Raw genomic sequence first — 144,179 nt, 5'->3', positions numbered from 1 at the left:
CTCATTTTGCTTCTCCTGAGAGTGTTCCCCAATAAAACACCTGAACATGAATTTGCATTTCAGGTTCTGCTTCTGGGGAACCCAACCACAGGGAGGTCAGCCTGATAATATTAATACATGGAAGAGCTGAACAGGATAGAGGCCCTCTGAGGCAGGATCATTCCAAAGAGGAATTTGAGAGAAGGCAGACCTGGGATACTAGTTCTGTTCCTCACTGCGAGTGCAGCAATCACAGTCCATGACTTCTCCAGCAGGGAAGGGTGAGTGAATGGGTAGAGAAGCCAGGGGTATTCAGCTGAATTAGAATCATAGAGTTCCTCCCATCCACACTAAAAGAAAACCAAGAGTGGGAAAGAAGCATCACTACAGATATCATCAAATTATTTTTTTTAGGCCTGGCTGGTGTAGCTCAGTGGATTGAGCATGGGCCTGCAAACCACAGGATGGCGGTTCGATTCCCAGTCAGGGCACATGCCTGTGTTGCAGGCCAGTTCCCAGCAGGGACACATGAGGCAAAGACACATTGACGTTTCTCTCCCACTCTTTCTCCTTCCCTTCCTCTCTCTCTAAAAATAAATTAATTAATTAAAAAATGTTTTTAATGTTACATTGTTGTATTAGTTTCCTAGAGCTTCTGCAACAATGTCCTGGTACCAACCCTTCAGAGTCAGGAACCCAAACCAAGGTCCTCTGCCCAGTGCTGGTCATGTGACCAGAATGAGACTGAGTTCAGTAAAGCAAGGCAGAAACTTTATTCATTGTCAAGGAATGTAAAAGGGTGAGCCCATGTCTAATGGTACCTTGTCCCCAAATAGGAGAAGCCTTCTGTATTTATAGGCTATGGTATGGAATGATTGAATTATTTTGGGCATGCAGGGGACAAGATAACAAAGAGGAGTTCTGTGGTCTTGTGCTCTGGTGTTGCAATTGTGCTCTGAGGGATCTAGGAAAGATTACTATGATATTTCAAAGAAACTAAAGGCCTAAGAAATGTCTACTCACTTTTAGTTAGGAATTTTTATGCTCCCTACCATCTCTGTGCCATAAGCACTAATTATTAACCTTCCGATACCCACCAATGTAAAAGAAGTATGTGTATCTCTGTTTTACTTTTTAGCCAACCCCAGAGATTTCCCTGGTTTGCTTTCTCCTGCACATCTTTTTTTCTGTGGTCACCTGTGATCCAGGTTTACCATTTGCCTCTTCTAGAGCACTCTAGTAGAAAGGAAGTGATGCCCACCCCTCGAACAGCAAGCCCAAGAGTATACTTCCGAGTCCACTTAAACTGTTAACCTTACACTACTGCCTAAATGGCAAGAAGAGATTTGTATTTAAGAGAACTCTACCATGCCCCCAACAGTCATGTACATGAAAACTACTAATTTATGCTGGTTTATAAGCAACACCAAACTGAGATGCTTAAATAAAGTACCTGAATGACACTTGGAACCTTTTTAATTCACAATATGGATATGACAAATGTTCCAAGAGATGTGAAGAGATATGGGGTGGAGCTCATTCTCTCCCAAGCAAGTTGAGTTACTTCTGGCACACTTTCCCTTCAGTTCTAGCACATACCAGCCAGAGCACCTGTTACCAAGAGAGAGAGTCAAGCTACTCACTGAAGTTCCTGTAAAGAGCAGAAATCTGGGATGGATTATTTGGTCTTAGTCAGCTTCATGGCCTGTATCAGACATGGAAAGCCAATCAATCACCATTTATGAATGAAACACTAGACATTATGAATTAGTAATAGGCTAATTACGCATTTGAATCAAATAATGGGAAAGACATCCTCTGCTGAAGGGACAAGTTTCAGCAGCATCTGCTAGTATCTGCTCATTTTGCAAGAAAAGATAACGAAAAGGGTCACATCATCATAAGTCAGCCACCATTTGGAGTAGCAATTGCCAAGCTTGTCCTTCACCCCATGGTGCTTTTTAGTGAGGCTTTGCACATTCTTACCTTTTTCTATGTGTGGACTCATGTCTTCCTGTCTTTCATGTGACTCAAGGACTTTCAGCTCCTCCTGCAAGAACACGTGTTCCTCCAGCCCACCATCTTGACAAAGGCAAGACTTTTTGGCAGCACGGCCTTAATGACAGTAGTGCTGGTGTAAATCTAGGAAGCCAGGGCACAGGGGAAAGCAGTGACCCACTTCTTGAAGCTGTTAGAGCTTCATTTCTCTGCATTTAGTTTCCCTAGCAGAGTGGCACAGACACCACCATCATTAACATTTAATTTAGATTTGGTATGTCTGCAAGGGTTGGATCAACTAAAGTGTTGCTCCCATAAAAGTTCAAGCCTCTTTGAGGGCATTCTGAACTGCATAAACTCAAGCTCAAGCGATGGGTACAGGCAGCTTTTCAAGGTCATTCCAGCTTCTAAAGGCTGCCTTCTGCTGCAGGAATCTTAAAAAAAGTTAAGACCTATGTGAAGAGCTGGAATAACTTAATCAAAGTCCTTTTCCTGCTCCCTTGTGATCATGCTGAAAAACAAAACCAAGAACTAAAATTAAAGATCATGACATAAGTTTTATAGAGAAGAAAACCAAATATCAATCTTAGCAATGGCATTTTAAGAACTGAGATAATTGGTGCATTTATTTGCTTATTTATTTATTTTAGAGAGAGGGAAAGAGAGAGAGGGGGAGGGAGAGAAACATCAATGTGAGAGAGAAACATTGACCTGTTGTGTCTCATACACACCCATCCAGGGACCGAACTCACAACCCAGGCACGTGCTCTGACTGGGGATTGAACCAGCCACTTTTTACTATGTGGGACATGCCCAGCCAACTTGGGCCATACAAGTCAGGAAGTGATGCATTTTAAACAAATACTGGAAAGTGGCAAAGATTCTCTTTCTGACCAAACTTTAGACTGCCTCCTCTGAGTCCTCTTTTTAACCAGGTTGTAACTTTGGCCTATCAAAACAGCAGACTCTCAGCACAAACTACACTGTTCCCCTCCCCCACTGGGAACTTGAACAAACACTAACATAGTGTCTAACAGCTCAGTATTGCACTCTTAATGTGACCCCTGTCCCCTTATATGTTTCTGGCCTGAGAAAAGTGCCAGAAGAATGACTATTTGTTTCAACCAAAACCTAGTCATAGACTGATAGGCCCCTGAACATCCACCCCTTTAAGGTGTTACTTTAGAATGCTTGGTTGTAAATCCTTCCTCCCCTGATTTGAGATATAGGTCTTCCACTGCCAGATCTGCCTTCTCAGGAAACGAAGACCTTCTATTTGAAATGCAAATATTCAAGAAAATACCTTACCATTTTAACGTGTTCAGCTTATCTTTGACAAAGGTCAAATCTACATCTCATATCTTCTCTCAAGAGTATTGGTTTAGACATACAGATGACAGTGCTAATAAGGTCAAGGTTATGAACTTGCTCTCCATATGGCTCTGTTCATATGTCACACGTGTACACTTTTGTCAGGTACTTTAAGAGTGCTTTTCATTGATCACGAGGGACACCAGGTGAGAATCACCAGAGATGGCTCAGCGGAAACCATCTCTGCTGCTTTTCTTTTCTTTTTTTCTTTTTTGGTTTCTCATTACTGCATCAAGAGCGCAAATATACAGATGGTATGGTGTATGGCCTCCACTTTGTATACCTCAGCTAGAAGAGAACCAGCATGTCATCCATCATGTTCTCCCCTCCCCGAAACAGTTTTCTCCCTCTTCATCTCAAACATTCCTAATTCTCCTATCCTTTTAGAACCTAATTTATTGTCTTGCTCTTCTACCAGTTCTTTTTCAAAGAATACCTTACACTTCTCTCTGTCTAGTACCTATAAGCAATTATCTTCTGTACACTGTTTCATTTTGTTACTTCCAATGGTTCATGGTTCATGTATTTATGCTTTACTACTCCTAAATAGTCCATCTCTTGTTTCATCAGGCTAAATACACTGAAAATATTTCATAAAATGCATTTGAACATTTTTCTTGAATTTTCCAATGGCTTTGACAAATTTCAGCAAAATGTTGAATTCCTTCATCATTTCTAGGACAGGCAGTAGACCATTATCATAATTCTCAAGGAGCTTACAAATCTTTTCAGAATCAAACCAGTGCTGCTGTACTTGGTACTAAGTAGTCTATGGCCTGTGGATTTTTTTTAATTTTATGCGCTCATATGGCAATATATTTTACCAAAAAGAAAATCTTTTAGTATATAGCATTAAATAGCTAGTTCTTTTTATTCACATAGCTGCTAGCCTATATTTTTATAACTTTATGCATATCTCTTTATAATGATTCATTTTTTTGCCCATTTAAACTATTTTTATGCTCAGGAATACAAAATAATCCTTTCAATGGGCATAACATATTTAACTTAGACTGCTCATATGCTAAAATCCAGAAGGGGTCCTCCAGAATGTTAATTTTCCAATTGGGTTCAATGCTATTTTCAGATGTATTAGTTTCTTGTTGCTGCTGCAATAAATTACCACAAACTCAGTGGCTTAAAATAAAGCAAATTTATTACCTTACAGTTTGGATGTCAGAAGTCTCACAAGGATCTCAATGGGTTGACAACAGGTGTCAGAACTGAATTCCTTTGTGGAGGCTGTGGGAGAGAATCTGTTCTCTGGCCTTGTTCATATTCTGGAGGATGCCTACATTCCTTGTAATCAGGCCCCCTGCCATTTCAAAGCCAGCAATTATATCATGGCAACCATCTATCTATTCCATTTTTGAGTTTGGCTTATTTAGATTTCACATAGAAATTAAAACAGTGAACCTTGGTGGCAAGATGACAATGGAGTAGGATCACTTATCTTGCACTACCTGCTAGAACCAAGCTCAAAATATAAATAAAGAGGCAAACATCCACCTGAAATAGACAACTGAAGACTACATGAAGAGGGGATACTTAACCAAGGGTGGGAAAAAACACCTCAAGACTAGTGAATAGAGCAGGGATATGAAAGGGGCAGGCACTCCTTTCACAGTCAGCAAGCTGAGGTTTCCCCACAGCTGTGGGAGTTTCTCCCAGAGAGAAGGGAAGCCTGTAATTCTGATTGGGCTCCCAAACACGAAGTGACAGTGCTGAGATCATCTGCCCATGCAACATCCACAGTGAAAAGCCATTTGTGTTTGTCACCAGAAAGAGACATAGCACACTAAAGACAAGGCCATGTTTTTTCTTGTTTTTTCCTTTCTTTTGTTCTAAGAGGCCAATGCATAGGCCTTGCATTCCCAGCCACTCACCTTTGGCTCAGGCCAAAGTGAAAAGAAAAAGGACTAAAAAAGAATGAGTATGGTTTAAAGAAACTTTGGGAAAGATGAAATATAGCAATATCTACATCATATGGATACCAGAAGGAGAAGAAAGTGAGCAAGGGAAAGAAAACTGGTTGAACAAATAATGACAGAAAACTTCCCTAACCTGGTGAAGGCAAAGTCACACAAGGACAAGAAGCACAGAAAGTCCCAATCAAGAGGAAACCAAAGAGACCCACAACAAGACAAATCATAATTAAAATGGTAAGTTTTAAAGACAAGAGAGAATCTTAAAGGCAGCAAGAGGGAAAAAGATGGTTACCTATAGGGCACTCTAATAAGATTGTCAGCTAATTTCTCAACAGAAATATTTGAGGTCGTAAGGGATTATATGAAGTATTTTACAAAAAGAAAAGTAACAGTCTCCAACCAAGAGTACTATATTCAGCAAGGCTATCATTTAAAATGGAAGGTGAAATAGAGAACTTCCTAGACCAAAAAAAAAGGTTAAAAAACTATATTAACACCAATCAAGCACTGCAAGATATGTTCAGGGGACTTCTTTAAAGAAGACATAGTAATAGAGAGAGAGAGGTTCATAGGTATGAAGGAATATAATAGCACTGAACAGGTACTTATCATTTAATGTAAATGCTCCAATTGAATTAAATGCTCCAATCAAAAGAGATAGGAAGCTGGACAGATAAGAAAACATGACCCATATATATGCTGTCTACAAGAGATCAACCTCAGAACAAAAGATTTGCACAGGGTAAAAGTGAAGGAATGGAAAGAAATATTCCATGCAAATGAAAACAACAAAAAAAATGAGGTAGCAACACTTACACCAACAAAATAGACTTCAAAACAAAGTCCATAAAAAGAGACAAAAAAGATTACTGCATACTACTAATGGGATCAATCCAGCAAGAGTATATAGCCCTTATTAACATATTCATGCCCAATATAAGAGCAATTAAATATATAAAGTATATCTTGTTGGACTTTAAGGAAGAGATCAACAATACAATCATTGTAGGGGATTTTAACAGCACACTGTCACCATAGGATAGATCTTCAGACAAGAAATCAACAAGGAAACAGAAACCTTTAATGATACACTAAATCAAATGGATTTAATTGATATTTACAGACATTTCACACCAAAGTATCAGAATACATATTTTTCTCAAGTACACATGAATCATTCCCAGAGATAGAACACATGATAGGACATAAAATAAATTCAAAGACATAAATTAAAGAAAATTGAAATCATATCAAGCATTTCCTCAGATCACAATGAAACTATGGATTGACCTCAGAAAAACACTCAAAATCATTCAAATACACAGAGACTAAAGAGCATGTTGTTAAATAGTGAATGGGTCATCAATGAGATCAATGAAGAAATAAAAAATTACCTGGAAACAAGCCAAAAATGAACATCCAACAACCTCGCACCTATGGGACACAATGAAATCAGTCTGAAGAAGGAAGATTATAGAATTACAGACCTACCTCAAGAGGAATGTCTCAAATAGACAATCTAAACCTACACTTAAGAGAACCATAAAAAGAACAACAAACAAAGCCCAAAGGGAGAGGGGAAGGAAATAAATCAAGATCAGAGTAGAAATAAATGCATAGAGGCTAAGAAACAACTCAAAAAGTCAATGAATTCAGGAGCTGCTTCTTTGAAAAGATAAACAAAATCGAAGAACTTTTACCCAGACTCATCAAAGAAAAAAGAGGACTCAGATACATATAATTGGACATGAAAGAGAGGAAATAACAATGGATACCACAGAAATGCAAAGGATTGTAAAAAAAATACTATGAACAACTAATGCCAAGATATTGAATAACCTGGACAAAATGGATAAATTTCTAGAATCATACAATCTCCCAAGACTGAATCAGGAAGAAGCAGAAAACCTGAAAAGACTGCTAAAACTATGAAATTGAACAGTGATAAAAAAAGCTACAAGCAAGCAAAAGTCCTGAAGCAGATGGCTACAGAGGCAAATTTAACCAATCATTCAAAGAACTAACAGCTATCCTTCTCAAACTATTCCAAAAAACTGAAGAACATGGAGGGCTTTCAAGCTCTTTTTATGATCCATTGTTATCCTAATTCCAAAAGCAGGTAAAGACACAATAAAAAGAGAAAACTATAGACGAATATTCTTGATGAACATTGATGCTAAAATCCTCAACAAAATACTAGCAAACCAGTTCCAGCAATGCATTAAGAGGATCATACACTATGATCAAATGGGATCTATCCCAGGGATGCAAGGTTGCTACAATATTTGCAAATCAATAAATGTGACACATCACATAAATAAAACAAAAGATAAAAATCACATGATTATATTAATAGATGAAGAAAAAGCATTTGATAAAATCCAGTACCTGTTTATGACAAAAACTCTCAGCAAAGTGGGAATAGATGGATCATACCTCAATATAATAAAGGATATATACAAAAAACATGCAGCTAACATCATATTCAATGGGCAAAAACCAAAACCATTTCCCTTAAGATCAGGAAGAAGATCACAATGTCTGCTTTCACCATTCTTATTCAACATATTACTGGAAGTCCTAGCTACAGTGATCAGGCAAGAAGAAGAAATAAAAGTCATCCAAATTAGAAAGGAGGAAATAAAACAGCCATTATTCTCAGATGACATGATATTGTACATAAAAAACCCTACAGGCTCTACCAAAAAACTACTAGGCCTAATAAATGAATTTGGCAAAGTAGCAGGATACAAAATCAATATTCAGAAGTTTATGGCATTTTTATACACAAATAATAAATTATCAGAAAGAGAAACTAAGAAAACAATACCATTTACTATTGCAACAAAAAATAAAGTACTTAAGAATAAATAAATTTAACTAAATAGGTAAAAGACTTGTACTCAGAAAAGCTACAGTCCACTAAAACAAGAGGTTGAGGAAGATACATATAAGTGGAAGTATATGCCATATTCATGGATTGGAAGAATTGACATCATTAAAATGTCCATACTACCCAAAGGAATGTATAGATTCAAAGCAATTCCTCTTAAAATACCAATGGCATATTTCACAGATCTAGAACAAATATTCCAAAAACTTATATAGAGCCAAAAAAAGACCCAGAATAGCCTCAGCAATCTTGAGAAAGAAGAACAAAGCTGAAGAGATCACAATATCTGATATCAAACTATACTGTAAGGCCACTATAATGAAAATAGCCTGGTACTAGCACAGGAATGAGCAAATAAATCAGAACAGAGAGCCCAGAAATAAACTCACATCTTTGGGGTCAATGGATATTTCACTAAGGAGGCAAGAGCATACAATGGAATAATGCTACAGTCTCGCCAATAAATGGTGTTGGAAGAACTGGGCTAGTACTTGCAAAAAAGTGAAGCAAGACCACCACTTACACCATATCTAGGATAAAAAAAAATGGATAAAAACAAATATAAGTCTTGATATTATAAAAATTCTAGTAGAAAACAGGCAGTAAAATTTCGGATATCTTACCTAGCAATATTTGTGCTGATATATCTCCTAGGGCAAGGGAAACAAAGGATTATGCATCACCTGTGGACATAAACAATGGTGTGGAGATTGACTTTAGAAATGGGAAATGGGAGAGGAGGACAAAAGGGGAAAATTTGGAACAACTTTAATAGCATATACAATTAAAAAAGGAAAAACTACAAGTCTCTAACCTTAATGACAATTTTTTCTTTTTATTCATTTATTTTTTAGTTATTTTAATGTTGTTCAAGTACAGTTGTCTACATTTAGCCCCCAACATTCCCCCCACCCCAGCCATCCCCACCTCCCTTTCCTGCTTCCACAACCCCCACCTTGGTTTTGTCCATATGTTCTTTATAGTTGTTCCTGAAATAAAGTTTAAAAAATACTAATGAGGGAGATCCAAGATAGTGGAGGAATAAGTGGAACCTACAACAGCCTCTTCCCAGGACCAAAATGAAATTACCACTTAATTATAGAAAAATCACCCTGAATAATTAACCGAACACTAGCTGGAAAGAAACCTTATAACCACAGACAGATGGAAGAAGCCATATCAACACACTGAGACGTGTCTGAAGTGCAGGGGAGGTGCAAGAGGACTAGCTGGGCTCCCATGGGCGGCAGCTAAAGTTCTGGAATGATATTTCAGAGGCAGGGTGGTTCTGCCTGAGAAGTGTGGGGTCTAAACCCCAAGCTGGGCTCCCCTGCCTAATGCACCAGAAGGAAAGGAACCCAAATAACATACAGCTGTCAAGAGCAGCGGGGTTTCTGTCCATTAGGGAGAGTTGGCAGGAGATGTAGAGAGCCTCTAAAGGGCCAACACAAAAAATTTCATTTTCAGCCACTTACTCTGGGCTCCAGCAAAAGGGACGGCAGAGTGGAGTAGAGATGCATGAGGAGAGTCTTGGGCTGGTGGCTCTAGAGAGGAAACTGAAGGCACAGGTGCCAGGATCCCTGTGCTGAGTCATTTCCCTTGCTACAGAAGCCATCTTTCTCAGGCAGAGCAGTCCACTCCAAGTGGCATCAGCCTGAGGGAAAACTAAAGCTCTGTCCACAGAAATCACTCTGGCCTCATCCTGTGGTGCTTAACCCTTGCTGCTGAGGAATACGGTTTGAAGACTTTCACTCTTTTTTCTTCTTTTTTTATATATACACTTTATTGATTATGCCATTACAGTTGTTCTATTCCCCCCTTCATTCCACTCCACCCTGCACACGCCCTCCCCCACCATTCTCCCCTTTAGTTTATGACCACGTGTCTCAAGTTCTTTAGATTCTATATTTCTCATACTATTCTTGCCCTCCCCCCTATCTATTTTCTATCTACTGTCTATGCTACTTATTTTCTGTACCTTCTCCCCCCTTCTCCTCCTCCCACTCCCCTGTTGCTAACCCTCCTTGAGATCTTCATTTCTATGTTTCCACTCCTGATCTAGCTGTCCTCTTAGTTTGCTTTTGTTTTAGGTGTGGTTGTTAATAAATGTGAGTTTGATGTCCTTTCACTGTTCATCTTTTTTATCTTCTTTTTCTCAGGTAAGTCCCTTTAACATTTCATATAATAAGGGCTTGGTGATGAAGAACTCCTTGAATTTGGTCTTATCTGAGAAGCACTTTATCTGTCCTTCCATTCTAAATGAAAGTTTTGCTGGGTAGAGCAATCTTGGATGTAGGTCTTTGGATTTCATGACTTGGAATACCTCTTCCCAGCCCCTTCTTGCCTGTAAGGTCTCTTTTGAGAAATCAGCTGACAGTCTGATGGGAACTCCTTTGTAGGTGACTATTTCCTTACCTCTGGCTGCTTCTAGGATTCTCTCCTTCATTTTAATCTTGGCTAAGGTAATTATGATGTGCCTTGGTGTGTTCCTCCTTGGGTCCAGCTTCTTTGGAACTCTCTGAGCTTCCTGGATTTCCTGGAAGTCTATTTCCTTTGCCAGATTGAGGAAATTCTCCTTTATTATCTGTTCAAATAAGTTTTCCACTGGTGGCTGTTCCTTTCCCCTTCTGGTACCCCTATAATTCAGATGTTGGAGCGTTTAAAGATGTCCTGGAGGTTTCTAAGCCTCTCCTCCTTTTTTTGAATTCTTGTCTCTTCATCCTTTTCTGTTTGGTCATTTTTTCTTCCTTCTGGTCCACTCCCTTGATTTGAGTCCCAGTTTCCTTTCCATTACTATTGGTTTCCTGTGCATTTCCCTTCATTTTAATTAGTTTAGCCTTCATATGTTCCTCTAATTTGTGACTAAAATCAACCAGTTCTGTGAGCATCCTGATCACCAGTGTTTTGAACTGTGCATCTGAAAGTTTTGCTATTTCTTTGTTGCTTAGAGTTATGGGATCTGGGGCTTTGAGTTCTTCTTGAGCCGTGTTTGGTCTGTTCGCGACCATTATGTATGAGGAGAAGAGCCTTAGTTGTTCACCAGGGCAGGGCCACCCAGGTCACTGGTTTGTGATGCTGTACATGGGGGAGGGGTCAGAGAGGGACAATAGTGGTCCCCTCTGCTGCTTCCCGCCACTGGGGCCTGCATGGTCTGTCTCAGTCTCACTTCTCACTCCTTCGCTGGTTATCTGCACATGAATGTGTGACCGTGGTCAGCCCTCAGTGGGTCCACCGCCTTGTGCCCTCAGTGTGTCGGCCCGCTTCTCCACACCTGGGACCCACCCACTGCCTGTGCTCTTGGGTCACACACCCCGGTCAGTCTGGTGGATCTTTCCTGCCCGACTCCACTTTGCTGCTGTCTCTGCCCCTCTTACTGGTCTGGCTGAATGGTTCATTATTGTCAGACTTCTGTATAGTTCAATTTTCTGTGGTTTGGCTGTGTTTTTGTTGCTAAAACTTTGTTGTTTTTAAACTTGGTTGTGAGAGAAGGCAGAGTGTTTCCACCTATGCCTCCATCTTGGCAGAAGTCAGCGAGACTTTCACTCTTAAAAACTAACAGAAATCCTGCAGAAAGAAGCAGGTAACAGGGAGCTGTGAGACTTTAGCTGACTTTTCCCCCAGCCTGGTGCTGGTAAGAGCTGGCCTCAATGTGCACCCTGTTTTTTTCTGCAGACACCTACACCCAGCAGGAGGAGCCACAAGCTGTGGATTGCAGATAGCTTCAAAAAGTTTGCCCAGAGCTAGTCACAGGCAGTATGGGTCTGCACCAGAGTCTTTGCAAATCTAATACATGAAAACAAATAATTTTTTTTTTTTTTTCCTTTCTTTTTTTCTTCCTTTTCCTCCCCCTCCTTTTTTTTTAAAAAGCACCAAAAGGGGAAGCCAAAGAAGCAGACCCCAAATAAAAGAACAAGAGAGGAGCCGAGGGAGACTGAAGATGGCAGTAAGGTAGGTGGGAGTGGATTCCACTTCCCCCTACACCCAGTGAAACACCTGGTGTTTCACCAGATCGGCCGATCTATGGAGGAACAGAGCAAACAGCCAACAGTACCCCAGCATATATGAAGATAGGAGACCAAAAATTATAGAGGACATTGAAAAACCAGACAGTAAAGAAAGTGCTTTAGGACAATAAGCTCCCTGAGATCAGTGCTGGGACCAGGGCTGTTGCGGACCCAGGCTGGGCGCCAGCTGGGTCTGCCACAGGGTTCTTGGGAGAAAGCTGGGTCAGCGGCTCCCTCCCCTGGCAAACAAGATTTGAGCGGCACCCAAAGAGACCTGGTTGCTTGAAGTCGCAGAGAGGGGAATAGGACTAAGTGGCAAGTACACAGGGGCTGTGAGCATCAATGGAGTCTAAGGACACTGGCTGGGGAGAGTTGAGAGTTGGGCCCAGATAGGCCCTGACCAGGATAGTCCCCCGTCTGGTTGGAAAATTGGGCTGTGTGAGAGACCTGGCCACTATGGAGAGGCAGGCTTCAGCAGGAGGAATTTCTCAAAAAGAAAAAATAAAAAAAGACACTCAGCAGCTGTTTGGGGAATTCTGCAACAGTCACTCCAGTCTCCTCCACACCCAGCCACATGGGGCTCCCAAGGTGGCACAGAAGGCCCTGCTCACACTCCCATATCCCTGGGAAGAGTGCAAGCCAGAATCTGAGAGACAGGAGGTGGCCTGGCCAAGTGTGCATGCCCACAGCCCTGGAAAGAGTGCAAACTGCCGAAGGCCCCTGAGCCCACACCCAAAGCCCCCAGGGGAGAGGCACCTAGTGTCTGGTGCTCACACCTGTAGCCCCAAGGAGAGTGCGTGGGCTGAACCTGTGGAACCTGCTGGACCAGAGGCTGCTGGAGAACTGCTGGGCTGGAGGCTGGCTGAGTGTGATCAGGAAGGGAGAAAATGAAACCAGTCACCCCTCAGCCTGCTGCAGCCAGAAAGACCAGCAACACTGATTTGGCCAGTTTGAAACCAGCAGGAGGCTTTTTATATTTTTTAAGTAATTCTTTATTTATTGGTTCACTTTTATTTTTTAATCTTTTAACTCCTTTCCCTCTCTTTCCTTCTTTCTTGTTTTATTCCTTCTTCCTTTCTTTCCCATTTTATCTCTTCTTCCTTCCTTCCTTTTTTAAAAAATCCTTCAAGTGAGACAAAAAACCCTGGAACTGTGAAAAGACCAGAGTTGGACCCAAAGAAGGGGCATCCCAATAGTCGAGACAGTGAAACAAATTTCACTTTGCTACCACAGAGAACTTGCAAGTTATTGCATATTTCATTATTTTTTCATTATTCTTACTATTTTACTAGTATTTTTGTATTCCTCTTATTTCTGTTTAATCTTCTTCACTTGTCTGATTAAATTGTATTATTTGACTGGATTCCCTTGTTCTCTTTGTAGTGTATTGTTAATTTACTGTCTTTCATTTCACTTGTGTTCCATTAGCACACTACTCTAGGTCTCATACTTCCTATTCTTGTTATCCAGATCACATAGATTTTGTCATATGATTGTTTGCTCCATTACTATTGTAAATAATAGTTGTTCCATACATTTGTAAATACTACACAGCACCCATCCCAGATCTTAGCCCACTTCACAGTTTCCTGAACTCTATTACTGTAGTGGTTAATTCTATTCTCTCACACACTACACCTATTCTCTATCCTTTAGTCTCACTTTACCTCATAATATGACCTCCCACAAGCTTTCTAGATCCAATTCACAAGTCTTCCCTCCCCAACAAAAGTCTTATCTTCTTTCCACCCTTTCTAAAAAGTAGCTAATTGGATGGAATATCACAATTAACACTACAGATAGCCAAAGGATCTCCTATCCTTTCTCTACCAGCTGCTACTGTAAATATCATAGAATACTCTCTTGTGTCTTAAACTATTTTGCCTCCCCCCTCCAACTGATCACAAAAAAGAGTAGGTGGGAGCTGTGAACACCAGGATACCCACTGGAAGAGAAAACCCAACAACAAAGGAACCACCAACAGATAACAATTATCATATTTTGCTCCTCCATTCTCTTACCCTATTTTACCTTCTTCTTTCCTTTTCTTATTTTTACTTTTAGTTTTGTTTTCTCTCTTGTTACCACTTGTTTCCATTTTGCACTCTTACTATTTGTCACCCATCCAGCTTCTCAAAACAAATTCTCTTGTCAATGATCATCTCACATTCTTTTTCCTGCTCTTAAAATACCTGCATTCTGGGACTTCTGCTAAGATGGAGGCATAGGTGGGGATGCTGTGCCTTCTCACACAACCAAGTTTAAAGACAACAAAATTTTAGCAACAGAAAACACAGCCAAAACACAAAAAAATTGAACTTTTTGGAAGTCTGATAACAATGAATTCTTCAGCCGGACCAGTAAGAGGGTGAAACCAGCAGCTGGCAGAGCAGGGTTGCAAGGAAAACTTGGTCAGACAAACTCAGGCATGCAGATCCCAGGTGGGGGTTGCAACAGGCGGACCCAGCGAGGGTGCAGGGCGGCAGGCTGACCATGGTCACACATTCATGTGCTGATAGACCAGCGAAAAAGTGAGCAGTGAGACAGACCAAGCAGGCCCCAGCAGCAGGAAGCAGCAGAGGGGGACGCTATTGCCTCTCTCTGACCCCGCCCCCACATACAGCATCACAAACCAGCAACTGAGTTGCCCTGCCCTGGTGAACAACTAAGGCTCTTCTCCTCATACATAATGGTCACGAACAGACCAAACATAGCTCAAGAAGAACTCAAAGCCCCAGAGCCCATAACTCTAAGCAACAAAGAAATAGCAAAACTTTCAGATGCACAGTTCAAAACACTGGTGATCAGGATGCTCACAGAACTGGTTGATTTTAGTCACAAATTAGAGGAACATATGAAGGCTAAACTAATTGAAATGAAGGGAAATGCACAGGAAACCAATAGTAATGGAAAGGAAACTGGGACTCAAATCAAGGGAGTGGACCAGAAGGAAGAAAAAATGACCAAACAGAAAAGGATGAAGAGACAAGAATTCAAAAAAAGGAGGAGAGGCTTAGAAACCTCCAGGACATCTTTAAACGCTCCAACATCTGAATTATAGGGGTACCAGAAGGGGGAAAGGAACAGCCACCAGTGGAAAACTTATTTGAACAGATAATAAAGGAGAATTTCCTCAATCTGGCAAAGGAAATAGACTTCCAGGAAATCCAGGAAGCTCAGAGAGTTCTAAAGAAGTTGGACCCAAGAAGGAACACACCAAGGCACATCATAATTACCTTAGCCAAGATTAAAATGAAGGAGAGAATCCTAGAAGCAGCCAGAGATAAGGAAATAGTCACCTACAAAGGAGTTCCCATCAGACTGTCAGCTGATTTCTCAAAAGAGACCTTACAGGCAAGAAGGGGCTGGGAAGAGGTATTCCAAGTCATGAAATCCAAAGACCTACATCCAAGATTGCTCTACCCAGCAAAACTTTCATTTAGAATGGAAGGACAGATAAAGTGCTTCTCAGATAAGACCAAATTCAAGGAGTTCATCATCACCAAGCCCTTATTATATGAAATGTTAAAGGGACTTATCTGAGAAAAAGAAGATAAAAAAGATGAACAGTGAAAGGACATCAAACTCACATTTATTAACAACCACACCTAAAACAAAAGCAAACTAAGAGGACAGCTAGATCAGGAGTGGAACCATAGAAATGAAGATCTCAAGGAGGGTTAGCAACAGGGGAGTGGGAGGAGGAGAAGGGGGGAGAAGGTAGAGAGAATAAGTAGCATAAATGGTAGGTAGAAAATAGATAGGGGGAGGGCAAGAATAGTATGAGAAATATAGAATCTAAAGAACTTGAGACACGTGGTCATAAACTAAAGGGGGGAATGGTGGGGGCAGGTGGGGGCAGTGTGGAGGGGAATGAAGGGGGAATAGAACAATTGTAATGGCATAATCAATAAAATAAAATAAAATAAACACACACACACACACACACACACACACAGACAATACCTGCATTCTCTCTCCATCTTTATCAACCTTTGCTCATTAATGGAGAGTAGAGTGGTTGTTGCTATTTTTCAATTTCATCTCTAGATCTTTACTATTTCTGTATTTCAGATCTCAAATTTTACCATTTCCCTCTTCTACTCCATCACGCCTTCATCCTGCCCATTCTTTTTTTTTTTTTTTTTGTCTCAAGTTTTAATTTTTTTTTCTCTTAGCCTGGTTAAATACTCTTGTTTTCTCTATCTGCACTTTCCTTTTTTTCTTAAATTTTAATTTTTCCCTGTGATAGCCTCGTTTTCACTCCTCACTCTTAGTATTCCTTCTCTATCATCTCAAAAATCACTTCCCTTTCTTCTGGACATTTCTTAAGTTTTTTTTTCTTTTTTCCCTCTTATTTCCACCACACCTATATTAACCTTAGCTCATTTGTTGTTGATAGTACTGCGGTGGATCTTTTTCTCCAATTTTGGTTCCTATAAATATTTTTCAAATTATTTATTTATTTTTCCTTCTTTTTTATTTCTACCACTTTATTTTTTTAAATTTTTGTTTAAACCTAATACTTTATGCTTCCCTTCCCTTACTCCATTTCACCTTCTTCATTTCTTTTTTTATTTATGATACAAATTTTACCGTCTCTCTTCACATTGTTTCCATTTCCTACTCTTATTAGTGTATCTCTCTTCACCCTCTCAAAATCATTTTTCTTTCAGTTAGTCATCTCATACACACTTCTCCTTTCTTATAATACTCTTAATCTCTTTATATTCTTCTTAATACTGGCTCATTTTCTGTTGGTAGTGGGGGTGTGAGTGAGATGTATTTCTGTGGGTCTGAGTTTGTTTCCTGGGCTGTGCGGTTTTGTTCTGGCAGCACCCACACAACAGCATAAAACACATGGTGGGTAGAGTAACCCTCAGTCAGCCACCTGGGGGAGGAACACACCAAAAAATGACCCAACAACAATCAAAACCCAATTATAGCCAGAGAGCCAACACAAATGGCATAAAGGGCATCCTAAGAGCATCAAGTTCAGGAGATCAAGGAGATTGCACCACTGAATCCCACAGGTCTTTTACCATAGAAGTTCACACCACAAAGACAAAAAGTAAAAGCAGATCAATTTGAGAAGCAGAAACAAACAAGAACAGTCTCCCCTAGAATGGGAAGACAAAAAAAACACCCCCCGATCAAAAGGAAAGGAGGAATCCCCAGAAACAGTGCTAAGTGAAACAGAGGCAAGTAAACTATCAGACACTAAGTTGAAAACAATGGTTATAAGGAAGCTCAATGAGCTCAGTGACAATTACAAAGAACACACCTGCTACAAGGAACTTACTTTGAACTACACCAGCATGAAAAAGGACATAGAAACTATCAGTAAGAGTCAGAAGGAAATTAATAACACAATTTTTAAATTGAAAAACAGTGTAGAACGAATCAAAACAAGGCTAGACAAAGCAGAGGATTAAATCAACAAGCTGGAGGACAAGGCAGAAAAAATTCCTAGAAAGAGTTAAAAAAAAAAACAACGCAGAACAAACAGAGTTTAAGGGTGCTGCAGGACAACCTGAAACATAATAACATTTATATAATAGAGATACCAGAAGGAGAAGAAGCAGAGCAGGTCACAGAAAGTCTGTTTGAAAAAGTAATGACAGCAAACTTCCCTAATACCCTGAGAGAAAAAGTCACACAAGTCCAGAAAGCACAGAGGGTCCCAATCAAGATGACCCCAAAGAGGCCCACTCCAAGATACATCATAACTAATGTGGCAAAATTCAAAGACAGAGAGAATCTTAAAGGCAACAAGGCAGAAACAGGAAATAACATACAAGTGAGCCCCAATAAGATTAGCAGCCAACTTCCCCTTAGGAAAAATTTACATAATATTAAAGGAAGAGCTAAAATCTAATCTTCTCAAAATATTCCCCAAAAAAATCCAAGAAGAGAGAAGACTCACACTGTTTATATGAGGCCAGTATCATCCTAGTCCCAAAACCAGATAAAGACAACAAAGAAAGAGAATTACAGGCCACTATTGCTGATGAACATAGACGCTAAAATTTTCAAAACAAATATTGGCAAACCACATCCAGCAATACATTAAAAAGATCATACACCATGACCAAATGGAATTTATCCCAGGGATGCATGGATGGTAAAATATTCGCAAATCAATAAATGTTTACATCACATAAACAGAAGGAAAGACAAAAATCACATGATCATATTAGTAGATGCTGAAAAAGCATTTGATAAGGTACAGCACCCATTTATGACAAAAGCACTCAGAAAAGTGGGAACAGAAGGAGCATACCTCAACATAATAAAGGCCATATACAAGAAACATACAACCAAAATCATACTCAATGGGTAAAAACTAAAAACTTTCCCCCTAAGATCAGGTACAAGACCAGGGTGTCCACTGTCACCACTTCTATTCAACATAGTATTAGAAGTTCTAGCTGCAGTGATCAGACAAGAAAAAGAAATAAAAGTCAATGAAATTGGAAAGGAGGAAGTAAAACTGTCATTATTTGCAGGCAGTGTGATAGTGTACATAGAAAACCCTATATATTTAACTAAAAAACTACTCGACCTAATAAGTGAATTTGGCCAAACAGCAGGATACAGAGTCAATATTCAGAAATTGAAGGCATTTTTGTATACCAACAATAAAATATCAGAAACAGAAATCAGGAAAAAAATCCCATTTGCTATAACAACAGGAAAAATAATATACGTAGGAATAAACTTAACCAAGGAGGTAAAAGACCTGTACTCAAAAAACTACACAGCATTGAAGAAAGAAATTAAGGGAGACACAAATTAATGGAAGCATATACCATGTTCATGGATTGGAAGAATTAACATCATTAAAATGTCCATTCTACCCAAAGCCATTCATAGATTCAATGAAATCCCTCTTAAAATACCAATGACATATTTCACAGATGTAGATCAAACATTTCAAAAATTTATATGGGTCCAAAAATTACCTCAAATAACCTCAGCAATCTTGAGAAAGAAGAACAAAGTAGGAGGGATCACAATACCTGATATCAAACTATATTACAAGGCCACTGTAATAAAAAAATAGTCTGGTACTGGCATAAATACAGACACATAGATCAGTTGGACAGAATGGAGAGCACAAAAATAAATTCTTGTCTCTATGGTCAATTAAATTTGACCTAGGGAACAGAGCATAAAATGGAGTAAAAATAGCCTCTTCAACAAGTGGTATTGGGAGATGTGGACAGGCACATGCAAAAAAAAAAAAAGAAAGAAAGAAAGAAACTATACCACTAATTTACACCATACACAAAAATAAACCCAAGATGGACAAGATTTAAATATAAGTCATGACACCATAAAAGTTCTAGAGAAGAACACAGGCAGGAAAATCTCAGATATTCCATGCAGCAATATTTTCTTTAGGGCAAGGGACATAAAGGAAAGAATAAACAAATGGTACTATATCAAATTAAAAAGTTTCTGCACAGCTAAAGAAAACATCAGCAAAATAAAAAGGGAACCAACCATATAGGAAAATATATTTGCCAATGACATTTTGGACAAGGGTTTGATCTCCAAAATATATAAAGAACTCACATAACTACACACCAGGAAGACAAACAACCTAATTTAAAAATGGGCAAAGGACATGAACAGACACTTCTCCAAGGAGGACATAGAGAGGGCCCAGACACATATAAAAGGATGCTCAGTATCACTAGCCATCAGAGAGATGCAATTAAACCAAAATGAGATACCACTTCACACCAGTGAGAATGGCCATCATAAACATATTAATAAACAACAAGTGCTGGCAAGGTTGTGGAGAAAATGGAACCCTAGTACACTGTTGCCATGAATGCAGACTGGTACAGCCACTGTGAAAAACAGTATGGAATTTCCTCAAAGAAACTAAAAATGGAACTGCCATTTAACCTGGCATTCATTGCTGGGATTATAACCTAAGAATTCTGAAACATCAATTCAAAAGATTATATGCACCCCAATATTCATGGCAGTGTTATTTACATAGTCAAGTACTGTGAATAACCTAAGCACCTATCAGTAAATGAGTGAATCAAAGAACTGTGGTACATTTACACAAGGGAATACTCTGCAGCAGAAAGAATGAATGAAGTTCCCTTTGAGACAGCATGAATAGAACTGGAGAGCATTATGCTAATTGAAATAAGCCGCGTAGTAAAAGACAAATAGCATATGATTTCACCTATAAGTGCAACCTAATCAACGAAACAAGCAAGCAAGCAAAATAAAACCAGAGACACTGAAATTCAGAACAAACTGACAGTAATCAGAGGAGAGCAGGCAGGTGGATAACTGGGAAAAGAAGAAGGGTCAAATCCAGGAACATGTATAAAGGACCCACATACAGGGTGGGGAGGGCCAGGGGAAAGCAATGGAGGTAAACTGGGACAACTGTAACTGAACAATAATAAAAAAATGTTAAAAATAAAATAAAAAGAGCCATTTGACTATGCTCATGTATTCTGAAGGTCAGATGTTTTGACAGTGACTAATGGAGGTGGCTATTTTTCTGCTCCACAATGTCTGGAGCCTTAAGTGGAAAGACCACAATGGATGGTGTGACATGAATCATGGCGGCTGTAATCTGCAGGTTTCTTCACTGATATGGCTGTTCTTGGGCTTGGATGGCTTGAACACTGAACTTAGTTGAGGTTGTCCACTAGAACGTCTACACACAGCCTCTCCACTGGACATTGGCTTCTCATAATATGACGGCTGGGTTCCAAGAGGGATTATCCAAGAGGAAGTCTGGAGAAAAAGTTTACCAAGAGAGACAGGTAGGCAATGCATTAACCTTTTATGATCTAGCATCAGCAGTCACATTGTGTCATTTCTATTTTACCACATGGATTAAAGCAGTTATATGCCTATCTAATATTCAAGGGGAAGGGACATAGGTCCTCACCTTTCTATGGGAAGATGGAAAGGTCACATTACAGAAGAACAAGTGAGATGGAAAATATTGTCACTGCCCTATTTAAAAAACAAAATCTGCAGTATCCATCATGCATTGCCCAGCTTCAATAACTTTTCACTATTAATCTTGTTTTATCCATACCATACCATAGAACTTCCCTCTGCTCATTGAATTTATTTTGAAGCAGACCCCAAATATCATATCTGTGTACTCATAAAGACTTCAATATATATCTCTAAAAGGTAAGGAGTCTTGAAAAATAGTTACAATGCTAATATCCCACCTTTGAAATTAAAAAATAACTTACTTAATGTCATTAAAAATCCAGGCTGTATTTTCCTAATTACATCACAAATATCTTTAATAATTTGTTTGAGTTGGGATTGGAATAAGATTATTTCTAGTATTTTGGTATAGGTCCTATAAGATCAGTTTTTCCTTCAGAAGTGAATGCACATTTGGCCTGCTTACATATGAGAACATCAAATTGAGAATAAAGATTTGTCTCTATCAGCATAGCTAATGATTTCCCACCTGGTTGCAAATGAAGTAAGTTAATGAGACCCATGTTTCTGATCAATTATATTTTTCATTTTCTGTTCATTTTATGAAATAATGGCAATCTAATGCAATATTCAAATACTTGCACAGTCATGCTTGGACCAACTGTTCAATTAAAGTTGCAGAAGCAATTGCCTACCCAGCTCACTGGTCACTCCAACCACTTCCGCCACATTCTGGAGGTAAACAATAACCAGTACAAGGCCTCAGGCACTAGCACTAAATCAGTTCCACCACAAGAACCCTTTCCTAGACAGACCACCTTCTTTATTAACTCTTTGCCTGGAGACAACAAAGCAGGAGCTACTTTCACCTACTTCGTAGCACTTATTTATTGAGTTTAAATAATTTTTCTAATTTTTTAATTATAGTTGACATACAATATTGTATAGGTTCAGGTGTACAATCCTGTGATTAGACATATAACTTACAAAGTGATCATCCTGATAAATCTAGTATCCATCTGACATCATACATAGATATCACAATATTATTGACTATATTTTCTATGCTGTACTTTATATCCCCATGACTATTCTGTAACTGCCAATTTATACTTAATCCTTTCACCTCCCTTCCATCTGGCAACCATCAAAATGTTCTCTATATGTATGAGTCTGTTTCTGTTCTGCTTGTTTGTTTATTTTGTTTTTTAGATTCCATATATAAGTGAAATCATATGGATTTGACTTCCTCTCTCTGATTTATTTCACTCCGCACAATACTTTCTAGGTCCATTCATATTGTTGCAGATTGTTGGGAACTGCCCTGCCTGGTTTCAGAAACTGTAACCCTTCATGACTAAGGCTGAGTAAAAAGACCTTGGGACCATAAGCCACTTAGGAGACAAAGCTTATCTTTCTGGTAAGGGCACCACCTCTGCCCCCTTTCACTTCACCCTGCTTGGCCCCAGGTGGGTGACTGGTTAGCCAATGATGGGTAAGATTCCTCAAAGGAGGGATGACCAAAGACAGGCATGGTCACAAAGGGGCCCTCAGGGAAGGACTTGGGGGGCTATAGAAAAAGGGAGTGATGGACCCTTACCCCTTGGCTTTGACATAGCCTGAGTCCTCATTCTGTCCGCATGAAGTCTTCTAATCTCTTGGCTGCCTTACTTCCCCTGCCTGACTTAAGCCTGAAAAAATGCTGGAGGTGGGTGAGGCCCTGTTCTGGAAAGGGTGGGTTCCCTGGGGTGATAAGGCCTAAGAAAGAATGTATAAAATCCTATGAAACCTACTTTTCTAATACCCTCAATTTAAATGATAAGGATCCAAGCACAGATCTGAAATGAGTTTGTTCCCCAAAGTTTTATGACCCTTTAGCTGTCTGACTCTGACTCAGAGTAAGCCCTCAGAGTTCTTTGAATGTTATCTATTGTTTAATCATTTCTGCCAGACAGTGACTGATGAGATACACCCTGTATTTCTGTGCAAATTAAACCCAATAAAAGGCTGTCAAGGTAAGGGTTAAGGCACTCTCCTCTTGAGAGAGTGGCTGTGCCATCCCTTTTCCTCCACAGGACTTCAGTAGTCCATGTGAATTTGGACTACCGAATACCATCCACAATGCCATAGACACCGTGCTAGTGTACTCATCAGCAGATGGCAAGATTTCATTCTTTTTTTATGGCCGAGTCATATACCATTGTATCTATGTACCACTTGTTCTTTATCTATTTATCTATTGATAGAAATTTAGATTGCTTCCATATCTTATTAGAAATAATGCTGCAGTGAACATATAGATGTATATGTCTTTTTAAAATTTTTATTGTATTTTTTCCATTACCATTTGGTTCCCTTATTCCCCCTCCCCCTTATATATATGTCTTTTTTATTCAGTGTTTTGGGTTTCTTCTTTGTCCCTTGTTATACAGCTTTTGTTTTAAAGTCTATTTTGTCTGGTATAAACATTGCTAACCCAGCTTTAAAAAATTTTTTGTTTGTTTCTATTTTCATGAAATATTTTTTTCCATCTCTTTACTTTCAGTTTATGTGTGTCTTTCAAACTGAAGTCTCTTGTTGACGGCATATGTAAGGATCTTGCTTTGTTATCCATTCAGCCTCCATACATATTTTGTTTGGTTGGCAGGCCTGTGCTCAATCCACTGAGCTACACCAGCCAGGAGAGCCTCCATATATGTTTTGATTGGAGCATTTAGTTCATTTGCATTTAAAGTAATCACTGATAGATATGTATTTATTGCCATTTTATTATTCATATTTTTATCATTATTATTCTCCTTAAGGAAGACCATTTAACATTTCTTGTGATACTGGTTTGGTGATGATGAATTCCTTTAGTTTTTTCTTGTCAGGGAAGCTCTTTATTCTGTCATTCAATTCTAAATTATACCTCTGCTGGGTAATCTTGGTTGTAAATGCTTGCTTTTCATCACTTTCATCAATTTCTTCCAGCCTACAAAGTTTCTGTTGAAAAATCAGCTGACAATCTTATGGGAGCTCCTTTATAGATAACTAACTGCTTTTTTCTTGTTACTTTTAAGATTCTCTTTTCATCTTTAACCATTGGCATTTTAATTATGATGTGTCTGGGTGGGAGCCTCTTTGGGTTCATCTTCTTTGAAATTCTTTACACTTTCTGGACTTGTATGTCTCTTTCCTTCACCAGGTTAGGGAATTTTTCTGTCAATTCATAGGTTTTCAATTCCTTATTCTCTCTACTTCTGGCACCCCCATGATGCAATGTTGGTACGCTTGAAGTTGTGCCAGAGGCTCCTTACATTATCCTTACTTTTTATAATTCCTTTTTCTCTTTGCTCTTCTGACAGAGTGTTTTGTGCTTCCTTATCTTCCAAATGTCTGATTTGATCTTCTGCTTCATCTACTCAACTGTTTGTTGATTCCCTGCAATGTATTCTTTATTTCATTTACTGAATTCTTCATTTTTGACTGGTTCTTTTTTGTTTTCTATCTCCACTTTTGTTTTCTATATTTTTGTTAAAGTTCTCACTGAAGTCATCTACTCTTCCCTTAAGTTCATTGAGCATCCTTATAACCAGTGTTTTGAACTCTGCATCTGGTAGATTGCTTGTTTCTATTTTATTTAGTTTTATTTTTTCTGTACTTTTGTTCTGTTCCTTCCTTTGGGCCATGTTTCTTTGTCTCCTCAATTTAGCAGCCTCCCTGTGTTTGTTTCTATGTATTAGGTAGAGCTGTTACATCTCTCAGGCTTGGTAGAGTGGCTTTACGTAGTAGGTGTCCTGTAGGGTCCACTGGCACAGCCTCCCCATTTACCTAAGGTGGGCGTTCCAAGTGTGCTCCTTGTGTGGGCTATGTGCACCTTCTTGTAGTTGAGCCTTGATTACCGCTGGCACCTAATGGGAGGGATTTACCCTAGGATGATCAGCTTCAAAGATTGGCTGTGACCGCTGTGAAGGATCAGCTGTGCAGGAGCTGACTGCACAGAGCAGGACTTACTTTACTAGGGCTTTGAGGACTGCTGACTTCACCCTTTGAGTATGTTGCTTGTGGACTTGGTTGAGCAGTGCTTCAATGTGGTCTGAAGCTGTCAACAAGGTACACTGGCTCTAGGGCCTACCCAGGAGGTACAGGCCAAGCTCTGCCATTCCCAGTGCCCTAGCCAGGGTGATGTACAAAGTGATCTGCAGTTGGCTGCTACTTGTGATGTGTTTGAAGGTGCCAGGAAAGGCCAAGCTGTGGGCCACTTAGCAAGAGGTACAGGTATATCAAGACCAAATGCTGCTTGTTTGACAGATTTTTGGAGTTTGAAGCATGAGCCAAGACAGGCTGTTTGTACGGAAAAGCCACTGGAAACCAATTGGGTGGACCCAAAATTTGGGGTGGGCAGGGTGTCTGGGAATCACTAGGGTAGGGTGAATAGTGTTAGCCAGGTGATGGAGACTCAGATATGGCCCTGGCTTTGTGAGGGAAGGGCTCATCAAAGTAACAATGGCCTCTTTTAGCACTTCTGTCTGGGAGAAAGCTCCCTCTCCAGCCATCACACTAGAGCCAGACAATCCTGTTCATCCCCATATGTTCCTGGTGACTTTTGAGCTGCTGTCCCAGCACTGGACCTCAGAGAGAGAGAGTCCAAGTAAGTCTGTGCATGGGCCCTTTTAAGACAAATGGGATAGGTGGATATGCCGTGCCTTCTCACACAACCAAGTTTAGAGACAACTAAATATTAGCAACAGAAAACATAGCCAGAACACAGAAAATTGAACTTTTCGGAAGTCTGTTAACAACAAATTCTTCAGCCTGACCGGTAAGGGGTGAAACCAGCAGCTGGTGGAGCGGGGTTGCACAGGAAAACTCAGTCAGACGGACTCAGGCGCGCGGAGTCCAGGCACAGGGTCGGACCTAGTGAGCCACCAAGCGAGCGACCGCGGGGAAACAGCGAGGGAGCAGGGCTGCAGGTTGACTGTGGTCACGCATTTGTGCGCGGATAGACAAGCGAGGGAGTGGGTGATTGGACCGGGACCCAGCAGGTTCCCCTGGCAAGCGGCAGGGAGGGCGCTGCCTTTTCCCTTCTCTGACCCCACCTCCACATACAAAGTCATAACCCAGTGACTCTGAGTGGCCCGGCTCAGGTGATCACCTAAGGCTCTGCTCCTCACCCAGCGGCAGGAAACAGCAGAGGGTACCGCCATTTCCCCGCTCTGACCACACCCCCACATACAGCGTCACAACCCAGCAACCTGGGAGTCCAAGGCTCCGCTCCTCAAAATGGTACGAACAGACCAAAAATGGCTCAAGAAGATCTCAGAGCCTCAGAGCCTATAAATCTAAGCGATGAAGAAATAGCAAAACTCTCAGATGCACAGTTTAAAACACTGGTGATCAGGATCCTCACAGAACTGGTTGATTATAGCCACAAATAAGACAAATATATGAAGGCGAAACTAATTGAAATGAATGGAATTGCACAGGAAACCAATAGTAATGAAAAGGAAGCTGGGACTCAAATCAATGGAGTGGACCAGAAGAAAGCAAATAATGGCCAAACAGAAAAGAGTCAAGAAGCAAGAATTCAAAGAAATGAGGAGAGTCTTAGGAACCTCCAGGACATCTTTAAATGCTCCAACATCCGAATTATAGGGGTACCAGAAGGGGGAAAGGAACAGCCACCAGTGGAAAAACTTATTTGAACAAATAATAAAGGAGAATTTCCCCAATCTGGCAAAGGAAATAGACTTCCAGGAAATCCAGGAAGCTCAGAGAGCCCCAAAGAAGTTGGACCCAAGAAGGAACACACCAAGGCACATCATCATTACATTAGCCAAAATTAAAATGAAGGAGAGAATCCTAGAAGCAGCAAGAGCTAAGGGGACAGTCACCTACAAAGGAGTTCCCATCAGACTGTCAGCTGATTTCTCAAAAGAGACCTTACAGGCAAGAAGGGGCTGGAAAGAGGTATTCCAAGTCATGAAATCCAAAGACCTACAACCGAGATTGCTCTATCCAGCAAAGCTTTCATTTAGAATGGAAGAACAGATAAAGTGCTTCTCAGATAAGATCAAATTCAAGGAGTTCATCATCACCAGGCCCTTATTATATGAAATGTTAAAGGGACTTATCTAAGAAAAAGAAGTTAAAGAAACATGAACAGTGAAAGGACATCAAACTCACAGTTATTAACAACCACACCTAAAACAAAAGCAAACTAAGAGGACAGATAGATCAGGAGTGGAAACATAGAAATGAAGATCTCAAGGAAGGTTAGCAACAAGGGAGTGGGAGGAGGAGAAGGGGGGAGAAGGTACAGAAAATAAGTAGCATAGACAGTAGATAGAAAATAGATGGGGGGGGCGAGAATAGCATGGGAAATATAGAATCTAAATAACTTGAGACACATGGTCATAAACTAAAGGGGGGGGTAATGGTGGGGACGGGGGGGTAAGGTGGAGGGGAATGAAGGGGGGAATAGAACAACTGTAACAGCATAATCAATAAAAAAAGACGAATGGTAGAGGACTCCAGAAGCCCTCTGTCTCACTCAGCCATAATCCCTGTTGGTTTTCATACCCAGAAGTCAAGGGGACTTCTCTTCCTGGCACTGGAATCCTGGGCTAGGTAGCCTGGTGTGGGGCTGAGACCCCTCACTTTCAGGGTAGACCTCCACCTTTGAGTGCAATTTTCATATGCAACATGTGGGTACAGGACCAGCCCATTCCACATCTCCACCACTCTTACCAGTCTCAATATGCTTCTTCTTTATTTATTTTTATTTACTTATTTTTCAATCCTTACCTGAGGATATGTTTATTGATTTGAGAGAGAGAGAAACATCAACTGATTGCCTCCCATATGCACCCAGACTGGGGATCAGACATACAACCTAGGTTTTTGCACTGACCAGGGATTGAACCTGCAACATTTTGGGGTATGGGATGATGCTCCAACCAATTGAGCCAGCAGGCCAGGGTTGGCTTCTTCTTTATAGCCTTAGTTATAGGACTTGTGTTCAGCTAGATTTTATGTTATTCTGAATCATGTGTTTTCTGTAGCCTAGTTGTAATTTTGATGTGATTGTGAGAGGATTTGGGTACTGCATTACCTACACCACCCTCTGGACTGGAACCCGCCCATACCACTTATTTGTTGAAAGAGCTCAAAACTACCTACACCTGGCCAAGTCAAGAACATGGTAGAGTATAGCCTACGTCTAATTTTAGGATAGGACACCTCCTCCCTTCCCCAGAGTTCCCTATGTCCAATTCATTTTCTGCAGCTCTCTCTTTTCTGTCCCATGTTTGGGTTATTTACAGTGTTTATAAACCTTGGGGGTAATAATAAAAATGTCCCACTTAACTTTAGTGTGATTTTTAGCATAAATAGGGTCTCATTCTTAGCTTATACAGCAATTTACAACCTTTTTCATCTTGTGGCACACATAAACTAATTACTAAAATTCTGCAGCACACCAAAAATTTTATTGTTTTTTGCTAATCTGACAAACAATAGGTATAATTTTGATTCATTCATACTGGATGTTATCATTATGTTGACTGTTGTCACTTTTTATTTGACAATCTAAGGGAAAAGAGGTCAGTGCCCCTGACCAAATGGTCAGGTATTGCATGTTTTAAAATTTTTTGCAGCACATTGGTTGAAAATTGCTGGCTTACATAGTAATGACTACTATATGTGACCCCTGAGACTTATGAGTCTTATTCTAGGGACACTTCCTGCTTTCTCTGGTTATCTCTGACTTATTTACTGTCTCCAAGTGTCCACTTTACTACAGACACAGAGAAATACACATTTATAGGGTATATATATATAATCTTAATAAAAGAAAATACCAAACTCTGTCTATATCTATAGAGGAATGCATACCCTTGTTCTATAAAGAGGCAGCTACACAAGAGTGGAAATAGACATCCATACTTCACCTTTTTAAAGTATAAATCTGATCATATCACATCCTCCATTCCAGGCTTCAACCCCTTTCGATGGCTTCCAGTTTCTTCAAGGATACCTCTGGACCCTGCAGTGTCAGTTTCTATGTCCCTAGCTGCCCTTCACTCTCTCTTATCCAGCTGCCCCAGCCTTCTCTGAGTCCTCTTACTTCCCAGACTCCCTCACCATTGCACACATCATCTCCTCAGCCTCTAATGATTGCCTCCTGCCCAGTTGTTCACTCACCTTTCAGATCTTATTTTAAGCAAAACCTCCACAGGAACAACTCTTGCTCCACATTCAAATCCCCCCACATACATGTGTAAAAAGCCATGAGTATCTTTGGAGCATTTACCACACTTGGAATTTTACTTATGTGTGAAAAAATATATATTTGTCTGCTTCCCCAGTGAGATTAAAAGCTCCTGAGTCCAGGGATCTCTCCTGCTTGCTATTTACTGCTCCCTAGTTCAGTGCTTGGTACACAGTAAGCTCCCAATAAATAGTTGAATGACTAGATGAATAAGTGAATATGTGAAAGCACTTTGGAGAGCAACATGCACTCAATATATGTAAACTTTATCTTTTTCAGCCCCCAGCACATATTTACATTTCATGTCACTTAAAAATAGGTGCCTAATTATAACATCATCTGACCTCAACCAACAGAACACCCTGTGTTCAAGTCACTTTTCTTCACTTCCTCATTTATGGTTTCCCAGTTTCAATATTAGAAAATTACATGTGAACTGCACTGACCCACATCTCAGAATGTCATGAAAACTCACTGTTTAGAAAACTCACAATGGGTAAACTTTCAAGTTACCCACATATTCTAAAGAAATTGGTGTGACTTTTGTCCCATGACAACAGGAGCATGGGTCAGATAAGGATCGATGTCATGACAAAGTCCGAGAAAGAGCCCAGGGATCTGCTTTTCTATCTCCACATGTGTTGACACGACCTTTTGGTAGCTTGGGGTTTATGTATGAATTCTTTTCCCATGTATAATTATAGGACATGAACCTGATTCCAGTTGCAAAATAGTGACCAACATATACACACAAAATCTCCAAACTGTAATTTCCTCAGTTAATTATACATTTAACTTTCAAATTGCTTCAGATCTATGCAAATTAGATCTATTAGATATAAATTTCAAAACCATTCACTTTTATTTATTGCTTTAGTGGTGGTGCAATCTAAGTGTAGAATTCTAAGGGTTTTGGTGTAATGTGCTTATTTATTTATTCAATGTATATTTATTGGATGCCTACTAAGTGCCAAGCATGCTGCCATGAGCTTTCATGAGAACAGTAGATAAGCACACCTTATCTCTGCTTTCACAAAGTTTATAATCTAGCTCATGAGGCCAACATGGAGCAACATTCACAACACTAGCAAACATGGTAAGTTCTAGAAAGTTCAGGATGCTGTGACAGTGTGTCATAGGAGATGTCAGCTGCCTGGAGGTTCACAAACTTCCTTGGAGGAAGTTACATTTCAGCTGAAACAGGCTGCAATCTGCTTGGGGTTGTGCAACTACCTTCACACCCAGTTCTGACACTCATACATGTTAGTGACTCAGAGCTTGGGTCCTCGTGTGTGAAATGAGGATAATACTCACCTGGCAGAGTTGTGGGTGATGAGAGAGAACACAGGTAAAGCACTTCTTGTAGTATCAGGCATGTAGTAAATACATCAATGTAGGCCTCAAAAGAAAACTGGAAAAAAAAAAAAAGTCTGGCCAACAGCTAAAGATAAATGTGCAGAGAAGAAATTTGGGAAATGTCACAAATTCAAGGGACAGTCACTACCTCACACTTGTAGGAGGCATTATGTGCTGAGTTTCATATGTTAGAGTACTTAATGCTTCAAGGCTGTGCTAACTAGGTTTTCATGAAACGTTGATAAGGAACTTTTGGAAGTGCTCTTTCTAGCTGTAGGCTAGCCAATGCCCGGGTCAAATTTTTCAGTCAAAAGTAAGATACCTGGGAAACAGCTCTCTGGACAGAGCACATGCGGGCTAATCAGAATTTGTCAAGCTCAAGTAACGAACAAAGTTTTATAAACAAGGTGAAGGAGCAAGCGATGAATGCTCAACTGGAGATTTCAGTTAAGGGTCGAAAGACCTGGCACCACCTGGATGGGTTGTGGAAGAGGGAAACACTGGTGTTCCCAGCGGAGCGCACGTGGAAGTCGGCCCTGGACATCCAGCGCTCCTCCCAAGACGCTCCTCCCCAGGCCTCCTGGGTGTTTGGATGGTGGCCATGCCAAATGGGTGTGGGTGATTTTGAAGGTGGACTTGACTACCACTGAGGGGAAGGATCGCATGCAAGGCAATGGCAGTGAGAGGGCGAGGCGGAGCAGTGGGAGGGTTTCAGGCAGGCGGGGGAGGGTTGCTGGGTGCAGTGGGTGGGGTGAGGCGGGGTGAGCTGGTGGAATAAAAGAGAAAAGGGCGCTGAGGCGTGAGTGGAGGAAGTGCGCCAGGTCTCCTGGCTTGCTGCGCCGCTTGCTGGTGGGACAGCTAGGTGAGCCGGACATGCTGCTGCGCTTGAAGTTGGGGCTGCACCCGCTGCTGCCGCTGCTGCTTCTGCGGCTGCTGGGTGCCTCCTCCCCCAGCGTCCTAGCTGCACCCGCACAAACCAAGGACGCAGTGGAGCTGGACTTTTCCACTGAGCAGCCAGTGCACCTGGTGAGCCCCGCCTTCCTGTCGTTCACCATCGACGCCAACCTGGCCACGGACCCGCGGTTCCTCACCTTCCTGGGGTAAGCGCCGACCTGTGGGTCCCTGTGCCCCTGTGCCCTCTCCTGGCCTCCTGACATGCCTGCCCTCCCTGACAGCTGCTCGCCTCCTCTCCTCTCTTTTGTCTCTTTTGCCACCCGGAAATTCTCTCTCCCTCCCTCCCGCCATTTCTCTCTACCTCTGTCTCTCTCACACCCTCATACAGCTCTTTCCTCCTGACTTCATTCATTCAGTGAGCGCCAACTGAGGGCCAGGTATTAAGGGGAAATTTAGGAAAGAAACTTACCAATTTGCCCAGCAATGCGCCCGGAAGAGGGACCCGGGTAAGTGCAAAGGAAGGGCTGTGAGCGCTTGAATTTGTTAGCACCGTGTAGGACAAATAAGATTGTGGACCATTTAGGCTTCAGTCTCTTAACTTTGTTAAGAAGAGTTTAAAAAAATTTTTTTTGAAAACTCAGTTGGAAAAGACCTCAAAGGAGAATAAGCTTACTTACTCCATCTATATCCTTTAAAATTATACACAAAATATAGTATGTATATTTTAAATAAACTTTTAAAGAGCAATGTTAGGTTCACAGCTAAATTAAGCACAAGGTACAGATTCCCCATATTATACTTTTAAAAAAATCTAAATATAAATAAATGAGACCTGGGAGACTATTTCAGCACCTCAGAGAGCCTTAATAAAAGGATGTCTCCAAGGTGAGGCTACAAAATGTGACGCTGCTTTATTGGCTATAATTTTTTTTCTCATAGGAGAAAGACCAAACCTGGTGCAGGTTCACTGGCCTCTGCCCCAGGGGTGCAAGCTGATCCCAAAACAAAGAGCTACAGGGACAGTTCCAGGTCACCTAGGCCACTCACCTAGGTCATGAGAACCTCCAGAGAAAGCCACAATTCAGCTAAGCCAGACAGCTGGGTATCTTGCCATTGCCAAACACCTACATGCTGTCCTTCCTGTGCCCACACTGTCAGCTGCCATTACTAATTTCAGTCATTTATTCTGCAAATAAAAGCAGGTAGCCTACCTGCTAATAGATTGTTGGTCAGACCACCTTGGCCTCATTCCCAGCCCTGCCAAAGCTGGTTGGCTTAGTTTTTACCTGTTGCTTGGCAACTCCAAGCCTCAATTTCTTCACCTGTAGAATAAAACTTTCTTGCAGGATCGTAATGAGGATTTGATGACATAACAAATAAGTACTTAACACAGTGTTTGACATAGAATGTTCACAGTTTAAGCTAACTACTTCTTGGAAAATGGCAAGTATTTGATAACCATTCACCAGTTCTTGTATCTTTTGATCATAGTTAACGTCCATCTTTCCATCTGTGGCAGGAGAGGGAGAATTTCTTGAGGAGGAGGAGTCCCCATTTTTAGCCCTCTTTCCCAGGGATAGGAATGTGGTACAGGCAGTAGCAGGTTGGGAGACTCTGGATTACTCTGGAGAAACTCTAAAGTATAGGGCTATATATCTGAGGACCCCAAGCTTAGCTTTGGAGGGGCAGGGAGGGATGACAAGGGAAGAGAGGGTGTGCGGTACTTGAGTGAAAACAGAGGGATTAAGTAAATGACTATTTACTGAAATGTTGGAACTCAGTTTCTATTCTGTTGCTGGTGCTGCAGCCCCTGCCCCACCCCTCCCCAAGGAAGGGCATTTGGGCATACCTTCCTGGAGAAACAGGTCCAAAAAAAAAAAAACGTATAGTATGACTTGTGGGGTCCAAATCACCCTGCAGTTAAACTAACCAATTGCCTAGGACCCTCAGCCCCCTACAAACTCAGAACTTCCAGGCTGCCCAACTTAGTGAGGATGATACCTTCTCCTCATCTTAAACCCATCTCTTAATATCCCATAGCACTCTTTCTTCCTCCCTGGCCCCCACCTTTTTGTTAAAGGCTGGAGGATAATGAAAACCAAAAAAGCCTAGCATACAGATAAAACCAAAAAAACCTAGCATACAGATAAAAAGCCTAGCAATAGATAAAACCATTTTTTTTTATTTATAAAACACAGTGTATTCCTGTTTATCTGGGCTTCTCTCCAGGGCTGGCTTCTGGGCACTCTAGATTCCTTCCATAGCAGAGGCTATCTTCCATGCCTGCTCTCCAGAAGCATCTGCAGTCACTCCCATACTATTCCCAGGTGAGGCCTAAAAGGCCACAGCTCAGAGAGACAGGAGCACCCTCTCTTTCTCATTTAAAACCTGCTTCTAAAGCAGGATCTGAGGGTCCACCCCCCCCCCCATGGTTAGCACAGTGCCCAGAGTGGCCTGGCCATCTCAGAAGATAAAACATTTAGCTTCCATCTCAGAATACAACACTAAGCTTGAAAATATTTTTTAAGGCAACAGAGTAAGATATGGACTTAAAAAAGATTGTCTGGAAACAAATTGAGACAGTTGATATAGTGAAAAGAAGCACCAGCCTGACAATAGGAGAATCAGGGTCTAAACCTCTCAGGTACTTTGAAGGAGGCCTAGCAGAAAACAATCAGATGGCATGGCTCTGTTTCCCATGATGGCAGATTTTTTTCTTTCACATTTGCAGTTAGAAAACATAGAGTACACAGAATGTAAATGCCAATGATAGAACAATATAGAATTTTAAAGGACGATCTTTTCAATTTGCCTTTTCCCAAGAGGTAACTAATCAACAACCCAATCAAAAACCTCCTAAGCCTGACTCTGTGTGGAGCTCTCAAGAGGCCATGGCCCTTAAAGATGGGAGGGATGGGAGAGCTGAAACCAGCACCGCTCAATAGGCATAGAATGTGAGCCTCATCTGCGAGCTCCATGTATAATTTTAAATTTTCTAGTAGCCATGTTAAAAAGAGGTAAAAAGAACCCAGTGAAATTAATTTTAATAATGTATTTTATTTAAATAAAATATTATTTTAACATGCACTTAATATAAAAATATTAATAAGCTATTTCACATTTGTTTTCAAACCAAGTCTTCAAAATCTGGTATATATTTTATACTCGCAGACCATCTCAAATTCAGTCTAGCTACACTCAGGCACTCAACCACTGGTGGCTAGTGGTTACCACATTAGATGGTGCAGTCCCTGTTTCAATCAAGCATGATTCACTAGTACAAGGTAAAAACTGAGCTCTGAGTCAGTGACAGAGATGCTGAAACTACAGAGGAGTACTGTGGTGCTAAACAGTGATAGCAATAACAGTTGTGCTTACTTTTCATAAGGATTTGCTTATTTGCCTTCGGCAAAGTTCATCACTTTTTGCCAATTTGATAAATATTTATTAATAATAACTTTTGATAATCAGATTCCTGTATTTCCACTCACAAAGTTGCTGTCAATATTTGGAAAAGCACTTATTATCAATCTCAAGTGCAAGCATTTTTAAGTATATTTTATTGATTATGCTATTACAGTTGTCCCACTTTTTTCCTCTCATTTATCCTTCTCCACCCTGCACACCCCATCCCTCCAAAAGTTCTCTCCTTTAGTTCATGTCCATGGATCATACATACAAGTTCTTTGGCTTCTCCATTCCCTGTACTATTCCTTTTTTTTTTTTTTTTAATGTATGAACAGTTTATTTTATTGTTGTTCAAGTACAGTTTTCTGCATTTTCCCTGCACCCCTCCCCACCACCCCAGCCCTCCCGCCTTGTTGTTGTCCATATGTCCTTTATAATTCTTCCTGTAAACCCTTCCCCCTTTCCCTTCTTTATCCCCTCCCCTCTCCCCTCTGATCACTATCAGCCTGTTCTCAATTTCAATGTCTTTGGCTATACTTTGCTTGCTTGTTTGTTTTGTTGATTAGGTTCCTGTTAATAATGAGATCATTCCCTATATTATTCTTAACCTCCCTGTCTATTTTGTGCCTGGCAATTATGTTTCTTATTCCCTGTAACTTTCCCCCCATTTTCCCCCTTCCTACTCCCTGCTCATAACCTTCCATATCTGTGATCTCCATATCTGTGATTCTCTTCCTGTTTTGGTTGTTTGCTTAGTTTGTTTTGTTTTTGCCTTTGCTTTTTCATAGGTTCAGTTGTCGATAGTTGTTTGTCGTCATTTTATTGTTCATAGTTTTTACCTTCTTTTTCTTAGATAAGTCCCTTTAACATTTCATATAATAAGGGCTTGGTGATGATGAACTCCGTGAACTTGACCTTATCTGAGAAGCACTTTATCTGCCCTTCCATTCTAAATGACAGCTTTGCTGAATAGAATAATCTTGGCTGTAGGTCCTTGCCTTTCATGATTTTGAGTAATACTTCCCAGCCTCTTCTTTCCTGTAAGGTTTCCTTTAAGAAACCTTTCCTTTAAGAAGGTTGCCTGTAAGAAATCATCTGATAGTCTTATGGGACTCCTTTGTAGGTAACTCTCTCCTTTCCTTTTGCTGCTTCTAGGATTCTTTCCTTCATTTTAATCATGGGTAATTTAATTATGATGTGCCTTGGTGTGTTCCTCCTTGGGTCTAACTTCTTTGGGATTCTTTGAACTTCCTGGATGTGCATGTCTATTTCCTTGCCAACTTGGGGAAGTTTTCCTTCATTATTTTTTCAAATAAGTTTTCAGTGCTCTTCCTCTTCTCCTTCTGGCACTCCTATGATTCGGATGTTGAAATATTTAAAGTTGTTCCAGAAGTTCCTAAGAGAAATCATTTTTATGATTTCTTGTTTCTTCATTCTGTTCCAGTTGAATGTTTATTTCTGCCTTCTGTTCCAAATCATTTATTTGAGTCCTGGTTTTCTTCACTTCACTGTTAGTTCCCTGTATATTTTTCTTTCTTTCACTTTGTATAGACTTTATTTCTTCCTTTATTTTGCAGCCATACTCAATAATTTCTGTGAGCATCCTGATTACCATTGTTTTGAACTCTGTACAAGATATGTTGGCTTTCTCCTCATCACTTAGTTCTTTTTCTGGAGTTTTTATCCGTTCTTTCTTTGGGGCCATATGTCTTTGTCTCAGCACACATGTTACATAGTAAGGGGCAGAGCCTTAGGTATTCACCAGGTCAGGGCAACCCACGTCACTGTGTTGTGAAACTGTATGTGGGGAAGGGATCAGACAGGAACAATGCTGCTTGCTCAGCCTTTACCCCAATTTCAGTCATTTTCTCTGATACCCATAAGCAAATTGAACCCTCCTGGTGCTGATTCCAGGTGGGTGGTTTTGTGTACCTTGTAGTACCCCATGGGTCCCTCCAATAGACTCTCCTATAAGACTGGGAGTTTCTCCCACCACCACAATGCCCACAGGTTTTTAAAGTCATGGGTTTTGAGGCTTTATTTCCCTGTGCTGGAACTTGGGTTGTGTAGTCTGTCTCGTTCTCCAGTTGTTCCTCCCAGTTTATGGGCATTGTGTGTAAATGTGGGACCACCTGGTCTTCCAGGCACCACCACACTGCCTTACCTGCTCAGTACACCAGCCACTGCTTTGCCACCCATTCTTTCTACCCTGGCTGCCCAACCCCACCCCTCCTACCAGTCCAGATGAATGTTTCTTCTTTAACTCCTTGGTTGTCAGACTTCTACAGAGTTTGATTTTCTGGAAGTTTTGGTTGCTTTTTGGTTTTAAATTGGCTGTTGTCCTTCTTTTGGTTGTATGAGGAAACGAAGCGTATCTACCCATGTGTCCATCTTGGCTGGAAGTCACAAGGTTTAACTGATGTTGGAAAGGGCTATAGGCCCTCTATGTACCTGTTGCTGACAGAAAAAAAAAACAAAGACAGAGAACCGAAAACAATCAAAGTCCATAGCCATGCATAGACTCACATTTTCTGACTTCTGAGAATGTCAGAAAATGTCAGACTTACATTTTCTGCCCCTGATTGAGTGCTCATTCCTCTCTTCCCTCACACCTTCCACTGAGTTCCCTGGAGCCCTTTGGGTGCCAACCCTGTTGTTCCATCCTCCTCACAAATAGTCCTGCTACCTTCCTGCCCTAGCAGAGCTGGACTCTTCTTTGAAGACCCAGTAGAGAAGTAGATATGATTCCTTCTCTGAAGTAGCCTTTTGGTATAGTAGCCTTGTGGCAATCTCTCATACCACAGTCCTTCTCCCATCACCCAGTGCAGCTTCTAGTCAGCTGCCACTAGTTTTGTTTGTTTGTTTTTAAATTCCAGAGAAAGAGGAAGGGAGAGAGAGAAAAACATCAAAGTGAAAGAAACACTGATCTGTTGCTTTTCATATGTGCCCCAACCTGGGACCAAAACTGTGACCTAGGCATGTGCCTTGACCAGGAATTGAATCCATGACTTTGCAGTTTACAAGACAATGCTGCAACCAACTGAGCCACACTGGGCAGGGCAGTACCCATCAATTTGAATTCCAGAGTGCTGTGGTTTAGGTCCTTATTGTCTTGGTATCTTGGGAAAATTACTTAGTCTCCTTTTCTTCAGGTTCCCTGTCTATAAAATGCAGATAATAAGGACATCACCTCACTGGGTTGTTTTGGGATTAAATGAAATAATTTATGTCAAGTGCCCCAAACGTTCAGTCTACACTAACTTGGTGCATGCTAAAGATGACTGTCATGACTCCACTTGAGGTTCACTGTCTGCATGTCTGGCTCACATCCTCTCCTCCTTGTCACCACACTCTGCTCCCCTCTCAACTCACTTTTTATTAATGGAAGACAGGCCACTGATTTCAGTCCCCTCTCCCACATCCCTCAGTTTCTTCTCCCACATCCCACCATCATCCTGGATGACTTCAGGTGCCTTCAGATGCCCTCTATTTCTTCACACCCATATTTTCTTTAAGAGAGAGTGAAAAAAAACATCAATTTTCTTTGTTCCACTCATTTATGCATTCACTGATTGGGTCTTGTATGTGCCCTGACTGGAGATCTAACCCACAGCCTTGGTGTATCAGGTCAATGCTCTAACCAACTGAGCTACGTGGCCAGGGCTAAAATAATCTTCATTCAGTGTTGTACTGGAACCAGCTTTTATCAGCTTATGAAAGTGTGCATCTCTTTTCAACTGTACTAGTGACATCAACCCTGACAGCTTGAAATCAGCCCTAATGGGAATATTTACATTATGGAGATGGGCAAACACTGAAAAATAAGTCACTTTTTCTCAAGGAGCCAGCTTACTAGCACACACTGCTTTACTCTGCTTCAACTGTCTAATGTCATGGCTATTGCTTTCACTTTTCATCCCTTTCAATATCTAAAATCTTAAAACTTCTCATGCTTGGACTCTGCTCCTCACTCTCTTAGCTCTTTCACTCTGTAGATTTCACCATAGCTATTTTTTTAAGTACCTTCACTGAGCAGCCTCCTCCTGTCTCTGCTTATTCTATATCTGACTTTGGCTTCTTGATTTATCACATGAATAGCTAGGATGATAACATCCACAAACCCTAGCCCCATTGTTCCTGCTAAAACCCCAAACCTAGCTTAATCTAACTATATTTTCTTTCTTTGGAATCTATAGGATGGCCATAAAGTCTAGAAATGGAAAAATATTAACTAATCGTGAATTATAATGCATATTAATAAGCCACCTTTATGTAATTACCAGTCTCATTGGCCACCCTGTATAGCTGAGCTCTGGAGTTCTTGGGGGTGGAGGGGACTCTTCCAGCCACAAGGATTGATGTTGTACTGTAAAGCTGTGGCCCCAACACTTACTCATCCCTTAGTGCTACTTCTTAACTCTTCACTTCCCTGATTCTCTCATTTTCCACTTCCTTCAAAATTCTGAGCATAGCTCCATCTCATAACTCTTAGCCTTAGAAATGATCATTTATTTTTCTCAAAGAAAATGAAGTCAGTATATAGGAGCTTCCTTTTCTTCCTGCCATAAAACCTACCAACATACCATGGCTATGTCCAGCTTTCTTCCCTTGTCTGTTCTTAGACCAGTTCTTATAGCTCTGCTCTGAATCCTGCCCCCACCTGCCTCCCCAAGGACTTGGCTCTATCAGTCATCTCTTCTTTTTCCTGCATCTTTAACCTCTTTGCTTTTATTGGATCCTCCCTTTCAGCATAGAACATCGTCAAGCCTTTCTCATCTCAGACTCCTCTCTGCACATGTGCCTCAGCAGTAACTGCCCTCACTCTCCTCCCCTTTGCAGCCTTCCTTACTGCCCGTTCCCTACTGTCCCACTCTCATGATGTGCCCATCAGTACATTACAATATCAATTTCTCCAACATCAATAACCTTCTTTTATTGCAAAATCCAATGAACAACTTTCAATCCTTATCTTTTTGGTCTCTGTCATGGGTTACATTTTTGGGGGTCCTCCCAAATTTATATGTTGAAGTCCTAACCCTTCATACCTCAGTATGTGACCATATTTGGAAATAGTGTCACTGTAAACTCAATTAGTTGAGAACTGGTCATACTGCAGTGGAGCAGGCTGTAATCCAATATGACTGATGTCCTTATTAAAAGGGGAAATTTGGAGACATGCACACAGAAAGAATGCCATGTGAAGATTAGATTTATGCTACTATAAGGGGCTACCAGGAACGATGAGAGAGGGCTGGCAACAGGCCCTTCCCCAGTTAACTTCAGAGGGAGCATGGCCTTGCCAACACCTTAACTTCAGATTTCTAACCTCCAGAACTATAAGACAATAAGTACCCCTTGTTTAAAACGCCTAGTTTGTGGTACATTGTTACTGCAGCCCTAGCAAACTGTTGTGAGGATTTAGCAAGGTTGATCATTGAAACACTTTTTCACTCCTTTGGGTCTGTATCACATCCATTTCTGAGGGTTTCCCCACTTCTCTAACTGTTCTTCTCCATCTTTTTCTCTAGCTTGTCCTAAATGTTGATGTTCCTCTGCCCTTTTCATTTTGTTACCAAACAAGAGGTCCAGGGTGGGGGGCAATATTTGGCCCACCTAGGGATGCCAAAAACTGCTACAGAACAGAGGCCCCTCCCAAGGACAGAATACTAATATCTACTGGGCTCTTCTGTCCACCACCAATTGGAAAGACATCTCTCAGTGCCAGAGATTTGTGAAAAGGAAACAAAAATGTTTATTTAACGCTATTCAGGCCTAATGCCTCCACTAAAATATCATAGTCCTTTAGGGCATACTCCTACACCCGCACAGCTCCTGCTTCCCCCACTGTCCCAACTCCAGGCAATGTAAATCAGGAAAAGAGCACACGTCTGTTTTTCAGGCCTCTGGTATCATCAGCTTTGTCAGGCAGGATCTCTAGTTAATCCAAAGTACTGTGGTACCCTCTCATGGTCCATTGGCAAGAGTTCTTTGTACCCAGTTCCAGTCAAGTCTCTTCTGCTTTCCAGGCCATGCAGCCAAAGGAAGCATCCCAAAGCCTTGTGGGCCTCTTCTACCAAAGCTGCAGGGGTCCGCACTCCACCAAAAGCATGTGTCTTTCTTCTTCACCTGGCTGCAGGGATCTCCATTCTGGCAAAGCTGCGTGGTTTTCCCTTTCACCTAGGAAAGAGGGGGTCTGCACTCTGCTGAAACTGCATGGCTCTCCCCTACATGACTGCAGGGGTCCTCACTCTGCCCCAAACTGTGTGGCTCTCCCTTCAATGGCTGCCACGTCTCTTCCAAGCTCTCACACAGGCGCTGTCACTCAGGGGAGCAGCCCCTAGTTACATCCTGGGTAGAAGCTACTCCCTTCTCCCTGGCTCAAAACTTGGCCACGGCTATTTAACATATCTGTGAAACCAGTCAAAGGTTATAGATATGTTAAATAATCATTCCAGAGGTTAGCTGCAAAACTGTGGCTATGCAAAACAGCTCTCAATAGCCCTGGCTCTATTTGTCCCTTCCCCCAACTCACACCTGTGGGGGGAAGGGGTGAGGACATCTTATATGTCTCTCCAATATTCCTATACACTTCAAATTCTGGACACCATTCCAAATCTTTTTTTGCCCCCCCCCCCTTGGCTGCACCCTGTATCAATTTCACATAGTATCCTGAGTATTCTTACCCACTTCTGTGGCTTGAGTTACTATTCATGCAGTGTTATGCTAGGAAATATTTCACAACTGCCTCTCCAGGAGGAGAAACTGCTGCAGGCTTTTAAAAAAATTCCTATGTTATAAATAGTCCCACCATGGCTGATCACAAACTGTCAACAGCTTGACAACTGATTCTCAAACTTAACAATTGGCTTTCACAAGCTGGTACTAGCCAGTACAAGCTGGCTCCAGCACACCTTGGCTTTTGTGTCAGACATAAGCAACTTATTTTCACACATAAGGTAATATAAAAATATCTTCCGACACTTCTTTCCTCTAACAAACTGCTCCAGAAATGGAATATCTGCAGCCATGTTTATGTATCCTTTTGTTATTTCCATGTCACCGTGCTGTGGTGGTTTTTTTCTCCTTTCTTTTTCCTGTATATGATGAAAATATCTTTGATCAGTTTTGTTTTTGTGACATGTTTTGTGGCTGTTTCAATCTGTTTTTTTGTCACAGGACATCAATATTGTATTCTCAAAACAAGAAAATGTTCCATTGCAAAGGAAACAGACAAAAAGATCCTGAATACCAATGCGTCCAAACATGTGATTTCTCTTACTTGGCAGGAACCATAGTACTGGGTTTTAATTTTGTCCAGAAAACAGCCATTGTCTGGCCCCACTTGCCCTTTCAGCAAGCTGGACCCATCGTTCATTCACTTAACAAATACTTACTACATATAAGCTGTGTGCCAGGTGCTTCCCTAGATGCTTTTCTAGGCACAGTGGAAATTCTGATGAGCCACACATGTAAGGTCCCTGCATTCACACAGCTGACATTAAGGATGGGTCTTAGATAGATAGTAAAACAAGGAAACAAAGAAGGAAACTAATTTTAGAGAGCAGTGAATGCTGTGAAAGTAATAACGGCAGAGTAACATGACAGAGTGACCCAAGGTGGTAGAGTCACTACTACTTGGACCTAGGCTCTGGTACTCATGCATCTGACCCTGGCTGTGCAGATATATGTCTTGTGACAGTGCCTTCTACCTGGTGCTAGTTTTCCCTCCACTTCCCAGAAAGCCCCAACCTCTCCCCAGCTTACAAATACCAGCTACACAGATTTAAATGAGCTTCCTCTATCATTAAACACAATCAAAATATCAAGGACTAGAATCAGTGCTTGGGGGAAGGCTGCGGAATAGGGTCAGCCTGGAGTGACTCTGAGGAAGTTCCTTGCATCAGTTTTAGGGCCCTGTCTCCACACCTGTGGGCTGGGGTTACTGGTCACTGACTCTTAGACTGAGGACTCTCCTTTCTATACCTCACCTCTATGTCTTCTGAACTCCAGACACACACGTGCAAGGGCCTGATGGAAATGTGTTTCAGTCTGCTGAAAAGGTAAGTGTTCTATTGGCATCTCAAATTCTGCAAAACCTAGTTCCCCTGACTTTTATCCCCAACTTCAATCTATCACCTACTCTTCATCTCAACAAATGATATTACCTTCTTCCAAGATGTGTCCCAGGGGTAATGCTTGACTCTTCTCCAATATTGAATAAGCACCAAATCTAGTATTTCTTCCTCCATATGTATATTGAATTACCCTCTTCTCTCCATTCCCTCTGCTGTTACCTTACCTCAGCCCATTACATTCTGTCTACATTAACCATATTCTTGGTCCTTCTGTCCAGCTATTTCCACCGTAGCCTCAGATTCTTTTCTAAAAGAAAAATCTAATGAAGACACTGTACTGCTTTAAATCCTTCCATGGCTACCCATTGCTCTCACATAAAGTTGAAACTTTTAGACATGGTGGCCTACAGGCCTGCAGTGATATGGGCTTGCTCCTTGCCTATTAACCTCTCCCAGCAACTCCCTGGCTCCAGTGTCTATGCTCCATTTGTCAGCTCTTCAGTGGTGTTGTATGTTCTTCTGCCCCTGGTTATTGCAGACTTTCCCCAACATCTGAAACACTTCTTCAGTCCCACTTCAGTATCTCTGATCTGGATAAGATATATTTCTTTTGAATGTCTAAAAGTAAAGCCAGTTCCCCTGGAAAACCTCTAACCCTTACCCCCAGCCCAAAGTCTGGGTTAGGATCCCTTGTATGTTCTTATTGCCTGTTTACTTGTTTGTCTATATCTAGGCTATTGATTACATGAGAACAGCAGCTATTTCTGTCTTGTTTGCCATTGTACCTCCCAAACTAGCATAACGCCTGGCACAAAGTGGGCCTGCAATGAATACTTATTGAATAAATTAATGGATGGCTATATTTCCTTTAAGTATCTTAGTTTCTTTACCTATTCTTAAAAAAACAGAAACACACACACAAAACCACCCTGTATAAATTAAAATATGTACTTATTATGAAAACTGGTAAAATACAAAAAAGCAATAGAAAAAAAAGTCTATCATCCATCTCATCACAAAATAATAGTCATTGTTATCTCATTCTTATATATATTTTTTCATTGTTGAAATTACATTGTGTCTACAGTTGTTTGTCTTATTGTGGTAAAGTATACCAAACATAAAACTTAGTATTTTAAAATGTGCAGTTTACATTGGCAGAAAAATCTCAGATATTTCACACAGCAAGTTTTTACTGATGTGTCCCCTAGAGCAAGGAATATAAAGGAAAGAATAAACAAATGGGATCTCATCAAAATTAAAAGCTTCTCTGTGGCTAAAGAAAACACTATTAAAATAAAAAGAGAACCAACTGTATGAGAAAACATATTTGCCAATGATACCTCAGACAAAGGTTTAATCTCCAAAATATACAAAGAACTCACACAACTTCACTCTAAGAAGACAACTAACCCAATTAAAAAATGGAAAAAGGACTTGAACAGACACTTCTCCAAGGAGAACATACAGAGGATCCAGAGATACATGAAAAGATGCTCAATATTGCTAGCTATCAGAGAGATGCAAATTAAAACCACAATGAGATACCACTTTACACCAGTCAGGATGGCTATCATAAACAAAGCAACAAACAACAAATGTTGGAGAGGTTGTGGGGAAAAGGAGTCCCTAGTTCACTGTTGGTGGGATTGCAGTCTGATACAACCATTATGGAAAACAGTATGGAATTTTCTAAGAACACTAAAAATGGACCTGCCTTTGATCCAGCAATTCCACTGCTGGGATTATATCCTAAGAACCCTAAAACACCAATCCAAAAGAACCTATGCACCCCGATGTTCATAGCAGCACAATTTATGATAGCTAAGAGCTGGAAGCAACCTAGGTGCCCGTCAGTAAATGAATGGATCAAAAAATTGTGGTACATATACACAATGGACCTCTATGCAGAAAAAAGACAGAAGGAGCTCCTACCCTTTGCAACAGCATGGATGGAACTGGAAAGCATTATGCTGAGTGAAATAATCCAGGCAGTGAAAGACAAATACCATATGATCTCACCTTTAACAGGAAGCTAAACAACAAAACAAATAAGCAAAATAAAAACAAAGACACTGAAATAGAGAACAGGGGGACAGCAACCAGAGGGGAGAGGGGAGGGAATTTCAGGGGAAAAAGGGGAGGGATTTAGAGGAACTAGAATAAAGGACACATGGACAACAGCTAAGGGGGGTGGAAATGGGAGGGAGGTGGGGAGCACAGGGTGGGGGGTTTGGGAAGGGAGTAAAAGGCAGAAAACTGTACTTGAAAAATAATTTAAAAAAATAAATAAAGTGTGCAGTTCACTGGCATTAAGTATGTCCACATAGTTTTACAATCACCGCCACCACCCGTCTTAGAATTTTTGTCTTCCCAAACTGAAACTCTGGGCCCATTACACAGTAGTGCTCTATTTCCCCTCTCTACAGTTTATTTTTGTTTGGGATTGTAGCAAAGTGGAATTGGCTGTCTTCAGAATCCTCACTTAGTCCACGTGAGCACTTCCATTTATTTTCTAGGGATTTTGAGGATCCTATGGTAGATACAATCCTTCCTAGAGTCCTGGTGCTGTCAGGTGTTTGTCAGGGCAAGTTCCAAGTGAATGACACATTTCTGCAATCTCACTTTGTACTGTACTTCCTCATGCCAGGACCCATATGTGTAGGCATCCATGAAAATATTTTAAGTTCTATTAAGATCCAGAGAAAATGAATTTTTAAGTCAAAGAAAATGTTTTAATATACAATATTAGTATATTTGCCTTTAAATAAATAAACAGAATTATAAAATATGATTTAAAATGTACTTTATGGAGGAAGAAGCTCATGAAGAAAGAAGTGCCTACATAATACAGTAAAAAGCTCTCAAATTACAAATAAAAAAAACCCAATGAAGTAGAATCACTGAAGCTTTTAATGCAGGTGGTTTATCCTTTGGTCAATTTCCATCTCTTAATAAAGAAATCTTTCAAAATATTAACTATATGTAATTAAGCAGGAGTACATCTTAAAATTTCAAATTTTAGGTTAGGTCTTTAATTCCTAGGATGTTTGAAGTTTTAGCTCCCCATTGCTCTCACATATCTAACCTCACAATTAGATATTTTTCCTAGAATTATTTTTTGATTTGAAATAAATCCAGATGTAAACTAAAAACAGGCCAATCTGATAACTACGCAGCATTGATCTTATGTATTTAAAGGGTATTCCAGAAAGCAGTGTGGCCAGGAACACAGGTGTGAGACTTTAAAAATGTAGGTCAGGGGTCTTTGTCACCTGGGTTTTCTGTTTTCTTAGTTTTGGTCACTTAAAGATTTATGACATCATTTTTCTGAGGGAAAGTATTATAAATCATTCCAATTCCATTCTATAGCACTTAATACCATTCTGAGCATTTAATAAGCATCTGTTAGGAACATTTTTAGCTTGATGAGATATGCATTTAGAATTGCTCAAATTGGAGGTATCAATGGTAGGAATTGGAATTCTTTTATGTAATTCTAAGTTATTTGACTTAAATTTAAAAGGATGGTTTTCCTTGGGAAGGGGATGGTTAGGGAAAGAAGGAAAAATCCTATTATTCATAAACTTCTCTGGGAAAATAAATTTTGAAGACAGTCTGTTTTTGAAAAAAACACAAAGTCACCTGTTCTGTGCTTTACACTCTCTTTCTCTTTTCCTCCAACAATCATAAATGATTATGTTTTTTTGAAAGTACTGAATGCTATCCTACTTGTCAAGTTAAAAATATAAGCTTTGGCCAGAGTCAGAGCTCCAAGCTGCCTGCAGGTGCCTGGAAGGGCAGCCTTGCAATTAGAAAGGCTCAGAGAGAGATGATTCACCCCCTGCAGCAGTATGACCTCTCCCTCCAAGCCCTGTCCAACTAGATACCGAGAAACAGGTCCACCAAGAGAGAAGGGAATAAACATGTTTGATTGGATTGCCCTGGGAAAAATCATTTTAATTTCTTGCTTGTCTTCTTAACAGTTCTCCAAAGCTTCGTACTTTGGCCAGAGGTTTGTCTCCTGCGTACCTGAGATTTGGTGGCTCCAAGACAGACTTTCTCATTTTTGATCCCAAGAAGGAGCCAAGCTTTGAAGAGAGAAGTTACTGGCAATCTCAGCTTAACCAGGGTAAACCTTTTTAAAGATTAACCATATATTTTCATTAACTTGAGTAAGTCCTGGACATTCAATAAGAGAGTCAGGGCTCCTGACTGATCAGTGGAGGCACCCACATAAAAGAAGGAAGCAGTGGGCAGGTTTCCTCCTTCTGATGTTTTCATGAAATGTGACACCTTACAAAAAAAGGTGTGCTTGGGCACAAATGAGAGTTAGTTGTGTGTAAATAGAACAATGATAGCAGCCGAAAGGCAGAACTATTTAGAGGGAGCATTTCCGGCCGAAGGCACAGCAATGGATTTGAAACCATTTTATTCCAGAAATAGAATGTGGATGAAAGTTATGGGAAAAGGACGTGAGATATACTCTGCATTTAAAATAGACTTTAAGACTTAACTTATAGGACAGTGGTTCTCAAACTTTGTTGACTATGCTATCTGGAATGACTTTGGATATTTGGATAACTGAGCTCCAACCTTGGTTCCAAGTTTAGCGAATTTCTCAGGTACTGTATTTTGCTGTGTAGAATGCGCCCCCACATTTTTAGTACAAACTTGCAGGAAAAATCTTTTGTTTTAATTTTTAATTCAATTTTTGTTTATTTATATTTAGATAACTTGGTTTTTGTATTGTAAAGGAATTTTAGCATTTAGATTTGAACATATGGATATCATTATTGCTTTCTAGAGTTACAGTTTTAATGCATAAGCATAAATAAAAGAATTAAAAACATTTACATAGATACAGAATTAGTATTTTCCATGTAAAATGTGCATCCTTATTTTTCCCTAAAAAATCTGGGCAAAAGGGTGCACATTATATATGGCAAAATTTATAATATATATGGTAATTCTGGTATGGAAAGTCTGTTGGGTTCACCTGAGAAACCTGCCCTGGGAAGCCACGAGAATTTGCAACGTGTTTTTCATTAAGTGCTATACAGGCATCAAATGGAAGCTGAATCATTATCTTAATAATTATAAAAATATGTACTTTATTGAAAAATATATGTATAATGTATATATTAATGAATAATATTTCATTTTTCACATAGTACATATTTTTCTGCTGTTTATTTTCTTCAGTTAGCAAGTATTTAGAATAGTTGCCCCATAGTTGGGTCAAAATCGACAGAATAGTAATTAGAAAAAAATTTTTAAAGCAGGAGAGTTCTCTTGGAACAATGCTTTGGAATAGTTTATGTTTAGACTTGGCCCTTTCCCACCAGTTATAATGTGTTCAGAAGGTCTCATAAGTTTAGACCAGAAACTTTCCTTTGCTCATCAATATTCTTCATTCTGTTTGGGGTCAGGGGAGTGGGGGGCACGGGAATTATCCAAATGCCTCTGAAACATCCTTTGTGAGGGTAAGGATGGAAAAGGCACTGGCTGCCAGAAAGCCAGAGTGTGCAACTTCCCAGAAAGGAAGTCATTGGTGGGTCAGCCAACCCTGGCAGCAAGTGCCTGGCAGCCCTGTTGTCTTGTGATAAAGAAGCACAGTCTGCCTGAAAGGACACTGGTGGGTTTTCCAAGTGCACGTGTTGTGGTCTTAGAAGCTTTGAAGATACCAAATTTGGAAGGAAAGAAGTCAACATTTGCTGTCCTACCATTATGGCAAGAAGATATTGCCACAGATCAGATATAGTCCATGTAAAGCAAATTTCTATGTATTTTTGAAGGTGAACCTTAGGAATACTGAAGTATGCTTTCTTCAGAGAGATTCTCTGGTAATTTCAAGTTTCCGAGGAGCTTTCTGAATTGGAAAATGACTTGAGGTTGTGTCCAGTGTTTGACCAATGTTTCTTAGGAAACATGCCCTTTGTTCATGGTAACTGGTTAGCCAGCAAACTTGACTTTATCTACCTAAAGAAATGTAGGGGTTTCAACTTTATCACTTTGAAACAGTTATCCTAAATTGTCTTTCATTTGCAGATATTTGCAAATCTGGATTCATCCCTTCTGATGTAGAGATGAGGTTACAGTTGGAATGGCCATTCCAGAAGCAATTACTACTTAAAGAACAATATTACAAAAGGTTCAGGAACACCACCTACTCAAGTAAGAAATGAATGGCACTCTGCAAGTGTCCCAGCCCCTAAACTATTTGGAGCTTGAACGTGAACTTGAATCTAATGAGCCCTACCGCAGTATGAAGCTGCATAATACTAAAATGTTATTAAGACTTAATGGGAAATCTTGAACCCAAAACTTCTGGCAGGGGCGAGGGAGGGTTTCTTCACCTGCCTTTACCTACTACCACACAGTAAAATATACAAATCATTTACTCACAATCTAATAATAACCTTAGCTTCTCTGAAGAACTGGGAAATCAAGGAAGACACGGATGCATTCCTCATGTAAAACACAAAAGTATAAAGAGCAGAATGTGAAAACATTCACGCCTTGTTGTCCATTCTCTCTCCCCTTCAAGAAGCAATCCCTGTGAAGAGTTGGTGTATCATCAGGCTGGGGAATCCTGGGCCTCCCCAGATAGGCTTGGCCACCAAGCAGCTTTCTCTTTTTCTTTCCTCTGTGGCTTTGCAAACTCAGGAGAAGCTCACTAACCAGGAATTTATTTTCATTCACTGAACCAGTCTTCAAAATGGGATGATGCTGTCATACAGGGCTTTGAAGCAACTGAAACAAGCAAGCCTTTTTTAACTATAAAATATATCATTTTCTCAAAGTTGATGTTTTATACCCACCTAAGGGATGATGTTGCCCCAGACCTTGGTTAAGGAAATAACTTGCTCAGATAGTCTACAACTGTCTTCTTTTGACTTTTGAAAAATAAATGATCTTGAAGTTAATTTGGAATAGTCAATATTTCTTTTTCAAAGTATATTTTATTGGTTATGCTATTACAGTTGTCTCATTATTTTCTTCCCTTTTATACCCCTCTTTCCAGTACTCCCATTCCCTCCAGCATCCCTCCCCCACCCCCTTAGTTCATGTCCATGAGTTGTACATATAAATTCTTTGGCTTCTCCATTTCCTATACTTTTTTTAACCTCCCCTTGTCTCTTTTGTACCTACCAATTATGTTTTTTATTCCCTGTACCTCATCCTCCATTCTCCTTTCACCCCATCTCTGCTCATAACTCTTCATGTGATCTCCATTTCTGTGATTCTGTTCCTGTTCTGGTTGTTTGTTTAGTTTGTTTTGTTTTTGCCTTTTTTTTTAGGGTAAGTTGTTGATAGTTGCGAGTTTGTTGTCATTTTACTGTTCATAGTTTTCATCTTCTTCTTTGTCTTAGACAAGTCTCTTTAACATTTCATATGAGGGCTTGGTGATGCTGAATTCCTCTAACTTGACCTTATCTGAGAAGTACTTTATATGCCCTTCCATTCTAAATGAAAGCTTTGCTGGATAGAGCAATCTTGGATGTAGGTTCTTGCCTTTCATAACTTGGAATACTTCTTTCCAGCCCCTTCTTGCCTATAAGGTCTCTTTTGAGAAACAAGCTGACAGTCTTATGGGCACTCCGTTGTAGGTAACTCTCTCATTTTGTCTTGCTGCTTTTAAGATTCTCTCCTTATCTTTAATATTGGCTAAGGTAACTATGATGTGCCTTGGTGTGCTTCTCCTTGGGTCCAATTTCTTTGGGACTCTCTGAGATTCCTGGACTTCCTGGAAGTTTATTTTCTTAGACAGAATGGGGAAGTTCTCCTTTATTATTTGTTCAAATAACTTTTCTACTTGTTGCTCTTCCTCTTCCCCTTCTGCTACCCCTATAATTCAGATGTTGGAATGTTTAAAGATGTCCTGGAAGTTCCTAAGCCTCTGCTCATTTTTTAAAATTCTTGTTTCTTCATTCTTTTCTGATTGGATGTTTCTTTATTCCTTCTGGTCCACTCCCTTGATCTGAGTCCCAGTTTCCTTCCCATCACTATTGGTTCCTTGTACATTTTCCTTTATTTCACTTAATTTAGCCTTTATTTTTTCATCTAATATGCAACCCAATTCAACCAATTCTGTGAGCATCCCGATGACCAGTGTTTTGAACTGTACATCTGACAGGTTGGCTATCTCTTTGTTGCTTAGTTGTATTTGCTCTGGAGCTTTGATTTGTTCTTCTGTTTGGGCCAATTTTTTTTTTGTATTGTCCCGCCTATTATGTAGTGAGGGGCAGAGTCTTAGGTGTTCACTGGAGTGTGGCAACCCAAGTCACTGGTTTGTGATGCTGACTGTGGGATAGGGGTCAGAAAGGGAACAATGGCGCTTGCTCTGCTCTCTGCCATATTTCAGTCACTCCCCCTACTTCCCACAAACAAATTGGACCCTTCTGGTACTGATTCTTGTGTGGGTGGGTTTGTGTAAGTCCTGGGTTTATATACATCTCTCCAACAAACTCTCCTGTGAGTCTGGGAGTTTCTCCTGGCACCTCAACCCCCACAGGTGTTTTAATTGGTGCTTTGAGGCTTTGTTTCCCTGTGCCCGGACCCTGGGTTGCATGGTCTGTTTCAGCCCCCAATTTCACCTGGTTTATGTACATGTAAACGTAGGACTGGAAGTGCCGCACCCCTCTACAATCTGCTACCTCATTGGGTCCACCCGCTGCCACCTTGCACACTGGTGGTCTGCCAGCCACCCTGCAGGGATCTCTCTCCACCCTAGCTGCCTGACTCCATCCCTGCTATCCATCTGGATGAATGTGTCTACTTTAACTCCTTGGTTGTCGGACTTCCATACAGTTCAATTTTCTGTCAGTACTGGGGATTTTTTGTTTTGAATTTGTCATTGTCCTTATTTTGGTTGTGGGAGGAGGCACAGTATGTCTACCTATGCCTCCATCTTGGCCAGAAGTCTGTTTAATTTTTCAACCAAGCTCAATAAGTTCTGTGAGCATCTTGATTACCAATGGAATTTTAATTCCACATCAGATAGGTTGGCTATCTCCTCATCACTTAGCTCTTTCTTTGGAGTTTTGCTCTGTTCTTTCATTTGGGCCATATTTCTTTGTCGCAGGGCTCCTGTGAAGTTGTAAGGGGGCAGGGCCTTAGGTATTCTCCAGGGCAGGGCAACCCTCTTTGCTGCATTTTGGTGCTTTCTGTGGGGGAGGGGTCAGAGAGGGAAAAACGCAGCTTGCTTGCTGGGCTGTAGCCCCACTTTCCAAAGAACTGTCATGTGGGACTGGGAGTTTCTTCCACCATGGCAACCCCTGCCATAGCCCACAGTCAGCTTTGAGTCTCAGTTTCCCATTCAGCCAGCCCTGCCCGCATGGTCTGCTGCCTTGCCCCAGGTTTTCTCGGTCTGCCCGTCTGCTCTGTCTACCTCCTACCAGTCTGGTTGACTGTTTCTTTAATTCCTTGGTTGTCAGAGTTCCATGCAATTTGATTTTCTGGCACTTCTGGTTGTTTATTATTTTTATATTTGTTGTTATCCTCCATTTAGTTGTGCGAGGAAGTGAAGGGTTTCTACCTAAATCTCCATCTTGGCTGGAACTCTGATTACCAGTGTTTTGAACTCTATAACTGATATAGGTTGGCTATATCCTCATCACTTAGTTCTTTTTCTGGAGTTTTAATCTGTTCTTTCATTTGAGCCTTATTTCTTCGTCTCAGAGCATCTGTTATATTGTAAGGGGAAGAGCCTTAGGTATTTGTCAGGATGGGGCAACCCACTTCCCTGCATTGTGGCACTGTATGTGGGGGAGGGGTCAGACAGGGAACAATGCCATTTGCTTGGCTCTCCACAGCTTTTAGTCACTTCTCCTACTACTCACAAGTGAATTGGGCCCTTCTGGTGCTGGTTCCCAGGTGGGTGGGTTTGTGTACATTCTAAGACCCGTGGTTCCTTCCTACAAACTCTCCTGTGAAACTGGGAGTTTCTCCTGCCACCACTACACCCACATGTTTTTACAGCCAGAGTTTTTGAGACTTTATTCCCCATGCTGGAAACATGGGTTTTGCAGTCTGTCTTGCTCCCCAATTGTTCCTCCCAGTTTATCCACACTGAATGCGGAACTGCCCAGTCTGCCAGCCACTGCCTTGCCTCACATCCTCTGCATCCCAGCTGCCTGTCTCCACCCCTCCTACTGGTCTGGGTGAATGTTTCTTCTTTAACTCCTTAGTTGTCAGACTTCATACAGTTTATTTTTCTGGCAGTTCTGTTGTTTTTTAAAAATTGGTTGTTATCCTTTGTTTGATTGTGCAAGGAAGCAAAGCATAAGTACCTATGCCTCCATCTTGGCTGGAAGCCAATCTTTCTAAAAGTAGATTATTGAAAATAAATTATCTTTGTAAGATTTTAATGTACATTATTCAGATTTCAGTGTATTCTGTGGATTTTTAATTTTTTTGTATATGAGATACAGAATAAAATACACACATAAGAAATCAGAAAATATGTTACATACTAATAGATAATGCAGTTTTCTAAATTATTTTTTGCATTTTAAAATGGGGGGACTTCTCTGACACTTTAATAACATGATCTATGGTTGAACAGAATTTGGCATAAGGCAGGGCAATCTCTGATCCCATTAAAGGGACAATGGAAGTATAAGAGACCTGCAGCTGTAAGATCTCATTTGCAACAAATCTTTATGGTGTAGGCCTGCTAGGAGAACACCCACATCATTAAGTAATCTATAGGTTCCCACTTTTTTATTATGTTAAACATTTTATCAGTTTATCTTCAATTTTCCCAATTAAAAAGTAAAGGCTTTCTACCTCACATGATCTTTTGAGATTCAGTATAGTAGGTTTTCAACATTTTTCCTGCCTGTGGGACTTGGACCTTCATAGTTCCTACACCAGGGAAAAGTTCCTTTGCTAACTACATAGTAACAGTATAATTTTAGCCATACTCTTGGCAATGAGAAAATATATAATAAATACAGACAGTTTATTTGTATTTATAAACATTTGATTTCTCTTTTGAAATGTTCTATTTTAATCTGAATGACTTGCAAACATATAAATAAGAACCTACTGTGTTTATTTTGGCTACAACTCATTATCGTGATGAGTATCTCAGAAGCCAATAGGAGTTTCCACCCACTGTTCCTTATCCATAGCTGAGGTTGGTAATACCTGAGCAAACTGGAATGGCATCATACAATGGGAGAGACAGCAAAAGTCTATTGTGGCTTGGACACTTTGCTTAGTTAGTGGCATATATCCTTAAAAAAGGTTTCCTAGGAGATACAGGTAAGTTTTCTAATTCTAGGACCCATTGCTGGTGTGTTTCACTTAAGCAGAAGATGACAAAAACATTTGTCATGAGAATATAAACTCACACTGTAAACCTGTTAGGACAGGAAAGAAAATGTTACAGGTATAATTCTGGATGTGATTTCAGAAAGGAGGGCTCTCTTATTAAACTAATCACATTTAATGAGCTGATTCTTGGCTCTTTTTCTTCCACCTCTCTTCCTCATTACCACATTCCTCCACCCCACCACCCACTCCCATGCTGGATGCTGGACCCACCCATGCAAATGTGCACGGTACAGTATGATGCCAGGGAGTCAGTGCCAATTTTTAAAGGCATCTAGATCCCTTTGTCCCAGGTTTCTTTCCATGCTCATACAGGAAAAGGGAAGAGATTGGATAATGATCAAGTGTTGGATAATTAGCTATAAGTTTTCTTATTCTTATTTTGAAGAGTGAGTAGGCTTTTTTTTTTCTAAGAGTAGATTTACACTCAGTAATTTAAACTCAGCCTTCATGGTAGGAGATACTGCTATGTTACAGGGGGCAGATAATAGAATTTCAAGGTACATACATTCCAAGTCATTTGGAAAAATGAAGAAATAGTGGAAGCATAAGTATGAGTTGAATAAGTATTCTTTTTTCTTTTTTATTTTAATTATCGTTCATCTACAGTTTTCTGTCTTTTACTCCCAGCCCAGCCCACCTACCTGACCCTCCCCCCTCTCCTATTTCCACTCCCCCTAGTTTTTGTCCATGTGTCTTTTATAATTGTTCCTATAAACACTTCCCGTTTTCCCCTGAAATTCCCCTAAAATTCCACCCCTCTCCCCTCTGGACACTGTCAGCCTGTTCTGTATTTCAGTGTCTTTGGTTATATTTTGTTTGCTTGTTTGGTTTCTTGTTTAGGTTCCTGTTAAAGGTGAGATCATATGGTATTTGTCTTTCACCACCTGGCTTATTTTGCTTAGCATAATGCTCTCCAGTTCCATCCATTTCTGTTGCAAAGGGTAGGAGTTCCTTCTTTCTTTCTGCTATGTAGTATTCCATTGTGTAAATGTACCATAGTTTTTGGATCCATTCATTTACTGATGGGCACCTAGGTTGCTTCTAGCACTTGGCTATTGTAAATTGTGCTGCTATGAACATTGGGGTGCATAGGTTCTTTTGGATTGGTGTTTCAGGGTTCTTAGGGTATAATACTAGCAGTGGAATTGCTGGGTCAAAAGGTATATCCATTTTTAGTTTTCTGAGAAAATTCCATACTGTTTTCCAAAGTGGTTGTACCAGTCTGCAATCCCACCAATAGTGCACTAGGGTACCCTTTTCTCCACAACCTCTCCAACATTTGTCGTTTGTTGCTTTGTTTATGATGGCCATTCTCATTGGTATGAGAAGTGGTATCTCATTGTGGTTTTAATTTGCATCTCTCTGATAGCTAGTGATATCGAGCATCTTTTCATGTGTCTCTGGATCCTCTGTGTGTCCTCCTTGGAGAAGTGTCTGTTCAAGTCCTTTGCCCACTTTTTAATTGGCTTGCTTGTCTTCTTAAGTGGAGTCGTGTAAGTTTTTTTGTATATTTTGGAAATTAAACCCTTGTCTGAGGTATCATTGGCAAATAAGTTTTCCCATATGGTTTGTTCTCTTTTTATTTAATATTGTTTCCTTTAGCCATGCAGAAGCTTTTAATTTTGATGAGATCCCATTTGTTTATTCTTTATGTCCCTTGCTCTAGGGGACATATTAGTAAAAATGTTGCTGCATGAAACACCTGAGATTTTCTTGCCAATGTTTTCCTCTAGGACTTTAATGGTGTCATGGCTTATATTTAAGTCTTCTATCCACCTTGAATTTATTTTGGTGTATGGTGTAAGTTGGTGCTCAAGTTTCATTTTTTGCATGTAGTTGTCCAGTTCTCCCAACACCATTTGTTGAAGAGGCTATTTTTACTCCATTTTATGTTGCTGCCCCCTTGGTCAAATATTAATTGACCATAGAGACTTGGGTTTATTTCTGGGCACTCTGTTCTGTTCCACTGGTCCGTGTGCCTGTTTTTATGCCAGTACCAGGCTGTTTTGATTACAGTGGCCTTGTAATACAGTTTGGTATCAGGTATTGTGATCCCTCCTACTTTGTTCTTCTTTCTCAAAATTGCAGGAGCTATTCTGGGTCATTTATGGTTCCATATAAATTTTTGAAGTGTTCTATGTCTGTGAAATATGACATTAGCATATTACTATGCCACTGCATATTAAAGTACTAGTGTCTAGTACTTTAGTAGGTATTGCATGGAACCTGTAAATTGCTTTGGGTAGTATGGACATTTTGAGGATGTTAATTCTTCCAATCCATGACTCTCATCATTTTCTTGAATTCTTGTTTCTTCATTCTTTTTTGTTTGGTTCTTTCTTTCTTTCTTCTGGTCCACTCCCTTGATTTGAGTCCCAGTTTTCTTCCCATCACTATTGGTTCCCTATTCATTTTCCTTCATTTCACTTAGTGTAGCCTTCATTTTTTCATCTAATTTGCGACCAAATTCAACCAATTCTGTGAGCATCCTGATTGCCAGTGCTTTGAACGGTGCATCTGATAGGTTGGCTATCTCTTCGTCACTTAGTTGTATTTTTTCTGGAGCTTTGATCTGTTCTTCCGTTTGGGCCATTTTTTTGTTTTGTTTTGTCCCACCTGATATGTATGAGGGGCCTTAGGTGTTCACCAAGACAGGGCAACCCAAGTGGCTGGGTTGTGACGTTGTTTGTGGGGGCGGGGTCTGAGAAAGAACAATGGCGCTTGCTCTGCTCTCTGTCAGATTTCACTCCCTTCTGCTGCTTTTTCCAAGCAAACTGGGCCTTTCTGGTGCTGATTCCCATGTGGGTGGGCTTGTGTACATTCTAGGACCCCATGGGTCTCTCCAACAAACTCTCCTGTGAGGCTGGGTGTCTCTCCCAGCACCTCAACCCCCACAGGTATTTTCAATCAGTGTTTTGAGGCTTTATTTCTGTGCACTGGGTTGTGCGTTTTGTCTCATTTCCCAGTTTCACCTGGTTTATCTGCATGCGAATATCAGACCACCCAGTCAGCCAGCTGCCTTGTGCGCAGTGCCCCTCTTTGCAGTCGCTGCCTGCTGGGTCTGCCCATTGCCACACTGCACCTGGGGTTTGTCAGCTGCTGCTTTGCACTCCGGGTGCCACCACTTTTTTTGCCTCGACCCCTCTGCACCCTGCTGCTCGATTCTGCCCCTGGTACCAGTCTGGATGAATGTGTCTATTTTAACTCCTTGGTTGTCAGACTTCCATACAATTCAATTTTCTGTCAGTTCTGGTTGTAATTTTGTTTCCAAATTTTTGTTGTCCTTCTTTTGGTTGTGTGAGGAGGCACAGTGTGTCTACCTATGCTTGCATCTTGGTTGGAAGTCTGTAGTCTGAATAAATATTCTAAAATACAACAATTTCAAGTTTTTTGTGCCATAATCACCACTCCCCACCCCTAATGCCCCTTCCCAGCCGTTCAGTCTGTGAGAGGGAGAGTGGAGCCTGGAGCTCAGGACTTACGAGTCCTGACCCAGGACACTTTCCGCAATATGTAAGGCTATAATATAGCTGTGACTAAGGTAGTTCCAGGACTTTTATAACAGACCATAGTAATGACACTGCCACCGATGATCTATGTGACATCAGGCAAAGCACTCATTTCTTTGGGTATCAGATTCCTTATAGAAAAATGAGGGTGGAGGTTAGGGAGGACCCAGTAATCCCAAAGGCCCGTGCTGTCTGAGACTATGGCTCTAAGATCCAGTGGAACGCTGGACCGCAGGACTCAGAGAGCTTTGCACACCTGGTGTCTATAACTCTGATGACAGGCAGCAGTTTTGAGGAAGTGGGTGACACAGCAAACATCAAAAACACACAGAATATTTGCTTAAGGTCATTTCTGCCTCTTAGTCTTAATCAGCAATATTAAGTCGAAGGTTTCACTAAGAAATTCAGGCTGAAGACCTACAAAAAACAAAAAATACAAAACCACTTTTAAGAAGAAAGGGTATAAATTTGCCAGATAGACAGACATTTATTTTTTAAACTAGGAGAATTCTAGAGTGAACTTCTATTTAACTCTAAATGACTCTAAATACACATGAAAATATGGAGAAGTTCTTCAGCATATAACTGATTTAAAGATAATGCTAAAAATTACATGTTGCCACTCTCAAAAGGTGATTATAGACTAGCTAATAATTAAAAAAGCTGAATTCAAAAGTTTTCAAACTTTTGTGGCACTTTAGTGACTTACTAATTTTTTTCACAGCATATCTAGCCCCCCCAAAATATCTAAGAATTTCCGTTATTAAGCTGTTACTAGGTTATTATTAGGTCCTCACAACCTGATAGTAACAATTCTCATCATATCCAACAGATGTTGATGTGTTTCCCTTGCAAATTTCAAAGACTCCGCCATGTCCCTGTGAGTGGGGTTGACTGGTTGAATTTTGGATAAACAACCATTTTTTACTGTATTTCTCAAGCATTGCATAGAACATACACTAAAAATTATTCATTATCAATCTGAGGTTCAGTTTAACTAGATACCCTATGTTTTTATATATATTTATTAAATTTAGTGGATGACATTAGCCTATAAGATTATGTAGGTTTCAAGTGGATGTTTCTGCAATACATGATTTGTATCTTGCCTTGTGTGCCCACCACCCAAAGTCAAAGCACTTTCTCTCACCATATATTTGGCCCCCTTTACTATCCTCCCAGCCCCCTTTTTCTCTGGCAACCACCATACTGTTGTCTATGTCTTTGAGTTTTTATTTGTTATTTTTGTTTGTTTATTTGTTACTCTCAGTTTTATATCCAACATATGTGTGAAATCATGTGGTTCTTAACTTTTTCTGTCTGACTTATTTCACTTAATATCATATTCTAAGATCTATCTATGTTGTTGCAAATGATGCCCTGTATTTTTATTTGCTAAATCTGATGACCACACCAGTTAATTCACTGTGCCTCTCCAGATGCCTTGGTACGCAGTTTGGGAACTGTAATTCTATAGCCCTAGGCCAGTTTTTTAATGTAAAATTCTATTTATTTAGAATTAATAAATTATATGCATGAGTTTTTCCAAAAATTTTTAAATTATATTTATTATATAAATTTTATTATATTTATTACTAAATATAATAAAATTTCCCAAAATATTTTGTGATGGGTTTGTAAATAAGGAGGTTTAGATTATGAAAAGCAGGGTTTATGTTGACTGACAAAGTTCTGGCCTTTGCATGTTGAGCACTAAGCCAGTGCAGCATGATTTTTCCCCTTCACCTGAGGTCGCTTGAACAAAATCTGAATGCTAGACCAAAGCTTCCAGTACCACCATGGGACTTAATTCAACAGCCAAGGAAAATGAAGTTACATTGATTTTTGTTTATTTTCTAGTCCAATTTTATTATCTCTTAGTCATAATTATAGTTGCTCATGAGGGCAATAATTCCTTCGATTTAACAGCAGAAATAGTAACTCACTATGAAGAACAAATCTGGAGACCTTCATCAATTTAATAGTTAGGTGCCAGCCCAACTATTAAATTACATTTTTCTTCTAGGAAGCTTAGTGGATATACTATATACTTTTGCAAGTTGCTCAGACCTGCACTTGATCTTTGGTCTAAATGCCTTACTACGAACAGCAGATTTGCAGTGGAACAGTTCTAATGCCCAGTTGCTCCTGGATTACTGCTCTTCTAAGAGTTACAACATTTCTTGGGAACTAGGCAATGGTAAGTATACCTGGGCACATTTAATTAATGAGATTCCCCTTTGGAATTATTTGCTTCTATTTATGACATTCCTTTTTAATATACTTGTCAACACTTTTGTGCAGTGCTTAGCAGTGCAACTTTCAGGTGGCTTAAGGCAGAAAACTCCTTTGCATATCCTAGAACCTACTGCTAATCCCAGTTTATGTTACATTTGAACTGAAGGCAACTTGAAACCAGCAACTTCCACAGCGCCCAGGTTCCCTGGAGATTTTCAGGGTCACTTAAGACTATTGTGCTTGGTAGGCCGAACCCAGCAAGACTGTAAAGGGGGAAGTTTGCTTTTATGCTTCCATTCCTTTCTCTGTTCCTTGACTTGTCAGTTAATTTCAGCAGCCCCATTCCAATCCTCATGATATGCTCAAGCTAAAAGTTCCCAGTATAGAATCCAGATCGAGGTCCTGATTGTCTCCTTCTTTGCTCTTTTTTGCAAGGAACTTATAAAATCTTACTAAAGTGCAAATGACTAGCCACATTGATCCAAACATATTTATAATGTTTTCCACACATTAGCTAGTGGAACCAAAGATAAAATTGGAAATGAGATGTAGTAGTGTGATGGGCATAGTTCTGAGCACTTAATAAGTATTAATTTATATCTTTTAACCACCCTGAGGTGGATACAATCATGACCATTTCAAAGATGACAAAAGAAGCACAAAAAGGTTAGCTGAATAGCTTTGTGATGCTGTGCAACTCTTAGAGTATTCTTAGAGAAATTAAAATTTGAACCCAGGCAGTCTGACTTCAGAACAAGGTCTCTGCTCTCTTGTAACTTCCATCTGGAGGTAGGGAGCCAGACCAATAGGAAAACAAGCCAAGAAATGATGCATGCCTGTAGTGGTATGTGTTATGATAAAGTCTAGAAGCAAATTTTGTGATTGAGTTGCTGAGGATAGCTGGAAACTTGGAACATGAAAGCAGAATAGAAGGATAGAGGCAACTGTATCTTAGCTAGATGATGAACAATTTTACCTTAACAACCATATAAATAATAGATCATCTGAACCCATCCATATCCATCTTCATACATCCCTCCCTCCCTCCCTTTTTACCCTACATATGCCCAACTCCGTCTGCTCTTCAGAGTGAGATAAAAGAAAGATAATGTGTTTCCCTCTTTGGGGGCCCCTTTTGAAAAGAAAAGATCTGGTTTCCAGGGTGAAGCTATATTTGGGAAGTAGTTTGGACACTGTCTATGACTCCCTCCCATCTCTTCAGCTTTGCTTATTCTAGGCTCATTTGCACATATAATTTGTGAGTAAATAGTCTCAGTAAGATTTTTTTTAATTCTCGCTTATTGATTTTAGAGAGAGAGGAAGGGAGGGAGAGAGAGGGAAAGAGAAACATTTATTAGTTGCCTCCCATATGTTCCTTGTTCCCTGACTGGGGATTGAATCCATAACCTCGATATGTGCCCTGACCAGGAATTGAAGCTGCAACCTTTTGGTTCACAGGATGACACTCCAACAAACGGAGCCACACAAGCCAGGGCATGCCTTAGTAATACTTTTTATTGCATTGTAGAAACTGCTTTTGAAATGTCTTTCCTCAAAGCAAAAAAAAAAATTAGGTTATTAAAATCCTGAATATAATTTTTTTCAGCTATCCATTTGTTTAATGTCCCCACCATTCATTTCAAATAGTTTAAATACCCCATCATACTTATTGTTACATAATTTAAGATTTTATTTTTCTGCAATATCTTCTTTATAACTAGAGGTTCGACTTTCCTCACTTTGGATTCTAAGTTTTTATAATTTGAAAAATGCTTTGTTGCTTTTAAAATATGCTGCTGTTATGTTTGCTGGTAAATAAGAAATTTGTACATAGTGATTATTTTGAAAATTGCTCTTTCAGAACCTAACAGTTTCCAGAAGAAGGCTGGTATTTTCATCGATGGATTGCAGTTAGGAGAAGATTTTATTAAGTTGCATAAACTTCTAGAAAAATCTGCTTTCAAAAATGCAAATCTCTATGGTCCTGATGTCGGTCAGCCTCGAGGAAAGACTGTTAAGATGCTGAGGAAGTAAGAGCTTGAGGAAGCAAAGTCACTTTTCTTAAAAATAAGATTTCTTTGTTGTGTGGAATCCTTGATAGTCCACCTGTTATTAAACAGTTTGCTACCTGATTAGATGGTTTACTGAAAGAGAAAACATTGACTGGCTCCAAATACCAAGGAGCAAGTCAATGGAGCAAATGGTGCCTATGATAAAATTTGTATCTGAGCTAGGAAGTTTGTGTTTGCCTGATCCTAAAGTAGTAAACATCCCATTTCTGAGGAATCAACCTCTTCTGCATATATTGTATATACGCACTTTGTTTATGAGTATTTAGCGATAACATAATAGATTTTTTTTTCTAGTTTCCTGAAGGCTGGGGGAGAAGTGATTGATTCAGTTACATGGCATCAGTAAGTATGTCTCCTGTTCTTAGTACTGAAAAATACTGCTAGCTGTACTTATTATTTAGTTTCAAAAAATTATTTCCATTTAGCTCCTAATAGGCTTTTTAGTTCAAGTAAGAATCATATAGTGTCTCAAACAGTACTGTACTAGAATTTAATATTAACCAAATAAAATTTTAAACTTATTTTAAGGAATGTGGTTGTTTCTACATGATCAAGGCACACTCTCCTTTAACCCATGGAGCAGGTAAGTAGCTAAAGCCAATATGCTTGCCAGAGGACAAGTGACAGTAACCCACGTGTACCTGCTCTGGTGACTGTGTCTTCTCAAGACAGAGTAACAGATCCCCTCATTCTGTCTTGGTCTCTCTATACTAAAAATTTTTCTTTTTTTTCATAACAGGGAAGTTGGAAGGGGTAGTAAAAAGTGCAAGTTCAGCCAATGAACTCTAAAGTAGAAAGTAAAGGTTGTTATTTTTTTCTGAATATTTTCTAATAATTTAGCTATTACTTGGATGGGCGAACTGCTACCAAAGAAGATTTTCTAAACCCTGATGTGTTGGACACTTTTATTTCACCTGTGCAAAAAATTTTTCAGGTAATAGTCTTTTTTTCTTTTTAATGTAAAACCAGAATCCTTATTGGTTTAAGATTGGTGCTATAATCCTAAAGGATTGGTTTAGCTGGTGCTACATTTATATCTATATGAATTTATGTGCTTTCTAATTTTAGAGAACAAGCACTAGTCTTACTCACCTTCAGTTTCCCCTTAGCATCAGGTCTTATCCATGTACATTGATTAGAAATTTAAAATACATCCCCTGGCTGGAGTGGCTCAGTGGCTTGAGTGCCAGCCTGCGAACCAAAGTGTTGCCAGTTTGATTCCCAGTAAGAGAACATACCTGGGTTACAGGCCAGGTCCCAAGTTGGGGAAACATGAGAGGCAACCACACATTAATGTTTCTCTCCCTCTCTTTCTCCTTCCCTTCCCCTCCTTAAAAAATAAATAAATAAGATCTCTTTTAAAAATGTAAAAATTCTTCCAACAATAATAACAATAAAAAATACTTCTAATAGCCTTTTGGTAGAATTAACTTTCGTAGGCCATGAAAATGGGATCATTTACATTTCTTCTACACCTAGTATTCCAGTAAAAGTACATTGCTCAAGACCTAAATGTCTGTAAACATTTATTTTGTAACTATTTTTGACAAATGGGTCTGGGAATACAAGATTTTGAATATTGTTAATCTTCAACACCATAACTGGTCAGCTTGCTTGCAGTTACCATGGAGATGTTCCTATTCCGTAGATTGTTGAGAAGACCAGACCCCACAAGAAGGTTTGGTTAGGAGAAACAAGCTCTGCATATGGAGGTGGAGCACCCTTGCTGTCCGACACCTTTGCGGCTGGTTTTATGTAAGTGAAGTGTCACTTGCCTCAGGGAGCAGATTGCAGCATGCTCTTAGTCTATTTGGTTGAAATAGTTCACCAGCCAAAAATCTCATCAAACATGGTTTCTGTGGATGAGCCCAAAAATTTGTCCCAGATTTTGCAAGAAAATGATTTACTAAAAGCTTTTTGGGCATCTTTAATGTGTATTCCAAATTAATCACTGTATGAATGAATTGCTTTAGAAGTTTTGTTCTTTAATTATGGCCCATGAACATGCCAAGGATTCCTCTTCTAAAGAAGTGCTTTGTAAAACAAAAATACATTGTAAAGTAGTGTATCTAGAGCCCTGACTCTAAGAAGCACATTTAGTACATGCTATACAGTATTTATAGATTTCCAGCAAGATTGGAGCCTGACGTATGTATGAGGTCACACCAGCAGGGCTTCCAGTGAATTTAAAGATTTACTACATCACCTCCTATGCCAACCACCACAAACTTGATTGCTTTAAACAGCTGGTTACTTTGCCAGCGGTGTTAATACTATCATGGTTTCTTGCCCTTAAGATGCTTTATAATTATTAAATAAAGCTAATTTTTTTATTTTAACTTTTTGAAGAATAACAATTGGTTAACTTGTATTTCATAATCCTTTTCCCACTCTTAATTTATAGTTCTATGCTCTCACATTGAGACTTATCCTCTTTCCTCTCCTACCTACATTCTCGTAAACCCAGAAAAAAGTGTAAATTGTTTATCTTCATAGGAGCATGAAGAATAGAAAAAAGAATGGAAATGTTTGTTTTGCCATTAACTAAGGATGAAGGGCAGGAGGTGTCCATAAAAGTTTGAGTGTGATTCTATTTATTTCACATTTTACTACTATTGACTACAAGCAACCCTTAGACCTCAGGTGGTAACTGGGGGTACACGCACGGACAAGGAATAATTAATTACCTATAGAGGTGGGAATTTGTCCACTCTGCTTTGTAGATGTTGCCTTACCCTGAAGGGGATAGTAATGCCACTTCAGTGGCATAGTAATAGTCTTCTAGGATTTGTTATGGGAGCATGTGAAGGAAAGGGTAGTCTCCATTTCATTTGAATAACTTATTTATATTGAATGCCAGTTTTCTGGTTTCCTATCATTTCCTCACTGATGAATAAATTAGAATGGTCTATAATTAGAAATAAGTTATTTTGTTTTTAAAACCCAAAGAAAGCTGGGTTTCACTCCATTGCAGGTGGCTGGATAAATTGGGCCTGTCAGCCAGACTGGGCATAGAAGTGGTGATGAGGCAAGTATTCTTCGGAGCTGGAAACTACCACTTAGTAGATGAAAACTTTGAACCTTTACCTGTAAGTGGCCACTATTCTTCTATTTCTGTGATTAGAGTATACTGAAGACCCCTTGTATTAACCACCCATGATTGTCAATCCTCTCAATAAATGCAGTGCTCTCCATAAGTAGCCAAACCTTGGAGAAGTGAACAGGAGAAAACTTTAGAGATAATCCATTCTAACATTTTTTGTGTCTCAGAAGAACAAATTGAGACCTAGGAATAATGTTTTTAATTTATTTTTTTTATTGATTATGCTGTTACAGTTGTTCTATTCCCCCTTTATTCCCCTCCACCCTACCCCTCATCCCCACCATTACCCCCCCTTTAGTTTATGACCATGTGTCTCAAGTCCTTTAGATTCTATATTTCCCATGCTATTCTTACCCTCCCCCCATCTATTTTTTATCTACTGTCTATGCTACTTATTTTCTGTACCTTCTCCCCTCTTCTCCTCCTCCCACTCCCCTGTTGCTAACCCTCCTTGAGATCTTCATTTCTATGTTTCCACTCCTGATCTAGCTGTCCTTTTAGTTTGCTTTTGTTTTAGGTGTGGTTGTTAATAACTGTGAGTTTGTTGTCCTTTCACTGTTCATGTTTCTTTAACTTTTTTTTCTTAGATAAGTCCCTTTAACATTTCATATAATAAGGGCTTGGTGATGATGAACTCCTTGAATTGGATCTTATCTGAGAAGCACTTTATCTGTCCTTCCATTTTAAATGAAAGTTTTGCTGGATAGAGCAATCTTGGTTGTAGGTCTTTAGATTTCATGACTTGGAATACCTCTTTCCAGCCCCTTCTTGCCTGTAAGGTCTCTTTTGAGAAATCAGCTGACAGTCTGATGGGGACTCCTTTGTAGGTGACTGTCCCCTTAGCTCTTGCTGCTTCTAGGATTGTCTCCTTCATTTTAATCTTGGCTAATGTAATTACGATGTGCCTTGGTGTGTTCCTTCTTGGGTCCAACTTCTTTGGTACTCTCTGAGCTTCCTGGATTTCCTGGAAGTCTATTTCCCTTTGCCAGATTGGGAAAATTCTCCTTTATTATTTGTTCAAATAAGTTTTCCACTGGTGGCTGTGCCTTTCCCCCTTCTGGTACCCCTATAATTCGGATGTTGGAGCGTTTAAAGATGTCCTGGAGGTTCCTAAGACTCTCCTCATTTCTTTGAATTCTTGCTTCTTCACTCTTTTCTGTTTGGCCATTATTTGCTTTCCTCTGGTCCACTCCATTGATTTGAGTCCCAGTTTCCTTTTCATTGCTATTGGTGTCCTGTGCAATTCCATTCATTTCAATTAGTTTCGCCTTCATATATTTGTCTAATTTGTCGATATAATCAACCAGTTCTGTGAGGATCCTGATCACCAATGTTTTAAACTGTGCGTCTGTGAGTTTTGCTATTTCTTCATCGCTTAGATCTATTGGCTCTGGGGCTCTGAGATCCTCCTGCGCCATTCTTGGTCTGTTCGGGCCCTTTAAGTGTGAGAAGCGGCGCCTTGGATTCCCAGGTCGCTGGGTTGTGACTTGTGACGCTGTATGTGGGGGCGTGGCCAGAGCGGGAAAATGGCGACCTCCCCTCTGCCGCTTCTCACAGCTGGGTGCGGAGGAGCAGTGCCTTAGATGGTTCACCTGGGCCGGGCCGCTCAGAGTCGCTGGGTTATGACGCTGTATGTGGAGGTGGGGTCAGAGCAGGGAAATGGTGGCGTCCTCCACTGCCGCTTGCCGTGGGGACCTGCGGGCCTGGTCCAACCGCCCACTCCCTCGCCTGTCCACCCGCGCACAAATGCGCGACCTCAGTCAACACGCAGCCCCGGGCCGGGCTGTCTCCCCCATGGTCGCTCGCCTGGTCGCTCGCTGGGTCGCTCACTAGGTCTGACCCTGTGCCTGGATTCCGCGGGCCTGAGTGTGTCTGGCCGAGTCCTCCTGTGCAACCCTGCTCCGCCAGCCGCTGGTTTCGCCCCTTACCGGTCAGGCTGAAGAATTTGTTGTTAACGGACTTCCGAAAAGTTCAATTTTCCGTGTTCTGGCTGTGTTTTCTGTTGGTAATATTTAGTTTTCTCTAATCTTGGTTGTGTGAGAAGGCACGGCACATCCACCTATGCCTCCATCTTGGCGGAAGTCCTCGGAATAATGTTTTTAATGTGGGCCATTCTGGACATGGCATGGGATTTCTTAAAAAGGAGTCATTTGATTCCTGGCTGGTGGGGCACAGTGGACTGAGAGCCAGCCTGCAAACTGAAAGGTCTCTTGTTCAATTCCTGGTCAAGGCACCTGCCTGGGTTGCAACCAGATTCTCAGTTGGGGGCATGGGAGAGGCAACCAATAGATTTTTCTCCCTCCCTTCTTCTATCTTTAAAAATAAATAAATAAAATCTTTTAAAAAGGGGGAGTTTGCTTGAAAATGTATGACTCTAGTTTTACAAGATATTAAATTTGGATCAAAAATGTTTTACAAAATAAATCAAAGTTAAAATTGTTTACAATATCCAAAGTTTTGAAACTTTTATGTCATAAAATCATAATTTATTAAGATAAGCTGGTAGTACCATGCATTTGTTCAAAAATCTCACCCTAAGAATTGGCTATTTTCTTGATAATCTTCAAGATATTTATGAATTTAAAAAACAGGTCTAATGTCTACCCTGCCTTCAACTCCACCTAGTGCTAAATTAAGTAATGTAGCCTTTCCATCTAAAAAGCCATCAGAATATATATGTGACTAGAAGAATGACCTTGATTTTTATTGTCTAAAATGACATTTGAAAATCTAAATGTTAATTAAAGTTGACATTAAGAAGTATAACACTACTTCCCTCATAAAAGCTAAAAATAAAATAAAATAAACTGACATTTGAGAATATCTGTTTTCTAGGAATAATTCTTAAAGAAAAGGAATGCTAAGAAGGTTTGCAAAAAACACATGCCAAAATATAAGCTAACCTTCTATGGTCTATAGCTAGATTTCCCAACAAAATTGCTTTTAATATATAGTGGTCCAAGCTCATGGAGAAGACTGTTCATAACTTTAAGAAAATTCTTCAGAAAATGACCTTGTACAAAATCAAATCTATCTTCCTCAAGGATATTATGAGCCATCTATAGGGTTAAACCAAACATGATAATTTCATTAGACAAGTACCAAAATCTACTGCTGGCCCTTTCTTTTTTCTTTGTTTAATTGTTTTTCAAGTACAGTTGTCTCCATTTTCTACCTTCCACTCCCCACCCCACCCCACCCATGCCCCCACTTCCTACCCCATTTGGCTTTATCCATGTGTCCTTTATACGTGTTCCTTGATGGCCCTTTCCCTATATTCCCCATTATCCCTCTTCCTACCCCTCCTGTTATCATCAGTCTATTTTTTAATTCAATGTCTCTGTATGCTGTTGCAAAGGATAGGAGCTCCTTCTTTATGCTGCAGAGTATTCTATTGTGTAAATGTACCATCATTTTTTATCCATTTATTTATAGACAGGCACTTAGGTTGCTTCCAGGCCTTTCTTAAATGTACCTTGAACAAGAAAGGTAAATAGTTTCCACAAAATTTACTTTGAGTACAACACTTAGAAATTAGCCAGCTTATCTTGTCACTCTTTGTAAATAGTGCCAGTTATTTATTATGTTACCTAAATCTTCTCAGTGCCCAGACATAAACCTTTGGCTTCAGAACCCTTTTATATGCATTAAATGTACTTCTTCCTCAAGGTGCAGAATCAGCTAGCAAAACTTGCAGGAATAAATGCACTGTGTTACTATGAAGATGATCCAAGGGAACTAACCTAACACCCATTGTACATGTCTGTTTTCTTATTTAATTTGCATACCAATTCCATAAAGGTAGCAAGGTAGGTATCTTAGATCCATTTTTCAGATGAGAATTTTGTGATTAAGATGTAGTCACCGGACTTGCTCAAGGTTACACAGTTGTCCGATGTTATTCTGAAGACTCCTGCCTCCCAGGCCTGTGAGTGTTCTGCTCTGCCCATAACTGAACCATGCTAAAGTTATGTCTCTGAAACATTCCATTAATTCTACTCTTGTCTCAAAAGGAGATTTGAATTGGAATTTAAGCATAGAAACAAAAGCTGCCCTGTTGACACTACTTAGCTCAAGAAGGAAGAATTGAGGTATATAGGAAGTGTTTTTTTTTAAACTTCTTATTATGGAAAAATTCAAAGTGAGAGAAAAGTATATGAATCACCAATCTTGTTTGATCTACAATTCTACCCAATCCTCATCTCCCACTTACTGTATTACTTTCAAGCAAATTTCAGCTATATCACTTTATCCATAAATATTTCAGTATGTCTCTCCTTTGTAAAAACATAATAATATCATTATTATACTTTAAAATATTAACAGCAATTCCTCAGTATCATCTAATATTAAGTTAGTGTTTCATATTTTTCTTATCATCACAAATATTTTAATAGTATATTCAAATGCAGAAGGCTCACATATAGTATTTGGTTGATATATATCCTAAGTCTATTAGTATTTAAGTTCTTTTTCCCTCTCTTTTTTTGGTCCTTTGGAATTTACTAATGAAAGACAGCAGGTAATTTGTTCTACAGTGTTTCCCACATTCTTGATTTTGCTAAATTTATTCATTTAGCATGTTTCTCTGTCCCCTAAATTTCCTGTAAACTGGTAGTTAAAACTAGAGGCTTGAGCTTACTCAGATTTTTTTGTTTTGTTTTGCAAGAATTATTTATAGGCAATGTTGTGTGCTTCCATCAACAGACACATAATATTTGGTTGTCTTTTTTATATCTAGTGATCATTGTTCCTTAATCTATTACTTTATTAAGGGGTTTTAAACAAAGTATTTTAATCTCTTAAACAGAAATTTTATTTTAAAAGCTTGTCTTTATGTTGTGTGTGTCTAAAAGTTCTGCTTTGAGGTTTGCTTTCAATTTTTAGATGATAGACAGCAGACTATTTAAACTGTTTCTGAGTTGTGAATTACAGTCTTGAGCTACATCTCCTAGCAGGCATGGTCCCCTGAATTGTGGAAGTATAGTGCTCTTGTGATAAAAAGCAGCAAACAAAATATTGCCCTCAGGGGTAACACAAACCAAAAGGTGAATCCTATTTAAATACCTCCAGAATAACAGGTGCACTCTTTGTAGTAGAACTACTTGCTTGGCGTGGTTTTTATTAAATAAAGAACTAAGTAAAGATCTGTTTTCATCCCTTCCTTTCCCAATCACCACAACTAGGATTATTGGCTCTCTCTTCTATTCAAGAAACTGGTAGGCACCAGTGTATTAATGGCGAGTGTGAAAGGTCGAGCCAGAAGCAAACTTCGAGTATACCTTCATTGCACAAACATCAACCAGTAAGTAAGCAACACATTCTTTACAAACCAAGTTTTAATTAACAGGCACATAGCTTCCTACTGTGATGCCCTGCTGTCCTCTATCTATCCAGAGGGCCTAAGCTGTGTCATCATTCTTCATTTTTTCCTATTCATAATGACTGGTGCCAGAGTCTAACTAAAAAAAAAAACCCATAGTTTAAGTATTAGCATTTGAGTTTTATAATGACTTTAATTGTTATAATCCATAATTGATATATAGCCTAAATTTAAATGAAGACTAGTACCAATATATTTATATATGAACAATTACTTCATTGAATGACTATGAGTGAATATAAATATAAATTCATATGAATAAATAATTATATGAATATACTTATCCCCTTGCATCATATCTGATCAATTTAATAAGGAAGAAGGATTGAAAAACAATAACAACAACAATCTTGTTTTCAAGTTTCAATTCAGTTTCTGAGAATACAAGATCACAGAGATTTCTATAGTTCAGTATTTAGAACTTACTAGCAAAAAATGCTCCCAAATCTCAGAGATTTTTTTCTTCTTCTTAGTTTCAATCTGTTTTTCCTGATAAAATGATAATGAAAATACCAGTTCTAGACTAATAGCCACCCAACACTTCCATTTTCTGGTAAGTGCAGTCCACGGGCAGTGAGAGCCCCATGGGAAGAAGTCAGGGAGTAGTTTGGATAGATAAATTCTGAAAAGTGACAATAGATTTAATTTTCTTGTTTGCTTCACTTTTTTCATAAGGCTAGAAAGAGCCCCTGTTTATATGGTTTATAATTTGACTGCACATGAACCCACAAAATTCAACTTTTACCATTTAACCTTCCTATATTTGAAAATGAATAAGCTGACTGGCTTCTAGCGACTCAACCTGGCAAAACAGCAAAGATTTCAGAGTGCTCTGGAACAGAAAATGATGCTGTGAAGAGCAATATTTATAATTATGTTTTCAACTAGGACCACATTAGTGGTCTTACATCATCGTAAAAGGAAGAGTAAAAAGAGGGCCCATCATCATTATAAATACTTGCTATCCATAATTATATTTGTAATCAAGTTTTTAATTGCTTAAGTGAGATAAATATTTTATTGAGTTAATCTATCTGCTTTTAGCCCAAGGTATAAAGAAGGAGATTTAACTCTGTATGCTTTAAATCTTCATAATGTCACCGAGCACTTCCAGTTACCACATTACTTATCTGACAAAGAAGTGGACAGATATCTTGTAAAACCTTCAGGACCTGATGGATTATTTTCCAAGTGAGTTATTTTCCTTGTTCATTTTAAACTTTCACCAAATTTATCAGTGTTTATCAGAATAGGGAGTATTGATAGGAAGAAAAAATAGTCAACTATATCAAGTATTAACAACTCTTAATATTCAGAAAGTATACACACACACACACACACATTACCTATTAGTACAGGTATAACTCTGAGAGTCAAAAGCAGAAGAACATGAACAAAAGCTAGCAGTTATCATAGGGAGTAGTTTGCATTTTAAAACAATTTTATATAAATGCATTTAGATTATTATCTCTAAAAAACACATAATTCCACCCTGGCTGGTATAGCTCAGTAGATTGAGTGCCAGCCTGAGAACCAAGGGGTTGCTGGTTCAATTCCCAGTCAGGGCACATGCCTGGGTTGTGGGCCAGGTCCCTAGTAGGGGACACATGAGAGGCAACCATACATTGATGTTTTTCTCCCTCTTTTTCCCCCTCCCTCCCCCTCTCTCTCAATACTAATACATAAATTCTTTTTTAAAAAGGCATAGTTCCTGGTAACACAGTTGCAAAAGCAAATCATACCTGTATAAAATTGCTATTAAGGGCATGGGGATTGGTGTAAACTGTTCTATTATGTGAGCAGGTGTGATTCTCTAACTGCATTAAAGTAATTTTCTTAATTAGTTAGAGTAAGAAAAAAAATAGCCAAAAATATGCTTTTAGATGGATTATTTGAAGTTGGTTCAAACACATTTTGGTTTTAAAAACCAGTCATTCAATAAATCTCATAAAACACCATATTTAATAGAATATCCAAGAATGACTATGAGCTTTAAAGAGTTAGGCACACAAATATTGTCAGATTTCTGTTTAATCTGTTTTATAAGGAGCTCTTTTCATCATGGCAATTCTCAGATTGATGATTAAAAAATTAAGGGTTTACAACATTCTCACCATCTCCTCCTGTCTTTGCAAATGCTGTATGAGTGATGTTTTCAGTGACAATTAGCATCATAACCTGAAAAAGGACATTAAGCATGTTTCTCCAAAGTCCTATCCCCCATAGACAACATAATTAACAGTGGATATCATTCCTTCATTTTTTCCCTGGGCTTTCTTTGACTACAACTGTAATTGTACAATCTCTAGTGGAGAAAAGAGAGGAGGAATCCACAAGTTTTCCCATGTCTTTCCATGTGCAGCCTTTGTAGACATTTTTAAGGTTTTTTTTTTTAATTGAAATTTTTTTGGTGGCATTGGTTAATGAAATTATATAGTTTTCTATAATACATCATCTGTATATTGTACTGTGTGTTCACCACCCTGTAGACATTTTTAATGGGTTGCATGTTTTTATGAAACCCCATGACTTACTTACCCACTTTTCTACTATTTAAAGGTCTTTTTTCCTATTGTAAATAACGCATATTTGAATAACAGATACTTTTCTCTGCGTTCTGACTCTTTTTGAAGTGGGTATTTTAAGCATATTTGTGTCTGATGCTGATAAGGAAAAAGCTTTTGTAAAGTAATTCAGTAAGAGCAGTAGAGTTGGAAGTGTATTAAGATCATTTTAGTCCAACTTTAGATGGGTATCTAAGACCATTCATCTCTGATTCCTCCTCTGATCAAGCTCACAGCCTTTCCCTGTGACTGTTCTTCCAGGAAGGGGTAAAGGGAGCCACTCTGTGTCTTCTTTCTAATGCTCTTAGCTCTGTTTTCTAGGGCAGAGGTTAGAAACTATACCTCATGCCTGTGGACAAGGGGGTTTAGAGGATTTTCTTTTCCCTCTTTTCCTGGAAGGGGAGGTTGGCATGCACTCTGTGTTATTTTTTATTTGAAATTAGTTGTCAACTTTTAACAATTGATAGCTAGTAAAAAATCTTTAAAAGACTTCCCAGCCAAGATGGAGGCATAGGTAGCCACACTATACCTCCTCACACGACCAAAAGAAAAACAACAACAATTTAAAAGCAACAAAAACTGACAGAAAATCTAACTGTATGGAAGTCTAACAACCAAGAAGTTAAAGAAGACACATTCGTCAAGACCAGTAGGAGGGGCAGAGTCGGGCAGCCAGGACAGAGAGGACTTGCTGAAAGGCATTGGCTGGCAGACCAGTGAAGCCATGGATTGTGGAATAAGGTGCAGTGTGCAAGGCTGGAGCTGGCCAGCAAGGCAGGGGCTGGTGGACTGGATGGTCCCACATTCATGTGGAGATAAACAAGGCAAAACTGGAGGGTGCAACAGACAGCACAACCCAGGGTCCCAGTACAGGAAATAAAGCCTCAAACCATGGATTGAAAACACATGTGGGGATTGAGGTAGTGAGAGAAACTCCCCACCTCACAGGAGAGTTGGTTGGAGAGACCCACAGGGTCCTAGAATGTACACAAACTTACCCACATGGGAATCAGCGCCAGAAGGACCCAATTTGCTTGTGGGTAGCGGTGGAAGTGACTGAAATCCATCAGAGAGCTGAGCAAGCGCCATTGTTCTTTCTTGGACGCCTTCCCCACATACAGCACCACAACCCAGCAACATGGGTTACCCTGCCCAGGTGAATACCTAAGGCTTTGCCCTTTACCATGTAACAGGCACATCAAGACAAGAAAAAAAAATGGTCCAAACAAAAGAACAGATCCACGCTCCAGAAAAAATACAACTCGGCAACAAAGATCAGCCAACCTACCGGATGCACAATTCAAAACACTGGTAATCAGGATACTCACAGAGTTAGTGGAATTTGGTCACAAATTAGATGAGAAAGTGAAGGCTATAAAAAGTTAAATAAAGGAAAATGTGCAGGGAATCAATAATTATGAGAAGGAAACTGGGACTCAAATCAATGGTATGGATCAGAAGGAAGAAAGAAACATCCAATCAGAAAAGAATGAAGAAACAAGAATTTTAAAAAATGAGGAGAGGCTTAGGAACTTTCAGGACATCTTTAAACGTTCTAACATCTGAATTATAGGGGTACCAGAAAGAGAAGAAGAAGAGCAACAAGTGAAAAATTATTTGAACAAATAATAAAGGAGAATTTCCCCAATCTGGCAAAGGAAATAGACTTCCTGGAAGTCCAGGAAGCTCAGAGTCCCAAAGAAGTTGAATCCAAGGAGGGACACACAAAGGCACATCATCATTAAGTTACCCAAGATTAAAATGAAGAAGAGAATTCTAGAATCAGCAAGAGAAGAAGCAGTTACCTACAAAGGAGTTCCTATCAGACTGTCAGCTGATTTCTCAAAAGAGACCTTGCAGGCAAGAAGGGGCTTGAAAGAAGTATTCCAAGCCATGAAAGGCAAGGACCTACATCCAAGATTGCTCTATCATTTAGAGCAAAGCTATCATTTAGAATGGAAGGGCAGATAAAGTACTTCTCAAAGTTAAAGGAGTTCATCATCACCAAGCCCTTATTATATGAAATGTCAAGGGGGGGACTTATCTAGGAAAAGGAAGGTAAAAAATATGTACAGTAAAATGACAGCAAACTCACAATTATTAACAACCATACCTAAAGCAAAAACAAAACAAACTAAGCAAACAACTAGAACAGGGACAGAGCCACAGAAATGGAGATTACATAGAGGGTTATCAACAGGGGAGGGGGAGAGAGTGGGGAAAGGTACAGAGAATGAGTAGCATAGATGGTAGGTAGAAAATAGATAAGGGGAGGGTAAGAATAGCATGGGAAATGTAGAAGCCAAAGAACTTATATGTGTGACACATGGACATGAACTAAAGGGGGGAAATGTGGGTGGGAGGGGGCATGCAGGGTGAAGATGAGTGAAGGGGTAGAAATGGGACAACTGTAATAGCATAATCAATAAAATATGTATATTTAAAAATCTTTAGAAATGGCAGTTCTGGCCAAGATGGAAGTATAGGTACAAACCCTTTGCTTCTTCACATAACCAAAGAGAGGATAACATTAGGAAACAACCAGAAGTGCCAGAAAATCAAACTGCATGGAACTCCAACAACCAAGGAATTAAAGAAAACATCAAACAGAATAACTGTAACAGTAAGAACCTGTGGTGAGGTGGCGGACCAGGTGGGCGGGGCTGGCTAAAGCCAAAACTGAAGACTCAGAGCTTACTATGTACTACAGGGATTGCAGTCGTGGGAGAAGCTCCCAGTCTCACATGAGAGTTTGTTGGGAAGTTAGCTAGAGATGAGCAGGAGGGCCAAAATGTTCTCTCTCTGGCCCCTCCCCCACAGGCAGCCCCATAGTGCAGCAAAGAGGGTTCTCTTGCCCTGGTGAATACCTAAGCCCCCACCCTTACAACTCAACAGGTGTGCCCAGACAAAGAAATATGGCCCAGATGAAAGAACAGCAAAACATCAGAAAGGTAGCTAAGCAATGAGGCAATAGCCAACCTATCTGATGGAGAATTTAAAGCCCTGGTAATCAAAATGCTCACAGATCTGACTGAGCTTGGTCGAAAAATGAGAAAACAAATGAAAGATATCAAAAATGAAATAAAGCAAAATATTCAAGGGACCAACAGTGACAGGAAGGAAACCAGGACTCGAAGAAACAATTTGGAACAAAAGGAAAAGATAAACATCCCATGGAAACAGAATGAAGAAACAAGATTCAAAAAAGTGAAGAGAGGCTTTGGAACCTCTGAGACAACCTGAACATACCAATATCCAAATTATATATGTGCTAAGAGAAGAACAAGAGTGACTTCCGCCAAGATGGAGGTATAGGTGGATGTGCCGTGCCTTCTCACACAACCAAGTTTAGGGACAACTAAATATTAGCATCAGAAAACACAACCAGAACACGGAAAACTGAACTTTTCGGAAGTCCGCTAACAACAAATTCTTCAGCCCGACCGGTAAGGGGCGAAACCAGCGTCTGGTGAGGAGTTGCAAAGGAGGGCTCGGTCGGACCGGGCGCGGAATCCAGATGCGCGAATCCGGACGCGCGGGTTCCAGACGCAGGATTGGACCTGGTGAGCGACCGAGCGACCCACCGGGTGAGTGACTGCGGAGGAGACAGTGGGGAGGTGGTGCAGCGTGTTGACTGTGGTTGCCTGCTTGCGCGCGAGCGAGGGAGTGGGCGGCGATAGAGGGCGCCGCCATTTCCCTGCTCTGACCACGCCCCCACATACAGCGTCACAACCCAGCGACCTGGGAGTCCAAGGCGCCGCTTCTCACATTTAAAGGGCCAGAACAGACCAAAAATGTCGCAGGAGGACCTCAGAGCCCCAGAGATAAATCTAAGCGACGAAGAAATAGCAAAACTCTCAGACGCACAGTTTAAAACATTGGTCATCAGATTCCTCACAGATCTGGTTGATTATAGCCACAAATTAGACAAACATATGAAGGCGAAATTAAGGGAAATGAATGGAATTGCACAGGACACCCATAGAGATGAAAAGGAAACTGGGACTCAAATCAATGGAGTGGACCAGAAGAAAGCAAATAATGGCCAAACAGAAAAGAGTCACGAAGCAAGAATTCAAAGAAATGAGGAGAGTCTTAGGAACCTCCAGGACATCTTTAAACGCTCCAATATCCGAATTATAGGGGTACCAGAAGGGGGAAAGACACAGCCACCAGTGGAAAAACTATTTGAACAAATAATAAAAGAAAATTTCCCCAATCTGGCAAAGGAAATAGACTTCCAGGAAATCCAGGAAGCTCAGAGAGTACCAAAAAAGTTGGACCCAAGAAGAAACACACCAAGGCATATCGTAATTACATTAGCCAAGATTAAAATGAAGGAGAGAATCCTAGAAGCAGCAAGGGCTAAGGGGACAGTCACCTACAAAGGAGTCCCCATCAGACTGTCAGCGGATTTCTCAAAAGAGACCTTACAGGCAAGAAGGGGCTGGAAAGAAATATTCCAAGTCATGAAATCTAAAGACCTACAACCAAGATTGCTCTATCCAGCAAAACTTTCATTTAGAATGGAAGGACAGATAAGGTGCTTCTCAGATAAGATCAAATTCAAGGAGTTCATCATCACCAAGCCCTTATTATATGAAATGTTAAAGGGACTTATCTAAGGAAAAGAAGTTAAAGAAACATGAACAGTGAAAGAACAACAAGCTCACAGTTATTAACAACCATACCTAAAACGAAAGCAAACTAAAAGAACAGCTAGATCAGGAGTGGAAACATAGAAATGAAGATCTCAAGGAGGGTTAGCAACAGGGGAGTGGGAGGAGGAGATGGGGGGAGAAGGTACAGAAAATAAGTAGCATAGACAGTAGATAGAAAATAGATGGGGGGGGCAAGAATAGCATGGGAAATATAGAATCTAAAGGACTTGAGACACATGGTCATAAACTAAAGGGGGGTGATGGTGGGGATGGGGGGGCAGGGTGGAGGGGAATGAAGGGGGGAATAGAACAACTGTAACAGCATAATCAATTTAAAAAAAATTAAAAAAAAAGAACAAGAGCAAAGAATTGAAAACTTATTTGAACAAATAATGAAGGAAAACTCCCCCAATCTGGTGAAGGAAATGATTCCGGGAAGGAGCCAGGTTGGACAAGAGGAAACAAGGATTTGTTAAGATCCAAGATAAAGAGAGAATCCTAAAAGAGAAAAAGGAAGGAGGGAGATAAAAGGAGTTAGATAGTGATAAAGGGGAAGGGGCTGGAAAGAAGTATTTGAAGTTATGAAAGGCAAAAACTTATATCCAAGATTAATCTATCCAGCAAAGCTTTCATTTAGAATAAAAGGGCAGATAAAGTGCTTCCCAGAGAAGGTCAAGATAAAGGAGTTTGTCATCCCTGAGAAGGTTAAAGAGAAGGTTAAAGGGACCTATCTAAGAAAACGAAGATCAAAAATATGAACAATAAAATGACAAACTTAAACTATAAAAAAGTGAATGTAAAAGAAAAGAAAAACAATGAAGACAAAACTTACCAAACAACTAGAATAGGAACAGAATCAGGGAAATGGACATCCCATGGAGAGACTTCAGTGGGGAGGGGGAGGGGAGGAATGGGGTAAAAAGGTACAAGGAAGAAGAAGCATAATTGGTAGGTACAAAATAGACGGGGAGAGATAAAAAAATGGTATAGGAAACAGAGGACTCAAAGAACTTACATGTACAACCTATGGACATGAACTAAGCAAAGGGGGGGAAGGATGAAGGGATGGGGTGCTGGGCAGAGTTGGGGGAAAAGGGAGGAAAATTGGAAAAACTGTAATAGCACAATCAATAAAAATACTTAAAAAATAAAACTGAATAAAAAAAGAATGGCTCCTCTGGCAACTCTGGGCTTGTTCTTCCTATTAGATGTGACCCCGTTATCTTATGCCTGTCCTACTACACTAGCAAATATAACCTTCTTGACCCCTGAGGGCATTTGAGTTGGCTACCCTTAGTCTGGAGTAATGCCAACTACCTCATTTCCTCCAGAATATCTCTCAAATATTTGAAGGACAATTGGTTTGTCTTCCAGTCCTATTTCACCTGAAATTTTACAAATGCATCTTATATTTCTTCATCATCATGTTACTGACCTCAAATATGAAACAAGTTACTCCTCTTAAATAAAACTCTATCCATATTGTCCAGCCTGATGTGGAAATTACCAACATGCTTTAAGCTTACACTGATAATCTCTGGAAAAGTCCAGCCATTGTTAATATAACCAGAATGCTTTGCATGACATTGATATAACCTGGCAGCCAAGGAGAGTGAACTAGAATGCACATGCATGAACAATGATGACTTCACTATACTAGTCAATGGAGGGAGTAGACGTCATTGAGTGATTGATCATGTGTGGAGGGTGGCCATTGCACTCAAAATAACTGAGCAAGTAGAGTAACAAATCTGCATCAAAATTTGTGTTAAGCCTGAACATTCTCTGCGGAACCTATTCCGATGATTCGGAATGTTTTGGGGAACAATGCAACGAGTGCAGTGCAACTTAAAATGTCACACGAATGCTTCTAAGATGGTCAAGAATCTGTTCACAGTGATCCACATTCTGGAAGGCCAACAAGCACAATACTTAAGAATGCTGAATGTGTATGAGCTACAATCAACAAAGTTGGCAACTAACAGTGCAAGAATGAGAAGCTGATCTGGGGATTCCAAAAACTACTGTGTCTGAAATTTTGACAAAGAATCTTGGCATGAAGTGTGTCCTGTCAAGATTTGTTCCATGGCTTCTGGTACCAGAGCAGAAGGAACATTTTGCTGCAGTTGGGAGAATGGTGTGAGGTCATCCCAAGCTGCCTACCTTGAAGGGAACCAGAGCATCATTGTCCTATGGATAATGTTTCTTGTATCTTCTTCAATAAATGTCTCTTTTTCATGTTGCATGGCTGGATACTTTCTGGAAAGACCTTATTATATTTATAGGTGATTAAACGATTTAGCCTGATGGAATGAGTATCTTGCCCATGTCTCATCAGCCTCACCCAGAGCAGTATTAATTTACAATGATCATATTTATCTTTAAGCTCAGTAGCCTAATTCAAAAGTCTTTCTGAAACATTTTGGTGTACCCTTGTAAGTGATCCTCAGTGTCATGCAGAACAGTTCTTACTCCTGTCACATATAGATGTTTTGAAAATCTTTTTTTCTTTGTGGTTTCCTGATAATGATCATGTCATTTCCTCCTGGAGCCCATTGAAAAACTGATGTAATGCAGGCATGAAAACAAACTCTGGTGCATGTGGACCAAGTAAAACCACAGTGTGGTCTCCTTAGCCTCCAGCACAATCATAGGCATCTTATTGCTATGTCTTAAGTACAGATAGTACAGACCCCAGAGCTGGGCCTCAAACCAAGGTTAAATGGAACACAGTTCTGCTGACTAATAGTGAAGATAAAGCATGAAAGATCTTTAAAACTGAAATCTTTATAATAATGCTAAATTGGAAACCACCAAATGTCTAACATTAGACAATTAAGTAAACAAACTAGCATTCTCATACAATGGAATCCTGTGCAGCTTATAAAATGAAGTAGGGTAGTGGATGAACATTTAATGGTGTGAACAAATATTAAGATGCATTCAGGGGGAAAGAATCAGGTTTTTTTAAATTGTTAAAATTATTTTTAAATTTTATTTTTTTCAATTATAGTTTATATTCAGTATTATTTTGTATTACTTTTATGTGTTCAGTATAGCAGTTAGACAATCATACACTTTACAAAGTGTTCCCCCCAATATTTCCTGTACTCATCTGGTACCACACATAGTTATTACAATATTATTGACTATACTCCCTATGCTGTATTTTACATCTTCGGGACTATTTTTTAACTACCAATTTGTGCTTCTAAATTCCTTCACCTTTTCCAGCAGTCCCTCAATGTCCTTTCTCTCTGGCAACCATCAGTCTCTTCTCTATGTCTATGAGTCTGTTTCTATTTTGTTTGTTCATTTATTTTGTTCTTTACGTTCTACATATAATTGAAATCACGTGGTATTTGTCTTTCTCTGTCTGACTCATTTCACTTAGCATAATACCCTCTAAGTCTATCCATGATGTTGCAATGGTAAAATATCATTCTTTTTTATGGCCAAGTAATGTTTCATTATATATTCCACTACTTTTTCATTTACTCATCTATCAGTGAGTATTTGGGTTGCTTCCATGTCTTGGCTATTGTAAATACCACTGCAATGAACATAGGAGTGCATATATTCTTTTGAATTAGTGTTTTGGGTTTCTTTGGTTATATACCCAGAAATGGAAAGTGGAATCATCAGGCCATAACACAGTTCCATTTTTAATTTTTTGAGGACCCTTCATACTGTTTTCCAGGGGACTGCACTAATCTGCATTCCCACCAACATTGCACTAGGATTCCATTTTCTCCACATCCTCACTTGTTATTTGTTGATTTATTGATGATAGCCATTCTGACAGGTGTGAGGTGATACCTCATTGTAGCTTTCATTTGCACATGTCTGATGATTAGTGACACTGAACATATTTTCATATGTCTATTGGCCATCTGTATGTCCTCTTTGAAAGAATCAAGTTTTAAGAGACTGTATAGTATACTCATTTTGTTTAAATGGAAATATGTTATGCATGCATAGAAAAGAGATGAAGGAATATACATCAAAACACTAAAAGTAGTTGGGGTGATTTAACAGGTTATTTTTGTTGTATTTATTTCTGAATAATGGTGATAATACTTTCACAGTGCTTAATATATGCAACACACTATTTTAAGTGTTCTACATATATTACATGTATTACATATCTGACATAAATATAACTCTAACGTTAACTAATCTCCTAAATTTTCGACAATAAAAAAGTGCTCCCTTTTGCATGATGTAAAAACCATTTGAGAAAAAGATAATAGAGATATGAGCATCATTTAGAATTATGGAATTATTAGTGGAATTTAAAGCAGACTAAAGCTTTTGTCATCCCCTCTTCTTTATATTGGCTTTGTTGCTGCAAACATGTATTAACAGTAAATAGGCATAAGAAATAATACTTGTTCTTAACAATTTTTCCAGCCTTTGACTCAGTTTGAATTAGAATGCTGTAGTGAAATGCAAAGAAAACATAAGTTTTTTGGAATCTGTGGTTTAACCAAACAAAACCATTTTCTTTTACCCAACAGTATACATTCTACCAAAATATCTCCACAACATAAGATAATGAATGTATACCTCCTGAGGAGAGGGGAGTTAGAGGGTTATGGGCATAGTTACCAGTGGGAAACTTTATTGATTGTCATTTTTATGTAAATTTTTGAAATTTACATTCCATTCAATATATGTATTTGCTCTGCATAAAAATGTTTTCAATTATTTTCCATCAAATAAAATTTCCACGAATTCAGAAGTCATGTCATGTTTATCATTTTTGTACTTCCATCATATTGCTTAATATAGATGATGTGTATCCCATTTTCTGTAAAGGGCCAGACAGTTACTATTTCAGGCTTTGTAGGCCATACGGTCGCTGTCACAACTAGTCAATTCTGTCAGATATCATCTAGTTCAAATACCTAACTGATAAGAGTGTTGTAATACAAGTTATGTACCACAGGCTATCACAAAAATTTTTTTTTGGTTTTGAAACAATCTCATGACTTTCGTAGAGCAGGCAGAGCACACACAACTTGGCTAACTTAGATGTATTTTTCCACTTTGCAGATACGTCCAACTCAATGATAAAACTCTGAAGATGGTGGATGATCAGACCTTGCCAGCTTTGACAGAAAAACCTCTTGGCCCAGGAAGTCCACTAAGCTTGCCAGCTTTCTCATATGGGTTTTTTGTAATAAGAAATGCCAGAGTGGCTGCTTGCCTCTGAAAATGAAAGGCATACAGTAGTCCTGAGACTGAATTTTTCAAGTGTATTGAGAAGAGGAAAGCAAAACTCAAGCTATAGAAAGGCAAGCAAATACATTATGAATCAACTAGTGGGAGCTTTAGAGACACTAAGACACCTTTAGACCAGACTCAGTGTTTTGTTCTGAGTAAACTATTGCTGGTAATAAGACCTTGTGCCAAACACTGTGATTGTACTTTGCATGTAATATTTTTATTTAAGGTTATTAAAAATGTATATGAATGCTTCTAATACAGCCAGGAGGCAAGCAAATGAGGATATATTATTAGTTTTAAGAAAGTGCTTAGTTGTTTTTATTCTCAAAGAAACAGTTATTAGAAGATTGTCAGACTCATTCTTGCATAGACTATTTCCATTGGCACCAATCAGAAAAAGTTTACTACCATAACTTTCAAATTGTCTATAAAAGAGCAACAAAATCTTTTTGCACCTTAACAGAGAGCAAAATTCAGTTGCTGCTTCTCCTCTCTTTGTTCTGTTTCTCTTTGCTAGTAATACTCTGTGAGAGGACAGATGATACATATGATCATATAAAAAATGATTAATGACAATTGTTTTGACAGAGGGATGGTATTATGTAAAACTCAAATGAAATAAAAAAATAACTATAAGAGGAATTGACTTACAGGAGGAGAAAATTTAGTTCAATGCATTATAACCACATGTTAATGTTCACTTTTGTTCTACCTGTAGTTATCGTTTCAGTTGGGGAGCTTTTGTAACAGAAAACCTTGATTCTAATGGCTTAAGAATAAGGACATTTATAATCCTGAATAATAAGAAGTTCAAACAGGATGGGCTTTGTAGCTCAGTGAGGAACCAGGCTCCCTCCACCTTGCTCTGCCACCTTTAGTACTGGCTTCATACTCAAGCTGGTGGCATGATGGCTGTAGCTCTTCCATCGACCTGTTGAGACCTGGCAGCACCCAGAGGAAAAAGATGAACAATTTTTCTGTGTCTCCTTCACAGACCTGAAGAACTTTTTCACAGAGGTTCTCCCAGCAAACCTTGTGTCTCCACATGTCTTATTGGTCAGGAATGGATCACATGGCCATTCTCCCCAGTCACTGCCAACATCACTGAAATTCCTGTAATTATCTGCTAGTAACATTTTGGAATGGAGTGGGAGTTGGGAAGTTCATGGTACTGACCACTACAGTTCTGTGCTTTTATCAGTGACTGGATGTATTATTTTCTTCTGTTCTAATTTTTAGAAATATAATCCTCTTTATATTTACACCAAACATAAATATATAGGTCTCAATTAAATTTAATTATACTTATGGGGAGCTAAAGCTGGGACTTAAAGTTTGGGTGTGCTTGAGTACATATAGATAGATAGATAGATAGATAGATAGATAGATAGATACTATATATATATATGTATATATATATAGTTTTTATATTTCTACAGTTGAAATAAAGTAATTTTGATAACCATTGATGGTGCATAATTATTCTCTTAAGACAGCTTAAGTCTACAGACCCCTACATTTGGAAGCCTTGTTTTCCTCTACCCTGTTTTTTACACCTCCTATTGTTATTTGTCCTTTCAGTCTCCCTGACACCAAAAGAGTTGATCTTGATGAAGAGGGATCATCAGGCACAAACACAATCTCCTCCCTCAACATGAAGATTCAATCACAAAGTCTTGTCCTGTCTGGTTTCTCTTTTCCCTGTCCCCTCTGCCACTTAATAAAGTCGAGGCCTAATTTTTCACTTGTATAATCATCATAATCAACATTTTATAATTGTTCTCCTGACTTTGGCTGAAATTCTTAAATGGTTCCCCATTTCTTACAGGCACACAAGATCCTCCATAACCTGGTACCTGCCTATTTCTTCAGCCTCAACTCTTGTCTTTCTCCCACAAATTCTGTTCTCCACCCCACACACTGGTTGAGAAGTCAGAACATACAGCCTCTTTTACCTTTTGCTCCTATACCCCTTGGGTTCTGCTCCTGCTCCTGCTCCTGCTCCTGCTCTCCATCTGGATCATTCTAGCACTGCTCCCTATGCAGCAAACTTCTACATTTATTAAGACCCAGCTCAAACATCAGTTTAAGTAACTCTCCTATTATTCAAGTAGTTTTAGTCATATTTTTTTGCTCCTACAGCAGTTTTGACACTTAGTATGATACTTATGCTGCATCTCAACTGTATCCATATATATATATTTCTAATATAACTCTAAGTTCATAAGAAAGAGGTATAGTATCTTAATTATCTTTGTATTCCCCTGTGCTTAGCATATTTTCTGGCATACAGTAGCCACTCAGATATTTCCTTAATAACAGAAAAGAGAATTCAAAGTTAAAACTAGCTTAGGTATTTTGATTTTCAATATACAGAAAAATTTAATGGTATTTCAAACCTGAAAAGGTATTGTCTACTACCTTTCAAAAGTCTTTAATTATCACTAGTTATCTCTTACTAATGGTGAATAGTTATATGAAGCATTGGGGGCATGGTTATATTAAGAAAGGAATTCTCTCTTGCCCTGGCTGGTGTGGTTCAGTTGCTTGGAGTGTTCTCCTGTAAACTGAAAGGTTATAGGTTCGATTCCTGGTCAGGGCACATGCCTAGATTGTGGGTTTGGTTCCCCATCAGGGTGTGGACAAGAGGCAATGGATTGATATTTCTCTCTCTCTCTCTTCCCCTCTCTCCAAAATCAGTGAGCACGTACTTCAGTGAGGATTAAAAAAAAAGCGATGCTCTCAGTTAATATAATTATGGCTATTAAATGCGTTATTATTAAGATTTTCTTTAACTTTCTTAGAAGAATCCCTTGTCTGTCATGTCATTCAGACTTTTTGAGCCCACACATTTCCACTGGTACTTAATCAATCAAATATATTTATTTTCTGCAATTTATTATACTGATTCAAATTACTTATGTCTTTTACTCTGGCCCTGTAGTTCACTTCAGCTCCATTATAGTGAGATTTTCCAAGTCCTGTTGTAAAACTATGTGTTCAGGGCTGGCCAGTTGGTTCTGCAGTAGCATCCATTTTCTTTTTCTCTCTTTTAAAAAAAATCTAGTGTATCTCATCAACCTGTTGAAAACACCTCTTGGTCGTTAAGTCTTAGGTAACCTTCTAACCAGAATTTTGGTTACCAACAAAACTAACATAAATACCCTGCTGTTTATATCTGACAATTTAATATAAAATGAAAAGAGGAGTATTTAAAACTAAACTTAAAATAGTGGTGAAACGAATAACTAGTTTCAAGGATACATTTCTTCAGTGAACTTTTAGAAAATGTTACTGATGATTGGCTCAAGTATTACATGCCTTACAAAAACATAGTGTGGATTCCCATACTCACTCCATGCCTATGGCAGATATTTGGGTTTATTTCCAAGATTCCTCTCTTATCATTCTGTAATTTAATTCCATTCTCAACTTTACAGACTTATGGGTTGGAAAACCCTGGAGCAATTTAAGCACTTAATATTTGGTGTCTTCCCTTTTAATGACATTAAATGCTTAGATTTTCATGATACCTTTAAGTGAAATTTGTGCTTATTTTCACACATTTGATGATGGTCATTATCTTCTGAACTGGTTTTCAGGTTACTTTGTTACATACAACTTACATATTTATTTAAACTTCCATAGACTTTTCAAAGGAAAATAATGAATCTAGTTTAACTGATTCTGTAGCACTCCAAATTTAATAAGGCAAACTTGCATATTTAACAGATCCTCCCTAAACACAGTTTAAAAAAACCTCTTATAACTTAAATGTAAGACTTGAAACCATAAAAACTTTAGAAGAAAACATAGGCAGAGAAATCTCAAACATTTGTGATAACAATATTTTTTCTGATATATCTTCTCAGGCAAGGGAAACAAAAGAAAAAATAAACAAGTGGGACTATATCAAACTAAAAAGTTTTTGTACAGCAAAGGAAACCATCAACAAAATGAAAAGACAACCCACTGAGTGGGAAAACATATTTGCCAATGACACAGCTGGTAAGGGGTTAATTTCCAAAATTTATAAAAAACTTTTACAACTCAGCACCCTAAAAATTTCAATTAAAAAATGGGCAAAGGACCGAATAGACACTTCTGTAAAGAGGATACAGAGATGGCCAAAAGACATATGAAAACATTCTCAGCATCACTAATAATCAGAAAGATTATCACCAACTCCTGATAAAATAGCTGTCATAAATGAACCAACAAATACAGGTAAGTGTTGACAAGGATTCAGAGAAGAGGGAACCACTGTGCATTGTTGGTGGGAGTACAGACTGGTGCAGCCTCTTGGAAAACAGTATTGTCCTCAAAAAATTAAAAATGGATCTGCCTTATGACCCAGCAACTCCACTTCTGGGAATATATCCAAAGAAACCCAAAACGCAAACTCAGAAGAATATATGCACCTCTATGTTGATTGTCACATTATTTACAATAGCCAAGATTTGGAAGAAACTCAAGTGTCCATCAGTAGATGAGTGGACAAAAAAGCTGTGGTACATTCACACAATGGAATACTACTCAGCCATAAAAAGAAGCAATTCCTACCTTTTGTAACAACATGAATGAACCAAGTGAAACAAGCCAGTGAGAGAAAGACTAGTACCATATGATTTCACTTAGATATGAAATCTAAGGAACAAAATAAAAAAACAAAAAAATAGAAACAGATTCATAGATACAGAACACGGACTGACAGCTGTCAGAGGGGAGGGGGGTTGGGAAGCTGGGTAAAAAAGGTGAAGGGATTAAATAAAGAAAAAAAATAAACCTCATAGACACAGAAAACTGTATGATGATTACCATAAGGAAAGGGGTGGAGGGAGAAGATGATAAAGGAGAGGAAAATGGTGACAGAAAGGGACTTGACTTTGGGTGTTGAACACACAATACAATATACAGATGATATATTATAGAACTGTACAGCTAACACCTATATAATTTTATTAACCAATGTAACCCCAGTAAATTCAATAAAAAGTATAATAATACATTAAAAAGAGTAAAGAAAATTTAAAATTTAATAAAAAACCTCTTACACATCTAATAAGTCATATACAAATTTAGTAGATTAAGTTCCTTAAGCATGTAAACATCTTAAGAAGAACAAATAGTTATAGTAAAAACTATTTTAAGTACTACTTGAACAAAAATATTGTTTGTTTATCTCGAGTTACAAATTTACTGCTATAGCCAGACTTAACAGAATTACCAATTCAGGTTCACTACAGCAAGTCAAGTAACAATTAGGTTTTTAATGAGAGAGTCTAGAAACAGTTGTGTTTGTTAGGACCAACCTTCTTATGCTGAGATATCAGAAAGGATCATCCAAAGCAAAGCCTAATACAAAGACTTTCATCTCTCTCCCCTGCCCCACCCTGACACAACCAGTCACCAGGTTATTATTGTCCTTTAAGGGCACCAAAAGTTCTGGTTTATTCTATCTCTTCTATCTCCCACATCTCTTACTGTGATCAGCTGCTCACCCCACATCCCTTTTAGACTTCTTCCTCCATTTGTGGCATTCAGGACCTGAAACAGGCTGTGTGTTTTGTCCCTAAAAGTGATCTCTGTGTCTGGCAGTTCTCTCCTCCTACCTTGCTCCCTTCTCTTCTGGAGCTCCAACCTTGCTATGAGCATCTGGTCCAGTTGTTCAAGATCATTTCTCAGCTTTTGGGATCCTCCTGATGTGGATTTTCCTGGATGGTTTGCCTGTTGATTAAGGAAAGTTTCTTCACTCTGTTCATCACTTTCAGGAAGATTTCATCATAAAGTAGTTCTTAAATAGCTTATAGACAGTGAAGTCTTCGCACCTGAGATTTTTGGGTAAATGAACCATAGTGGTAACGTTCATCCTCAGGAAAACTTTCTGTGGTTAGTGGTATGTTCATCATTTGCAAGTTATCTATACTTCTTTCTACAGTTTAAACTATAAATCCCATATATTTTGATTATTTAGTACCAATTTTGCTACTGATCTTCCCTAGCAACCCAGTGTTAAGGTATTTGTTAATTCAAATGTGTTTTCCATTTGTTTGTAGATGTTTAAAAAGTCTACATTAAAAATTTTTACAATTAGAGACTTCCGCCAAGATGGAAGCATAGGTGGAAACACTTTGCTTCCTCGCACAACCAAATCTAAAAATAAAGTTTTAACAACAATAAATGCAACCAAATCACAGAAAATTGAACAACATGGAGTTCGAAAACAGTGAACCCCTCAGCTAAACCAGCGAGAGGGGCAAAGCCAGCAGTGGAGAGGGTCGGGCAAAAACAATTCCCCTGACCCGGGTGGCGCACAAACAGCGGAGGGCTCGGATCCCAGGTGCGGGGTAGCGATGGGAGGGCCCACCTCAGCTAGCTGTCTGAGGTCGCAAATTTGCATGCAGATAAACCAGTGGAGAGGCGCGCATTGAGACAGACCTCGCAGGCCCCGGTACAGGGCTGAGGGCTCGCATATTTGCACTCAGATAAACAGGTGGGAGGGGGCAGGGGGCAAGTGGTGAGGCTGACCAGGGGAGCAGAGAGGACCTCTGTTGCTCCCTCTCTGACCCCGCCCCCACATATAGTGTCACAAACCAGCAACTGAGTCGCCCTTGCCCTGGTGAACACCTAGGGCTCTGCCCCTCATCCATGATAGACGTGAACCAAACATTATGGCTCAAGAAGACCAAAACATTATGGCTCAAGAAGAACTCAAAGCCCCAGAGCCAATAAATCTAAGGGATGAATAAATAGCAAAACTTTCAGATGCACAGTTCAAAACACTGGTGATCAGGATGCTCACAGAACTGGTTGATTTTAGTCACAAATTAGAGGAACATATGAAGGCTAAACTAATTGAAATGAATGGAAATACACACGAAACCAATAGTAATGGAAAGGAAACTGGGATTCAAATCAAAGGAGTGGACCAAAAGGAGGAAAAAAATGACCAAACAGAAAAGGATGAAGAAACAAGAATCCAAAAACATGAGGAGAGGCTTAGGAACCTCCAGGACATCTTTAAATGCTCCAACATCCGAATTATAGGGGTACCAGAAGGGGAAAGGGGACAGCCACCAGTGGAAAACTTATTTGAACAAATAATAAAAGAGAACTTCCCCAGTCTGGCAAAGGAAATAGACTTCCAGGAAATCCAGGAAGCTCAGAGAGTCCCAAAGAAGTTGGACCCAAGAAGGAACACACCAAGGCACATCATAATTACATTAGCCAAGATTAAAATGAAGGAGAGAATCCTAGAAGCAGCCAGAGATAAGGGGACAGTCACCTACAAAGGAGTTCCCATCAGACTGTCAGCAGATTTCTCAAAAGAGACCTTACAGGCAAGAAGGGGCTGGAAAGAAGTATTCCAAGTCATGAAATCCAAAGACCTACAACCAAGATTGCTCTATCCAGCAAAGCTTTCATTTAGAATGGAAGGACAGTTAAAGTGCTTCGCAGATAAGCTCAAATTCAAGTTCATCATCACCGAGCCCTTATTATATGAAATGTTAAAGGGACTTACCTAAGAAAAAGAAGATGAAAAAGATGAACAGTGAAAGGACAGCAAACTCACAGTTATTAACAACCACACCTAAAACAAAAGCAAACTAAGAAGACAGCTAGATCAGGAGTGAACCATAGAAATGAAGATCACATGGAGGGTTAGCAACAGGAGAGTGGGAGAAGGAGAAGGGGAGAGAAGGTACAGAAAATAAGTAGCATAGACAGTAGATAGAAAATAGATAGGGGGCAGGGTAAGAATAGCAGGGGAAATATAGAATCTAAAGATCTTGAGACAGGTTCATGAACTAAAGGGGGGAACGGTGGGCGAGGGGTGTGCAGGGTGGAGGGGAATGAAGGGGGGAAATAGAACAAATGTAATGGCATAATCAATAAAATAAAATAATGAAAAAAATTTTTGACAATTAGTGATTGTTTTTTGCTTTTTGGATTGTTTGTTGTTTTATCTCCTTGACCTTGATGGGGTTTTTCTTTTCTTTTTTTTTTTTAAAGATTTTATTTATTTTTAGAGAAAGGGGAAGGTAGTGAGAAAGAGAGGGAGAGACACATCGATGTGTGGTTGCCTCTCGCACATCCCACTGGGGACATGGCCTGGCCTGCAACCTAGGCCTGTGCCCTGAATGGGGATCGAACCCACAACACTCTGGTTCGCAGGCCCGCACTCAATCCACTGAGCCACACCAGCCTGATGGGGTCTTTCTTAAACACTTTTAATTAGTCTTGCTTTCCATAGTACAAGTCCTGCAGGTTTACTACTAAGCTTAATGCCCATGATAATTACACTTAATACCGAGAAACACTAGGTTGATTTTTTTAATACATTTACCAATTTTAGTTTAAGTAATTACTTTCAAAAATATTTCTTGTCAACACAAGCATATCCAGATGTCCCTTTAGTTCTGGTGGTCCTGGCTAGTGGGGAGGAAGGGGAGTGACTGCTGATGGTCTGGGGGCTTGAGTCAGTGACAAAATGTTCTGAAACCAGCTGTGGTGGTGACACAACTCTAAGTACACTAACAGACACTTAATTGCACATTTTAAATAAGTGACTGGTATGATTATTTAGTCTAGATCTCATTAAAGCTGTTATGTTTTTAAAAATATGGCTTCCTTGCTTGTTTTTGCAACACTCAGGGTACAAGAGCAAACTCGCTGACATGTGTCCAGCTGCATAAATGAGTAAGAAGAGAGCTGTGATGCTGATGGAGAGAGGGTGCTGGCAAGATGGAGAGTGTGTTGCTCTTATCTACCCACCAGGTAAAATGGCAGGACCAGCAACTGCATGAGACACCTTACTGCACATTTTGGAGCTTGATGACTGGAGTTGCTGTATTGTAACCAAGAAATTGCTCACTTGCCTGGTTACTCTACCACTTGGAGGAACTACACTGCATGGTGTATGGCTTTTAGGGGCATAAATGACATAATTTTCACAAAGATTTGTGTATCTAAACTTGTTTTATTAAATATCTGAGATGCTTATTTAATCAATTGTAGTTAAGTTCTTAACTACTTACTTGATAATCATAACGTTGAGTAATTCCTTAGAGAAATGACAGAAATGCTTAGGGGCTGCTTTGGCATCTTGTACTTAAAACAACAGATCAGCCCTGCCCAGGCAACTCAGTTGGTTAGAGCATTGTCCCAATACACCCATGTTGTGGGTTCCATCCTGTTCATGACAAAAATCAACAGATCTACAAACCCTCTAACCTGGACATGCTGGCCAACCAACCTGGGTTTCAGTGTGTCCACAAATGGAGTGCTAGCTGGGGTAAATATGAGAAATGCAGTCTGCCCAACGTGCAGTGAGCCCTCACAGTGACAGCTAGTTACATTGTGTGCTGTAGAATTTTGGCAGGGACACACAGTGCACTACGGAGCGAGGCTTACATGTGTGTTTCATCCAAACTATAAAATATGTTGGCCACTTTATTCTTTCCAAATGTTCCAACTTTCTTTTCTTTTTTTTTTTTAATGTAAACACAACCTGACTAGTCCTTCCTAAAAAAATGTTTCTGTATTTCTTTTTTGGTGGTTCTCAAATTCTAATTTTCTCTCTGCTATAAAACTGTACACTATAGTTTCTTGGTTTTTAACACGGGTTCCATTGCGATTTGCCAGATTGCTGCCCATTGAAGCTGCAATGTCTCCTTTTCCTACCAAGAATGAGACTACTCTGTGTCCCCAGAGTTAGGGTCCTCCAGGCTCAGGTGAGGACCTTATCAAGGATATGTTAAATTTTCTGAAGCCTCAGGAAGCCCTTTCCCTCTTATGTGCCTCTGAGGTCTGACTGCTGAGTTTTCATAATTTACCTTGTTTCTCTTATTCTGTCTATTTCAACTTTTCTTACTGTAGTAAAATATACATGACATAAATTTACCATCTTAGCCAATTTAAGTACACAGTTTAGTGGTATTAAATACCTTCAAAATGCTGGGTTGCTGCTACTCCTATCCACCCCCAGAGCTCTTTTGTTCTTGTAAAACTGAAAATTTGTCCTCATTAAACACTAACTTTCTACCACCCTCTCCCAAACCCCAGAAATCACCATTCTTTTTGTCTCTATATTTATACTCTACATACCTCATATAAGTGGAATCATACAGTATATGTCTTCTTGTGTCTGACTTTTTTCACTCAACATACTGTCCTCATCTATGCTGTAGCATGTGTCAGAATTCCTTTTTAAGACTGAATATTATTCCATTGTGCCTACACACATTTTGCTTATCCACTCATATCAGTGGATTCTAGTCGTGCTTGCACATTCTAGCTCTTGTAACTAAAGCTGCTGTGGATGTAAGTGTGCATATATTTGAGACACTACTTTTAGTTTTGGGGTATGTACCCAGAAATGAAATTGCTGAATCATATGCTAATTTTATTTGTAACTTTTTGAGAAACAACTGTACTGTTTTACATGGTGTCTGCACTATTTTACCTTCTTACCAGCAGTGCCCAAAGTTCCAAATTCTTGGCATCCTTATCAACATTTACTTTATTTTAAAAGTAGTCATCTTAATGGGTGAGGTTCTATCTCATTATAGTTTTGATTTGCATTTCCCTAATGATTGACATAATGAGTGACAAAGAATATCTTTTCATGTGATTATCGGCCATTCGTGTATTTTCTTTGGAGAGATGTCGGTTCAAGTCCTTTGCCCATTTAAAAATTTTGTTATTGTTGTGGAGTTTTAGAAGTTCTCTATATACTCTGGGTATTAATTCCTTATCAGATATGTAATTTGCAAATATTTTCTGCCATTCTTTGTGCTGTCTTTTTACTCTGTGGATAGTGTCTTTAATGCACAAAAATTTTAAATTTTGATCAACTTCAATTTTGTTCATTATTTGTTGTTGCTACTTGTGCCTTTGGTGTCACAGCAGAGAAAACATTGCCAAACCCATTATCATAAAGATTTTGTCCCATGTTTTCTTCCAAGAGTTTTATTGTTTTAGGTCTTACATTTAGGTCTTTGATCCATTTTGTGTTAATTTTGTATATGGTGTCAGGTAAGAATTGAACTTCATTCTTTTACATACAGATGTGCAGTTCTCCTAGAAACATTTGTTGAAAAGGCTCTCCTTTCCCCATCAAGTGGCCTTGTCACACTTGTAGAAATTTGTTTGATCATATATAGAATGGTCTATTTGTAGGCTTTGAAAAATATTCCATTGTTTTTATCTGTCTATCTTTATGCTAGCACTGCACCATTTTGATTGTTATAGCTTTGTAGTAAGTTTTGAAATCAGAAAGTGTGGTGGGACCTCCAGCTTTGTTCATTTTCAAGATTGTTTTGGCTATTCAAGTTTCATTAAAATCCCACAGGAATTTTACACTGAGCTTTTATATATCTGCAAAAAACAGTATTGAGATTTTGATAGAAATTGCATTTAATCTGTATTGCTTTGGGTAATATTGATGTCTATGACTATGGGATATGTTTTCATTATTTATGTCTTTTTAAATTTTTTTCAGAAATGTTTTATAGTGTTCACTGTTCAGTCTTTCACCTCTTTGGTTAAGTTAATTTCTAAATATATTATTATTATTATGCTATTGTAATTGGGAACTGTTTGAACGACCTTTTCAGATTTTTCATTTAGTGTATAGAAATGCAACTGATTTTTGCATGTTGATTTTTTTCCTACTTCAATGGATTTATTTATGATTTTTAACAATTATTTTGTAAAACCTTTAGGTTTTTTTACATATAAGGTTATATAATGTGAGCAAAAATAATTTTACTTCTTCCTTTCCAATATGGTTGCCTTTTACTCATTTTCTTACCTAATTGTGCAGGGTAAAACTTTCAGTATTATGATAAATGGAAAGGGACAATGTGGGCATCTTTGTCTTATTTCTCACCCTAGAGGAAAAATTTTCAGTCTTTCACAGCTGAACATGATGTTTGCTGTGGGTTTTTCATGTATTACTTTTATGTTGAGGTACTTTCCTTCTATTCCTAGTGAGTTTTTATCATAAAGTGATATTAAATTTTGTCAGATGCTTTTTCTGCAAAAAAAAAATGAGATGATCGTGTGTTTTTTTTTCCCTTTTATTCTCTTAATGGGATCTCTTACATTTATTGATTATCATATGGTGAGCCATCCTTGCATTCTAGGAATAAATCCCACTTGGTCATAATATATAAACCTTTTACTGTGCTGCTGAATTCCATTTGCTACTATGCTAAACTACTATGTTGATGATTTTTATCCTAATGTTCATAAGGCATATTGATCTATAGTTTAGTTTTCTTATAGTGTCTTCATCTGATTTTGGTATTAGAGAAATGCTGACCTCATAGAATGAGTTAGGAAGTATTCCCTTATCTTCAATTTTTTTGGAAAAGTTTGAGAAGAATTGGTATTAATTTTTCTTTGTTTGGTAGAATCTTCAGTGAAGCTATCAGGTCCAGGGCTTTTCTTCATTGGAATTTCTTTGTTTTTTCCTCATTTGATATTTTTACAAATTTTAGGTTTAGTCAGATTTTGCATTATCCATGGTCTAGTCTTGGTAAGTTTTGTGTTCCTTGTTGATAGTTTGTATATCAAATTTCATGAAATGGAATTTCTGTTTCTTATAGTTGTGTAATTTGTTGGTGTACAATTGTTTATAGTACTCTTGTAATTCTTTTTATTTTTGTAGAATCAGTAAAATGTCCCAATTTTCATTCCTGATTTTAACAATTTGAGTATTCCCACTTTTTTTCTCAGTAAATTTTGCTGAGCTATTCAAAGAATCAACTTTTGGTTTTATTAATTGTCTCTTCAATTTTTTAATTCTTTATTTATTTGTCTTGATCTAATCTTTATTATTTTCTTCCCTTCTGCTAGTTATGGGTTCAGTCTGTCCTTTTTCTCATTTCTTTTGTTTTCTTTTTATTATATTTTATTGATTATGTTATTACAGTTGTCCCAATTTTTACCCCTTTGCCCTCCCACCAGTCTCTCAGGCAATCCCCACACCATTGTTCTTGTCCATATGTAAAGTTCCTTGGCTACTCCATTTCCAGTACTATACTTTACATCCTCAAGGCTATTCTGCAACAACCTGTTTGTACTTTTTAATGCCCTCACCTCTTCACCCATACCCCTAAACCTCTTTCCCATATGCCAACTATCAAAATGCTCTCCAAATTCATGGTCCTATCTCTGTTCTGGTGCATAGTTTTTTAGACTCAATTGTTGACAGATATGTATTTATTGCCATTTTACTTTTCATAGTTTTGATTTTTTTTCTTAAATAAATTTCTTTAATATTTCATATAATAATGGTTTGGTGATGATGAACTCCTTTAGATTTTATCTTGTCTGGGAAGCTCTTTATCTGTCCTTCAATTCTAAGTAATACCTTTTCTGGGTAGAGCAATCTCAGGTATAGGTCCCTGCTTTTCATGGCTTTGAATATTTCTTGCCAATCCCTTCTGGCCTGCAAAGTTTATTTTTGGAAATCAGCTGACAGTCTTATGGGGACTCCCCTATAGGTAACTAACTGTGTTTCTCTTGCTGCTTTTAAGATTCTTTCTTTATCTTTAACCTTTGGCATTTTAATTATGATGTATTGTAGAGTGGGACTCTTTGCATCCATCTTGTTTGGGATTCCCTGTGCTTCCTGGACTTGCATGTATATTTCCTTCACCAAATTAAAGAAGTTTTCTTTCACTATTTTTTCAGACAGATTTCAATTTCTTGCTCTTTCTCTTATCCTTCTGGTACCCTAATAATATAAATGTTGAAATGCTTGAAGTCGTCCCAGATGCTACTAATACTATCTTAATTTTTTTTAATTCATTTTTCTTCTTGTTGTTCTGATTGGTTGCTTTTTGCTTCCTTATGTTCCAAATCATTGATCTGGTTCTCACCTTTATTCACTCTACTGTTGTTTCCCTGTAAATTGTTTCTTATTTCAATTAGTATATCCTTATTTTTTTTCCTAATCATTTTTTTAATTTTATTGATTATGCCATTACATTGTTCTATTTCCCCCTTTATTCCCCTCCACCCTACACACCCCTCCCCCACCATTCCCTCCCTTTAGTTCATGACCATCTGTCTCAAGTTCTTTAGATTATATATTTTCCCTACTATTCTTGCCCTCCCCCCTATTTTCTATCTACTGTCTATGCTACTTAATTTCTATACCTTCTCCCCCCTTCTCCTTCTCCTTCTCCCACTCTCCTGTTGCTAACCCTCCATGTGATCTTCATTTCTATGGTTCTACTCCTGATCTAGCTGTCTTCTTAGTTTGCTTTTGTTTTAGGTGTGGTTGTTAATAACTGTGAGTTTGCTGTCCTTTCACTGTTCATCTTTTTTATCTTCTTTTTCTTAGGTAAGTCCCTCTAACATTTCATATAATAAGGGCTTGTAGATGATGAACTCCTTGAATTTGATCTTATCTGAGAAGCACTTTATCTGTCCTTCCATTCTAAATGGAAACTTTGCTTGATAAAGCAATCTTGGTTGTAGGTCTTTGGTTTTCATGACTTGGAATACTTCTTTCCAGCCCCTTCTTGCCTGTAAGGTCTCTTTTGAGAAATCTGCTGACAGTCTGATGGGAACTCCTTTGTAGGTGACAGTCCTCTTATCTCTTGCTGCTTCTAGGATTCTCTCCTTCATTTTAATCTTGGCTAATGTAATGATGATGTGCCTTGGTGTGTTCCTTCTTGGGTCCAACTTCTTTGGGACTCTCTGAGCTCCCTGGATTTCCTGGAAGTCTATTTCCTTTGCCAGAACAGGGAAGTTCTTTTTACTATTTGTTCAAATAAGTTTTCCACTTGTTGCTCTTCCTCTTCCCCTTCTGGTACCCCTCTAATTCGAATGTTGGAGCATTTAAAGATGTCCTGGAGGTTCCTAAGCCTCTCCTCATTTTTTTGAGTTCTTATTTCTTCATATTTTTCTGTTTGGTCATTTTTTCCTTCCTTCTGGTCTGCTTCCTTGATTTGAGTTCCAGTTTCCTTTCCATCACTATTGGTTTCCTGTGCATTACCATTCATTTCAATTAGTTTAGCCTTCATATGTTCCTCTAATTTGTGACTAAAATCAACCAGTTCTGTGAGCATCCTGATCACCAGTGTTTTGAATTGTGCATCTGAAAGTTTAGCTATTTCTCATCACTTAGATTTATGGGCTCTGGGGCTCTGAGTTGTTCTTGAGCCATGTTTTGATCTGTCTGCACCTGTTAAGTATGAGGAGAGGAGCCTTAGGTGTTCACCAGGGTGGGGCCACCCAGGTCGCTGGTTTGTGATGCTATATGTGGGGGCGGGGTCAGAGAGGGAGCAATGGCCGTCCTCTCTGCTTGCCCAGTCTGCCTCACCGCTCACCCCCTCCTGCTTATCCAAGCGCAAATGCGTGAGCCCGCTGCCCTGCACCAGCTGCCAGGGCCTGCTCAATCTGTCTCAACGCTCACCTCTTCACTGGTTTATCTGCGTGCAAATGCATGACCGACTGCAGACAGCCAGCCGCTCCTCTTCCCTGGGTTCCACCCATAGCTAGCCCACACCTGGGATCCGCGCCCTCGGCTGCCTGTGCACTGCCCAGGTCGGAGGATCTTTTTTGCCCTACCTGCTCGGCTGCTGGCTTCACCCCTCTCACTGGTTTAGCTGAGTGGATCGTTGTTTTCGGACTCCATGTTTGATTTTCTGTGTGGTTTGGTTATGTTTATTGTTGTTAAAACTTTATTGTTTTTAGATTTGGTTTTTCGAGGACACAAAGTGTTCCCACCTATGCCTCCATCTTGGCGGAAGTCCCTCCTTATTTTTTTTAAGTGACAGCTCATTTTATTTTTACTTTTAAGTATATTTTATTGATTATGCTATTACAGTTCTCCCAATTTTCCCCCTTTATCCACCCTCTGTACTGTATCCCCCAGCCCTCCAGTATTCCCCCTTTAGTTCATGTTCATGGGTTGTAAATATGAGTTCTTTGACTTCTCTGTTTCCTATACCATTCTTAATTTCTCCTTGTCTATTTTATGCCTACCAATTATGCTTTTTATTTCCTGTACCTTTCCCCACTATTCTTCGCCTCCCCTTCCCACTGAAAATCCTCCAGGTGATGTCCATTTCTCTGGTTCAGTTCCTATTCTAGTTGTTTTCTTAGTATTTGGTTTCATTGTTGTTGTTCTTTAGGTTCAGTTGTTGATAGTTGTGAGTTTGTTATCATTTTACTGTTCATAGTTTTTTATCTTCTTTTTCTTAGATAAGTCCCTTTAACATTTTATATAATAAGGTCTTGGTGATGACAAACTCCTTTATCTTGACCTTATCTGGGAAGCACTTTATCTGCCCTTCCATTCTAAATGATAGCTTTGCTTGATAGAGTAAACTTGGTTGTAGGTCCTTGCCTTTTATGACTTCAAATACTTCTTTTCAGCCCCTTCTTGCCTGCAAGGTTTCTTTTGAGAAACCAGCTGATAGTCAAGTGGGAAATCCTTTGTGGGAATTCCTTTTCTCTTAGTGCTTTTATGATTCTCTCTTTATCTTTAATCTTGGGTAACTTAATGATGATGTGCCTTGTTCTGTTCCTCCTTGGGTCCAACTTCTTTGGTACTCTCTGGGCTTCCTGGACCTCCTCAAAGTCTATTTCCTTCACCAGATTGGGGGAGTTTTCTTTCATTATTTGTTCAAATAAGTTTTCAATTTCTTGCTCTTGTTCTTCTTCTTCTGGCACCCCCATAATTTAGATATTGGAATGTTTCAAATTGTCCCAAAAGTTCCTAAGCCTCTCTTCACTTTTTTGAATTCTCGTGTCTTCATTCTGTTCCAAATGGATGTTTGTTTTTTTTTTCCTTTTGTTCTAAATTGTTGCTTTGAGTCCTGGTTTCTTTTCTGTCACTGTTGGTTTCTTGAATATTTTGCTTTATTTCACTTTGGGTAGCCTTCATTCGTTGTTTCATTTTTCAACTAAGCCCAATAAATTCTATGAGCATCTTGATTACCAGTGTTTTGAACACTCCATCAGATAGGTTGGCTATCTCCTCATCACTTTGCTCTGTTTCTGGTGTTTTGCTCTGTTATATCATTTGGGCCATATTTCTTTGCCTTGGCACACCTATTAAGTTGTAAGGTGGTGGGGCCTTATGTATTCGCCAGGGCAGGGAAACCCACATTGCTACATCATGGTGCTTTCTGTGGAGAAGGGGTCAGAGAGGCAACAATGCAGCTTGCTTGCTGGGCTCTAGTCCCACTTTCCAACAAACTCACGTGACACTGAGAGTTTCTTCCACCATGGCAAACCCCACCATAGTCCACAGTCAGCTCTGAGTCTGTTTCCTATTCAGCCAGGCCTACCCTCAAGGTCCACCACGTTGCTGCAGGTTCTCTCCATCTACCTGTCTGCCCCATCTCCCTCCTACCAGTCTGGTTGGTCTGGTTGACTGTTTCTTTAGTTCCTTGGTTGTTGGAGTTCCATGCAATTTGATTTTTTTGGCACTTCAGGTTGTTTATTGTTTTCAGATTGGTTGGTATTTATAAACACACTTATAAACAGTGTTTTAAACTCTGCATCTGACAGATTTAGTTTAGTTCTTTTTTTCAAGTTTTGGTCTGTTCTTTCTTTGGGCAATGTTTCTTTCTCTCTTCATTTTGGCAGCCTCCCTGTGTTTGTTTCTATGGATTAGGTAGAGCTGTTTTGACTCTGTTTCTTGGTAGTATAGCCTAATATAGTAGATGTCCTATAGGGTCCAGAGGCACAGCATCCCCTATCACCCAAGCTGAGTATTCAAAGTATACCCTCTGTGTGGACTGAATACACCCTCCTCTTGTAGTTGAGTCTTCGTTGCTTTTGGCAGGCCAATGGGAGGGATTTACCCAAGCCAGTCAGTTGCAAGGATTGGCCATGACCATAGACTACCAATCTCCACCCTTTGTGAAAGATCAGCTGTACAAGGGCAGGGTGGTGGTGCTCTGACAGGCTCTGTAGCTGTGCACATTCTGGGGTTTCCCAGGTGGTGCAGGCAAAGGTCAGCCCCCACCTCTGTTTTCCCCACAGCCACCCTGCCTGAAATATAAAGCAATCTGAGATAGCTGCTACTCGTGCTGTGCTTGGAAACTCCCCAGATGAAGCCAAACTGTGAATCTAGGCTGACTGCTGCTAGTACTGGGCCTGAGGTTACTTAGCAAGAGATACAGGTACTGGGGGCTCACAGAAGAAGGCTGCTGTTTGTTTGTAAGAATTTAGGAAGTTTTGAAGCATGGGCTAAGACCAGTAATTCATATGAAAAAGCTGTTAGCAGCTATGAGTTTGGTGGGGTGGAGCCTCAGGGACTTTCCAGGGCTGGGCAAACAGCATTAGTCAGGCTGATGGAGTCTCAGAGATATGGCATCTGCCTGCCAGCTCTGTGGCTCTGCCCACCTTTTTGTCTGGGAGAAAGCTGTTCCCCCAGGTCTCACCTTGAAGCCAGTCACTTTGGTTTCTCCCTATATGCTACTGATGCCTTCCAAGCTGCCATCACTGTGCTGGAGCTCAGAGGGAGTGAGTCTGATTAAATCTATGTGTGGGTTCTTTAAGAAGAACTGGTTGGGACTCCAGAAGTTTCTTCTACTGACTCAGTCCTAACTCGTTTTTGCAGCCAGGAGTTACAGGGTCTTATATTCTTGTCACTGAACCCTGGGCTGGAAGGCCTTGTGTAGGGCTGAAACTCCTCACTCCTGAGATATCCCTTCAAAATTTTATCTACCACACATGTGTGTGGGACTAGCTTGTCATGCATCAGCAACCCTCCTACTAGTCTGGATGGATGTGGTTTCTTTAATTCCATAGTTGTCAGACTTCCATTCGACTCTGTTTCTGATGATTCTGAATGATGGTTGTTCTGTGATTTAGTTAAATTTTTGATGTGGTTGTGCGAGGAGAAGAGCCATGTTTATCCTTACCAACATTTTGACTGGAAGTTCTTTTTCTTCTCATTTCTTAACTTGTAAAGTTAGGTTGTTGAGTGAGTGAGATCTTTTAATATAGTCTAACAGCTATAAATTTCTGCCTTAACACTACTTTTCCTACTTACCATAAGTTTTGTTATATTGTGTTTTTATTCTTATTTGTGTGTAATTATTTCCTGATTTTTCTTGTAATTTCTTCTTTTATTCATTGGTTGCTCAAGAGTGCATTGTTAGAATTCCACAGATTTGGGGGTTTTCTAGTTTTCCTCCTATTACCAATTTCTAACTTCATCCTGCTGTGTTTAGAGAAGACACTTTGTATATCTCTTTTTGAAAAGTTATTGAGACTTTAGATTGTGGCCTGAAATATGGTTTATGATGGGAAATTACTCAAAGACTTGGAGATGAATATATGCTGTTGTGGTTCAATAGAGTGTTCTGTGTGTCTCTGACTTAGTGTGTTGTGTTGCTTTTTTGGAGATTTATAGATTCATATTATTTTTTATTTCTTTTTTAATATATTTTATTGATTATACTATTACAGTTGTCCCAATTTTCCCCCTTTACCCCCTCCACCCTATACCCCTATTCCTATAACAGGGCGCAGCCAGGAGGGGGGGGCCCAAAAAGAATTTGGAATGGAGACCAGAACTCAGGGTGTCCAGGAAATATTAAGATGTCCTCAACACACCCCCCCCCCCCCCGCAAGGTGTCATTTGGGGAAAGGGACAAATGGAGCAGGGCCATTGAGAGCTGTTTTGCATAGCAACAATTTTTGCACCCTACCTCTGGAATGGTCATTTAACATATCTATAACCTTTAACTGGTTTCATAGATGTGTTAAATAGCTGTGGCCATACTTTGAGCCAAGGAAAAGAAAGTGACTTCCACCCAAAACATAACTAGGGGCAGGTCGCCTGAGTTACAGCGCCTGTGTGGGAGCTTGGAGTTGATTGGCTCCACCTCATGGGGCCACACCTGCCCAGACTCATGATGGTAGCCCAGTAAACTTGCAATAATATGGGAGTCCTGGCAGGTGTAACCAATTGTGGGAGGAGTCAGAAATGGGGTTGCAAAGGAGGACTGGCAAGGGGGGATTTAAACCCAGACGTGGCAGCCATTAAAAAAAGAGCCACACGGTTTCAGCAGAGGAAGGATCCCCTCTTGGCGAGGTGAGAAAGAGAGAGCCATGTGGTTTGGGGCATAATGAGGACCCCCTCTTGGCAAGGCGAAAGAGGGAGCCACGTGGTTTTGGCAGAGTGCAGACCCCCTCTTTCCCAGGTGAAAGGGAAAACCACACAGCTTTGCCAGAATGGAGTTCCCTGCAGCCAGGTAAAGAAGAAAGACACATGCTTTTGGTGGAGTGCGGATCCCTGAAGGTTTGGTAGAAGAGGCCCATGCAGCTTAGGGGTGCCCCCTTTGCCCATGTGGCTTGGAAAGCAGGAGAGACTTTGACTGGAACTTGGTACAAAGAACTCTTGCCAGTGGACGGTGACTTGCCAGAGGGTGCCACATGATTTTGGATTAACTGGAGATCCTGCCTGGACGGTCAACACAGCTGATGATACCAGCGGCCTGGAAAAACAAATGTGTGCTCTTTTCCTGATTTATGCTACCTGGAGTTGGGACGGTGGGAGAAGGGAGCTGTGTGTATAGGTATATACCCTAAAGGACTTTGATATTTTAATGGAGTCTTTAGGCCTGAATAGCATTAAATAAACATTTTGTTTCCTTTTCACAAATCTCTGGCATTGAGAAATGTCTTTCCAATGGGCAACAGACAGACGAGCCCAGTAGATATTAGTATACCGTCCTTGGGAGGGGCCCCTGTTGTTCTGTATCAGTTGTTGTTTTTTTTTTGGCATTCCTCGGTGGGCCAAATATTGGCCCCCCTTTTGGATCTCTGTTCGGTAACATTCCCTCCAGCAATGCCATTCCTTAGATCACTAGATCCTGCAAAGCTCTCATTTAGAATTCAAGGTCAGATAAAGTGCTTCCCTGACAAGGTAAAACTAAAGAAGTTCATCATCACCTGTAACAGACCATTCTGTATGGCGTGGGCCCAGCTCCCACTGGGAGATGCATGGGACCCATGCCCACAAATAGGTTCTTCCGTGGGGGATCAGGCCTGCTATGTACCTAGGCTGCTTTGAGTCTTGCTTTTTGCTAAAAACTCCCTCACCCAAATTTGTGGCAAACATTTACAGCAAAGTAACTTCCTAAAAACCATGCTAAACCTTCCAAGGACCAGTGTAACCAGTCCAACCACTTCTGCCCTTTTCATTTGTAAATATCCCTCTTTTGTGATGTGATTACCCAAATCCTCTCTTTTGTTTTCTATAAAATATAACCACCTAAAGTGAACCTCTGCATGGTAAATGATGACCATCATGTTCTGTGCTGAGAAACCCAATAAAGGCTGGTGTGCAAGGGCCTTGGCTTTTTAAAAAAATTTTTTTATTTAATTATTGTTCAAGTTACTCCCATTCCAGCCCACCCCTCAGGTACTCCCCATCTCCCTCCCATTTCCACCCCTTTAGTTGTTGTCCATGTGTCCGTTATACTAGTTCCTGTAAATTCTTCCCCTTTTTCCCCTGAAATTCCATCCCCTCTCCCCTCTGATCACTGTCCACCTGTTCTCTATTTCGGTGTCTTTTGCTTTATTTTGCTTGCTCATTTGTTATATTGTTTAGCTTCCTGTTAAAGGTAAGATCATATGGTATTTGTCTTTCAACACCTGGCTTATTTCACTCAGTATAATGCTTTCCAGTTCCATCCATGCTGTTGCAAAGAGTAGGAGCTCCTTCTTTCTTTCTGCTGCATAGAATTCCATTGTCTATATGTACCATAATTTTTTGATCCATTCATTTACCCATGGGCACCTAGGTTGCTTCTACCTCTTGGCTATTATAAATTGTGCTGCTATGAACATTGAGGTACATGGGTTCTTTTGGATTGGTGTTTTAGATTTCTTAGGATATAATCCCAGCAGTGGAATTTTTGGATCAAAAGGCAAGTCCATTTTTATTTTTCTGAGAAAATTTCATACTGTTTTTCAACCTAATAAATTTATTTGGCAAAACAGCAGAATACAGAGTCAATATCCAGAAATCAAAGGCATTTTCATATACTAACAATAAAACACACAGACACAGAAATCAAGAAAAAAATCTCATTTGACATAGCAAAAAGAAAAATAAAATTCCTAGGAATAAATCTAACCAAGGAGGTAAAAGACCTGTATGCACAAAACTACACAACACTGAAGAAAGAAATCAGGGAAGACACAAACAAATGGAAACATACACCATGTTCATGGATTGGAAGAATTAACATCATCAAAATGTCCATACTACCCAAAGCAATTTACAGATTCAATGCAATACCTATTAAAGTACCAATGACATACTCCACAGACATAGAACAAACACTTCAAAAATTTATATGGAACCATAAACAACCCCGAATAGCAGCTGTACTTTTTACAAAGAAGAACAAAGTAGGAGGGATCACAATACCTGATATCAAACTGTATTACAAAGCCACTGTAATCAAAACAGCCTGGAACTGTCATAAAAACAGGCACATAGACCAATGGAACAGAACAGAGAGCCCAGAAATAAACCCAACTCTCTACAGCCAATTAATATTTGACAAGGGGCAGCAACATAATATGAACCAATAATAGCCTCTTCAACAAATGGTGTTGGGAGAACTGGACAGCTACGTGCAAAAAACTGAAACTTGGGCACCAACTTATACCAAACACCAAGATAAATTTAATGTGGATAAAAGACTTAAATATAAGCCATGACACCATTAAAGTCCTAGAGGAGAACATTGGCAAGAAAATCTCAGATATTTCACACAGCAGCTTTTTTACTGACAAGTCCCCTAGAGCAAGGGATATAAAGGAAAGAATAAACAAATGGGATCTCATCAAAATTAAAAGCTTTTGCACAGCTAAAGAAAACAGTATTAAAATAAAAAGAGAACTAACTGTATGGGAAAACATATTTGCCAATGATACCTCAGACAAGGCTTTAATCTCCAAAATATACAATTTTAATCATACCCATTAGAACAGCTATAACATAAAAGACAGAAAGTGAAGTGGGAAACTTGTATTTCCCGATTTCAAAACTATAATATGCTGTTAAGCAAAGGTAACAGGAACAGGATTCTCGTACATCATTGATAGGAATGTAAAATGATGAAACTATAGTTTGCATCTTCTTAAAAATTAAACATAAATATACCATATAACCTAGCAATTCCACTCCTAGTCATCTACCAAAGAGAAAGGAAAACATGTCCACATAAAGATTTGATGCTTGAAGTATTCTCAGCAGCCTTTTTTTAAAGAAAAATAAAAAGGAAATAATCCAAATGTCCACTGACTGGTTAGTGTATAAACAGTATTTGTCACATCCATACAGTGGAACACAGCTGCCACATGGATAAACTTCAAAAACACTGTGCTGAGTGAAAGAAGACAGATCCCAAAGGACACACATTATATAATTGTATCATGATGCCATTAATATGAAATGTTCAGAAAAGGCAAACCTAGAGACAGAAAGGAGAATGATGACTGATTGTGGCAAGGGTTGGAAACAAACCAACCCTTGTAGTCAAGGGTTGACTACAAATAGACACAAGCTTACCCTTAGGGTGATGGAATGGTCTAGAACTGCACTATGGTGTTAATTATACAATTCTGCAATTTACTGAAGTTTATTTAGTTCTATGCTTAAATTGGGTAGATTTCATGCTATGCAGCCTAGTATTGGATTGACTGACATGCACATTACAGACACTAGCCTGTCAGTTAAGGAGGCTCATCCATGTGACACAGGGTGGTATGTGTCCAAGTGAGCTGAATGGCTGCCTTACTTACAGCTGCGAAGTTGTAATGATTTTTAATTTTTCGTATATTTTGTCAGGTTAATAATCTGAAGTTATTGAATTACAAATGTGCAAATTTATATTAGTTGCCAACATATTTTTTTTGGCAGTCATGTTTTTACTTTTATTTTCTTAAATAAACTATCTTTCAGAGCACTTTCAGGTAGGTTCATAGCAAAATTGAGTTTAAGATACAAAGACATTTTCTGTATCCCCTGGGCCCATGCATGTACAGCCTGCACCACTATCAACATCTCCCACAATATGGTACATGTTCTGCAGTCTAGGAATCTGTGTTGACACATCATCATCATCCAGAGCCCAAAATTTATATTAGGGTTTATTCTTGGTGTTGTAGAGAGCCCAGAAATAGACCCACCTAAATATTATCAACCAGTCTGTAACAGAGGAGCAAGGCAATACAGTAGAACAAGGATTGTCTCTTCATCAAATGGTGCTGGAACAACCTGGACATCTACATAAGAAAAGAAGAAGAAGAAGAAGAATCTAGATCTAGACTCACAGCCTTCACAAAAATGAGCTCAAAATGGATCAGAGGCCTAAATGTGAAAGGTAATACTACAAAACTAAAAATAACACAGGAGAAAACTTACATGACCTAGAGTTTGACCTAGATGATCTGGATTCTACCCGGCACCAATGGCATGAAGCCATTGGCCAGTGGTAGAGGCACTCTCTCACCTACTAGTGCATCCACTGGTCTCCTGGCAGAGACATGACCTCCTATCAACTGGTCTCATGTCAGAGACATGCTCTCTCACCCCAGCTGGCTCTACCTGGCACCAGACAACCTTTCTTAGGTCCAAATGGCACCAAGCCCCAAAGGGCAGAGACAGAGGATTCCCAATGTAAACAAAATAGTTAAGTTCCCCAAGTCCCCAAAAGATCAGAAAGCAAGAAATAAAGTCTAAAGCAGAAAATCACTCAATCCAAGCACTGAGGTTTCTCCCTTAAAAAAAAAAAAAAGATCCACACTCTTCTATTTTCTCTACAACCTTCAGAAACCTTTCTTTCTTTCTTTCTTTCTTTCTTTCTTTCTTTCTTTCTTTCTTTCTTTCTTTCTTTCTTTCTTTCTTTCTTTCTTTCTTTCTTTCTTTCTTTCTTCTTTCTTCTTTCTTTCTGTCTGTCTGTCTTTCTTTCTTTGGATTTCTAAATGCCTTACAACTTTCTACATACCTTATGCAACCTTCATAGATTTTCTTACTCACTTAGGAATAAGCATAACTCACTTTCAGTACTTGCCCTTTTTAACAATGGGACTGACCACACTCAGTATTTGGCAGCTAAACATCCCTAAATCTGCAAACACACAAATAAAGTAAAGTGATATTGTCACTTTGCATTGAGGCCTGCTCTTTTCTTCCAAAACAGAATGTTCAAATCTTCTTCTGGGGTATAGGTCCAGCTTCCCTTTGCATTATCAACCACAGCAGCAAGATTTGAATTCACCTCAGTCAGTGCCTGTATTATTTGTGTGTGGTGGATACAAGGTTTAATTACTTGGGACATCATAGGGACCAGTCCATTGCTTGTCTAACTGCTGTTCAGGCCTTGAGTCTTCCAGGTCTTCAGTAAGACTCAGTCCCCTAGTTGGAACAAATGTAAGGGATTGTTAAATGAGTAGGCAGACCTGCAATGAGCAAACTTGTATAGGATGGTCAGTGTTTGCCCTAACTCTTGTTCATAGTTCTTAATTTTATACTCATGCTCCAAATCTAGGGGAGGTTGCTCCCAGAACAAAGATTTGGATGGGTCTACTCTAAACTATTTCTTTTTAAAATTTTTCAAATATATTTTATTGATTATGCTATTACATTTGTCCCATTTCCTCCCTTTATATGCCTCTGCCCTGCATGCTCCTCCCACCCACATTTCCCCACTCCTTAGTTCATGTCCATAGGTCGTACATATAAGTGTTTGGCTTTCTCATTTCCTATACTATTCTTAACCTCCTCCTATCTGTTTTTTACCTACCAATTATGCTTCTTAATCCCTGTACTTTTCCCCTCATTCTTCCCCTCCCTGCCGATAACCCTATCATGTGATCTCCATTTCTGTGATTCTGTTCCTGTTATAGTCGTTTGCTTAGTGTTTTTGTTTTTGTTTTAGGTTCAGTTTTTAATAGTTGTGAATTTGTTGTCATTTTACTGTTCATATTTTTTATCATTCTTTTTCTTAAATAAGTCCCTTTAACATTTCATATAAGGGCTTGGTGATGATGAACTCCTTTAACTGGGCCTTATCTGGGAAGCACTTTATCTGCCCTTCCATTCTAAATGAAAGCTTTGCTAGATAGAGTCATCTTGGATATAGGTCCTTGCCTTCCATGACTTCAAATATTTCTTTCCAGCCCCTTCTTGCCTGTAAGGTTTCTTTAGAGGAATCAGCTGATAATCTTATGGGAACTCCTTTGTAGGTAACTGTCTCCTTTTCTTTTGCTGCTTTTAAGATTCTCTCCTTCTCTTTTATAGGAGACCATTCTGTGTGGCATGGGCCCAGACAGGACCCACACCCACGTGTAGGTTCTCCCATGGGGAATCGGGCCTGCATTGTACCTAGACTGCTGTGAGACTTGCTTTTGCTAAAATTCCCTCACCCTGAATTGAGACAGAAAGTGCTTACTATAACTTCCTAAAATCCATGCTAAATGTTCCAAGGATAAGCGTAACCATTTCAACCACTTTTCCCTTTGAATTTGAAAATATTCTTCTTCTGTGATGTGATTAGCAGCATCATCTCCTTTGTTTTCTGTAAAAGGTAACCACCTAAAGTGAACCTGTGCATAGTAAATGAGGATCATCATGTAATATGCCCAGAAAAAACAATAAAGGCTTGTCAAGCAAGGACCAAGTCTTTTTCTCCTCTTGAGAGAGAAGCCATGCCAGCCTCTTTCCTCCACAGGACTTGGTAGTCCGTGTAAATTTGTCTCATATCTCATCCACAGTATGGCGGACCCCACAAGCCAGGGTCTGCATCACTCTTTAATCTTGGGTAATGTAATGATGATGTGCTTTAGTGCATGGTTCCTTGGGTCCATCTTCTCTAGGACTTTCTGAGATTCCTGGACTTCCTGGAAGTCTATTTCTTTTGCCAGATTGGGGAAGTTCTCTTTTATTATTTGTTCAAATACGTTTTCAATTTCTTGCTTTTCCTCTTCTCCTTCTGGTACCCCTATGATTCAGATGTTGGAATGTTTAAAGTTGTCCTGGAGGTTCCTAAGCCTCAATTTTTTGAATTCTTGTCTCTTCATTCTGTTTTGGTTGACTGTTTATTTCTTCCTTCTGATCCAAACCATTGATTTGAGTCCCAGTTTCCTTCCTGTTGTGGTTGGTCCCCTGTACATTTTCCTTTATTCCACTTTTTATAGCCTTCATTTTTCCTCTATTTTGCAACCATACTCAACCAATTCTGTGAGCATACTGATTACTAGTGTTTTCGAACTGTGCATCTGATAGGTTGCTATCTCTTTGTCATTAGTTGTATTTTTTCCTGGAGCTTTGATCTGTTCTTTTCTGTGGGCTTTTTTCTGGGCAGGGAGGGCAGTCTCAGAGTACCAGTTACATAGTAAGGGGCAGAGCCTTAGGTATTCACCAGGGCAGGGCAACCTACATTGCTATGTCAAGACGCTGTCAGTGGGTGAGGGGTCCAAGAGGGAACAATGCTGCTTGCTCAGTTCTGCTGGCTTTCAGGCACTTCCCCTGCTACCCACAAGTAAACTGGGCCCTTCTGGTGCTTATTCCCAGGTAGGTAGTTTTGTGTATGTTCTAAGACCCTTTGAGTCTCTCCAATGAACTCTCCTATGAGGCTGTGAGTTTCTCCTTCTGTCTTAACGCTCAAAGGGTTTTTTTCAGTCAAAGGTTTTGAGTCTTTATTTCCCCTGGGTTGCATGGTCTGTCTCACTCCCCAGTTGTTCCCCCCGGTTTATCTGCACTCAAATGTGAAACTGCCCGCTCCACCAGCTGCTGCCTTGCCCTCCCTGGTCCTTCAGCCACTTCCTTGCTATGTGTCCTTTCTGCCCAGTTGTCCATCTCTGCCCCTCTTACTGGTCTGTATGAATGTTTCTTCTTTAACTCTTTGGTTGTCAGACTTTCATACAGTTCAATTTTCTGTCAATTCTGGTTGGTTTTAGTTTTTGGTAAATTTGTTGTTGTCCTTCTTTTGATTGTGTGAGGAGGCACAGTGTGTCTACCTGTGCTTGTATCTTGGCCAGAAGTCTACTGTAAACTATTTCTAAAGGGTTTAACTTAAGCCCACTTCTGGGTGCTACCCTAATCTGGAGCAAAGCAATGGGACATGCCTGGTCCCATTTCAAATGTGTTTCCTGGCATATTTTGGCCAGGGTCTTCTTTATAATGTGATTTATTTTCTCAATCTTTCCCATACTTGAGGTCTCTAAGATGCATGTAGTTTCCATCTTCTTTTCCATATCCGTCCAATCTTCTGGGAGATCTCCAAAGTGAATGATGGTCCACCGTCACTCTAGATAATGTGAGGAAGTCCAAACCTGAATATTATTTCTTTAGGTAGAAGTTTTGCTACCTCAGTTTCCTTTTCAGTTGTAGTGGGGTATAATTCTACCCATCCAATGAAGTGTCCACACAAAAACTAATAAAAATTTGAAATTCCCTCTGCTTCTAGGCATTGGTGTAGTCTACTTGTCAGTCTTCAAATGAGCACAACCTTTTGTATATTACACACTTTTTTGTTGGGATGTGTTGTGTTTTAGGACTGTCTTTGGCACATATCTGACAGACTTTTGTAATCCTCTGAATGGTCCTTTGCAAACAGGAGCTCTTCAAATGTGGCCTAATGAGGTCCATCAAAGCATCCCTGCCATAATGGGTCCCTTTGTATAGTTGTTTGAGGATGGGATACACTAGGGCCTCAGCAAGTAAGATCATGCCCTGAGTGTTGATCTTTCATATGGAATTGGTATCAATGTTAGTGAATCCCCATTCACAGTCCCATTCCTCATCTCCTTTTGTGTAATGAGGTTTAAACTTTGCAAGTCCAAGCAGAGGATCAAAACCCCTAAGTGTGGCAGCTCTCCGGCTGATTGACTGCCTGCTTTATCAGCAGTTTGGTTTCCCTGGCTTGTTTGGTAACTGTCCCTTTGGTGTCCTGGGCAGTGTATTATGGCAACCTGGCTGAGTAGTTCCACTGCCTATAGCAATTGTAAAAATGTCCTCTTCATGTTTAACATCCTTGTTTCCCAAGGATAAGAATCTTCTCCCCTTCCATATTGCTTCATGGGCATGGACTACTATAAAGGCATATTTAGAGTCCGTGTAGATAACCTCTTATCCCTGGGAAAGCGCTAAGGCTCTCCTGATGGCTATCAGTTCAGCCTTCTGTGCTGAGGTCCACAGCACAAGGGTTTGAGCTTCTATTACCTTGTCTATGATGCTACTGCTTACCTGACTCATCATTGGCTGTTGTCCATGAAGCAGCTCCTGTCTGTGTACAGCTCCCAATCAGGTGCCACCAACAGTTGGTCCAGTAGATCCAGCCACTAGAATTCACTTGGTCAATCATTTCCAAGCAGTCATGCTTGAGGGCTGAGTTTTCCTTCATATCCGGGAATAGAGTGGCCAGATTCAAAGTTGTAGTAGTTTGCAAGGTAACGTTTGGGTAGTGCAATAGAATGGCCTGGTATTTCCCCATGTTCCCTGCCTCCTTTCTATTCCAGTACAGTTAAGACCTGGTATGGTACCAATACCATAGTAGTTTGTCTCAAAGTAAACTTCTCAGCTTCCTGTAAGATGTCACAAGTAGCTGCCACTGCTCAAAGACATAGTGGCCATCCCTTTGTCATGTGATTTGACTTCTTTGGGTAATAGGCTGTGGGTTTGGGAATGTTTTTCAGATTCTGGGTTAGTAAACCCAGTCTAATCCCCTGCCTTTCATGAACGTACAATTCAAAAGGCTTTTGTGAATTGGGCAATCCTAACGTGGGAGCCAAAACTAGCTTTTCCTTCAAGATATCAAATACTACCTGGCAATCCTTTATCCATTTGAAAGGTTCAGAATCTAGTCTTTTCAAGGAATTGTACAGTGGTTTTGCTATGAGTCCAAAGTTCGGAATTCAGATTTGGCAGATCCTGTAATACCTCTGAGAACTGGTCCAGTTTGAAGCTGAGTGATCATTTCATAGGTCAAATTGTTATTCAGTTTCAGTTAGAAATGACTATTTGTTGGCTGGAGTAGGTAAACATTACAGTGGGGATTGGGCTGGTGATAAAGGTGTATGAGATTATAGTTTTTACACAGTTTGGGTATGCAATGTATTTCTGAATACTAGAGACAGTTATTATGACTGGTTCAGTTAGTATAAGGAGTGAAATTATTATTGAGGAGGCAATTAGATTTTCTAGTTTTATTTGAACTTGCACCAGGTTTTTGGTTCCTAAGACCAAGGGTCTACTTCCAAAGTTTTAAAAAGCCACACTCTTAGGTGTAGGGGCATGAATTAGCAGTTCTAGCATACTTTTCAATAAATAAGAATTTTTAGATTCTATTATTAGATTCTCAGTCTATTGTTTTGTTTAAACTACATTTATAATGCAAAGTCTCCCAAATAATCCTGGGATTAATAGTTAAGAGTAGTGGGGGCATTAGTTGCATTATTATGAGTGTGTTTTCTCATGTAAAGGGTGGTTTAATATTGCTAATATGATAATGTGTGGGTACCTGTTGGGTTATAGTTAGCATGGAAAAGGAACATGAAGCAGTAATAACAATGTTAAATCCTATAAGAATGATGGATAGGTGGGATCAGAAGAATGTTGATATAACTACAACACTTCTCCAGTCAAGTTGGTCACGGGACGTAGAGAGCTAGGTTGGTGAGACTTGCTAATGGTCATCGTGATGCTATGAGAGGGAGACTGTTCATAGGCTGTGAGCTAAAATTATAGTCCGATATAATTTAGCCTATTCCAAGAAACTTACTTTCAGAATAAAAAGACAGTTGTAGTTCTAAAGTATTCACTGGGGTCAAATATCAGAGCAATCTAAAGTGCTAGAGTAGGTCAGCAAGTCACCAAAAGGGAGAAATTAACATAAAGAAGTATATTGTTATCAATCCCATTTCCTATTCCTCCTACATCTGAGGATTCAGAGCCCACAGCAAATCCCTAAGGTCTCTTATTCGAGACAGCTGCCTTCCTAGCTCTGGTCTCTCAGGACTTTCCCACTTCTCTTACAAGAACTCAGTGGTCTCTCATTCCTGCCCCAGCCCTGCCCTGCGTCAATTATCTTTGACCTCAGCTTTATTTTCCCCAAAGGCTCCACTGCCAGGACTTCCATATTGCCACAGGCTCTGTGCTGAAAAATACCTCTGTCTTTGCAAATGGCAAGAATACTCCTTCCTAGGAAGTGTAGTATTTGCTTCTGTGGAAAAACCAGGGTTCTACTAAATTTGAATTAAAAAGACATAATTCCTTTAGACAGGAGTCTGGGGATGTGGTGAAGAAGAAAGGAAAGAACATAAGTATTTCAGGGTGGTGATTGATTTTATTTTATTTTTATCCTCACCCAAGGACATGCTTATTGATTTTAGAGAGAGCGGTAAGGAGAAAAAGGAGAGAAACATTGATGTGAGAGAGAAACATCCATCAGTTGCCTCTACTATGAGCCCTTACTAGGGACCAAAGCCACAACCTGAGGGGAGAATCAAACCCTCAGCCTTTCAGTTTATGAGACTACACTCCAATGGAACTATACCAGCCAGGGTAGGATTGTGATTGATTCCAAAAGAATGTCTGTGGGGGCAACTTTGCTCACAAAGTTCCCCCGTCCACCACGGATGAAAGTGAAACTACCAAGACATGATCTTCTTGGGGAGGAAAGGTGGCCATTCCCTCAAAGGGGAAGGGCCAAGAGCCTTTTCCTCAAGGGCTTTTATTGGGTTGTTTGAGCAAGAATACAGGTAGGGATCAAATAATAGATAGCATTCAAAGAACTATGAGGGCTTATTCTCATTCAGGGTCAGATAGCTAAAAAGCCATAAAACTTTAAGGAACAAACTTCTTGCTTGGACCCTTATCATTTAAGTGAGAGCATTCTAAACAAAGCAGGTTTCACAGGATTTTACATATTCTTTCTTATGCCTGATCACCCTGGATCCCCACTCTAGCCAGCAAAGGGTTGCACTGCCTTCCCCATCATAGGTTTATAGGCTTAAGTGGATTAGAGCCAGGAAGCCCTTCTCCCAGAAAGAACTGGGGACTTGGGCTATGTCAGAATAGCCAGGGGTCTAGGGTCCATCACTCCATCTTTGTTGCAGCCCTCCAAGTCCTTCCATGATAGCCTCCCAAGTGATCATGTCTGGCTTAGGTTGCCCCTCCTCTGAGGGGCAGGGGGAGGAAGCTTTGTGGGCAGGGGGAGGAAGCAGAGACAAGCTTTGTCTCCCTGTGGCTCACATTACACAGGTTTCTCATTCAGTCTTAGCTATGGGGGGCAGTTACAACTCCTGAAACCAGGCAGAGCAGTTCCCAACAAATGTCATCATTGTTTTAGCAAGAGATGAAAACAATATGTAGTTATCTTCTAAATTAAAATTTTAATGATTCAGAAAATGCAAGAGGTCTTATGTTTTATTATCTAGCCACTTGATATTTGTAGTCATCTGAAATCTTTAGTTTCAGTAAAATGGAAAACTTTTCTATGGAAGGAGCTACATCTTTGAACCTGCCTCCCTCCACCCAAGCCCAAAATGGTTAACATTCACAGCACTGTAGAGCACGTTACAATTACTTTTTAAACTACCCATCCATACTGATCAATTTTAGAAGGTACTGCTGTTACATGATGCTGTTTCTTCTTTATGTAGTGCATTAACTGACAGCAAATGGGAAGCAATGTGAAGGTAAGTGACTGCTGTGCTGTGTTGCCAGTGTGCTAGGTTTCCCTTTTCTGCTCTGAACAAAAAATAATGTTGGTAGTCTTCAGTCAGCAGTACTTGTAAATGAGTCCTATACAATAAGACTACATAGCAAAAGGTCAAGATCAGTAATTTTAACATTTTTCATATCATGACACACATAAACTAATTACTAAAATTCTACAGCACACCATAAAATGTGTCTTTTCCCAATCTGACAAAAAAACACACCATAGGTATTATTTTGATTCATTTGTACCAGATGGCCATTCTTGTGTTGGCTGTCATCATTTTTAAATATGGCAATCTAAGGGAAAAGAGGTCATGACACCTGCCTAAATACTCAGGTACTGCCTGTTTAAAATTTTTTTTTTCAATTTTTCATTTTTTAATTAATTTATTTTTTATTGTTCAACTACAGTTATCTTCCATTTTTCCCTCACCACTCTCCCAAACCCCACCCACCCCCACATGCCACACTTAATTTCACACAAATCTCTCCTTTGGCTTTGTCCATGGGTCCTTTATACATGTTCCTTGATGACACTTCCTTTTCTTTCCCCCGTTATTCCCCTCCTCCCTCCCCTCTGGTTGCTATCCGTTTGTTCTTTATTTCAATGTCTCTGGTTATATTTTGCTTGCTTGTTTGTTTTATTGATTAGGTTCCACTTATAGGTGATATCATATGGTATTTGTCTTTCACCACCTGGCTTATTTCACTTAGCACAATGCTCTCCAGTTCCATCCATACTATCACAAAAGCTAGTAGTTCCTTCTTTCTTTCTGCTGTGTAGTATTCCTTTGTGTAAATGTACCACAGTCTTTTGATCCACTTATTTACAGATGGGCACTTAGGCTGTTTCCAGCTCTTCCTATTGTAAATAATGTTGCTATGAACATAGGGGTGCATAGGTTCTTTTGAATTGGTGTTTCGGGATTCTTAAGGTATAATCCCAGCAGTGGAATTGCAAGGTCAAAAGGCAGTTCCATTTTTAGTTTTTTGATGAAATTCCATACTGTTTTCCACAGTGGCTGCACCAGTCTGCAATCCCACCAACAGTGCACTAGGGTTCCCTTCTCTCCACAACCTTGCCAGCACTTGCTGTTTGTTGATTTGTTAATGATGGCCATTCTGTATGTGCCGGTTTGACTGGTGGAAAGTGGTATCTCATTGTAGTTTTAATTTGCATCTCTCTGATGGCTGGTGATGATGAACATCCTTTCATATGTCTCTGGGCCCTTTGTATGTTCTCCTTGGAGAAGTGTCTGTTCATGTCCTTTGCCCATTTTTCAATTGGGTTGTTTGATTTTCTGGTGTGGAGTCGTGTGAGTCCTTTATATACTTTGGAGACCAAACCCTTGTCTGAGGTATCATTGGCAAATATATTTTCCCATAAGGCTGGTTCCCTTTTTATTTTGCTGATGGTTTCTTTAGCCATGCAGAAGCTTTTAATTTGATGTAGTCCCATTTGTTTGTTCCTTCCTTTATGTCCCTTGCTCTAGAAGACATATTGGTGAATCATTGAATTAAATTTACTTGTGATATTATTCAGTTAAAACATATTAAATGACCATCTTTTCAGGTCAAAAAATGGTAAGACATCTACCATTCTGGCCCAAACAAACTTCAGAAATGCCCTGGTTAGTGTCAGCTTCTTCCCTCCCAGCAAATGGACTCTCTTATCAGGCAGTTCACATTCAAGTGATTTTGTCAACATTTCATATGGCCCAATTCAATAATACTCACAAAAGAGCTTTAAATTTATGGAAGTATATTAATTATAAAAGCACTATATGAAATTCTGTTCCTCCTATCTGTTACAGATTTAAAATTTAAAAAGTGTAACAGGGCATCAAGGGTGAGTAACTTGTGAGTAGAATAAAAGGTGAGCAATTGTTACTATTCTTTTGACTTATTATAGAACCTTTGAGAGTCTGACAAAAAACATGGACACACTTCCCAGGAAAATGTGCACGTGCACATACACACACACACAGGCACCATTTTTCAAGGAGTTCCATCAAGTTAACAAATCTTTCCATTCCCATCAAGCCATCAATTAATAACTCCTCTCAGAAGATGAAAATGTTTTCCAGTAATTCAGCCATTTCCCAATTTTAAAACAAGAAAAAAACATTGTGTACTTTGGGATATAGCCAGTCCACAAATTACCAGATGGTTGCTATAGTGAACTGAAGGTCATCATTACGAATTCAATACCACCAAGCCCACCACTCACACTTGCAGCTGGGCTAATTTCCTGTGCCTTAGTTTTCTAATCAGTGACGTCAGGGAAGAGTGATGCCTGCGTAGGTTTGTGCACTAAGTGAATAACTCTGTGCGAGGCCTCTGGACAATTGGGGACACAAAAGCATTAGCTGAGCAAAACTTTATTATCGGGCAGGAGGTGCTGTGGGCTGGCAGATCTTGCAGAAAAGACCAGAGGATAGCACTGGGACTGCGTTTTCTGTGGTGAGGTGGGGTGATGATGCTGAGTGCTGAGTCTAGGAATTCACATGCTTCTGTTCTGCCTTTTTGCAAATCTGCCAGGACATGAGCCAGTGTATGCGCTATCTCTGACCAACAGGGACTCTGTTCAATATAAATTCACAGAGGCAGGGTTTGAAGCAATGTAAGATCAGCGTCACTGGTTGACATTTCAAGTGAAGATACTCAATCTTTTGTAAGTATCATTTTATAAATATGATTGAAAGTTTCCTTTAACAAAGACAGCTCATAATTTAAGGTGTTTAATTATTACATTTTGGAATCTTGATTCTCATTCACTATTAAACATAGGAAAACAGGTCTCGTAACCAAGACAACAGACTGTACATTGTTGGATCTTAAAAAAAAAACCTTTCCCCCTCTGGCTGCTTGGTTACCACACGTTGGTGTTCTCCAATGTTCCATCCTCAGGCTGTGCCATAGCACGTACAGCCAGCATTTTGCTTTCACATCGCTTCATAATGCAGCATATTAGTTTCCCAGGACTGTGTGCCTTTAAACAACGGGAATCCATTCTCTCACAGTTCTGGAGTCTAAAAGGCTGGACGTGGGGTGTCAGCAGGTTGGCTCCTTCTGGGGGCTCTGAGGCAGAGTGTGTTCCAGGCTTCTCTCCAGCTTCTGGTAGTGCTGGCTGTCCTTGGTGACCTATGGCTTGTATGTGTTATCCCAGTCTCAGGGTCTGTCATCACAGGGCCTTCCCCTGTGCCTGTGTTTCTTCTCTTTTCTCCTTGTAGAACACTGGCCATTGGATTAAGGGCCCACCACCATACTCCAGGATGACCTCGTCTGAACTAATTATATCTTCAAAGCCCCTATTTCTTAATAAGGTCACATTCAAAGTTTCAGGGGTTAGAACATGGACATATCTTTTTGGGTACACAATTCAACCCAGAACAGGTACTAAGGCTTATGAATCCTGACTCTCACCTGGATCTTTGCCAGGTACCATCACAGGTGAGGAAGTCCTGGTAGCTGGGGGCTCCTCTCTTTCGTTTCAAGGTTCTGATATGTTGGGGTCTTTGGAAAAAATCTAGGGGAACAATATGAATTCCAAGTGTTCTGATCTCATCGTTTCTACACAATTTCCATGGATCTTACTATTTGGGAAGACATTTTTTTGTTGTTGTTAGATTGGCTCTGCTCTTTTTGATTGCTATAGAATAATTCTATTTCTAGGGTATTTTATGCTTCTCTCTTTATTGAGATATAATTAACGCATAGTATACACTTCTTTTAAAAAATACACTAGTTGCTTCATTCAAAATGAGACCTCCTTTCACAAATTTTAACTTTCATGTTTCCCCCCATTTATGCTTTTAGGTTCATGATATATGGAAGCCCAATAGCAAACTTCTGTTTTTATAGTCCAGCCTTTAGATCCCAAAATGGCATTGAATATTTGTAGATGGAAAATTCCAGAAATAATGTGGTGTTTTTCTAGATTTTGCTCTCACTTAGCTCCCGTGGAAGAATGTTTGGTTTGTAGGGATAAAGCCCATGATCTTGGAAACACTCATTTGTTTCCTGATTCAGTCAGACACTTACTGCAGGCACTGTTGCAGAGGTGAGGGCACAGCCCTGACCAGGAAGTTCAGAGGCAGTCAGACGGCCCCCTCTGTGGAGATGGGAGTTGGCAGCAGGTGCATATTTGAGCCGCCCCAGAAGACAGTGAGGGGGAAAGTTAGGTGGACATCTGTGAAAAGAATGTCTAGGTAGAGGCCAAGACAAGTGCAAAACCCACAGGTGGGGGCAGGCTGGGCACTGGAGGTCAGTGAGAGTGGAGATGAGGCCAGGAGAGGTGGGTGTGAACCATGGAGCCCACAGGCCATGGAGAAGATGGACCATTGTTACAGTGAAACTGTATTTTATCCCAAATCATAAAAGCATGTTGCAGCATGTCTCTCATCCAAACAGCACCCCTGAGAACTTGCTGTCTGGAATGGCATAGCATCAGCCTCATTTTAGACTCTCACAGATACAGTTGCTCTTGAGCCTACACCATGCACATGTAAACTTGAGTCTGGATAAGCATAATTATTTATATTCCATGCTATCATCTTGTTTTTAGAATTATTACTTTCCCTTTTTAACCATTTTCAAAACTGGAAATTGTAATCTTGCAGAGATAGGGGGTGGAGAGAGAGAATTGAACCAGTTAGTGTATGGTGTGAGTGTGTGTGTGTGTGTGTGTGTGTGTGTGTGTGTGTGTGTGTGTGTAGTGGGAAGAGGAAGGTGTTAAAAGAATGCTGCAATGTCTTCAGTTTTCTGAGGTGTTTTTAATATATTCTGAAAACCCACAGAAATAATTAGTGGACAGTAACATATCAAAAATATGGCCCTGGACAAGCTGAGAACCCCAAACGTGTGGCAGCCTTCAGGAATCCTGTGGGACCCGGAGGTGGCTGACTTTGCCTTCTGTGGGCATGTGTGCTCACATGTTTGTCTGTGCTTCTGCATATTAGACAAAACTGCTTTCACAGGCTCATAGATGACAGCAACCAGCCCCCAGGGCTGAGGCGTCCTCTCCATGCACGGTTGACCTACAAGGTCATCCAGGTGGACTCGGAAGTAAAGCTGTTTGTGCTCAACATGTAGGACATTGCCCTGGTGGTGCCGGGAGGTGAGTGTTGGCCCTGGGCCACAGATGGTACAGAAGTTCAGTCAGTGCCCCAGCTGTGGTTGGTGAGCAGATCAGATATCAAATGCTTCCCTAATGGCATCACTGGCCCCTCTGGCAGGAGCTCGTGGAATAATGCCTAACTCCAGTCTCCTCACATCTTTGTTAAGCTTCACAATTGGCAGTAGCTGCCTCTCTTGGTGACAGGAAACCCAAAATTTTCAGGAAGCTGAGGAAAGGCTTCTACACTGCCTTGTGCACTGGAACCTGGGGTCCACTTCCCCTGGGGTTGGTGGGGCTTCTCTGAACCTCCAGCAGCACCTGGTGGCTTTTCCTCTGATGGTCGGGTTCTCAATGGTCATCCTGATGCACCATGCAGGGCTAGGTGCTGGCTCAGCTTGTAAGCAGATCTGTGAAAACTGAGGAATGGGGGTCTGAGTATTCAGTGAAGCTTGTTTTAGCAGTAGGGCCCTTTTTAAAAGTCACAGAAACCATTAACACAAATAAGCAGAGAGGAGTCCTGGTTGAAAGGCTCACCCTGCAGGACGCCATGTGCCCCTCACCCCCAGTCCCTGTGCTTGGGAGTCTGTTGTAACTTCTTAGAGCTCTAGGAAGTGCAGGGAGACCAGCTGTGCTGGAAGGGGAGGGGAGCCCATTCTCTGATTTGCATATCTTTACCCGTGTCTGTTTCTCCTCATGTGTCCCCTCTCTCAGGAGGCTTGTGAACACTTAGCCCCCGCAGTGGCACGTGCTCCCTTTTCAGCTGTAGGTTCCACTTGGAATCTAGACCTTTTCCTCCTGATGAGCCCACAGAGTGTGGTCTCGCCTCACAGGGAGACGGTCACGTCCATGTACAACGCAGCCCCGCAGATACACATGTGCACGGCACTGGCAGTAAAGGCTTCCTCACCACCAGCACATGCCACAGCCAAAGATGCACAATTCTGAGTGCTGTAAGCGCGAGGGCCATGTGGACCCTCCCAGGAGCTCCCCTTGCCTGTCCATAGGGAGTCTGTCACCTTGTACCCCTGGTGTCACAGAAGCTTTGCTTCAATCCTCAGACCCTCCACATGCTGTATGTCTCAGGCCCACTGCACACTTTCAGCTTTGGCCAGGCCTCCTGGATCCTTTTCTTTAAAATTATTTTTCAAATAAACAATAGAGTCCCATGGTCTTAGCCTCAAAAGATACAGTTTGAACAATGAAAAACCTTCTGGCAGTTATGCTTCCTTTCATAAATGCTCTGGGGCTATAGGAGCACACAGAGTGACATACACATACGTACTTGTTTTTCTATTTTTTTTAATGTATTTTTTTTTATTTTTAGAGAGAGCGGAAGGGAGGGAGAAAGAGATGGAGAGAAATATCAGTGTGTGGCTTCCTCTCACACACCCCCTACTGGGGACCTGCACCTCAACCCAGGCATGTGCCCTGACTGGGAATCAAACCAGCGACCATTTGGTTCATTCACAGGCTGGCACTCAGTCCACTGAGCCATACCAGCCAGGCTCTGTTTTTTTGTTTTGTTTTCTTTTGTTTTTTCTATGTCATGCAATGAGAGCGCATTCTTGGTTTTTCCTCAGTTCAGTGTCACATGATATAGGGCAGCTCATGCCTGTCATGCATCTTAGAGCTTGTTTGCAGTGCGTGAAGGGCTCTCCTTCCTTTCCAGGCCGTGGAGTGTACAGTGATTCTCCATTTTGTGTGGCTGGATAGTGATGCTGGGAATAACTCATCTGTGCTTCGTCTGCACAGGTGTGAGGATGACCAGATGGAAAGGTTCTAGAAATCGGATTTGTTTCTAGGGTATATGCCCACATAACTGATGATTTTGTGTCCTTTGGAAAAACTATAAAGATTAATATCCTACCACTAGTGAGGGATAACCTTCTCTCTTCAATGTTTCCTGCCCAGTATATTGTAGATTTTTAAAATTTTATCTGGTAGGTGAAAAATATTTTGGTACAATTTTTGGGGGAATTTTCCCCCATGAATGAGCTGTATGTCTCCTGTGTTTTGCTGGGTGTGTTTCTTAGATGTGGCTGTTCCTGTCACCTTAACTCCAACCCAGGGTGACAGGGTCAGGCTCTTTCTGGTCAGCTCAGCCATCACTGACACACACCCCACCATGCAGAACTGCTGACTCCCTAATCAGATCCATGGTCTGTGGTGGCCAGTACAGGGCACACGTGTTATGACAGCTTTGGGCATGCATGCCACAGATGAGAAAAGCTTAGTATCATTGAATTACATGCTGAAAACGGTCATTTGTGAAGCTCTCAATCAATATTCTCCAAAGGGCCCCGCTTGGCAGAGAGTCTGAGATCAAAGGTTACGATATCCAAGGGAAGCTGGAGGCCTTCTACCCAGAGGAGCTTGACAGTCTGTAAGGCAAGTGTTTTGTGCTTCTCATTGGAAGAACTTGAAGTTGCATCCTGGAGGCTGCATGTGTTTTGCTGATGGTATGGCTGTAGCCAGTGACCCCTACAGTGGCTTACTCTGTCATCCTCATGTCTATGGCAGAAAGGACTATTCTCCTCTTACATACAATTTACACATTAAAATTAAAACAACTGCAATGATCTACTGATGTCACAATTGTGAAATTTGACATTTTGCTGTAACATGGAAAGTCACAACTCACTTTAGGGAAAATGGCCGCCTGGCTCGTCGCCTCCCTGTCACATTTGTAGCTTTGTTCCTGATGCTGTTTTTTTCCATCCATGTTCCCATTTGTATTCATTTCTCTTTCTGTCTCTGTCTCCATGTATGTCCCTCTCTGTAATTGTCTCCCTGTGCCTCCCTCTTTTATTTCCTGTACTTCGTGTTCCACATTCGGCCTTCACGTGTTCTATGAAACCAGACGGGATCCGTCAGCTGTGCAGAACAGGTAAAATCGGAGAGCTCTGCATGTAAGCGATTGCTGCAGACACGTCCTATTACAGCCTCTCTGGCATGACCAAGAACACCTTCGAGGTAGGTCTGAAAGGTGAGTGCCATTGCCAGGAGCACAGACATGAAGGATAAAATAGCAATCTCTAAAAAAAATTTCTTATACTCATTAAGGTGGTTTCACTTTCTCCTGCCATTTTACAGTTTTCAATAAATTGGGCTTATATATATTTTTTGATTGCCAGTATTTTATTTATTTATTTATTTTAAATTTATTTTATTGATTATGCCATTATAGTTCTATTTCTCCCCTTCATTCCTCTCCACTCTACACACCCCCTCCCCCACCACTCCCCCCCTTAGTTTATGATCACGTGTCTCAAGTTCTTTAGATTCTATATTTCCCATACTATTCTTGCCCTCCCCCCTATCTATTTTCTACCTACAGTCTATGCTACTTATTTTCTGTACCTTCTCCCCCCTTCTCCTTCTCCCAGTCCCCTGTTGCTAACCCTCCTTGTGATCTTCATTTCTATGGTTCTGCTCCTGATCTAGCTGTCCTTTTAGTTTGCTTTTGTTTTAGGTGTGGTTCTTAATAACTGTGAGTTTGCTGTCCTTTCACTGTTCATCTTTTTTATCTTCTTTTTCTTAGGTAAGTCCCTTTAACATTTCATATAATAAGGGCTTGGTGATGATGAACTCTTTGAATTTGATATTATCTGAGAAACTTTATCTGTCCTTCCATTCTAAATGAAAACTTTGCTGCATAGAGCAATCTTGGATATAGGTCTTTGGATTTCATGACTTGGAATACCTCTTTCCAGCCCCTTCTTGCCTGTAAGGTCTCTTGAGAAATCCGCTGACTGTCTGATGGGAACTCCTTTGTAGGTGACTGTCCCCTTATCTCTGGCTGCTTCTAGGATTCTCTCCTTCATTTTAATCTTGGCTAATGTAATGATGATGTGCCTTGGTGTGTTTCTTCTTGGGTCTAACTTCTTTGGGACTCTCTGAGCTTCCTGGATTTCCTGGAAGTCTATTTCCTTTGCCAGATTGGGGAGAGTCTCCTTTATTATTTGTGCAAATAAGTTTTCTACTGGTGGCTGTGCCTTTCCCCCTTCTGGTACCCCTATAATTCAGATGTTAGAGCATTTAAAGATGTCCTGGAGGTTCCTAAGACTCTCCTCATTTTTTTGAATTCTTATTTCTTCACTCTTTTCTGTTTTGCCATTATTTGCTTTCTTCTGGTCCACTCCATTGATTTGAGTCCCAGTTTCCTTTTCATTGCTATTGGTGCCCTGTGCAATTCCATTCATTTCAATTAGTTTTGCCTTCACATGTTTCTCTAATTTGTGGCTATAATCAACCAGTTCTGTGAGGATCCTGATCATCAGTGTTTTAAACTGTACGTCTGAGAGTTTTGCTATTTCTTCATCACTTAGATTTATAGGCTCTGAGGCTTTAAGATCTTCTTGAGCCATTTTTGGTCTGTTCACACCCGTTAAGTATGAGGAGCGGAGCCTTGGACTCCCAGGTTGCTGGGTTGTGACGCTGTATGTGGGGGCGTGGTCAGTGCGGGGAAATGGCGGTGGCCTCTGCTGCTGCTTGCTGCTGGGGCCTGCTCAGTCCCGTAGTCTCACCGCCCACTCCCTCCCTTGTCTATCTGCACACTAATGCGGGACCACAGTCAACCCGCAGCCCTGCTCTCTCTCTATTTCCCCATGGTTGCTAGCTGGGTCACTTACTAGGTCCAACCCTGCTCCTGGGTTCCGCACGCCTGAGTCCATCTGACTGAGTTTTCCTGTGCAACCCTGCTCCGCCAGCTGCTGGTTTCACCCCTCTTACTGGTCAGGCTGAAGCATTTGTTGTTATCAGACTTTCGAAAAGTTCAATTTTCTGTGTTCTGGCTGTGTTTTCTGTTGCTAATATTTAATTGTCTCTAAACATGGTTGTGTGAGAAAGCACGGTGTCTCCACCTATGCCTCCATCTTGGTGGAAGTCTACAAGCAGAATTAATTAGTGTTTGTTAGACCACTGTCATGACCTCTGCATATTGCTTCTTAAGAGGCTTAGAAGCAGTGGAAAGGAACTTGTGAGGGGCTCTGCATGTACACTCATGGGGCCAAATTGTGAGGTGCTGGGTCGGGGGTGGTGCCTTCCAGGTTTGTGGTGTCTGCTGACAGCAGCTGCCTGGGTTGGCTTCCTCAGCCAGGGTTCAGATTAGGAAACACAGCTGGAGAGAAGCAGACCCAGTGGGCTCCAAGGAGGAGGGAGGAAGACAGGCATTGCTGGGCACTCACAGTTCATGCATGCTTCCCCAGGGATTCCCCGTGACAAGGTCAGGGGCCCCGGTCAGCAAATACCCCTTCGTGAGGACAGGTCTACTGGGCTTCATTGGCCCTGGAGGGTTTGTCTTTGTGGTGGGCAAGATGGATGTGTGTATGGTGGTCAGTGGACTCAGACACAACGGCAACGATATTGTAGCCACAGCTCTGGCTGTGAAGCCCATGAAGTTTGTCTACAGGGGAAGGTGAGTACATCCTTTGTGAATTAAGCACACAGTTTTCTGTGGATTATACTTTTATACAAAATTTCATAAATTCTTTAAACTGATGGGACTTGGTTTACTTTTATGTTAAATGAAGCAACTGGATTCATGGACCTTTGTGATTCCATCTAGTTTTGGATATCCAATTTTATAGAAATTTCCTGAACCCATAAATATATATTCATTAACTTCCCCTCTAAGTTAAATAAAAAGATCCATTTGAGAAATTTATTTATTTATTTATTTTAAAATTTAATTGTTGTTCAAGTACAGTTTTCCGTCTTTTACTCCCAGCCCACCCCCCAGTGCTCCCCACCTCCCTCCCATTTCTACCCCCCTTAGTTGTTGTCCATGTGTCCTTTATACTAGTTCCTGTAAATCCTGCCCCTTTTCCCCCTGAAATTCCCTCCCCTCTCCCCTCCGGACACTGTCCCCTTGTTCTCTATTTCAGTGTCATTGTTTTTATTTTGCTTTCTTGTTTGTTTTGTTGTTTAGCTTCCTGTTAAAGGTGAGATTATACGGTATTTGTCTTTCAATGCCTGGTTTATTTCACTCAGAATAATGTTTTCTATTTCCACCCATGCTGTTGCAAAGGGTAGGAGCTCCTTCTTTCTTTTTGCTGCATAGAATTCCATTGTGTATATGTACCATAATTTTTGGATCCATTCATTTACTGATGGGCACCTAGGTTGCTTCCAACTCTTGGCTATTGTAAATTGTGCTGCTATGAACTTTGGGGTGCATAAATTATTTTGGATTGGTGTTTAGGGTTCTTAGGATATAATCTTAGCAGTAGAATTGCTGGGTCAAAAGGCAGGTCCACTTTTAGTTTTCTGAGAAAATTCCATACTGTTTTCCATAGTGGTTGTACCAATCTGTAATCCCACCAACTATGGATTAGGGCCTCCTTTTCTCCACAACCTCTCCAACACTTGTTGTTTGTTGCTTTATTTATATTGTTAATATAAAAACAATTCAAATAGTCAAATATTCATCTTGGAGCAGGTCCTTTCAAAAGACCCAAAGATAACATAGATGAGCTACAAATCTGCACAGGCAACTGGCGTTCATAACTTCCCTCCCCCTTATTGCACCCTTACCTTGCTTGGAATGAGGTAAATATTAGTGATTACAGCCCCTGCATTTTCTGCTAGTTTGAAGAAAGCCATAAACTGCTTTGGAACCTTATTTCAGTGTTTCAAGCTAGTGGAATGGAAGAGGTAGATGACTTGGATGAGGTATTTCCACCTTTGCATTGTTCTTAAATTACAGCCTCCATGAAAAGGGGCACTGGGTGTCCAGTTTGCCACAATCCAGTGCTTACACAGGAGGTTGGCATATCTAGTCGAGAACTGTCACTTCACAAATGCAAAACTTGTACTCATTTGGAGAATATTGCTTCACAGGTACAAACTCAGGATGTGAATGGAGTGGAGTTTTCTAAATTTCAGCAGTCCTGATAGTTGTACTGAACTTCTGCTGTTGGTGCTTAGAGATGGGGAAGTTGTCATCAAGCCTGCAGGTGGCCTCAGGAGGAATGAGGGCAATTCTGCCTCACAGCTTCATCAGGCTCGACCTCTCAGAACTGTGCTTACTATGAAAAATGCACGTGATTCTATTGTTATGGTGACTCTTCCAAATCAGTCCTTGGCACTACGATCTCCTGAACCTGTAGCCAGTGAATGTAAAGCTCCTTATTACAGACTGGTCCTCCTGCAAGCATCTCCACATATGTTCACTGTGCCTTCCGTCTGTCCCTGCAGAACAGCTGTGTCCTTGGTGACCGTCCTGCATGATGAGAGGATAGTGACAGTGGCTGAACAGCCTCCCTTGTGGGGAGGAGGACAGATTCCAGTGGATGAGCCGGTGGCTCCAGGTAGCCCTTTTCCTGCCCTGGGACTCCACCCTTCCCCCAAAATGGTTCGAGGCAGCTGTGTAGCATTTGTTAGGATGTGGCCAACTCTCATCAACTGGGCTTCTGTTCATGATTGTCATTCCATTTGATCAGAAATTACATCAACCCTGAAATTTAGATTTGCATTCCAGGAAAGTAGCTGTTAGACCAAGGTTAGTGATCAGGGATTTGTAAAACTGACTCCTGCTTGCTGACTCCTGACTCCTGACTCCTGTTCATGTGGGGAGCGAGTATAGATCTTGAGAGTGTATTTTCTTTTCTCCAAACTTCCCTTCTTAGTGTGCGTGGTAGCCCACAATTCCTCTGTGATGGTTCAGCCTGATGACGCTTGGCAAGGCAGCCCCTCTCTTCCCTTGGCACCTCCCCACACAAGGCCTCACTGCTGTGCTGCTCGTGCTCCCTGTGGTGAATGGTATTTTGTGGTGAATGGTATGTGCTTAATGTCTCTTCACAGTACCTGTTCTAACACAGTCCCTTCCTGTGACTTCTAGGTGATCAACAGCACCCATCAATTGGGGGTTTATTGTTTGGCCTTGGTTCCTGCAAACATCCTCTCCAAGACCCCACTTGGTGGGATCCATTTGTCAGAAATAAAGTAGCTTTTTCTGGAGGGCTTGCTTCACCTCTACAATGTCCTGATGTGTCCTCACACTTGTGTCACAAACCTGCCTAAACCTTGACAAAAGCAGCCAGGTATGTCCAATAGCCAGGAGGGTTTGTGCTAAGTCTCAGATGGGCCTCTGCAGCTGGTGGTGTTGGTTCCACACTCACCAGACCTCACGAACAGAGGCGATCCTCAGCTGTCCTCCCCAACTCTGAGTCTCCACTCCCGCAGGAGTGGAGCTGCTCCCCATAAGTGGTGTTTTCTACCAGAGTGTGTGGTTGAACACAGGGTTCTGCCAGGCCAGCAGACTCCACTCAGAGCAGGCATGTATAGGACATCTGGGGGGAAAGAGGTGCCAGTGTCCTGACTGTCCTTAGTTGGCTGTCAGGATTCCACCTGCTGATGGCCTTCGTAAGGCCTCTCAGGGTCACAGTTTCCTTGCATACAAATGAGAATAATGCTTCCTATGAGTTAGTTTAGGGGTCAAAACTTCTAACATGTGGGAAAGCACTTTGAAGCCTGTGAAGAGTTCTGCAAACCTATTGGTGGTGTCCTGAGAGTGAACATTTGCCTGGTGCTCCACAGTTGGGGGACACATAATTATATGTCACCTGACTTGCTCCTCTGGGAAACAAAATTGATCGCGCTCCTCAGGGTCGCACCGTTTTTTTTTTGGGGGGGGGGCCTCTGTCCCTTGTTTATTTATTTCCACAAAAGACTTGTGGGAAACATTGCACAGAAACAGGTGTCTCTCAGCTGACATCCCGGAGAAATCAGCCTTGCCCTGGTGAAAAGCATCACTCATCCCCATGCTGCTCAGGATGACTTGGGATCATTAGTCTCTTACAGTTTAAACTTGGCAAGGTGCAGCTTCACATCATACAGCTCTATCATGTCTGTGCTGGTCCACTCATTCAGCTACTCATCAGTGATGGCCTTTTCCAGCTGATTCAGCCCACTGATATCTTCAGGCAACAATATGAGCAGTCTGAGATCATGGTTCTTGTAGCAGGGTTGAAGGCCAATGGCTTGTGACTTTTCTATTTGAAAAATGGAAAGCTTTTCATTCGCCAATATTTGTACTGGTTTGCTGTGGTCTTATTTATTCTTTTTTTGTTTTGTCTGTTTTTGTTTCTAAAAATATATTTTATTAATTATGCCAATACAGTTGTTTTATTTCTCCCCTTCATTCCCCTCCACCCTGCATACCCCCTCCCTCACCATTCCCCCCCTTTAGTTTATGACCACGTGTCTCAAGTTCTTTAGATTCTATATTTCCCATACTATTCTTGCCCTCCCCCCTATCTATTTTCTACCTACCATCTATGCTATTTATTTTCTGTACCTTCTCCCCCCTTCTCCTTCTCTCACTCCCCTGTTGCTAACCCTCCATGTGATCTTCATTTCTATGGTTCGCTTCCTAATCTAGCTGTCCTCTTAGTTTGCTTTTGTTTTAGGTGTGGTTCTTAATAACTGTGAGTTTGCTGTCCTTTCACTGTTCATCTTTTTTATCTTCTTTTTCTTAGGTAAGTCCCTTTAACATTTCATATAATAAGGGCTTGGTGATGATGAACTCCTTGGATTTGGTCTTATCTGAGAAGCACTTTATCTGTCCTTCCATTCTAAATGAAAGTTTTGCTGGATAGAGCAATCTTGGATGTAGGTCTTTGGATTTCATGACTTGGAATACCTCTTCCCAGCCCCTTCTTGCCTGTAAGGTCTCTTTTGAGGAATGTGCTGACAGTCTGATGGGAACTCGTTTGTAGGTGACTGTCTCCTTATCTCTTGCTGCTTCTAGAATTCTCTCTTTCATTTTAATCTTGGCTAATGTAATGATGATGTGCCTTGGTGTGTTTCTTCTTGGGTCCAACTTCTTTGGGACTCTCTGAGCTTCCTGGATTTCCTGGAAGTCTACTGCCTTTGCCAAATTGGGGAAGTTCTCTTTTATTATTTGTTCAAATAAGTTTTCCACTCATGGCTGTTCCTCTTCCCCTTCTGGTACCCCTATAATTTGGATGTTGGAACGTTTAAAGATGTCCTGAAGGTTCCTAAGCCTCTCCTCATGTTTTTGGATTCTTGTTTCTTCATCCTTTTCTGTTTGGTCATTTTTTTCCTCCTTTTGGTCCACTCCTTTGATCTGAATCCCAGTTTCCTTTCCATTACTATTGGTTTCCTGTGTATTTCCATTCATTTCTATTAGTTTAGCCTTCATATGTTCCTCTAATTTGTGACTAAAATCAACCAGTTCTGTGAGCATCCTGATCACCAGTGTTTTGAACTGTGCATCTGAAAGTTTTGCTATTTCTTTGTCGCTTAGTGTTATGGGCTCTGGGGCTTTGAGTTCTTCTTGAGCCATGTTTGGTCTGTTCGTGACTATTAAGTATGAGGAGCGGAGCCTTAGTTGTTCACCAGGGTAGGGCAACTCATTTTCTGGGTTGTGATGCTGTATGTGGGGACAGGGTCAGAGAGGGACAATGGCGGTTCCCTCTGCTGCTTCCAGCTGCTGGGGCCTGTGTGGTCTGTCTCACTGCTAGCTCCTTCACTGTTTTATCTGCATGCGAATGTGTGACTGCCTTGCACCCTCAGTGGGTCCAACGCCTTGCACCCTCAGTGAGTCTGCCCACTTCTCCACACCTGGGATCCGCCCATGGCTGCCTGCCTGCCTGGGTCTGTCTGGTGGATCTTCCCTGCCTGACCCCGCTCTGCTGCTGGCTCTGCCCCTCTCACCGGTTTGGCTGAAGTGTTCGTTGTTGTCAGACTTCAGTGTAGTTCAATTTTCTGTGGTTTGGCTGCGTTTTTGTTGCTAAAACTTTGTTGTTTTTAAACCTAGTTGTGCAAGAAGGTGCAGTGCTTCCACCTACACCTCCATCTTGGCGGAAGTCCAGGGTTGCACCATTATTGATTAAAGAAAAGTGATCTCAAGAGTGAATCATGAGGAAGAACATCTGCCGGTGTAGCCAGAAGGTCCCGGCCTCCAGGCTGGGAAATGCAAACAGACATCAGAGGACGAGAGCTCTGACTGGGCTGATGGGGCATGTAGCATGTAGCTCCATGTAGCTATATTAACTCCAACTCTCAGAGCAGCAGAAGGTGGTGCTCTCTTGTCTCCTTTCACAAATGAGGAAAATGCATCACCCACAGCTGTGGGGCCAGAATGTGCTCAAGTTAAACCTAGACCCAATGGCCATTTGCTCCACCCTGTAGAGTGGCCATGGGGGCAGAGTTTATGGTGAGGCAGCTACAGGCAGTTGGGTCATTGCAGGGTGCATACCCTGTGGTAAACATAGGGACTATCTGCCCCCAAAGCTCACTCCCTGACAGTGAGACTGGATGACAGACTGGGGCAGGTGGTCCTCTTGGTTAATGTGAGGACATGGTTGCCAAGGGAGAAAAGTACTGGTTTGCCGTGGTCTTATTTATTCTCATGAATAAATAAGTACTGGTTTGCTGTGGTTTTCTCATGAGTTGAAAGATGTCAGAAGTTGAATCCAGGTCTGTGACTCTGTGCACCTCTGTCCCTTGCTGTCACTGTCCCTACAGCACAAAGATGTCTGTGCAGTGGTCAGAATGCAGCTTCCACATTGCGGCATCTGTTCTCTCCTAGTGTGAGGTCATTCTCTTCAACAGCCTAGAAAGTCAGCTTTTTGCTTTCTGAGCCTATTGGGTTTGCAGTCACCACTGTTCTTTTGTTTTCATTCTACTTCCATCTTCCATTTTCTGACACTCTAGATTTTCTTAACTAGTATTCCTCCCCATTTTTCCTCTCCCCTTCCATTTTTCTATCAATCACTGATTTATAAGATTACTGTGGAAAAATATAGAGTGGCACTGACTGAACTCTTCATTCTTTAAATTCTGTGGGCACCCTGGTTTCAAGTGGGAGGCCTCTGAAAACAAAAAGCATCACACTTTGGTGAGCATAACCACAGGATGGCAGGTCACTATTTTGTCTCCTGTTGTCTCAGGGCACGGACTGCACTGGGGATGCTCTCTCTGGCCATGGTTGTTTTGTGTCTGGAGGGGGTCAGGACTCCCCAGGGTCCTCATGCACCCTGAGGTGACTGGCATATCTCTGTCCTGCTCACCTTCGCTCATCAATAGACATCCTCGACCTAGTGTACCCCAGTTCACAAGTGTGGAGAAGGTCATGGAATCCTGCAGGTCAGCAGTGTGGCAGCAGAATTCGGGACAGATATCTGTGGAGGAGGATGATTTGCAAATGCATATGATTCCAGAGGGACAGGGTACAGCTCACCTACCAGATGTCAAGGACCCTGAAAGGAGAAATGTGGCCAAGAGAAAAGACCAGGGCACTCTGCACTGAGAGCCTTGGGGAGGGCCTCCTTCTTCAAGGGGGAGTGAAGCAAGGTGACTGGAGAGATTCGGGACCGCTTTAACACTGCAGCTTACAGTACATGGAGCCTATGGTTACTGATAAATGTCAAGAAAAGAACTTTTATTGATATTTTATATCCCATCTGTTCTCGTTCAACATTGAGAGGTTATTCTGTGTCTCCAAAAAGTTATTCTAAACAAACATGAAATAGCACCTGTGAGGTGCCAGTTGTTGCCCCATCTCAGTTGATGACCTGTGATGTCCCTTAAGTGACATTTCCCTGAGGATTCAGTTCCATGAATATAGAGAGGGAAATGCATAAGATAATTTCTATAGCTTCCTTGGAATAAACATTTATGACTCCAAACAGGAACTCAGCAGCCAAAGTGAATGTAGTGAGGCTGTGTTTTCATAAGGGTTTTGTTAGGTGCTTAAAACAGAGCCCCTAAATTGCAATTTAGATTTACAATTTAAATCATTTGTAAGCACCCCAGTTGCCTTTTAACTGAATGAATATGTATTTACTCAGCTAACAACACTGTTACTGTGAGAGCTCCTTAATTGAGCTCAAAACTGTTAAGAGATCTTTAACCCATCAGTTGGGCTAGCAACAAAGTTATAAAAGCATCTCCCAGTTTTAATGTTACCTCGATATATTTCATCAGAGCAGCTGGAGGAAACCCGAGGAATGTGTACAAGAGCGTAGCCCCTCCAGGGGAGAAACGGTGCTCTCCCGTACACTTGCCTCTGTCCTTGCCCAAACCCGTCAAGTATCAGGGGTGGGAATTCGACAACACTGAGATGAAGTTGCTGGCTTGTGCATTTGTAAATCTGTAAATGGGAGCATGGGAAGAGAAAGCAAAGATGAACTTAATACATACTTTGGGTTCACTTCAACCTTGTATTTTCATATTCTGAGGGGGGAAGGCTGCAAGAGTATTCTGCATACATCCCTTTAAGTCAACCAGGAAGAGAACCTCTATTCTCCAAAGAATGTCAGCAGAAATATCTCCTTAGTGAGGCAAGACTGGACTCAGAGACAGAGAAACACAAAATACGACATCTTGAAAATGTAATATCCCCTCAAAACAATGCTTTTCCTCCCATAGTTTGGATTCTTTAAAAAATATTATGGGGGAGCCTTCAAACCAGGTCAAGCCTGTTTCCGAGTTGGCTTCAAAGAACTGTCCTGCCTGGCCTCAGCAGAGAACACTGGATGCTCTGTGGCAGGTCCTCAAGGTAGGTAACCAATGACTGATGAGCCAGGCTGTAGACGAAAGCATCTGTCTCTGGGCAGCAGCTACCTCACTCCAACCACACAGTAGCATGATTTCTTTCAACACATACCACATTGCCCAATTTTCCATTTCATAGTTTCTTAAGAGCTGAGAAAAGAAATTAGTCAGCCCCAAACTGCCACACATGAAAATTCAAACACAATTTAGCTGAGTGTATAGGTCATATTCTATGACTGCATGGAAACCAGCATCAGGGCTCCTACAAAGGCACCAGTGCAGAGAACTGTGTCGTGGGCTTTTCTCCACAGTGCAGCCCTGCCTTCAAGTGTCCTGTGGTCCCCGGCACAGCTGTGGGAAGATGACTGTCTGATGGCAAACCAAATTCTGGACAGCTATGTGTTTGCAGAGAAGAGTGGATGGCCTGTTCTCACTTGGACATTCACTAAAAGGTATTAGGTGCCCTGACTGGCGTGGCTCAGCAGGTTGGGTGTCATCCAGAAAACCAAAAGGTCTCCAGTTTGATTCTGGGTCAGGGCACAAGCCCGGGTTGCGGGCCAGATCCCCAGTTGGGGCCGTGTGAGAGGCAACCCATCGATGTTTCTCTCACACATCAATGTTTCTCTCCTTCTCTTTCTCTCTCCCTCACCATCTCTCTAAAAATAAATAAAATCTCTTTTAAAATATATTAAGTGGTCACCTGCTGCATTCCTCATTATTCCAGTGAAACCAAGGTGACCACTGGGGTGGTTGTCACAGCACCTGTACGTGTTATTAGCCATGTTTAGTGGCATCACACCCCTCAACCTAAATCTTAAACCTGTGTCTGAACCGCAGATGAACAGCTCTCCATGTGCAGTGAGTGACACAGCATAAAGCCTGATTTCTAAACCCATGACTTGGCCTTCACTGAAAACTTAGTAAGAATAGGACTCAATAGTGGCCCTCAAGTCTTATGTTATCAAACTGAGGGTTAAACACTATCATCTTTGCTACTTTAAACTGCATATTTTGGTAAATATCTCTCACCCTTCCTCCTCCACTTCCTCTCCTCCTTCTGCATCCTGCTGCTCCTCTCCCTCACACTCACGCACTCACACATGCTCACACATACACTCAACGTGCTCCCTCATACACATACACACCCTTACACTCACATTCACACTGGCATGTTCTCCAGAGACTCCTAACCTTTTCCTATTAAGTGTGTGTGTGTGTCTTGACTTTATATATATATATATATATGTATTTAATGAAAAGAAAATGTGAATGGTAGTATTTTCAGAAAACTAAGGTTATCTACGGTTTCTTGAAGTCATAAATTTGAAAGCATTATTTCAGGTCTTTAAGAAACTTCTTTTTATCATTAAAAAAGAAAAAGAAAGCTGACAAAGTAGATTGTTTCTACATCTCTATTTTGAAATGTGCCATAAACTGTGAGAAGAGCATGGCTATCGGGTTGGTAACAGCAGTGTAAAGGGAACATGGACTGTACAAGAGCCTTTTGGTTTATTCCACGTGTCCGTGGGCCCAACAGAGAACCTAAACCCTCTAGTGAATGAAATACACAGGTGAGTGACTGTGTTGCATCCTTCAACAGCATTACTTCCTAAACCTATCCCAAGAGGTATTTATAAAAATTGTTTGTTTGTTTGTTTGTGGCCAATTCTCAGTGATGTGTAATAGCACCAGGGAACCAGGCTCACATAATCTAAGAGTCTTTCATGACTTAGCATGTTTTTTGTTAAGTATACTTAAATTATATAAATATAATTTAAATTTAATATATAAATTATATATTTAGTAAAAGTATAATTTACATTTTGCTATAGCAAAATATGTAAATTATATATTTAGAAAAATATATAATTTTAAAAATTTATTTCATTGAGCCCTGGCTGGTGTAGCTCAGTGTATTGAGTGCAGACCTGTGAACCAAAGGGTTGCAGGTTGAATTCCCAATTAGGGCACATGCCTAGATTGAGGGCCAGGTCCCCAGTTGGGGGCAGGTGAAGAGCAACCACACATTGATGTTTCTCTCCCTCTCTTTCTCCCTCTCTTCCCCTCTCTCTAAAAATAAAAAAATAAAATCTTTAAACTAAATAAATATATTTTACCAATTATGCTATTATAGTTGTCCCATTTCCCCCCTTTATCCTCCTCTGTCCTGCGCCCCCTCCCAACTGCATCTCCCCCCACCTTAGTTCATGTCCATGGCTTGTACAAGTTCTTTGGCTTCTCCATTTCCTATACTATTCTTAACCTCCCCTGTCTATTGTGTACCTACCATTTATGCTTCTTATTCCCCTGTACTTTTTTTCCCCATTCTTCCTTCTTCCCACTGATAATCCTCCATGTGATCTCCATTTCTGTGATTCTGTTCCTGTTCTAGTTGTTTGCTTAGTTAGTTTTTGTTTTTGTTTTTTGGGGGTTCAGTTGTTCATAGCTGTGTGTTTGTTGTCATTTTATTATTCATATTTCAAATTCCATATTTGTCTTGTACTGTATTTTTTGTAATCACTAATGTGAGAAGATTTCAACATCCCCCTAACTGGAAAACAGGACTGGAGTGGCACTGGGAGAATGTGGTGAACGCGTTATTTCTGTGTGTCCTTAATTGAAGCCCATATATGCCATTATTATCATCGTAGTGACCTCACTGAAATTCTGTTTTAATAACTTTTTTCAAAGCCACATCTTTGAAAGGATTTCTCCAGAGTAAGCTCTTTAGCAGGGTGGAATATCATGTTTTTGTGAATTTCACATGTGTTTTTTTCACACCTGTGCCACCATTTTCTCTCCAGAAATCGGCCCCATCTCTGTGATGGTAGGAAACCTGGTGTCTGGAAAGGATTGCTCAGGCCAGTGGCAGAGTACTCGGTCAGACAGAAGATAGTGACCTGGCCTGGAAGGTGAGAGCAGAGGGCCAACCTTCACTGGGTCCTCCACCCATAACCCTGATGCTGAATTACAAGGGCACTGGCTCCCACTTCCTGCCCTGCCAGCCCAGCATCTTCCACGGATCTTCCCCATCTTTGGTGACCTTTGCTTCCTACCCACCCTCTCGGTTCTGCAAAAGACACCCATATAATTTTTAAGGAAATGTGTTCATTAGGGGGTGCAGTGCTGTATACCACGTCACAGTGGCACAGAAAGGTGGGTGACACAATCCCACAAATGGCAGGCCCGGGATCAGTGTCTGGGCAGCCCTGTCTGGTCCTAGTCCCCTGAGCATCTATTCCTAGCCTCCAGCCAGCCCTGACTGGGCACCCAGACTATGTCACAGCAACCTTGTAGCAAAGCTTCAGTCCTTTTGTTATAAGAATGTGAGAAAACTTCAGCTCAAAACCCTTCAACTGGCCCTAGGAATGTAGAAGTCCTTAGCCCCACTCCACCACAGATACCTTGTGATGTGTCACATGTGGCTGCAAGTGCCATTATGACCATTCAGCCTTGAGAACTCTTACAAGTCACGAAAAGGTGGTCCCACTCTGTACAACTACCAGGAAATGTGACAAAACCAACCATTTGAAATATTGCAAATTGGGTAACATTAGTGATATGTCCATCGAAAGCAATGGTTGTGTTCCCTCCTCCCGGTACATCTCTGTTAATAACATGGACTAAGGGAATACATGGTGCTTCCTGGATCCTGATGTGAGAGAGGCTGATCTTTTCACTAGGACTGAGTTGGTGTGACACACATAGTCTCTGAGATTTGTGATGCCTTTGAATGACATCGGGTGCCCATTCTAAACAACACATTTAAGAGAGCCCATGTTACAGCAGGAGAGAACTGACTGCCATTGCAACACAGAAATCACATGGTATCTCCTGGAAGCCCCAGGAGAGGGTATCTGTGTGTGTGTGCATCAGCTGTTGCTGAACACGTTATTTCTGTGTCCTTAATCGGGGGGAATGAGGATGCACTTCTCCCATAATAGGCAGATTTCACAAAACTTCTTCTCCAGAGGTCACATCTGAACACTGAGCACCTGCATGTTCTGCCGACCACATCTGTCAGGGCATCCTCATTCCTCTGTGGAGACACACCCTAAGAGCACTGGACAGACTAGACTTATTTAAATGTTTCAGTGAGACCCCCACACCAAGTGGTCTGGGCCTAATGTCTGTGCTTTGTTCTAGTTCCTGTTCCTCCCAGAAGTCCTGCAGTGGAGGACTCGGACCATCCCCGACCACGCCCTCTACATGCTGCTCTACTGCACGGCGAAGCTGCTGACTCACACTTGCTCCCTGGACCGCCACCCATGCCTTCTGCTATTTGCTGTATTCCTGACCTCATCCTCTCCCTTCAGTCTTACTTGAATTCCTTTTAATTATTTATTTATAGCTATTTTGACTGAGACGTTTTCACTAAAGGATTGTTTTAAAATATAAGGGTTTACACATCCATCTATCCTTACAGACATGTATGTATATATTTTAACAATTTTTTTGCAATATTTCCCCCCCAAAATAAGTAACAAATGATTGCAGATTTATGGGATATCTGTCTTTATCACTGAACTATTTTTTGTAAGAAGTTATATTTTAATTATAGATGTTCATTCTTAGGAATAAAAACCATTTCTATTTTATAAGTAAATTAAGGTTGATCTATCTCTCTCCCTCTCACGCCCTCCCTTTCTCACTCTCTAAAGTCCATGGGCATAAAAGGACATACCTTTGCATGAGGATTTAAAAAAAGCAGGATACCCTCCCCCAGAGTCTCATGATCCAGCATGAAGAATCAAATCCTCATAGGTCCTATTAGAGAGAATACAGTTTCTTTTACTGAAGAGTTTACCACAGTTGAGTGTCTTGCCCAAGAGCATAGAGTGGCTTAACAATAGAGTTTGAAAACTGTTGAGGTGGAACCATTGTAAGTCCAGGACTGTTTGTAGTCTATGTGCTTCTTGAGAATAAGACTTTCTGCTTGATATACCCTGTGCCAACACAGTGCTTTCATAAAACAAGGATTCAATAAATATTTTTTAAAATTACTTACATTCTCTGACTTTAAGGAGTTTACAATCAAAATGAGAAAAACATACAAACTAATATAATACAAAGTTATTTAAATCCCATAAAAGAGATAAAGCACAGTTCTATTAGTGTTTCAGGGAGGGAAACGTCTTATATAGTTGAAGGACTTTGTCTACAATTCCAAGTGCCATGGCCATGCTTACGGGAAGTGCTGCTATCTCATATAAGTGGTGGTGGAGGAGAGTGCAGTCAAACAAAAAAGCAAATTCAGAAACTCAGATTTCATCTTTATCGCACCAAAAAATTCAGCTTCAAGGCTCTTTCTTCTATCAAACAAAAGTCTGATAGCAAGTCTAATGACTACTTTCAAGTGAGCAGCCCACCAAGGAAGATAGAAAGCCTGCTTCCACATAAGGGAACTCCTGATGGCGTGACAACTGCAGGACCAGGTGCAGGACTAGCTCTTCTGCATCGAGCTGCAGAGCCACTTGGGGGGGTCCAGTTGTCTCTGTGTCTCCCTGAGTTCTTTTCATCAGAGACAAGACAACATAAGCATTCTTACTTCAAATTTATATTGCCTAAAAATGATGAAAAGGAAAGAAAAAGGTGGAATCTCTCCCTCAAATGTAAACTCTTTTCCCTGAAATTGACAGAAAAACACATTTGGCTTCCAAGAAGTATAACTAAGAGTCACATCACATAGATATTTTCTACTTTGGGGATACAAACTCATTTTTCCAAAAGTCAAGGCAATGTCTTTGTTGAGTTGAAGTTTATAAATGTCTTTGTTGAGTTTGAGAATCCAAATGAAAGGGACATAAAACTGTTAAAAGATACACTGAGGGATAGTAAACATTTTTAGAGTTTATTTAAGCATGTATCCACTTGAATGGGGTGGTACCAAAGCAGAAATGGTTAGGAGTGCTCTGCTGACAGGAGCCAAGGGAAAGACATATACAGAAAGCATGGAAGCAAAGAAAAGATGTTGGTTGATTACCTACAGCTTTAAGCCTAGTTGGCTGTTTGTGATTGGTTGTCTTTAGTGTTCCAATTTCATAACTTTGAGGCATTTACAGGGATAGGTTTTGGTTTGCTTCTGTAGGCTGCCAATGGCACTAGATCTGCAACCTAATAAGCCTCCTTGTTTAATTAATTTAACAAAACACATGGATGAAGATGATTAGATGGTCGGGAGACCTCTCTAGCAATGCTTGCCCTTGGCCTGAATACCCTATGTGTTCCCTAACCACACAAGACACTCTATGACTACCCAAATCCCCAAAGAGCACCATTATCCCAGGGCCAGTGCAGCCTCAGAAGCGCTCCATTGGCTTCCAATAAAAGAGAGTTGCAAGAACTCCTGTCCCTCTGCAGTTAGATCCCATCTAGCAAAATATCATAACTTTTATAACTGGAGAAAGCTAGGTGGGAAAAGTCCCAGCCAGATGTTGGGTCATAGAGGGTTGCCATTTTAGGACTTTCCTCATCTCCCAAAGTAGGCTTACAAGCCATTAATTTAAATGTTTATCTACATCAGTCTATTTAGTTTAGCTGTAGAAGACTGGCAGTTTCTGGGTTACTCTTTATCAATGTCCTCCAGTTATTTTTTTCCTTAAAAGTAAGCTCATCTGTTTCCAACTTCTGAAAGATTGATGTTGCACAGCCAGCTAGAACAAATAAGCTTCAGGATGCTACTGCTCTGTCTGATCCTTGGAACACTGCCAGGGTCCAGCCTCAGCAGGGTTTAGGGTCCCTGAAGGATGGATGGCGCAGGTGACAAATGATGAGTCAGACACCCAATTGGATGCCGGAGAACAGCCAGCCTCTGTGGGTCTGGCTGAACTCTCAGAGTTTGATTTAGGCTTTATTTTTATAGAGATTGTTATATAACATTAAAGGAACAGGTGTATGGTGTGAGCAGTTAAGCAGAAAAAACCAATACAGAGGTAACCAGGAAAAGTACAAGAATTTCCATAGTTTCAGTTATGTTAAACAAAAGTTGTTTTGACCAGGAGAGCCATTAATCAGACAATTTGAAATAGCTCTATGTACAGAGTTTAGATGTCTTATTATTTATTAAAGTTCTAAGAATTTGGCATGGGGCAAATGGGTACACTAGACCAAGCAGAGGTTATAGGAAATTTATTATAAGGCCTTTGTGATGTCTAACTTAGCTATCTATCTTTCTGTCTAAAATGTTTCTTTATGTAATATGGACTCTGACTCCTTGGTAACTGTTTCTACGTGCTTAGTTTGTAATAGCTAACCAGCTTCTCCTGTTTCTTAGCCTAATTCTAATTAATATATATTCCTGTCCAAGGCAGAGGAGGGGCTGTTACTCCATCAACTTTTAGATATTCAGGGGCTACTTCATTAGGGGGGACTTTGTTCTCTGGCCAAGAAATTATTTTGTATAACTTCATTGGAATTATGCAGATCATTGGACCTGAAATGAAGGTGTCTAAAAAAACCCCACCACCTATTAACTGCAAAGACAGACATGCAGGGAGAGAGAGACAGGAAGTCCAGCCACAGCTGCCTCTGCTGTGCAGATGCATCTCATCCGTCCTGACTGTGTCAAGGGACGGCTGCTGGTCAGCTCCCGACTTCTCCCCCTTTTTTATTTTTTAAATGTAAGGTTTCTACTTCTAATTGTACTCCTCTGATTCCTCTTGCAAGGAATCGGAAGGTGACTGGAAGAAGACAGATTCCAATTAGCACAACTCCAATGATAAGTGCCAAATCAATTATAAAGGAAAACAAGCTCATTTTCTGCTCGGGCCTTTACCATTTAACTGAGAACATTCTTAACAAAGAAGGCTTCACAGGATATTACATATCCTTTCTCAGGCCTGATCACCTGGGGAGCCCGTCCTTTCCAGCACAGGGCTGTACCGCCCTCTGTCGTTGTTAGGCTTAAGTCAGGCAGAGGAGGTAGATAGCCAAGGAATGCTCAGAGACTTCTTGCAGACAAACTGAGGACTCAGGCTTCATCAAAGCTGAGGGGTGAGGGTCCATCACCCTCTTTCTCCATAGCCCCCCAAGTCCTTCCCTGGGCCCTCCACGTGATCATGCCTGTCTTAGGTTGTTCCCCCCTTGGGGAATCTTACCTGTCATTGGCTAACTGATCAAGCACTGGAGACCAGTTATGAAAAAAGGAGCAGAAGTGGCACTCCTGCCAGGGAGATAATCTTTGTCTCTTTAGTGGCTTAAGGTCTGAAGGTTGCTCACTCAGCCTTAGTCATGGGGGCTTTACAGCTCCTGAAACCAGGCGGGGCAGTTCCCAATAGAACACATTTTTATTTTCACAAGAAATCTCCTAAACTGAGTCTAGTGAGCAGAAATCACAGATCTTGTCAGGTAACTGCAAACATTTTCCTGATTGTCAGTCACTTTAAGGAAAGCAAGTAGAAGAGGGTTTATGCCAGCAGAGTTTCTGTTAGGACTAGAATTGCTGTACCTTTTTAAAAATTTTTATTAAATTTACTGGAATAACATTGGTTAATAGAATCATATAGGTTTCAAGTGTACATTTTTATGATACACAATGTGTATATTGCAGTATGTGCCCACCATCCAAATTCAAATATTTTCCATCACCAATATTTGGCCCCCTTTACACTCCCCACCCCCACCCAACTCCCTTCCCTCTGGTAACCACCATACTGTTGTCTGTATCTAGAAGTTTCAGTTTTATATCCCACGTATGAGTGAAATCATATGGTCCCTATCTTTTCTGACTGACTTATTTTGCTTAGCATAATATTCTCAAGGTCCACCCATGTTGTTGCAAATGGCAATATTTCATCTTTTCTTATGGTTGAGTAGTATTCCATTGTACATATCTACCACATCTTCTTTATCCAATCCCCTGTCAAAGGATACCTTGGTTGTCTCCATGTCTTGGCCATGGAGAACAATGATGCAATGAACATGGGAGTGCATATATCTTGACAAGTAAATGTTTTAGACTTTTTCAGGTAGATACCCAGGAAAGGAATTGTTGAGTGATATGGTAACTCTATTCCTAAATTTTAGGAACCACCAGACTGTTTTCTATAGTGTTGGTACCAGTCTACATTCCCACCAGCAGTGAATGTGGGTTCCCTTTTCCCCATAACCTCTCCAACTTTTATTACTTGTCTTGTTAAGAATAGCCATAGAATTGCTATACCTTTAAGTCTTCTTCGGACTTCAATATACATATTGTATATGTAATATATAACATTTATATATGGAATGTAGTAAATATTTATACACTTATATAATATTATGGTATAAGAAATAAATTTAGTCTTTGTCTCCAGTTCCTGGCACAAAGCCCCTAAAACCCTTGGAATTTCCTGAATGATAGGAGTGTTTTTTGTCATTTATAAGGAGCCCCTTTTGAGGGAACTTTTGGGAAGTCCTGAAGGGCAAGAGCTGGTTGACAGAGGAACCAACTACGTTATTAGAAGGTTGGAATTTTCAGCCCCACTCCCAACTTTCGAGGAGCAGAGAGGAACTAAAAATTAAGTTCAATCACCAATGGTCAGTGATTTAATCAACCATGCCTCTAATGAAGCCTCCACAAAGCTCCAAAAGGATGTGGTTCAGAGA

General features: G+C 40.3%; 1 protein-coding gene across 1 annotated transcript; it reads left to right on the top strand.

The window, feature by feature from the left end:
* The first annotated feature begins 31,512 nt into the window (after positions 1-31,512).
* HPSE (heparanase) lies at positions 31,513-84,678 on the top strand. Its single transcript, XM_037152573.2, has 12 exons — positions 31,513-31,835; positions 47,099-47,244; positions 49,164-49,289; positions 59,994-60,167; positions 62,067-62,235; positions 62,572-62,619; positions 63,118-63,211; positions 63,926-64,032; positions 65,252-65,366; positions 70,567-70,685; positions 71,808-71,954; positions 83,047-84,678. Exons 1-12 carry the CDS (start codon positions 31,609-31,611, stop codon positions 83,204-83,206), a joined length of 1,632 nt encoding a protein of 543 aa, XP_037008468.2. The 5' UTR covers positions 31,513-31,608; the 3' UTR covers positions 83,207-84,678.
* The last annotated feature ends 59,501 nt before the right edge of the window (positions 84,679-144,179 follow it).

The sequence above is a fragment of the Artibeus jamaicensis genome, unplaced genomic scaffold, assembly GCF_021234435.1.
Source record: "Artibeus jamaicensis isolate MK-2021 breed Jamaican fruit bat unplaced genomic scaffold, CSHL_Jam_final contig_452, whole genome shotgun sequence".
Classification (NCBI taxonomy): Eukaryota; Metazoa; Chordata; class Mammalia; order Chiroptera; family Phyllostomidae; genus Artibeus; species Artibeus jamaicensis.
The sequence above is the reverse complement of the archived record's forward strand: the minus strand, read 5'-3'. Positions and strand labels throughout refer to the sequence as shown.

Coding starts and splice junctions, on each gene's coding strand:
- HPSE (XM_037152573.2), top strand. CDS start 31,609: ATGCTGCTGCGCTTGAAGTTGGGGCTGCACCCGCTGCTGCCGCTGCTG. Junction 31,836..47,098: donor CGGTTCCTCACCTTCCTGGG/GTAAGCGCCGAC, acceptor TCTTCTTAACAG/TTCTCCAAAGCTTCGTACTT. Junction 71,955..83,046: donor CCTGATGGATTATTTTCCAA/GTGAGTTATTTT, acceptor TCCACTTTGCAG/ATACGTCCAACTCAATGATA.